Genomic DNA, 121,896 nt, shown 5'->3' with positions numbered 1-121,896 from the left:
AGTACTCCAAACCAACATAACTATTCATGCTTTCATCAACTTTATTAAAACATATTTTATTAAATGTGCTCCTCACAGTAGTTATTAATCACTAAAAGTTATCAGAGCTCAAAGTCACTCACTTTGACAAACAAGTTTATCTTGATTAATAACTTACCACCTCAGCAAGTGCACAGTCGGTGCAAAGAAACAAGAGAAAGCACTACGAGAGCACAAATCTCTAACAAGGCTGTTCAGTTTCCCACAGACACAGTATAATCAAATATCTCACAGAATTTAAAATTGTAAATAATAATGACAATAATAATAATAATAACAATAACAATAATAATAATCACCATATCACCATAACAAAAACTAATATTTTCATTGGGCTATCACCTATATTCTAAATACATTTGATCCAGGAAAATCTACACAAAAACACAACCTCCTTGTTGGGGATAATAATATCAAATAAAGGTTTAACAAAACATACTGACTTGACAGTGTTTCACTGTTTTTTTTTAATGACAATTTTTACATTTACATTTATTACACAAGAAGATCTACAATATATTGCACCAAAAAGGTATCACCAATAACCAGATCAACCCCCCAAAAGGTCTAATAAATATGTAGTTTATCAAATAAGTGACAGTCGTAAGTTCTAAAACAATCTTTTAAAATTTTAAGTGAGTCGTCCAGTGGCATCACAATTATTCAACAATTGTCTTGTGAAAACCATGAAAAAGTGACTAATACGTCCAAGGATTAGATTGACAACCAATGATGCCACTGAATCCACTGCTCATCAAGAAGTTCATTTCCACTTGTACACACAAAATATGAGTTAAAACAGGTTGATCCACAGAATATTCTCATGATGTAGTGGTTAGTCATGAAATAAAGCTAACGTTAGCCTGCTAATATGGCCAGGTCCGGAGTCAAGATTTACATACAGAATATTATGGTTGACAAATTTGATCAAAATGCTGTTAAACAAGAATGTTAAGTGATAATAAGCCTTTTCAGACTAAGGTTACATTTTACTAAATAACCAGTTGGCAGTTAGCCAACAGGTGGCTAGGTTAGCTACTTTTGACTTTGAACTGCAGGAACATTACCAACCCTGAAACATACATAGTTCTTCATGGATTAAACTACTATATGTAGATTAATGTTAACAATAATGACTTTTATCAATAAAGACAATCTTTACTAGTTTAGACATGCCTTAATTTGTTTATGGTGGAAAATAGTTTGCTAAATTTTACATTAGCTTGTCTCACTATCTTTAACTCTAAACATCTTATGAGCCGATATAATCCAACTATTGTCGCTCAACTAAATGTTGTCTTTGTTCTATCCTTAAAAGCAACACAAAAAAAAACAAAAAGCAAATCTACAGTACATTCTTGCCCAGCAGCTTTAACACAAAGCTTATTACTGGACCATTGTCACCAGGTTAAACAAATCCAGTTGAATTATAAACCATCCCACATCAGACCTAAAACAAGAAGCCCATGATAGGGGAAATGGTTTTATTGCAGGCCCCACACCCCCAAAAAATAACTTAACAAAACATCACAGTGTATTTTTAAGGCATTATTAGTAATAAAGGCACTACTCCCAATGAGTATACACAATCTTTAAAGTCAGTAAAAGCTCCAGTTTTTCCATATCAGGCATTGAGACGATAAGACTCTAAAGTTTAAATTATTAATAATTCTGAAAAATACTTAAAATACTACACCTATGTCTTTAATGAATAAAAATGAGCATACAAAATACACTTGAAGAAAAGACTAAACGGCAGTTTCACACATTGGCACAACTGCCTGAAAAGCAGATATGAAACTTTATCAACCATAAATCCTCAGTTCCTCCCATGAAGGTAAATGTTGATAAGACGGTCATTTCCCAAAAGAATATTTAGATTTTTCCCAGAAACTGTGTATTTCATGAGTGTAGTTTTGAGCTAGTGCTATAAAATAACTCTTGCATGGGGAACTGGTTTGAAGTTTTGAAGTCAAACATATTCTCGGTTTTCAATGTCCTTTTTGATTGCTTTTTTGATGCGGTCAATTTCATCTTCCTCAGAACTATCATATCTATAGTCCTTCTCTTTCTTGTCTTTGTCAAAAGCAGCATTGTTCTGGTCTGTGCCTTCTTCTGGCGTGGTGGCCTGCAGTTCCTCTCGTATGGAATTGAGCTCCACCAGACCATCATGTAGTTGTGTTGCTACTTCCCTGATTTTGGCAGCAAACTCAGACTTGGCCCCTTTTTTGAGTTCCTTCGAGTCTTTAGCCACAAAGTAGATGTCCATACCTACAAAGAGGCCAGTGAGTACTCCGGTGGCCATACTGGCGATCTGGACCGCTCTGGCTGCTGTGCTGCCGGCCACGTTCGCAATCTGAACCACACGCATGATCTCATTGGCATTGATGAGGATAGCTTTTCCTGCCATGGCGCCGTCCTCATAGAAACTACTACTCAGCACAGGGAAGTCACGATTGTAGGCATGATTTTTCATCTTCATCAGGTCAAATTTGCGCAAGTTTTCAATTCCTTGCTTGATAAATTTCAGGCACTTGTTCAAGTCCACCATCTTCTCCTGGTAGTCCTCCACGATCTTCTCCACCTTCTTACGGTCCATTGAGTTGTTGACCTGGTTGGAGATGCCGGCACCTGCTGATGTCAGTCCACCAGCCGCGGCGACGCCGAGTCCCACTGCCGTCACAATCAATGAGGTTCCCATGGTGACTGGGGCCAAAGCGAGGCCAGCGATGGTGGCAACGCCCCCAATGGCACTGGTGGAGCCGCCTGTGATCTGGGCGATTTTTGTGTTCTTGTTGAACTTGTCCAAACCATCGGCAATACCGTTGAGGTCGATGACGTGCTGCCAGAGACTCTCAGCGCGCTCTGAGAACAGTTTGTTGAAGACGCGAATTCCCTTCTGTACCTTATCAGCTGTCAACGCAAAAGCCCTGAAAAGAGAAAGCTGAGAGTGACACAGAGCTAAGGCATTGTGTCCAAAAAGTTTCTTATTAGTTTGTAGCTATGAAGACAGTAATGGTTTCATTTACTCAGGATGCGAGTATCCATCTTCTTTTCCAATAAAATGGAGGCAATACACAAACCACCTTAAAAAATCTTTTGTTTTAACTTATATTACCAAAAAGCAAAGCATCTCCTTGGTAACAACATGAGTGTTTTTTCTTAGATTCTTGGTTGCTTTAGTTGCTTTAGTTGCTTTCAATCTGTTACCATATTGCTGATAACCGTAAAAAAAAGAGAGTTTATCTATGACCTAATAGGTTGATTGGTATAAATATAATTACATATCCCTTCTTCTTAATGAAATACAAAAATCTTTACTTGGCCTCTTCTTTTTCCGTCAAGTCTTCATCCTGAGGCGGCATGTCTTCCCATTCTGAGAGAGTTAAATAAAGAAAGAATGACTGTAAGCTTTCACATCAAATATTACAAAAACAACATAAACAAATATTTGTGTAGGTATGTAGAGTGCTCTCTTCTGTAATATTAAAATTGCACAGCATTTAGAGGCTCAACAGGGATGTCTATACAATTCTGTTCTTTGATGATCGTGAGTGGTCATAGAAAAAACGAAGTAACTTACGTTCCACCGTGTTCCACCACTCCATGAGATTCTCCACATCCTGAAAGATATTATTACATATGTATGGGTTTGCATGTTCACTCTAATTAATAATGATGCATCAGAGTATATTATTACTAAATTTTTTTCAGGGACTGACCTGGCTGTCTTCAGGCTCTGATGGGTCAATGCGTAGGTCCTCCAGCCGGTCAAACAATGACCTGTTTCCACCTTCATTCTGAGACAACACAAATAATACAACATTAAAGTCAAACTGTATATGAGAACGTGATTTATTTTAGTTGTATATTATATTACAAATCACAGATTCTCCTGTGTAGCTCAAGTGTATGATAGACTCATCATACATATGTTCACTTTCACTTGTGCTCAGACAATGAGGAGGAAGTGATGGTCAAAGGGATTTTGAAAGACAAGACTTATTTCTGCTGTTTTTGCAGAAGTAAAGCGTACACGTGTTTCACAGACATGTTGAAAACTGAAGCGGGGAAACAAGTCTGACCACATTGCAACCTAATCTCTGCCTTGTCGTCCTCTGACGAGCACATGCACAAAACACAGGGTGAGGGCGTGGAGGTGGGTTTCATGTCAGCACATTGGGTGTAATAGTCCCTGTTGGGAGTGGAGTGTCTCACCAGAGACAACATAACTGCTAGAATGAGGTTGTTGTCAGGGAGGAGGAGGAGGAGAAAGGGTCAGGTGACAGAAACAGATGTCTTAATCACAAATGACAATGAGTAACACGTCAGGCTGGTGGACAAAATAAGTGGATTATAGCTTAATGCACTGAGTCTGTGAAGGGTCTACATGAAAAAAAGTAAGTAAGTAAGAAGAAAGAAAGACTGATGAGCGCCCCCCTCCCCTTTACCTCTGCAACGTCGTCATTCCTCTGTTTGACTTTGGCCTGTAAAAAAAAACCCAAGACAAATACTTAAACACAGTTTAAGCACTTGTAACATCAATACAACTGTTGAATTTAGCCTATTTGTGTCAATACAATCAAGGCAGTTAAAAATCAACAGACTACCTCAGTCTTCACATCAGCAGTTGATGCGGGTCACTAGCTCAGTGATTTGCATGTAAAGGTGAAGCGGTGTTTGAAATTTCAGATACGCTGCTGTCAACAACTTTGGCGAAAGAACATGGTAAACTTCAGACTTTCAGTTAGCAGCCAGATGTTTAATATAAACAAATAACTGTGGAAGGGGCAAGACTTCTTTTCTTTGTTTATAATTATTTTAACATAAGTTCCATGTACTACACATTTTACTGAAAACCTTACTCTAGAAAAAAAACACAGCCAAACAGACCAAACCCCTTATTTGAGGAGTATTTCATTTTCTTTGTCACTGTCCATGTCCTGTATTTAGAGTTTAAACGAAATAAGAGGAGACACAAAATGGATGCAGTGCTTCCTCAAAGGTCACAATGGCTTATTGAGGAAAATGAATACAAACACAAGGAAAGGTGTCAGAGCAAGGTGTGACACATCAAAATGTACTTCCTTTGTCAAAGCACCAAACCAGAGACTATTCCTTAGAAGTTAATCTTTAAATGTTAATTTGTACAGTATGGAATGGAAACATTATAATACAGAGCACTGAAGCTGCTCTGGAGCTTTGGTTTTGTCTTTGAGTGAGAAATGTCTGTATTATTATACTATACTATACTATACTATACTATACTATACACACTGTAGTGTGCAGTTCCCAGTTACAGACTTATGATATGACTACAATGATAAAGACTGCACACTGAGCACAATGTGCAACATTGTGGCTGACAATAACCATGAAATAACCAGGTTCAGGGTATCGGGTAACATTTTCCAGTGTTTCTATAGACAGGGAGTGTTGACACGAAAGGGGACAAGTTAGAACAAGTTGCTTGTTTGAAAAATACCTTGACCCGTGGCATGAAGGGATTGTGTCGCTTTGGTTTCTTGACTTTGGTCTAAAAAAAAAAGAGAAAAAAAAAGCAGGATTGTCTTTTAGTTTAAGTAAAAATATAGGCCAAACTGATTATTCTGATAAGCAGAAATTAGACTTCAACCAACCTCTTTTTTCTCCTTGGCCTCGTCATCTGTGTTTTCCTCTTTGGCTAAAGAATCAGCTTCTTCTTTAAGCTCTTCATCATCAGACGCAGCCTAAAGCAAACCATATACAAACAGGCTTCAAAATAACGTTGTATAGCATTGTAATTTATGAATTTCCTGGGAAAATGTAACACATTAATTATTTGGAATGAATCTTGAATGTTTTAGTCTATGTATTTAATGTATTTGATATATAAAAAAAAGCACCTTGGCTGCAGGACGAGACATAAATGGGTTGTGCCTGTGTTTTTTCACCTTGGTCTGGAAAAAAACAAAGTTGGCTCAGTGACAGGTGTGTTAGAGGGAATGAGAAGCAACAACTGGAAAAACTACATTTCACCACAGACACTGGTGACATACAGTGTATATTTGAATGAAGCAACTGCAGCTTGGCTTGCACCTCATATCCGATCTGGAATCTGCTCTTATCGCTTACGGATAAATAAATTCATCTTACTAACAAACAGCAGGCTGACGGTAGTTCAAATCAACAGTAAGATTTTCCATGGAGGTCCATATGTTTGCAAATCAGGACACATTCTGAATGAAATGGTTGAAAAAATATCTTCATGACGTAAACATGGGCCACACGTTGGACTGGTGAACTGGTCCTCCCGCCTTTGTCAGCTGACCCTCCGTTGGAGGATAAAGCGGTAGATAATGGATGGATGACACAATGGAAAAACATAATGTATCTTGGTGTTGTAACCAAGAGCACACTAACAAGATGTATACTGTATAATTGATATATGTAGTGGACTTGTTGTGGTCTTGCTCTCAGCACAAGTCAGATCTTGGTCTTGACAAAATTCTGAAACAGCTATTGATCGCTGCATTAAATAACTGGTACCAAAGATGGAGGAACTAGGTGAATTTGATCATGGTGAATCCTCTGAATTTGATTCAACTGGATGTAGAAGCTGATTATTCAAATCATCCAATATGGCAACAAAAGAATAAACATACAGTATGTACACACATATATATATACACACATACACACATATATACATATATATACACATATACACACACACACACCACGCTTCAATATCACACATCAATAAAATGAAAACTGGGCTTTGCTGATGATACAGAGATGTAAAACTCACTGCTTTGCTCTCTGCAAGGTTCACCTCATCTGCCTCTTTGACCTCAGCAGATTCATCTTCTTTAAGAAGTTCGTCATCTGATTGGCTCTGCAGCAAAATAAGCAAATTATTTGGTTACATAACAGTTTAAATTCAATGTACAATTAAATTCTCATGGTAGCAGGTCTGCCTCAGCTATTCAGGTTCAAGTTGCAGTTTGTTAAGAACTGAACACTTAAGAACACATGGCCACTAATGACGTAAGACGTCACAGTGGCTTTGACCTACAGCTGGTCATTTCATCATTGAGGGAATGTTTGCATCAAATAAAATACCTCCTCACTCATTCTAGAGATATCACATGCTGTATATGAAGGTGGGATGGACAGACATGAAAACATGATGTCTCTTACCACAAAGTCTTAGCCAGACATTCTTCATAGTTGTGGTAAAAACTATCAACACAAACTGCTTTTCATTACCATTGTGAACCAAAACAACCAAACTGAGGGCAAGCTACTAAACTTACTGTTTTAGGAAGACGTCTTAAAAGGTCTGACAAAGAAGTGTTTACTGAAATTTAAACTAATGATACGTTTGTTTATACAAGTGTAAAATGGTTTGCTTTTCATAGCCTTAGAATTAGCCTATGGCCGTGTTTCCACCGAATGGAACGTTTCACTTCAGTACTATTCTTTTTGCATTTCCATTAGGAAAAGTAAATTCTTCGGCACCTTTCCCTTGGGGTACGAGAGTAATAGATCTGATACGGTAGAGGCGGAGCTAGACCCAGGACAGTCGAGTTGATTGGGCGACAGAAAAGCAACCAGTGCTTCTTCAACGCCCACAAGCTCTCATACAAAGCTTGACGTCTTGATGAGACAAACCGAGCAGAAAAAAAACGAGCTGCTCCGTTTTTGTCTGTGGTGTTGAGTTTGCGGCGAGGCCATCGAGCACCGCACACAACCCGCCTACCAAGTAAAGGTGCTATTCTCAGTCAAACGCAAGCCTGTCCGAGGGCTTTTACCGTTCCAAACTGTACTGTATGGTATGCATTTTGAAAGACATGTTTACAGCACAAACAGGGGTGACGGTTCCGCCCATATAAACCCACTAACAAGAGGGAGGTGATGGCAGAGAGACTAGGAAAATAGAGAGAATGTTTATTGACATCCTTTCTGGTTTGCAAAACATGCTTGCGAAATGAAAGTGGAAGAGTCTTTCATTTGTTGCAATCTGCAGTCACACCATTACATGTCATGTAATTGTCACACACTGGACGAGGGCTGAACACGGGGGAAATGCGATGTTTCTGACAGACATTATAATTGCGATTGGGTTTCTCTTAAATCAAGCTGTAGTTTGATGTGTTATAGATTTAAAAACACGAGGAAGTAGGGAACACGTGAAAAACAACAGTATCAATTTAACCGGTGTACTATGCTTACACATCAATACCTGATGTTTGCTCTTCAGCTTCAGCTGACCATGTCTCACTGCTTTGACCATCTCCTACAATGGATCCACAACATGCAGGCTCACAGTGCAGCATCGATACACACCGACAAACATCACCTCTAAACTGAGACAATCTATATATTCTCTAAATATTACAGGTTTTACCTCCTTTGATGGTCTTGGAGGAATGACAGGTGTGTCCTGCAGAGGACAAATAAAGACACACAGTATGTTATAAAACAGTTTAAACTCGCTTTCAGGAAATATGTCATTTTATGTTGACAAAACGATGAATTTAATGAATAATGATTCTTAGTGTCATTGTTGCTACTTACTAAACAGTATCATTATTTATTTTTCCTCCTAGGTGGACAACAGAAATATAAAAAATAATTGTATAATTATTGTGAACATGGGAAGTGCACACTGCACCTGATTATCCTCAGTTCCTCTTGGTTTCACTTTGTCGTATGCGGATGTCCTCTTCATCTCCTGCAAAAACAGCAAGACATCGAGAGACAGATGGAGGAGAAGTCAGAGGTGTTTCATTTGGCATCTCTGAGTGGCAGTTGTTTTCCGCTGGAAACAAACCTCTTTAGAAGGTCTGGGTGGGACCAGCGGCATTTTGCTCCATTCTTTCTTTTCCTCCATTTCTTGCTGGATCTTTTTTCTTCTGACCTGATGAAGACACACACACACACACACACACACACACACACACACACACGCACAGAGTCACACAGTGACCTGGAGGAGGAGGATGGGGACAGTGAGCAGTGAGAAAAGGCGACGAGAGGGATGTTGTGGAAGAGGAGGAGCATTGATCAGCTTTGTGTTTGTTTACTTGTACTTCTCACCTTGTGAGAACAAGTTTGGTGAATTGGACCTTATTGAATGAGGACATGGAAGTAACAGAATTTGGGGAAGTAAAATGACCTGGCCTTTGCAATATCATAAAGCTAAGCGACGGTCAAAATCAGTTTTTATGTCCAGAATTAGTTTCAGGGTTGGGTAAGGGGCTAGGAAATGCATTTCCAGTAAGTGTCCTTAAAAAGACAGAGGCATAAGTAAGTGTATAAGGTTACCGATGACTCAGCAGTGACATAATTATTAGACTAACCGGTTTCGGCTTCTCTTCCACTTGTTTCTCGCTCTCCTTGAGCATTTCTGTGTCTTCAGAGTCTTTCTGAACAAAGGATATAAAATATTTGATATTAAACTGCATCAACAATATTCTGACAACTTATGCTGTGTTTACAAGGACATTATCAGCCATTATAATGTCTCTACAGCATAATAATTTAACATTTTGTACAACATTGTCAAAAAGCTTTTGATATTTCTACAGAGGTGTATTCTTCTCTGCCTGCTGTGGCAACCATTGATTTCAATTTCATGGAACAAATTTAAATGGTATTTTTGAAAACTGCTCGTCTTATTCATCAAAAAGAAAATACCTACATTGCAATTTTGTCAAAGTTGCAAATAATATGGTTTTCATATTGAACCAACATGAAAGGAAACCAAAGGTTGCCAGAAATGCAAACGTCCACATTCCCAACACCAGCATCTCAGTCACGATTGCGACCAATTCCACTACCACCTCTACCATCTTCAAACACACTGAACAACATGTATTTACTTTATTTCCTGTGTTGAACAAATTCAGTTTGGACATAGCTCCAGTCTTGGTGTTCTGCATGAAAGTGAAAGATTTATGTGCCAAATTTATTCGATCCATATTGTCTGAGGACAAGATGCCAAGAAACTACTGACAATGTCATAAAGTAAGTACAGGCCAGGGGCCATACAAACACGAGAATAAAGATGTCAGCACAAGACTACTGAGCAAACAAAGACAATTTGGTTGCTAAGAGGATGTTACACAAACAGTATACTTAAAGAGAAATAGGCAAAGCAGAACTTCTTAATAAAATGGTTTTAGTGGTTTTTAAGAATGCACAAGCAGAAACCAGTTAGACTGCTATAGTGTCATGTTGCCTTGGTTTTTTTTTGGGTTTAGGATTGAGAACATGTCGGGCAGTATCCACAATTTAGGTCTTATTCTTGGCCTCAATCTACAGGGAAAGTTCATTTTCAAAGCTTTAACCAAAGTTGTAGATTATTTAAAAGTATTTTCTGGGAAATTTACTGTAAAACCTTATGGTCTAAGTAGTTGAGCTATAAAACAAAACAAAACAGAGAAGACAAGTTGAGCTGGGATCTCTAAAAGAGCCTGTGGGAACATAATGGTGAAAAACATCAACATTTGTCTCACAACATCCCTGTTTTTGACCTACTAAGGACAACAAATGACTTCACAATGCCTCTCATTCACATGCTCTGGTGAAGAACTGCATGAACAGGAAGTAACAAACTTCTCTGTGAATAAAAACACCAAAATAATACATGGAAGCTTGTCTACATTTTAATGAGGGGTGTCTCCTGCAGTTTACGGTTTCACTAAGCTTATAATAGTCAAACAGAAATAAGGAGATGTCAAAGTACCTGTTTGTTCCCCGACGACTTATCACTACCCGCAGGTGGATCCTCATCATCAGAACTCGCCGGCTTCTCGTTCTGCAGAGCAGATGTAGATGATGATGATGATGATGATGTTACAAAAAACATAAAAATAAGGCTGTTCAAAAATGTAATCACAATCATTGATCAGCAGTAATGTTCCTATAATTGTTTTGGTGTGGATTATTGTCTGTCTACACCATCCTTACTTTGCTTGCCGTTCTAAATGGATTCAGCTTTGTCATAGCCTCAGCAAATTTATTCTAAAAATGAGAGGGAAATATTTATTAAAGACCACGTTTAGTGAAGAAAGTTGCGGATTTAAAACAGACAAAAGAATTAATGAACATTTAAAAACCTGTTTGTGACTCGTCTGTTCCTCCCCGTTGTCCAGTAACTCCTCATCATCTGTGTCTCTGCTCTTCTCCTGTGGATGATGAAGACAATTCATGTCAAATATAAACTATAGATGTTCTAGCAATACTATATCCCATATGTATTTATTCTTCTATTTATTTTAGGCTTATCTGAGAGAGACACTATTTACTTTTAGGGAAGTGCGATTTAATGTGGCTCAGTGGTTAAGACCAGTACCCTGTGTGCGCAAGACATTATGGTCGCAAGTTCGACTCCACCCCTGGCCGATTGTACTCAATTCCATTGTAAGTCGCTTTGGGTAAAAGCATCTGCTAAATGACATGTAATGTAATGTAATATGAGCTCTTACCTGTTTGTCAGTGTAGAACGTGCTCTTCATCATTGCACTGAAACCATTCTGAAATTGGACAAAGACACTGTTTCTCCCAACTTTTCACACAATCATCTCGTATTTGAGTTGCTGTTACTAAATATTAAAAGCCATTTTTTTCCACAGTACAGTCCAGAGAGTTGAAGAGATTCAATTCTCTGGTGTAACAACCGACCTGTTTGCTTTTGGGCTTCTCTGAGGAAGATGTATTCTCCTGCGAGTCTCCAGAGTGTTCCAACTTCTCCTTCTCCTGATAAAACACAAAGCATCAGTATTTCACCGAGCAGAAAACATGCTGGTGTGATACCTGATATGATGGCGCGTTCACTGAGCGAGGAATAACCTGAGATGAGGATGTGAAAGGATTCTTCAGGATCTTTGCAGAGACTCCACCCTGACAGAAAAGACAAAGCACTTTAAGACTTAAATGGACATTGTGTCGTCCACTGTTGCTTTAGTGTCAATGCAGTGCAAACAAACAAACAGACACAAATAAATAAAAACAAGCCTCATCTCTCACCTTTGAAGACTTTTCTGTGAGGCTTTCGCTGCTGCCAAAGAGTTCAACATCCACAGACAAATTATCCTACAAACAGGGAGATATCATAACATGTGCTATTATACACTATAAAAACTAAGAAAAGGTATTGATTTGGTAGATTTTTTTTTTACATATACATTTGTTTAGTAAAAGTAAAATCTTTATCAAGAAATTAAGGCAAGGCAAGGCAAGGCAGCTTTATTTATGTAGCGCATTTCATACACAAAAGGCAACTCAATGTGCTTTACATGAAACAAACATTTAACAGTAAGATTTGGAGAAATAAAAATAAAAACAATTGTATAAAAACAAGAAAGATTGCAGCATATAATAATGATTTGCTTCAAAATCATTAAAAGGACATTGCTTTGTCCTTTTTGGTCCAACTAAGGTGTGAGGCAATGTCACCATTAAGTATGTCACAACTCATTTCCAATATAACATACTTCCCACTTTTCCAGGAATTATTGCTCAAACAGAATATTTCAATTGTTATATTACAAAGCTGTCACTGAAAAAAAAACGTCCATCTTACCCGAGACTGAGATCTGGCACCTTTTTTCTTGAACACTCCACTTAGAAGTCCTCCTTTCTCCTGTAAATTATTATTATTATTATTATTATTATTATTATTATTATCATTATTGTTATTATTTTCTTTTTAATTAACGATCACAATAGATCTGGTTATTAATAGTTTCATCAGCTGATGATACAGGACACAGCTTTTACAAAACTCACCTTTGCATTGCTCTCTGCGAGATTGTCGTTGCTGCCTGAGAGTTCATCGGGTGCAGACAAATCATCCTGACGGCGAGAGACAAATGTCACTCAAGTTATGTATGATGTCCACATGATGTCACATGAGTAAAAATGTGAAACACGTGTTCACAACTCTCACCTGGGACTGTGTTCTCTTTGGGGATTTTTTAAATAGTCCACTGAACATCCCACCTGACTCCTGGGAAAAGACAAAAACCACATCAATAACATTTTAAAACATTTTTAAGGTTTAAGTGGAAAAGCATAATCCAGTGATTATTTCAAGGATTTAAAATGGATGACAAGATATGCTACAATATGTTACAGATATTAACCTGGTTCAACAATCTGTCAAACAAACAGTACAGCACTTATTATACACATGAAAGTTAACACCACACACTCACAAATATAAATACATTATATTCAGCCATACAAAAGCCATAATCAATGAAAAAGTTGTAGAAATAAATACTAAAACCCTGACAATAAAAAGCAGGCACAATCGAAAAACATTATAAATAAGTATAATTCAAAAATGAGATGAAAAGAAAAATCATACATAAATAAAATGACAAATTAATGAAATAGGGATTGATAGCCACAAATCCACCACTAGCTAAAACATAAATAAAAGGATAAATAGATAGAAAATCATTGATAAGACTAAAAAGGTACAGTAGGTGTTTGAGAGAAACCTCACCTTAGTGCTGCCAGTGACAGAAAGACTGTCGCTGCTGCCCGAGAGCTCGCTTGGTGCAGTCAAATCCTCCTGAAGGACAGAAACAAGTGAGTGCATCCAATTATTATTATCAAAAAGCAGACGACTGAGAGGCACAACACTCACCTGGGATTGTGTCCTCGCTCCAAAGGCCTTCTGTGGTTTTTTAAACATCCCACTGAAAATCCCACCTGACTCCTATGAGAAAGAAAAAACAGGGAAACAGGGAAATTGCAGTTTGAGATCATTTTCCCCAGTAGAGAATTCTTGTTATGTGTCCCTCTAGTTTCAGATCTCAAATGGAAAAGCAGTGACTTCACATGTCACCTGATGCACAAACAACAACACAAAGTCTAATCCATAATCGCTTGACTCATTTAAGGAGTGTTTTTAGCAGCTTTAGGATGAAGGAAAAAGTCCCCCTTCCAGAATGACTCCAAACTCAGGATTCTAATCCAATCTTCTCATCTAAGATGTAGGATAATAATCTGTACATGTACAAAACATGTTCACGGAGTGTCAGGCTTGAGGGAACCTCACCTTAGTGCTGCCAGCTTCAGAAAGATTGTCGTTGCTGCCTGAGAGCTTGCTTGGTGCAGTCAAATCCTCCTGAAGGACAGAAACAGAGCATGTGAGTGGAGCAGAAACAAGGGAATTTCCACTCTGAAGGAATGGTCTGCTCCCCTGTCCCCCTCCCTCAAATATGCTGCAAAATGCTTTGGTCCATATTCACAGTTAAATCGCTCACTGCCCACAAATCTGCATTATAGTATAGAGATGAGCCGACTGGTCCAATACTGGCCATGATCGCTAAGTCAGGTATTGGAAAAAAGAATAAACTAAAATACAAAATGAACCATTAACTCTAAATACGTATGTATATGTATATAATGTAAAGAAAGAATTCTGCTGCTATCGAGTTTACATAATGCTGATAAAGCTTTTCAGCTCAACGTGACCCCCTCTCTTCATTTTTCTCAGGATAGCCGTGTTTGAAATCCCATGTGGCCCGGCAGCATTTCTGTACTGCACAAGGAAGTGATTTGCAAAAATGGAGGCAGCTAAAAATATTAATATTATTAATTAATATTAAAAATTACTACAAAACCTGAAACACCTGAAAGTTACTTGGCTGGCAGAGGGGTCAGAGATGTAAAAGATCATCTAGTCAGGAAGAGCGATGGGCAGTATTGGTAATTACTCAGAATCCCTCAGGGGGGTACAGGAGTCACAAACAAGAGCTTAAATTTAAAAAAGAATTGGTGTGGTGAATTTGAAAATGCTGGTAGAGAAATGCTTCACATGCATGGTGTGGGTGAAACTGGAGTAAGGGTTTTCTTTTTAACCCTTAGTGCGCACATGACACAGACCTGCAGGTGTATGTCACATCTTCAGGCTTTAGAGAATATGTTTTTTGGTCTTCTTGTTCTTTCATGTTGTTGAGTCAAAGTTATGATCAATATTATATTGCTACATAAAATGTGCAGAAGTCACAAAATAGACCGCTTTTGTTTAATTTTTGTTCCAAAAAAAGCGAACATCGAACTGTGGCGTATTTCCAAATTTCACAAATCCAATCTCCAAGGTTTTTCAGTACTTTTTGCTCAGTTGTGTTTATATAGTTAATAAAAAAAATGTATATATTTTCATCAGACTGCCAAGGTTATGCTGAAGAAACGAATATAAGACACTCTATATTGCACATTCTTATAGCCTCTGTATATGTTTGAACATAGTAATGTGAAAATGCTCTGTGTTCTAAGGGGTAAACATGCCATTTCATGCTCTGGTCAAAATCCTTCCACTCCCACTTGTGCTCCGTTTGCACACCCAGTCTTGAATTCTGTATTATCACATTTCATTTCAGCTCTCACCTGGGATTGTGTCCTGGCACCAATTGGCTTTGGAGATTTTTTAAACATCCCACTGAACAACCCGCCTGACTCCTGAAGAATGGAAAAAAAAAGAAAAAAGGGTCACATAATAATCACTTAATCTGTACAGTGTATGTGTTTGCATTTATGAACTGCTGCAGTTGTCAAACAGACAAGTAGGCATTTACACATCACGCAGTACTTTCTATAAACCTGCTGATGAATGCAGCTTAACCTTGCTCTACCACGCACACACACAAAAACACAACACAACAGCAACACGTGGCTCACATGCTCCATTCAATGTGTTGAGCTGGACACATTTACAAAGACTTGATGTCACACGCTCACACTGAGGAATAACTCACTGTTGTGATGCAAAACATCGCAATGTTTTTGTATAAATAGAAGTCTCTAAGCTCTCTATGATGCCATAGATAGAACCCAAGCAACATGTGCCACTGTGTGTGTCTATCTACTTAAAAACTATCTTTGTGGGGACATTTTGTTGCTTAAAGGGCTTTTCAGTGTTAAGACCTGGTTTTAGGGTTAAAGTTACAATTAGGTCTAGGTTAGGGTTAGGTAACTTAGTTTTGATGATTAAGGTTAGGGTAAGAAGCCGGGGAATGCATTATGTCAACGATGTGTCTTCACTAAGGTATAAAAACAAGTTTGTGCATTTTATGTTTTATTGTAATTGTATTTAAAGCTTAAATTTGTATAGAATAACAAAAAAATAACAACACAACTTATAATACAAATAAATAAGCATAGCAGAAAACACAGAAATAATATTTTATAATAATATTTGTCTGATGAGACTCACCTTGGTGTTGGCATTTTCAGACAGACCTCCATTACTGCCCGAGAGCTCACTGTCCAAAAGATCCTAAAACATGAGAAACATTGTTAATTAAGCTGATAATGTTTTCCCCAGAAGATATTTGGATAAATAAAGATCACGTTTCACCTGTGAAGGCCTGCGGACATGTCCTGGTTTATGAGACGCTTTTAGAATTCCTCCAAAAACTCCTGTTTTGTCCTGGAAAAAAGGTTTATTTTAGAGGACAAAGAAAGGTTAAGTTACTAAGAATAATTAAGACAAAAACAAAAGAAACAACAACAACACTGAACTCACCTTTGATGACTTGTCTGATAAACTGTCACTACTGGCTGAGAGTTGAGGATTTTTTACTGACATGGTGACCTGTTAACACAAAGAAGTTTAACTCATTTAAATACTTTAATTCAATCAGATATATTTAAATATACACTTTTTTTAATGTACTTTTATGCTAGTACTGAGGTTATAATGTAATTGCAAATACAGTAGTGTTGCAGTAAGCTAGAACAGCTTCCACACTTCTAGGAAGACTTTCCTTAAGCTTTTGAAGTGTTTCTATGTGAATTTATGAGGTCAGACAATGATGTTGAACAAGAAGGTCTGTCTCAAATTCTCTATTCCAGTTCATCCCAAAAGGTGCTCGATGGTGTTGAGGTGAGGTCTCTGTGCGGGTCAGTCAAGTTCTTCCACACAAAACTCATCAAACCATGTCTTTATAGTTGTTGCTTTGTGCACTGGGGCACAGAAAAGGAAGCATAGCATTGTCCTAAATGTCATGGTGCCCTGAAACGTTAAGATAGTCCTTCATTGGAGATAAGGGGCCGAGCCCAAAGCCTGATTGAAACACCTGGATTTAATACTGAACAGGTGTGGCTGAGTACTTTTGCTAGTGAAGTGTTGATGCAACTCAAACATGGGAGTCCAGTGTTATTCCTTCATTTAACAAATTATTACTGTCAGAAAAAATGATGCAGTCAAAGTCTTACATTAAAGACCATGCCACGGTATATTTTGTTAAGTAGTTTAACTTTTGGAAATGGAGCAAATTTGTTTTTGACATATTATAATTATAGAAAAAAACAAACCTGTGGAGGAGCCTCTTTGGCAGATTTGTTCGTCTTCTTAAACATTCCTTTCAGTCCACCTCCTTTTTCCTGAAACATTAATAAATCAAATCGTCAGCTGACAAGCCTAAAAATAAAAAAAATAAAAAACATGGAAATAAAATAAAACAAAACACAACATAAAGAATTTACACACCTTGCTGTTGTTGTCATTCAGACTGTCATTGCTCTTTGAAAGTTCACCACTGGCTGATAAATTGTCCTGTAAGGTCAGGTAGAGTCTTGATGAGCAGAACATAACTGCATTAAATAGACTAAAACTTAAATTAGGTAAAACAGGCCAAATACCATATTAGCAATATAGCAGTAAATATAAATTAAAAGTGAAAACAATTCTAAACAAAGATATTTTCTTCATGAATCTGAGAAAATTGTAAAATGTTGTCTTGTTTATCCAACATGAAGTCAAAGTCTTTGGCATTTTGTTAATGAATTGAGTACAATAACACTAAAAATACATTATAATTGATGAATTAGTCAATTAATTGTTCCATTGTTAATCCAGTGTATTGAACAAGTAACTGAACAATCAAGGCATTTCATCACATGCAAAAATATCGACTGTAAATGACACAGAAAATAAGTTTCATATCAAATCACTGATTCATATTTATCTACTCTATACAATAATGTAGTTTCCGACTATAAATTGAATAAAGTAAACATCAAAACAACAAACCTGTGCTTGGATTAATGGTTCCACAGATTTAGACGATCTTTTGAACATCCCACCAAATAACGCTGCTTTTTGCTGAATGGAGAGAGTGAAGAGATGGAAAAAGACAAATATTTCAAAGTCCTGTAAAAACATTCAGGATGAAAAGAAGCACCATCTTTGAATGCATGGTTTTCTGGGTCACTGTTCAGCTTCATGTCCACATTTCAAGTCTAGACTTGGAGCTGTTTTTGTGCTCGAATCTCGAAATTACAGTGATTATCTTGAATCTACTTCAGGGGAATATTAATCATGATTTGCCTGTTTCTGTATTAAATAAAAGGAAACAGTGGAGCAATAATGCAGCTTTTAAAACTTGTGATTTTTATAAGTTTTGCAGATATTAATGACCTGTCCGTTTTAGCTGTTGTAGTCGTTGTAAAGCACTTTTTAATAAACACTGATGAACACATCGTTCTTCTTCTTCTTCTCATTATTATTATTATTATTATTATTATTATTATCATCATTATTATTATTATTATTATACACAAGATGGCTTCTTCTTCGTCACTGGATGGATTTGGTGGGACTCTAGGTGATAAGTCAGCCTCAATAACATGGCTGCACATTTAATATTTCAATTTAATCAGTGAGTAGCATGTTCATTTTGATATGTGATGTGCATGCTGTATGATATTGTAAATTGTGCCCATCATTTTTGAATACATAAGTATAAAAATAATACTAAATTTTATGATTAAATATCAACTCAATTGAAAAAAACCTGGAAAAAAACAGCAAATGCTCAGATTTGAGAATCTGGTGTCAATACTGTATGACTGAACAATTCATAAATTATGAAAGATTGTCGCCAATAACTTTTTGTCAACCAACAACGTCAACGTTATCCCAAACGTTTTTATAAGGAGCGTCACACTTTTTAACGAGGACTTGCAATCCAATAAATCATGACACGAGTAAATCTGTTCATAATGCAATGTTTTTAACATTTAAACTGCCATTTCTTTAAACCCCCTAATGCTATTATGAACAGATAAACCAGAAATATCCAAGAGATATGTTTTGATTAACAAATCACAATATAATTTAAAAAAAATGTTCAGTATGTAATTTTTGCCACCTAGACAGATGAAGTGGTGTGGGATCATGGGATATGTTCAACTGCAGAGCACGCAGAAACATCAACGGTGAGTCATCGTGAATCATTAGCGACAAGTATAAACAATGAAATGAAAATACAACATGAATAAAAATATGGCTTTCTATAGATTTACAAACGATGGAAACCATATAACAAAGATCTCATTAAAACTGAATCATTTTGATCTGTGGACAAAACAAGACATTCGAGTACATCAACCTTTTCCAAGTTTCGTAAACACTGATTGTTCACTGATATTTTACAGACCAAACAAGAACTCGATTAATCAGGAAAATAACTGACCGATTAAACATTTATAAAAAATTGTTACATGTAGCCCTACAAAATATATAGCATTGTTTTTATATATTTTAAAGCATTAGATCTTATCTATAAATATATATTATCTGTGGGTCCCCATCCAGTTCATTGGAATGACTGAACTAAACTTAACTAATTTCTAGGGATTGGAATCGGTATTGGTCAGGATCGGTATTGGTCTAATACTGGTCAAAATCACTAGATCGGATATAATGTAAAATCCGATATACAATCCTACATATATCACATGCTTCACTAGGCACAGACTGTAAAAGTGTAAATAAAAATCAGCAAAAGCATTTTAGCTATAGGGGGATAGGGGCAATAGGGGGCCCCTTAACTAAGATTTTAACCCATGACCCACCAATCAATTAATTAATACGGCCATGACGCTCAATCTACAAGTTACTTTATCCTCAATGTCAAGTGTCCATTTCACAATTTATGAACATACGTGTAGCTGTATTATTAAAACTGAAATACCCATTTACACAGAAGGAGTTCATGTCAGTGAACAGCTCGAAACCACGTTATTAATAAAAAAAAACAAAAAAACAACTACTTACTTCAACGCTTCCTCCTCCTTCACACTCCAAATCCAACTCCAGGTTATCGTATCGATTCTGTCAAAATATTACCGACGCGTCATTTAAAAATATGACAGCAATAACAACAAACCGCAAAACCAGACCTTTCCAAATCTCTGAGTTGTGTCGAGGAGGTCAAACTACAGAGATATCGTTTTTTAACTAAACTCACCATCTCCGCGTGTCTTTGATCACAGTTAAGCGATAACGCTGTGAACAGTCGTTAGTGGATTAAAATCCCCAGCGGTAAATGTTTAAAATGTCCAGCAGTGAGTTTATTTACGTCCTCGCCATTGTCCCTGTGTCGATACTGACGTTTGTTGGATGTGGAGTTGAAGAACCTCCCTCTACTCTTCGGTCTCTTCTCTTCCTCCACGGTGACGAATACATGGAGACTTCCCACTGTGACACTTGTGACTCATACACCTCTGTTTTTTAATATAAGTTCGTATTAAAGTTTCATAAATGGCGTGAAAGAAACACAGATAGCCAAATTAAAAAAAAAATGTAAATACTTTATTTTTAAGTCTATTTTTTATGTACATACACTTCCTTCAGTTTGTCAGGCTTTTATTATAACTTGTTTTTTAAAAAACGAAATGTTCCTGAATGTTGAATAAAGACGAAAAAGAGAGAGCGAGGGATTAAAAAAAAATAAATAAAAAACACACCTGTTGTCGTCCATGACAGGGCGTGTCTGTCTCTCTTACCTTGGAATGTGCGGCGTTCAAGTGTTGCTCGGGAAACTCAGTCAATTTCAGATCTGTAAAACCATTTTTGGCCTGCAGTGGATGAAATACGCATTTATTGACTCAATAAATAACATTTGTTTCTTGTGTGTTTTAAGCAGTCTCGTGTAAAGTACCTAACAGGGTAATGGGTAGTATCTAACCAGAAAATGACGTTTTGGAGAAGTTGAAGTAACTTTTTAAAATATTACTTTAGTAAATTTCTTGGCATTTACTGTACTTATCAAGAGTAATATCAAGAGTAATTATCTGATATAAAATGTACTTATGGCCGTACTTAAAGTGCCTCCCTGAATATTCTTTGAGAATTTTTGACCAAACAGGAAGTCAGCCAAGTTGGATTTGGCATCTATCTTGGTGATTTGCATGCTTCGTAAATTAACTAACTTGAACAAACAAACTATTGGCTATTCCCAGACAACTACTCTGGAATAACTAATGATATTGTTTTTATGCTGCAAAGAAGCCTAAAAATATGAAAAACTCAAAAAGAGTCACAGTTTTAATGCAAGCTATCCATCAATCTGTCTTTTCTGTATAAATGTATATGAAATGATGCATCCTTTATCAACACTACTCATTCATTAGGAAATACACATTATTATTTGGAGGTAAATTCATGTGGTCACGTCAGTTCTGACAAATGTGGCAACAATGGAAGAGAAGCTGATAATTTTAATAAAGCACATGAGCAAAACCCAAAATTTCACCATCATGCACTGAATTTTTCTTCATACATTTGTATTGGTATTGATTTTATGAATGAGCAAATTCAGTGTAAAGCACTTCAGTTTACTCAAAACGTTTTACTGTGATTCATTATCTCTTAGGTCAGAGTTGTAAAGGCATTAGGTGATAAGCAGTTTTAACAGACTGTCATTCATGGTTCACTGCTACCATTAGCAGGTTGGTGGTGGTTCAATCTACTGCTACCATTAAACATGTCAACTCACAAAATAGCACCAACATTGAGAAATTAGGCAATTTTTTTATCATTCAAAGAAAGCCAGTGAAGGAATACACATGGAATTTTGATGATGCAATGCAAATCCCATCAGAAAATAAGTCATTTACACAAAAGATTCCACAACATCTTCTTGTATAATAAATATCAAACCAAACAGTGAAGTGTCAAGTGCAATTACTTTATTGTCAAAGAACTTACAATTCATAATTAATAATTAAATGCCACTTCAAATTATTCATATCCCACATTCCTATTTTTTAATCAATAAATGAAAATAACATGACTTTTTATGCTTGTCATTTTTTTATACTTGCTTGTTACATTAGCAAGTTTTAATTCATCCAAATAAAAAGGCACGTAGCAGCATGGCATAACTCAGCAGTGCAACTATAACATAGATTATACACTTGTATGTGATGTAAATATTTCCATATAATGTGTTATAACTTATATAATTGTATATTGTATTTTATTGCACATCCACCACCATTGAACCAAAAGTTTCCCTTCATATATAGATGTAGTGCAACAAAGAAGCCTCCTTTCTTTTCCCCAAATTATTCCGTCCAGGAGAGAAAGTACAGCTTTCCCTGCCCGTCAGCACAAACAAGTTCAGTGGGTTTTTCTGGATTCACCTCCAAAAACAGGACAGGACCTCCACACACAAACATCCCCACCTGCAGGGGGAAGACAAAGACAGTGAGACACACAAAGAGGAAAAAGTTGTTGTTGTCAGTAATTTACTGACAAAATCTCAAAGATTTTCACAAAAGACACAATCTTTATAAACAGATTTATGCATCAGGTGTATAAAAGACCGACCTGTTTCTTGGTGATTCTGTCCCACAGCTTCACCGTCCTGTCAACAGAAGCTGAGATGATGGTGCTGCTGGTGAGTCTGAGAACACTGATCTTGTCACTGTGAGCCTGTGAGGACATCATCAGAATCATTGACAAAAACATACAAAATAAAGCTGCCACAATACTGAATACCTTTTGATTTATATGCTGAAAAGAAAATCAATACTTGGAATCTCTAAAAGCGATATTTCACTGAATCGATCTCTCACCCTAGCCCTAATGAACAGTGCATTATATTTTATATTTTATAAACCATAACTGTCATATAAATGTAGGTGGAAAACTATTTATTTATGTAATGTATAGAGTAATTAGGTAGCTGAATAAAATGGTTATTTTTGCACAACTGCTCTATAAAAATATGCACTAAACACTTATTTTCTGTCTCTTACCGATTTACATGATGATGATGATGATGGTGACGAACCCTCTGACGTCTGACGGAACCACATGTTACCCTTCATGTCTCCCCACACCACAAACTCTGAAAGAACATTCAGAACATCAGACAATCACATTACAAAGAAAAATAAATAAAAATCTGGCTTTTTTAATTTGCGGATATTGTTTCTTTTTTTTTATTTAGATTTTTGTATTTTGTACCTCCATCCACCGTTGCAGCTGTTATGGCGATCGCATTGTTCTTCTTCTTCTTCTTCTTCTTCTTCTTCTTCTCCTCCTCCTCCTCCTCCTCCTCCTCCTCCTCATCCTCCTCCTCCTCCTCCTCCTCACTATTTAGGTTCATCTGGGTGAAAGCTGAACTGAGAGAAACCTTAGGGTTCATGACAAACTGAGGAAAAAGAAGACACATGTATATATTAGCATTAATTTTTACTAAAAATAAAGTTGAGAATAAACAGTGTATTTATATTCTCAAAACACTCATGAGCAAAAAAAATCCTGCCAAGACCAAATTATGGAAAAGTGCCAGTTAGGCATATTTAGCTGCAACATGCAATTGCACCAAAAAGCTCTGTTAAATGTTGCATACCGTACAATTCAATTCAAGATACTTTATTGTCCCATATTTGTCTTGGACTCCAGCTGTGCATTGATTGTGGTACAATAAATAACAAAACACCAAAGGCAATAACACATTAAAAGCACTAAAGCAGCAACAATTTAATATACCTTTAATATAAATAAATGATATTGAGGATATGAGTTAGACTCGATAAAACTCACAATGAAGCCAACGTGAACGTCTCGATCTCCTTCGCCAACGAGCCACACACTTTTCTCGTCATTGCGAATCAAACTCAAAGGTCGAACTTCGCTGTACCAGCTGCAAAGAAACAATTTTAAAAGTTAATTTAACTTTATAGCACTTAAATTTAAAACATCACATGAACATATCTATATGTTTGGTGAGCACATGGTTTGAGAAATAAGTGTTTATATTCATAATGTTTAAACACTGACCAGTCTTGTTGTGAAGATGAGTGAAAAAGTCAGCAAATTTCAGCATAAAGCCACCTTCTTAGGGGCCTTTTCTGGCATAAATACTGACCTTGTCAGGACCACCTGGTCCTAATGAACCCGAACCTCATTTCTGAGTTAAGGTATTACTGATGTTGTGGGGACCTAAATCTGTTGTCAGTAACATTATGGGGTCTTGTCTTCCTTTTTGGGACAAAAACCAAGTCCATATAATGTAAATTACTACATTTTTAGGTGAAGACACGTTTTAAATTTGGGATTAGGCCAGTAGTAATTATGGTTACGGTCAGATTAAGTCTCCACAAAATGAATGTAAATCAATACAATGACATCTGACGTCATGGAAATCAGACTGTGTGTGTACCTGATCAGGTCAGTGAGAAGAGAGCGTACCAGAGCTGATCAAAGTTTTAAAATGAAATAAATGACACTGACGTAACTGATCGGGGTGACTGCTGATCTCTGATAAGGAAAAACCAAAATGCCCAGGTCAGCCCTGATCCAGTATCCATATTTAATCATTTTCAGCACAGATTTCTTAAAACCCTAGATAAAGCCTTAAGAATAACTGTAAAGGGTCTTACTTGTATGAATTGTGCGATCTATTTTCAAGGTTAAGTATCAGCGACTTTTGGTCCACTCCGATCAGAACGGAGCAGAAGAAGAGTTTGACCAGTGTTTCTTTCAAATCGTGCGTGGTAACCTTCACCAGGCTGAGGATGACAGAAACACAGAATAAAGCAGGACTGGTTAGTGCGCGGTAACAAACTGATTACACTGATTCACTGAGGATCAATGGTCTTCTACTTTACTGTTGATGTCCTGAGCTGGAGAAAATCATTTAGCAAAAGGAAAGTACTTTACAGTAGTCCAATAATGTGTTTTTACATGGAAATTACATAATGGGATGAGAGCACCACATGAATGCACAGACTGCAAGGCAAATAATCTGAACTGGAAATTTTCAATTCCACTGTGAGTTTTAGTTTAGAGGGACAAGTGTCAACTAAATTAAATTTAGGACTAAAGACATTTCATATGACAAATTCCAAATTTCAAATTTCATGCAATTAGATGTACAACATTTTCTTATTACAATATATTATAGTGTATCTATTATAGTGTAACTAACATTTTTCATAGTTATTTTATTTTCTAATGCATATTACAGTTCATTTATTTATTCTTCACTTTCTGACATAGTGATTGTTTAGAAGAATTCTTTTTACCTTCCAGTGCCATTTTGTTGATTCCTCACCAGCTTCCAAACATCAACGTTACCTTTCATGTAGCTGACGGCAAACTGGTTGTGAGGCATGGAGCAGATCGCTGCGATGCTGTTGTCTGAGGCCTGACACACACACGCACACACACACACACTGTGTAATTACCTTGGCTCCTTAAGGTAATTCAAGAGTTTCTGAGCCTTTTTATATGCACATTGGAATTATTGGTAAGATTTGAGTTGTCCAGGGGCAGAGTCGTGGTGGAGACATAGTTTGAGAACCATGGCCATAAGAACGTTTAGAAAAGTTGCCAATTATTTTGACATTTTCAATTAGAATTTCAGAAAAACCCTACTTTCCTACGTTTGTAAGACTTGACAATGATTCAGGAAATTCTAATACCAATTAAGGCCTTGTTTTTTACAGCTTTTTAAGGATCCACAGGAACCCCGATTACAGAAACAAAAAGCAAACACATACTCGCACTGTTTTTGTTTTCCGTCTTTTGTGCCTTTCCTCACCTGCTTGCGGCAAACCAGTGTGTTGTGCTGCCACAACTCCAGCAGACCAGATGAATAACCAGCAAGACACAATTCATCTTTCTGAGAGAAGCAGAGAGCTGTGACATGGTCTGAGCCACTGACAGGACTCTCTGACAAGACAAAGCAAAACAGTTTTCTAAACAAACATCACGACACCACACAATACAGTTGTGTGTATCTATTTTATCTATTACAAAAAGATACAGTGGCATTACTTTTCGTCCATGTCCAGCGTCGCAACGAGCAGTCTTCAGAGACCGTGAGAAATTCTGAGACGCCTGCCTTGCGAACAACTCCATGAATCGCACCGCTGTGACCATGGAAGGTGCTGAAGTGCTGCATCTGTATGTACACAACAAAGGGTGTTGGAGAGCAGACAAAAGCTGAAAATGTATTACCATGTCCACTCCTTGACAATAAGTCCAAGGCCCCATTCAGACCTGGCATTAAAAATTCGTCCTCAGTGATTGGATCGCCATTGGACAGTATGAATGTTCACATCTGACAGTAAAGCGCGTCCCAATACGTCCACTGTGACCACATATGATTGGATTTGGCTTTCCCTGTCCTTTATTCAATTACACTGTTGTCAACATGTTTGCGTATGTGTGTCAGTCTGTGTCTGCCCGAGAGAAAAACGTTGTTTGAGTCAATCAAAACTCTTCTCACACTGCTGTAACATAACATAAGATTTCAATCATTACAAAAAGAAATATTATGATGATCAGTGGCAGTAGCTACAAATAAATACATGTATGAGTGCTGCAGTAATAAAAAAAGAAATATAAATATCTGTAAATCTAAATCTTGTGATCAGATCTATTGACGCATTCAGGATGGATTGGGAGTGTTCAGAACTGAACTCAGCAGGACCTCAACCTGAATTGATTGCATCAATCACGTAGAAACATTTGAGGCTAGAACTAAAGAAGAATTTACCAAATCAGAGAACATGTGTGAGTAAACAAAGAGCCACCTAACTGGAGCTTGCGAAAAAACAAACAAAAATATGTTGTACTAAAATGAGAGACATATTTGAATGAACTGATTGTAGTTGGACCGACAGACCTGCAGTGGTTTCCAGAGCTGCACCGTGCTGTCATCAGATGCGGTCACGACAGTCATTTCCTCTGGGTTTACCTCTATGTTTTTATCTGAAAACCAAGTATTTTGAAAAAAAATAGATTAACATCAAACAAGGCTTTATGACTCAATGCACCAAACAGTGTGAGCAATGTGATTTCCTTCATAGCCTTTTGAAGTATTGAGATAGTGGCTTGGGCGTATTGATGTAGTAACGTGGGCTTTGGCTTCAGGGCCCCTTGACCTCTTGCGCCCGGTCGGCTCATTCAATAATCCATCCTTGCTCACATGCCAAAAATGTTTTGGGGCTCCCCTTCTAGACTTCTGGCCCTTGGTAGACCCCTGTATTAATATAGTCAAAACTATAATATAGTCGCTATTTACACCAAACCAGACACCTTTTAACCTTAAAGGGCACTGAGATCACAGATTTATTTTAAACTTTCATATTCAAAGTGAAGCACTAAGTGTGGTTTACTGAAGTTAAATTGAAAAATAATACAATTCATTCATTCAATCATGTCACTTTAAGTTATTTAATATGTTTAAAAAAACCAACTAAACAAAAAAAAAAAAACATTCGATTGGGGGCCCCCTGGTGGCTTAGTTAGTTAGTTTGCTTATGCCTCGGGCTGGCCCTGAGTGTGAGAGAGGAAAAGAGAAGCAAATAGAAAACAGATTTACTTGTGCTAGTGAGGACAGAGCAGTGGTGTATACGCTGTTTATGAGCAGGAATGTGGCAGATTTCTGTGCTAGTTTTCCAGTTCCACACGTGCAGTGCTCCTTCTGCACAGCCAGAAACCACAAACTGCTCCTGCACACAGAAACAACACAATAGCAAGTGAGCACACAAATTCCTTTATAAAGAAAAAAACTTTTCCCTAAAACACAAAACCTGAAAAGTTAACCAATGCTAAATGAAACAAATTAGATGGATACATGGACATGTAAAAAAAATAAGAAAACAATCTAATGACACAGGATTACAAGACTAAAAAAATAAGAACAAAAACAATAAAACTACTACAATCAGTCATTAAAAATGTGTTGACAATAACAATAATAAATATAGGTAATACAAACAAATAAGGACACCTCAAAACTAATGTACAAAAACTGTGAAAAATTACATTAACAGATGAAACATGTGCTATATGGTGTCACTATAATCAAGTAGTAAATACGTTTCACACAGTAATTTCTGTGTCTTTTACTCTACCAATACATCAGATATTGCAAAAAAAGAGCTTTGTGATCAGAGGTAAATAAGATATGTTTATTTTTCTTTAGTGAATTTTCTCACCAGACAGCAGACTGAAGTAAGAGGACTCGTCCAGGGGATTTCCCGGAGCTGTTGGCCTGCCTGCAGATCCCAGAAACAAAGCCTGCCATCGTTTGAGGAGCTAATCTGGAAGAGACAGAAGTAGACAAATTATTGGAAATGTCTCTTAGGTCATATCATAATGTAACCTCTAACTTGGGGTATTTACAGTTCCTCATGACACATGTGGAAATAAAACGAAGAGTCATTACCACACAGTCTGGAGTCCAAACACAGCCTGTGATCCAGTCTCTGTGAGAGTGAAGGAGTGACTTGATAAGAACCGGAGGAGACGCTCTTATGTCCCAAACCATCAGGGCCTGAAACAAACACACAAGGACACACATTCCACTTTCAAATGAATAATAATATTACTTATTATTATTATTACTTATATTTATATCTTCGTGGGGTCAGAAAATTGTAAATAAAACCAATTTGTCTGGGCCCCAAAACTTTAATGATTTTTCAGGGTTAAGACCTGGTTTTAGGATTAAGGTTAGGCACTCGCGTCGCCCCCTTAATGGCATGGTTTAGGTTGCATCTCCATGACAAAAAAAAGTACAACCACAACATGGAGTGACTAGTGACATGTAAAGCAGTTGTTTTCAGTGTAACTCCTGATAGTTGTTGGGAGATTAAACCACGTGTTTAGGATTGTTAAGTAGTTTTAACTGATCTACAGTTTGGCACTGTTCGGCTTGATTTCTGTGTCGGATGTCTCCGGAGCATCAGACTCCTCTGTTAAATATTGAGATTTCCTTGTTAACTGTTGGCGATTAACCGACGTTTTTAGGATAGGATTGTTAAGTAGTTATAACTGATCTACAGCTCGCCACTGTTCGGCTTGATTTGTGTGTGGGACATCTCTTCCTGTGACGGCACTTTGACCAATCAGTGGCCGGCAGTCTGACCAATCATCGCATAGTACCTACTCAGCATGCTTTTGGAACCTCTGCTGAGCAGGTACTAAAAATAGTACCTGGTACCAGGTACTATGCTAGTGGAAACGCTACTTAAACCGTACCGTGGCGAGGCAAGTACAGCCGGTGGAAATAAGGCATTAGTTGTGATGGTTAAGTTTGGGGTAAGGGGCTAGAGAATGGACTATATCAATGATGTGGCATCACTAAGATATAAAACAAGTTTATGTGTGTGTGTGTGTGTGTGTATTGATTCATTCTACCTGATCTTTTCCACCAGAGAGCAGTTGTCCACCGTCAGGGCTGAAAGACAGACATGTGACTCCGCCTTCGTGGCCTCTCAGCAGTGCGTAAGGCTCAACACAGGGGTCGTCAGCCAAGTTGCTCAAAAACCACAAAGCAATGGTGAAGTTGTCTGAGAAACAGAGAGGTGCAAACAACAAAACATGACTAAAAATGTGGCACCTGAGAAATCTATCATACAGCCTTGAAACAAATAAAAAAAACACTTTTGTTCTGTGACTGTTTGGACATCCCACCTGAAGCTGTAGCCAGGTAAGTGGAGTTTTGAGCCAGAGCAAGGATGACCCCTGATTGCGCCGAAAACACTCCCAACATTTTCAGGCCGCTCATCTCCCCGTCCTCTCCTTTTTCTTTCTTCCACACTCTCAGGCGTATGTCGCTTCCTCCAGACACCAGCAGCTCAGGTTCGGTCTGCTCTGCATCCAAGACGACCCACGACATGCAGAGGATGGACAAATCCATGACCGTGGAGGCCCAAATCAGCTTACCTGAATTGAAATATGATGAATTATGGTCAATCAATGTAACATCCTTAGTATATCTGTGTAGAAAATCTAATTTTGACACTACCCTGTTCCATTAATAAAGAAAATAAATAAAGACATGTATTTACCAAAACCCTTTTACAACATTTGTCTTGAAGTAATTTTCAAATACAGAATCAAAGTAAGTTAGCAAATACAGACATGTGTTATTAAAAAGTGTAAAATAAAATTCAAACAAAGGTCAGTGACAGTATCTTAAATCATGGCATATTATTTAGTCTGGACAGTACTTTTTTGCTTCAATATTATGCGACTGTAGACTGTATAAAAATGGATGTATGTGACGTTGATATTGATTATGTATGTATGTATTCAGGTTTTCTTCAATAGAACATGATATCACTTTTGTAAATGTTGTTTCCATTTAGAGGAAAATAATGAGGGGACACCTGTGTGACTGACAACTGGTATTGTCCAGTAGGAGCCTGATTGCAGGTGATGTCTGTGAATTTCCAGCTTCAAAAACAGATGTAAATGTCAGGCTTCACAATGAGAGTTCATTTTTCAGCTGAACTACTATGTCCATGTTTATATATAGTCTATGGTAGATACAAATACATTTTTTTAAAAGCCATTCCTCCACTACCATTTGCAACTCAGTGCTTTCCAGGAATTTTCACAAACATGGTTATTTCTCAACACTCAACAGTGCAAAATCACCTGACTCGAGGTTAAAGACTTTAATGCCTTTGCCATGGTATCCCACAGCAGCAATGTGTCCGTTCACAGCCACGCACAGTGCAGCAGGGACAGAGTTTTCAGTCTTCAGTTTCTTCAGAGGAGGCTCCTGGTCACACTGAATAACACAAATTGATATTAGGACAAAGCTTTCACTGGACATCCATTCTTCAAAATCCTTAATAACCTTTTTTTTTCTTCACTCTCTGACTGCTCACTAATGATGTTTTAAAACGTGTATCACCCCGAAGCAAAACAGTGGCAATGAAATGCCTGTGTCATGGTGATCAGCTATGTGACATGAATGTAAAAAGCAGGTCAAAGTTTTGTATGAAAGAGCAACAACTTACTTGATCACTTTTTAACTCAGTGATGGAGCGACCGAGTCCTCCTGACCACAGCTGGAGCTGTTTCACAGGAAAACAAGAAAAAACACTAAGAAACCAGAGCCATCAGGAGATGACATGTTGTATTTTTCCTGGCAAATAAAAACCAGCCATAGTAACACATCTTAAAACCCATTTTTATTCTTTGGCTTTCGACCCAGTATGAGACGCCATTTGTGTTTTAATTATACTTTCTACAGTATTTCTTTGTTTTATTGTACGTTTTATTGTTTGTTGTTAGCCCTATGATGTAATTTTTCTATATTTTATTTGTCTTGTTTATTTATCTCTGATGTACAGCACTTTGTTTCAGCTGTTGTTGTTTTTAAAGTGCTTTATAAATAAAGTTAGATTGGATTGGATTGGATGTTAAATTTGATACCCTTTGTCTAAAAATGTAATCCTTATTTTAGCATGTGACATTGCTTGGCTGTAGGATCTGTAGTATATTATATATATATGTATATTATTTCTGGTTCAGCAGTAACTATGTCAGTAAAGTAAATATATTATTATGATCCAGGTTCAGACTCACAGTGTGATCTGAGCCGGCGCTGAGCAGCATGGCTCCTCCATCCAGGAAGGTGAGGACTTCAGTGGCTCCAAGGTGAGCCTGGAAACATCCGACACAGGTGGAGGTGGGCACTGACCACACCCGCACCTCTCCAGATATGGAGCCGGAGCAGAGCATGGAAGAGGAGGAGGAGGAGAAGGAGAGACTACGCACTGAGTGCTGGTGACCAGACAGGGGCTGTGGAAACAGGAGCGTGATTCATAATTAATAAAAAGACTCATTACAAAACAAATATAGACCATACACTTATAAACAAAAAGGGTTATTAAGAATCTTTTACAGCACATTAACATTTTAAGACAATGGATATTTAAAAAAAGGATAATTTAAGGGGGAGTTTTTCATTTTCTTTTTGTGATAATCAAAAGTAAACCTTGGGTTTTGGCCTTGTTCCTCTTTTATTTATTAATTTTTCTTTACTCTATATATTTTAGTGTCTGTCTTCACTGTGCACTTTTTAAAACACTACACAGTTCCTAGAGGATAAATTAAGATGTTTGTGTCAATCAAATCTGAACTTTAGGTGCATTACATTAGATTTTACAGAAATATTTGTCCTATTTGTGGAATTTCCATTTGATAGTATACTAACTACTACCAAGTCCTATAACACAGTTAAAAAATAATGACATTTAAAGGGGGATTTGGGCATATATTATCCTTCTTTTCACACCTTTAATTTGAAATAATTAGATCAAGCTGGCTTCAGCTCCTTATACAAGTAACACACAGCATTTCTCTCTTCGCTGTGACTCACAGATTGAGTTTTATTCTGGAGCCAGTTCCACACGATCACCTCCCCATTCCAGCACCCAGCAACCAGCAGCCGACCCTCGGGATCAAAGGTCACACAGTTCAGTGGACTGGAGCTGGGCAGAGAAGCCACCTCTTGACCTTTAGCCGATGACCAGACCTGATGAGCAGAAATATCACAAAACATCAACCAGGATGGATAGAAAAAAAAACAAAAAACAAAACAGCTGATGGCACAATTTCATAACAGCAGATATTCACATCTCCATTATAAGACTAGTTTTTCCATAAGTATCATAATTTCTGCTGTGTTTGCCTTCTCTCTCTATTTTTTTTCACTTTATGAGTCACAGGAATTTTAGTTTTTGTTTGCTTCCATTAGGTCTTGAGAAAGCGATATACTTTTATAGCAGTAATCACATACAATAAATGTGACTTAAAAAGGCCACTAACTGACAAAATTAGCAGTGAAATTCAAGTATACAATGAACAAAATTTTTTATATGAGTTGTTTGGGACCAACTTTCAGCGTGAAGTCCAGAGACACAGTTGCAAGGTGCTTATCGTCTGCAGTCACATCACTCGCTGTTATTGTGTTATTATGGCCCTCAATGAGAGCAGTCCTGCAAAATAAACATCACTTTGTTAAAGCATCAGTGACCTCTTTTGTATCTAAAGAAGAACCAGAATGTTGGACAGTCTAAGGTGTAGTTCTTGGATCCTCCCACCTGCAGCCACTACTGACGTCCCACATCTCTATACGTCCATCAAAGGACGTCGTGGCGAGATGTCCATCCTTCAGAAAGATGCCGCTCGAGATGCCATCGCAGCTGCTCTCCAGCGACTTCACCATCTGTTCACGGGCAGGAGAAAGATGACATTAATTTAAAACATCACATATTGATATTAGTGTGTTTGTGTGCTGGAAATCTTACTCAGGGTGTATAAAATATAATTTTGGTTAATGATCAGCTGGATTTAAGATTAGAGGAACCCACTGGGCCACATTCACCAACCATTTTTAAGAATGTGTTCTTCCCATATGACACATAAAACCCTGAAGAGAATCTGTGTTCACACCTGTCCCGTCTGCGTGTTGATGACGTGCAGCGTTCCCTCTCCAGTACCAACCACCATCAGCTCCCCGTCTGGACTCATGACCACACAGGTTGGTTCAGAGGAGAAGGTCGACACAAGCTCACTGCAGTGAAACACACAAGAACACTGATGCGCTAATGACAAATAAAATTTAAAAAATCAGCCGAATGTGTTATATTTAAAGGTCCAGTGTCATCTGACAGTAAGACTCCAGATTTTCACAATTAAAAGACTACTCCGCTCGTTTCTCCCTTTCCAAAGCACATGAAGGCACTGCAGTGGCCGACACATAACAGAAAGGTTGCTGTTCTTTTTCAAAATGTAAAACACAGACCCTGACTGTCTTCTTCATTCTGGCTGCTGTAAAAAAAGTGATAGTATGTCCATGCAAGTCTTTCATAACTCTTCTTTCACTCACAAAAAAAAGCTGTTGTCAGTAAAAAGTCGAACAGTACAACGCAAATTGGTGAAAAGTTCACCAAATAACTGATCGAAGCAGGTTTTCTAGGACACTTCCGTTAACTGTATGGCAAGTTCGCAACATTCCTCTGGCCAGAATTTAACCAGGTAAGAATGTTTCACACTCAGACAGGAACGCCGTACGTGCTCATGCCCACACTCTTCTGCAAGCCATGGCTGCATGTGCACCAGATGTGGAGAGTCGAGACCCAGAGCTCTCCGTTGTTGAATCCACTCCACCTCCTAGGCCTATTTACAGTGCTGAGATGTTCCAACTTCCAGGTGGCCTATGTAAATGTATAAATGACTCATTCTTGACAAAAGGCAAAAGAGCTGTGTGTGTGCGCACATTTGAATAATATTTGGGCTGTCAATGAAAAAGTACTTGTCCGGCTGAATTCTGTCGGGCGCAATTTTTAAGGGCCGATTACAGCTCTAATCTGCTTACCTGGGCTCAGCAACAGTCTTATCTTTGTTCAGCCATTCCACTACCCTGATGCCTCCTTTTCCCACCAGGCCTTTTGCCCAGGTGTGAGCAGTGGTGCCTGGAGGCTCGTTGAAGGCCTGCTGGATGAAAAGAGCAGGGTAGGAAGAGAGCAGCGCAGAATGGCGTAGCAGAAAACTCCAACAGTCCTCTACACGACCCTCCAAGTCAGCTGAGAGGGTGAAGAGAGGGTGAAATGTGAATGAGGACTAAAACACATTTTGACAGGAATATTTGGGTAAAATGCAATGTGAACTCACAGGAGGTTGGAGACTTGCGAATCTTATCTGCAGGAGAAGCAACATTTCAAACAAAAGAAGAAAATTGGAAGGAAAAGCATTTAACAAAAATCACCCAAACTATCAACAGTATATGTGCCACATTTATCATTATGCATACTTACAGTGCAGGCTGTAGGTTTCCAGGAGGTGGTGCAGGAGGCCTTGGTGCACACAAGCATACAGGAAGTAGTAGTTGGACAGCAGGGAATAGAGAGCATCCGTCTGACCACTTTGAATCTGATCAAAGCCAAATACATACAAAAGTTAAAATCTAACTTTTATCAGTGACTGGACTTCTTCACTTAATGTACGCTGTGCCACAGGTTTTTTTTTAAAAAAAAGCCCATTAATGACAAAACAATGTGTACTGCTTCATTAAAGAATCATATCTGAATTACTTTAAAGGTCTAGTGTGTAACATTTAGGAGACTTTATTGACAGACTACATAAAGCGTAAAGGCTTCGAAACAAAAACACTTTAGTTGGAAGCTTAGAATGAGCTGTTTATATGTACTTTAACGGGGTGTTTCCACAGCAACCTAAACAGACAAATCAGCTGAAGCACACATGTCACATTTTGAAGCAGATGCTAACTGTGTAAAATTACACACTTTCTAAAATGTGATGGCCACCATATTCTGACCCAGTGAAACTTTATTTGATGCAAAATCATCAACTAATATTTAAAGTTGGGTATACGTGTCTGGAAAAGCTGGAAATAGCCGTCTAAATTTTGTAAAAGGCAACCGATACATCCTGGCTAACATATGCCAAGGCTTCTGAGGTGTCATTGAGAGCAAGGGTATGGTAGGCATAGATGTGAAAAGGCTTTTCACAAATAAGGTGTTCATGTAAATGAATGGTGACAAACCAGGCTTAAAGGCAGGTGCATAATGGAGTTGGTCTCAGTGTGAAAGAAGGTCTCTGCTCCTTGGGGGTCAGCGAGCGTCCACAGGTGAGCTGTGAAAAGAGGCACAATATCGAGCGAACCACTGCAGTGACTTATACTTAAGTTTATTCATAAGAAACAAAGAGGGTTTAATTTACCAGCCAGTGCGAGGTGAGCTTTGGTCCTGCTGCTTTCTTTTGGGAGGAGAAATTCTTCAAAGGCCTGTTTCACCACAGGGTTTGTTAGAACCAGCCAGTCATCAGTGTTGTAGCAATGAGACGGATCGATCAGACTGCAGGAAGCAAATCAAATAGATATAGAAGTGATAATAACACATTAAAGCAATTACGCATATGATTAACCCACACACATGTTCTGTTATTATGGTTTCCTCCTGATGAAAACCAGGGGCAATCACATCTGCTATATCCCAATTATGTTTTCCCAAGGGTTTAGCTTTGAAAATATATACATAAAAAAATCTGTACTGTAATCTGTAATCTTGTACAGCTCGCAGCAGCACTGTTTCTATTTAATACAGGGGCAATTAAACTTTAGGAAGCTGCTGCGCATGCACACTCACACACACACACACACTCGCACGCAAGCACCTTTGTAAACTCTGCACCATAAGGGTGAAGGTTGCCATGGGGACGCGTCCTTTGGGCTTCCTGGACAGTTGAAGCACTTCCTGCCATGACACCTGCTCGCCACATGAGGACAGGTAATTGCACGTGTTCAGGACAGAGTACAAGTCTCTCTCCCTCAGGCCTGTGCATCAAGAATAGAACTCAATCTCAAAGGCAGCTCTACAACAACGTATAATATATATCTCCCTGATTTAAGTTGTCTTACCATTGGGGCTGACAGTGAGAGCTGCCAGGGCCCAGCGGAGTCCCAGCATGCCTCTGTGTTGAGAGCAGAGCCTGTCGAGGCTGTGCTGCACCAGCTGGCTCAGAGACTGAGGTAAACCTTGCACAGTTTCCTTCAACTGAGACATTGAGAGAGTAAAAGTCTTAAATCACAGGTATTACCCACAACACAAGCTCAGCTCATGTGTAAGTAGCAAGCTTCACTTTACTATTACATTGGTCATAAATGTTGCAAAAAGACTTAACTTATCTTATTTTACTTTGGTGAAGGGGGCTAAATAGTATTAAATTGTATTTACAAAGACAAATACAACTCCATGCATGAGTATGTGTATGTGTATGTGTGTACTTGTATCTGTTATCTCTTAAGGACCTTTTCGAGCATAAATACCAACCTTGTCTGGACCAGTAGTCCCTATGGGGTTCTAATGGTTCTAATGAGTCAGAACCTCATTTCTGAGGAACTGGTTGAGTTAAGATTTGAATTGTGGTTAGGTTAAGTTTAGGGTTAGCGGTTTACTGGTTAAGATTGGGGATTAAATATAAATGTGTAATGAAAAAGAATATGAAGAATATGTAGAAGTCTCTAGACAAAGAGAAGGCAGACCTTATCAAAGGAAGCAAAGTTCTTGAGGTCCTCACAGGCCAAGTGCAGGTAGAGAGGACTCCCTGCTCCTTTCTTCATGATCAGGGTTTGGAGCTGCACAAACAGAGCATACATTTAGAGGGAAAACTAAAAATATATCTTAAATACACACACTAAACTGTTTCTGTGGAGAACCTGGTTGTTGAAAGCAGAGTCACTGAGCTTCTTCCCAAAGGTGTCCAGTCCCCTCTGAACTATCTTCTTGCGGTCTGGCACAGTGAGCTGTCCCAGCGAAAACAGGAAGGTGTTTCGCTTCTTGGCCAGGGTTTGCAAAAGAGCAGCTTTAGACGCGATGCTTACGACCAAACAAACACTCTGACAGGAAAGAGAGAAAGTACTTTTACCACAGAACTGCTTTTGTATCAACACAGAATTTAATAATGTCATCAAAATCAAAATCCACACTTTGCTTATTGTGTTACGCTGCTCACAGACAAACAGAAAAAGCATAATCTTCTTGGCAGAGGTAACTATCCATTTGACTCACCTTTGTAAGTTGCTCTGGTATCCAGTCAGAACTGACTTGACCTCCGTCGTCTCGGACTTCATCCACCCCATCAATGATCAGCAACAGAGGTTTGTTTCTCTTCACGTCGCTCCACATAGAATGAAATTCTGACAGCAAATCTCTGGGATAAGCAAAATCATATGTGATCGCCAACGATATTGCAACGGCTTACTCATCTCAACTGTTTTGAAGAAAATTAAACATCTAATCACTTGTAGGAGTGGGGAAGAGGCGACTGCTGCTCAGTATCTTTAAATTTCCTGAACCACTGAATGAGGCAGCGCAGAAGGTTCTCAACAGAGCGTGCTGATTGGCTGGCAGCTGTTGAGTAGGAGATGACATCACAGGCGAGTTTATTCCTGGACTCGACTCCAGTCCTGAGGGCGTCTGCGAGGGCAGCCTGTGTGCAGACAAACGCTGTAAATGTTTTGGAAGAGTTTATTTTTACTAAAGTGTAAAAGTGTGTCCAGTGTGTCAGAATGGTGAAAACTGAAGATTCCAATAAAACAGAGGATCATCGCAATCGGGACATCCCTACAGATGAGTCCAAGTGAATGTTTGTGACTTATTTAAAAGGATTCCCTCAAGCGGCTGGGTCCTTTACACATTTACCATGAACACAGTTTTTCCTTCTCCAGGTCCTCCCTCCACAATCATCAGCCCTCCTTTCGTCTGGACCTGTTCCACCATCTCCACAGCTGCGGTTAGTAGCTTCCCTCTGCCAAAGAACTGCCTCTGCAGTGCTCCCTGGTGCGCCTCCTGCTCAGTCACATCTGCTGCAGCCTCAGCCTCGTCGTCCTCCTGCCAGATAAGGAAAATGATGAAATGACTGCCCTTGTTCATTTGAAATTACACTTAAAATAGTACATAAGTACATAAAACTGGATTCTTGTAATTTTAATGGTTTCATTAAGATTATTTGGGTTTGGAAACTAACTAACTTCCACAAACTGTTTCATGACTGCGACCCACAGATCTTCCAGCACAGCTTTACCAAAGTCCTCCAGGTTTTTCAGATATGGTTTTCCTTCCACAACACCACCCCACTTGCATGAGTAACTGAGACACAGAGACAGACATATTGATTGATTGGCGGTAGAAGTTTTTTGAACCGCTATAGTGATATTATCACTGACAGGACTCACTTTTCAGTGACCTTGACATCACTTTCTCTGATCATACTTTTCAAAGAGGCCATTTTAGCCTCAGCCCCCTGTGATTCCGGTGCAAAGTCCGATCTCCAAGCGACTGGAACTGACCTGAGAAATGGTGGAGAAAAATTCAATGAGGATACAAAATACACAGTCATTTAAACTGTGAAGGGAAAAATCAGTAGGAAATGTGATGAATGACTATACGTACGTGGTGATATCTGGATCTCTGAAGAAGCAGAACATTCGCTGGTGAAATGTATCCGGGAAAAGAGCCTCAAACTGACGGATCTCCATCTCTGTCATGGACAGACCTGCTGGGGCCGATTTTAGCTGCACACAGAAGAAAAGCACAATTATTCCCTTCATTTAATGTGTAAAATTATGTAAGATTATTCGTATGCCACATGTGAGATAAAATTGATAATTGATTAACTATTGAACTTCTGTGATTATCTTTGAGAAAAAAAACTCAAACGTGCTATGTTACTGCGGTTCTACATTAACAGCAGTAAGCAAGTATTTAATGACAAATCAAATGCTGTACATATTCTTTTTCTTTTTATTTCATCACTTCTGCTCTTACCCATTTGTACTGCGGCAGGTCAGGGAGGACTGGTGTGGAAGACACCAGGCCATACCTCTCCCCCAGGATTGCCACCATCATCTGGCAACGACACACCTCTGACAGGCACAGCTCTGTGGCTCGACCCGACTCCTCCTCCGTCACACCCCAGCGCAGCTCCACTTCCTGCAGGTACAGGCAGTGCGATGCAGCCCGACGCCGGAGCTCTGGGAAGACACTCCGCACCAAGATGTCACGCTCGGCGTGCATGTCTCTGAAGGTGGAGGAGATAAACACACGCACACACCGCCACCTGGTGAAGAAGGAGGACAAATTTGGTTGTTTTATGCTTGATTATTGTATTATTTATTTGCTTCATCAACATCAGAAATAAAAATTACAATCAAAATGACAAAGTAGCAGAACGACTGTATCATTTAATTGTTGTTTACTGTGAATAGCTTTCTCTATTTAAACAATTGAATGCATAAAGGGAACTGGTGTCTTGTTTTCGTCTTTCCCTGCGATATTTCGACACTGCACAATCAGAGACTGATGCATTTTACATCACGAGTCATGGAGGCAAGGTGAAAGCTCAGCAGCTACATAGTGCTAGTAAAGTGAGACGGATGCAGACAGTTGGACTATGGCTGTAAATACAAAGAAGCATTATAAAAGTTTATAAAAGTAGATTCTGCTTGTAAAAATAATCCTGCATGTTCAGAAGGGCTGCACAACTAATAGCGATCATGACTGTGGCTGCTGTTACAACAAAACATGAATCTAAATTTCCTGAATCCAGTCACCTCTAGAAAAAACTTTACAATATAAAACAGTTACCAAAAAAGTAGAAACAAAAGTCTAATCCCAGCTTGTTCATAGGGTCTAGAATATTTTTGTAATTACTCAGAAGAAGATGTGAACACAAGTTTCTATGGTGTTTTAGAAAATGCAGGGGAAAAATTACCTCAACTTGGGGCTGGCTGGTATTGGGACAACACTGTTTGTGGTGTGAGGACTTTTTGCTCCTGCAGGTGGTGGGACCTTATATAGTTTGTCCAAATGCTCCACATGATCCAAAAGCCTTGACGATCCCCGTTCTGCCACAAACCTGGTGACACAATCACAAAATAAACACTTACTTATAGACAGCAATTTCTCTTTTAATAAAATAGATTCAGTTCCAAAAGAAAAACATGTTGTTCATCACTTTTTGATGAGAGTAATATTATAATGTAACATGTCCATTAAAATGTGACAAAAAACTAATATTATTACATTTTAAAAGAGTAATCAGTAACTTATTAAACATCCTGAGTAACTAAGCCTAAGGCTCACTAATTGGAGATGATCTTCCAATCTCACATTCGGAAGGAAATAAATAAATGAAATAGATTCCTACACTTATGAATATATCATATTCAGATTGACAATATATTTTACATTCATTACATGCAAATCAACTTTAGGAAGAAAACAAGATATTGACAAGATGCTTTACCTCAGGATTTGCTCACTGAAGCCCTTAATCGTCATAGTGTTCCTGTCAAATACGCAGTCATCGTACCTGGAACTAGTCAACACCACAGTAGATGCATTACAAATATGATAAGAACTGGAAAAGTAACAGGAAATATTTTTAAAGTTAATGGTTATTATGGATGTTTTTCAGCAGTGGTGCTGGTGTCCATGAGGATGTGGCCAATATTAAGTCATAAAAGGTTTTGAATTAAATTGCCCAATATTCATTAGAGATAATTAATCTTTTGTCTTTTATATCTTAATAATGCGGCTTTTGGTGCTCACTTGTGCAAGTTAAAAGTGGTGACCCGACAACATCAATCTTCATGTGAATTTTTAGCACCCATGCTCAATAACCCAGCAGGAAACATTCAGAGTCTAATTTTCAGCACATTTTGTTCAGCTACTGTCAAGCTACTGTTATTGGTGTTGGCTTCTGGGAGATGACTGTACATGTGGCAAAGAAAAGAAAATATAGAAGAAAAATGATACGTTACCCCTCTAATAACATTTTCACAAAGAGGGCTTTGTTGTTTCTTTCTTTCCTGTAGCAGTTGACGATGTAGTTGACATAACGGTTCCAGCCTGTACCCACAACGATGATGTTGTCGATCTGAGGCAAGTAAGTGACTTTGAGCATTTCATGGTCATGCTTTCAGAACTGCCAACGTTATGATTTATGATTGATCAGTTCTCTAAATTTTACCAGCTTCTAAGAAATGAATATCTTCTGTGTTCTTTTCTCCATATGACAAAAAAAATCATAAAAAAATATATATATATTTATGGGTTTATGGAGAAAACAAGACATTTGAGAACATCATTGTTTAGAGGTTTGAAAAACACTGGCCAACATTTTTCAACACTTTATGGAACAAACAATTATTAAAGTACAAACCTTGTTTTTCTCAAATATTTTCGGAAGATAATTATCATTTCTGTCACTGTATGCCACCTGCTCACATGACTGTGGAAGAGAAATGCTCATTAATAAAGGAAATACTGAATTAACAGACATATTGCAACATAAAAAACATTCCCACTTGAGTTAACTAGCAGATAAAGTACAGCAGGTATGAGTGGACATCAGTGTGAATGACAGCAGATATCGTACGATAAGCGCTAGCCAAATCTTGATTCTGGAGGCCTCAAAATGAGAGTTCAAATACTTATGAGTGATGTCACAACCAGTTGCCACTATATACGGAGGACAGTTAGATAGATCAATAGCTCGATAGATAGACAGACAGACAAAGAGACTTTTCATTTAATGTTAAAAAAGAAAGAAAAAAAAAGTTAAATCCTGACCTTGATTTGCTTCATGACGATTCTAACATTTTCCAAAAGGACATCAGACTTCAGCTTTACTTCTTCAACATGTTCCTCATTAAGTAAGTAGAGCTGGGAGTCCTCGGCACTGTTCTTGATCATCAAAGAGAGCAGAAGTGCCAACTCCATCAGCTGTGGGAGAAGGAGAGGGCGAGGGGGAGAAAGGGGGAGAGAGAGAGAGAGAGAGAGAGAGAGAGGGGGTTTTTTTGGCTTTCATTGTTGTTACTGCCAATCTGGAATAAAACAGGCCTTTACTGAGGGAGTGGGCTTGGACTTCTCCTCCTCCTTTTTCTTCCTTCTTGTAAATGAGACCTTCTGTGCCTCCTCCTCTTCCTCTGCCTCCTCCTCTTTCTTCTCCTCATTCTCCTCCTCATCCTCCTCCTGGTCCTCCCAATCGTCATCCTTCTCCTCTTCTTCCTCCTCCTCTTTCTTATTCTTCTCTTCATCTTTTTGCTCAGGGTCCGGCGGGAGACAGAAATCAACTTTCTGGCAAGAATTCCCAAAATTGTAACGTAGCATGTAGCTGGAGAGGAGTATAACGGTTCGTCCAGGGAGTGGGGGCACGTTGTAATGGCAGGAGATCTGAACCGCCGTCTCCAGAGCTTTGAGGTAACGTTGCAAGAGATCAGTGGTGTACAGCCTCTGACTGGACCCACAGAAAAAAGCAAATTACTCGACATATTCCTCATAATTAAAAAAAGTAAAACTGGTACTTTGTTCTATCTCTCAAACCTTTTTTTAACAGACAAGAAGCCAAATAAAATAATTTCAGTGACACTGACAAACTTAACTAAAACTGACACCAGCAACTCACTAATAAAAGTTGGAACAGAGACAGGTTTATCAAGTGGGTCACATCACCTCAGGGAATTAGACACCTCAGGGAATTAGACACTAACTGTTTTGCCCCTCGGGCAAAACAGTTTTGCCCGAGGGCTCAGTATTCACACACATTCAGCAGCACAGTTTCCACACTTTCTTGAGATTTCCCCCTAAATCCCTTAACTTCTCACAACGTTATGAATTGTAGATGATGACCGAGTGTCTTTGAACGGACAATTCTTTCACAAAAGTTTGTCACCAAATAGTGAAACACGAACCATCCTTGCTTTCTACGACTAAGCCTTTGGTGGATGCTGCTGTAATACGCAACCTCACTTGTTACCAATTAACCTGCTCATTATAAACCTGAGAGAACAATATAATGTGTATCACCTTTTCATTCTTGTAAACTGTTTTGAGTGTGTTGAAGCTTTAAATGTGTTAAATAAAGGTGAAACTAATTCAACAAATTACATATTTGTGTTTTTTTTTCTGCATATTAAGAAAGCGTCCCACCTTTTTTTGTAAAACAACAAATGAATGAATGTAAAACAAACAACAACCACAGAAATCCAGATCACTGGGAGTAAAATTTAAAATAAAAAAAATAAAACACTCTTACTTGGCCTTGGTGAACTGGGCTTTCCTGGCCTTGTATTTTTGATAGATGAATGGCACGCCGAGTGTAACCTTCAGCCGGCTTCTGTTGGTCGTCTCCCAGTCCAGACACCTGTTACGCTTGGATCTGGGAATCCCCTTCAGGATTCCCGCCAGGATTTTTGTCACAGAGGGAACTGCCGTCTGTGATGTGGATGCTACAGGCCAAGGTGGTGAAAAGAAGTTTAAATGTGAACATCAACATTCATCTGCCCAGTACTGCTTTAAAGACATGCTATGAACCAAAGTCTCTTTGACTAAAAAGCTCAGGATTTTATTTAACATGACTTTCAGCCATTAATGTTGATAAACCTCACCAAAAGGTTGAAGCTCCATGATGGCTTTGTAGGCAGCAAGAAATCTGAAAGGAAGCTGTCGGCTCTGAACGATGGCTTTCTGTAAACACATCAGAAACACTACATCACGATCTCTTTTACCTCCTCAGGAAAAGGTTCAGTGATTTTATAAATCAAGTCTAATCATTATGTTATGCTCAGGATGTTAATACTAGCTATATAGTTTAATTACAAACTCTGGGTGTGATTGTAAGTGTGAATGGTTGTTTTATTGACCCTTTATTGACTTTACTGACTTTGCTACAGCTCACCTTATAGGTCAGTCTGCTGAGGATCTTCCTATGATGAGCCTCACTGATGCCCTGTGAGATCATGTTCCTCAGGTTCCTCAGCATGGCCATGAATGGCAGAGACTTGTTGTCTGTGCAGCAGAGACATCATTTGTCAATATGTGTCACCATAAACAGATTTGCATTTGAATATTTGTAGGTCTGTTATTGTGTGTATGAGCTTTTTTTATGTTCTTCAGCAGTTAAAATGGTTACTGCAATCCAATTTCAAAACATGGTAGAACATGGTTTCCAAAGTTTTTTTTAAAACACAGATACCCATACAGATACACCAGATATGGTCAAACCATTTTGCTTCATTTTGTCAGGTCAGTATTAGGCAGGAATTAAAAAAGGGGCTGTTGTGCCACAACAGCAGATTCATCATTTCTGAGTGAGGGAGGGAGTCAAGCTTGTTAGGTTTGGTAACATTCAGCATTTCAAACCCATAGATGAAGGTGAATGTGTTGCCAGTAAACCGGGATTACTGCATGGTTGGTGGTGTGATGCAACAGACCAAAACACCAATCATAATCATAAACATTAACATGCGTAACTGGCCGCACCATTGTAATTTATCATGTTTCCTTAATCTCTGAAAAAAAAGTATGGCCATTTTTTTGATCCAATGTAATACATGTCTTACACATAGGCACTGACAAAACCTTTTTTTCTCATCGTTATGCCCTTGGTGCTGGTAATAGAGTCACTCGGTTTTCTGGCAAGGTTGTGTGTATGTTGCACAGCCGAACAGGAAGTGCCTGTTTACAGACCGATGAGTTTCTCCCAGGTGGCGGCCTTGTTGCCCTCCAGACTGAGCAGGCGCTCCCACGTCTCTGGCTGTTTGAGTTTCATCCGCTGCCCGGCTCGCTCCCTGTCCCATGCACCCCTCATCCCACTGTGGTTGTACGCCTTCAGGTCAGCAGGATACCTGAGACAAACGCAAAGCATGTCACGTTTTAAGATGGAAGCAGAGCAAATACAGAAATAAAGAAAATAAATGAATAAAATGGTTGAGGACAGTAAATGCAGTTTCCAAGGAGAGCAAGAAGGTTGAAACTAGATCAATATGGCGTTGTATATCCCACCATATGATCATAAATTATTTTTTGATTTCTATAAGATTTAGGTACCTAGAAGATGCAGAAAAAAACTTCCCCAAGATACAGTATAATATGAGAGAAGAGAAAGACAGATTTAGTTAGAGGAGATTTAGCCATTTCTTAATAAGCCATTTTCGTAACAATAATTAATTATTATTTAATTCATCAAGAGATTATTATTTATCTTTGCAAGTTCCCACCATTTTTCCAAAAATGTGCATGCCTGTGTATGTGTGTGTGTGTCTTACTTTTTCCCCAAAATGGCCATAACATGTTCAGCCGGTTCTTTAATGTGAAGCCTCTTGATCATCTTCTTCAAATTGAAGTCACTCTGCTTTTTATCCACCACCACTGCTTTTTTTTCCTCCAGCTTCATCTGCACAGACACACACACACACAATAAAAGTATATTAAAACTATGACAGAGCCACAGAGGAAATGGTGAACTAAAATTAACCAAGGCAACACCACCAATCTTGAAAAAAATTAAATAAATAATAACATTTCATGACACAAAAGGAGACTGTATTGACTTACAAAGTTCTTGAGGAGAGTTGCATCTGATCTGAGCTTGACTGCCCACTCTCTGAGCTGCTCATCGGTTGGTTTCTGAAAACATGAAGAGAGTCGTGTTGAGCTGAGAGACTTAATCAGAATTGTGTGAATTCAACTGATACTGCTTCAAATGTTGTCACTTATATATTTTAAGATACGATATCCCTGTTTTAGGTGGAAATGTGCAGTGTTACAACAGCAGAAAGTAAAGACGACAGGCAACCAATAGTAATCAGGCATAATAAATACCAGGAAGTATGAAAATTATAGAAAAATACTACAGAAAGAGACAGTTAAAAGGCAAAATTGTAAAGAGAAAGTTTAAAACTAATGAGAGCTGCTGAAAGGAAACAATGTTGAAACAATGAAAAGGTGATCAAATTTAGACTTAAAAACTGCATGAGGGAATGGGAATTCTTGTGTACCTTTCCTTTGCGGGTTTTGGGTCTGTGTTTGCAGCGGTGTTTGCGTGTGTTGTATTTGGCCAGCTGATACTCGCTGAACTCCTTGAACTTGTCAGCCAATGCTTTCTTCAGGCACATTGGCAATGAGTGGCTGAAGCACTGGACACACAACCGCAGTGTTTAGACAAAACTTTGAAACTTTAAGACTTCATCATAGGGTAGGCACTCATTGATACTCACCGTGCTATAGATTCTGACTATTTCTAGCCAATCAGAGGGCAACTGCACAGCGGCACTGAAGTATCTGCGGACATGAGGCTTCGTGGGGGTCTGATTGGCAGCCAGAGCCAACAAGAAGTTTGCTGTGATACGGATGTTCAGCTCCTGTCGAGCATAAACAGCCACCTGGAGCAGGTAAAGAAAAAACATAATATACGTGACTAGTAAAAATTATTTTAACCCCTTAAACCTATTAATCAATGTTTTACAAACATAGGGGCTGACTTTTTAAAGATGACAAACTGTCACAATACAATTCTGATGAAGAATCGTGACAAGAGTGCATAAAAAGTTACAAAAAAGTAACCTTCTTATTACCTTTTCTGTAATACTTACACTGTATATGTAGAAGGGCACAACTCCATTAAAGTTACAGTTAAATACAATATTTTTACCGGACAGTATTGCTTAATTGCAGTAATACAGACACCACTACTGTAAATAATGTACAGTAGATATTAAATTTATGTAGAACATTTTTTGTTTTTAGTTACATAAAAACTTGTTAATGTCGATTTGCACATCTTTAAAATAACAATCACAATATTATCTAAAACCAGTGGTTTTCAAACTTTGAAATTAGATGAAGATGAAGCGAGGTTTAAGGTGACTCTAATTATTATTATTAAATTTATTATTATTTATTTGTTATTAGTTACATTTTATACGCACTCTGGTCAAAATACCCTAGTATATACAGTAGAACAGTATTTCTGATTTTCCTACAAGTACCACCAGATGAAGCTCAGGTACCACTGCTGGTACACACACCACAGTTAGAGGTGTGTGTACACTCAGGCGATATTTCTTGTCCACCTCTACCACCGGCACAGATATGTATACTAAACACACCTTGAGAAGAAACTCTGGGTCATTGACAGAAATTTCATTAGCCAGGTTTGTGATTTCACTCCAAACACTGTTCACAAAGTCCCACTCGTTCTCTCCTGGAGCTGGGCTCTTACTGACCAGGGAGCAGCACACTAAGTTCAGCAGCTGATACTGCAGAACACACAGAAAAAAACAGAGAAGTATGTGAGTTTAATGCATATTTAGTCAACACACAAAACCATATTTTGGCAGAAAATATAAACTTGCAAAGGCAGCAGAATATTTTTATATGACTGGGTATTAAACGTCAATACTTTTGCAGAATCTAACAAACTTCCTCTATATCACCTAATGATATAGTAGTTAATGTCATCAGTGCCATTGAGTCAATAAGGTCACAGCATGCCCTTTGGGAAGTTACGACCAGAGATGGCGCTCATTCATTCCTCACAGGAGAAGATGAAGAAGGGATCAATCACATGTGAGTGAGTGCCTGTGTTTTTAGATGCTGCCACCTTTTTAATGAATGAATGAATAAATGCCAAAAAGAAGACATAAAGTGACACTTAATTGTGCATGGAATAAATGTGAGAGCAGAGAGTTGCTTTGTGCTTGACTGAGAAGACGACACGGCAGCTATAACCAAAGAAGTTTATCGTCATTTGATTTCAAAGATATCAATAATTTTAAATTTAAACAGCCAGCCTCATATTTACATGAAATTTAATGTATCTATTAAAAAACAATTTGGGTTTTGTTTTTTTCTACCTTTAGGTCCTTTAGCTCCTCCTCCATACTTTCCTTTCCTTGATCAAACTCAGCAAATTCCTCATGGCCGACGGACACAGTTGGGTCCATTTCCATGTTGAGCACCTCCATTTCCTGTTCTTCCTCTTCTTCATCACTGTCCTCTCCAGAGGCAGACTCATCTTCCGTAGAGTACTGCAGACGCAGAAGGCATTTTAAAGCAGCAGCACTGTCAAACAGGATGCATCCAAATTGGTCCACTGAAGTTGAATTATTTTATTTAAATTTACTAAGTGTAGAATAGCTTGATTGTACACACTGTTGTTATGCGTTGTTGTTTTACTGTATATTTACATCAGCCATTATGGGCCACAATGTTTTACAATGGCCCAAAGGACAAACTAATTATCTTTCGAGTTTCAATGGCAACTGAAGGCTACAAAGATTTGCCAACACACTAAGAAGGGAAAAGTGAGGGATTTACAAACTGGACCTAAAAGAAGAATGTATTAGCAGGCAAACATAACACAAGATAATTTGTTAGAAAGAGGAAAATAATTCATATTTAATGTACCACACTTGTTGTTTTAAAGCTGGACGGCATTACTTCAGATATTTCCAATCCACTTTCGCTTCCTGCGACGTCCTGCTGCTGATCTCCACCCAGATCATGATGCAGGAATGACGGAGGATTTGCAAATCGACTGAGGAAAGCACTGCTGGCCAGGGATGTGAAGGGCAAAGTGTTATGGGGGACAGAGGAGGTCACATCAAAGGAGAAACTAGGGGAATCATTGGTGAGGAGCGTATTCTGGGTGCTGAGGAGAGAAGAGGTGAGTGAAGAGGTAGAGAGAAGGGAGGAGGTCGTGGAACAGAGACTGGACGGCTGGAGAGAGGAGCAGGATGAGAGTTGGGCTGAAAAACCTATGAGTGACGGAGAAGGCTGGGGCATCGCCATGGAGCTCTGAGCTAAGTATTTATTCTCCAGATTCAACGGCGCGTAGTTGGAGGACAGACTTCTCCCATGTGTGGTCTGCTGCTGCTGCTGCTGCTGCTGCTCCATTGGCTGTAAAGTCAGTGCCCTCATCTCTGCAGAAAATCACAGATGGTCAAAGTTCACAATGTGCTTAAGCCACTCTTCTTAACCACAAAACCACCATGATCCCACACAGCATTAAGCATTGAGATAAGCAGTTCTGCAGCATTCCTCCCACTGTTTGATCAAGCATTGTACGACTTGTCCTTACTGTCGTTAAGGGAATGCTGCTCGGCTGACAGACTCAATAAAAAGAGATCAAAGTCTCACTGGTACTCAGAAAAACCATAAGTGAACGTGAAATAATGAGTGGAATATCAAGAAAATAATGAATTTCCCCACGCATTAATCAAGTATTGACAAAATCCTAACAAAATCGACCTTTACATGTAACCTTTAGCTTTACAAAATTTTGTAAAGTACATATACTGTATATACTCTTTTGCAATTGTTGAAGAAGAAAATCCATTTGAAAACTTGTTTTTGCACTCTGAGAAACTATAATAACTACATTTTCAAACACAACATAATGGAGTAACAGCTATAAAACACTGAACAATTATGATGGCAAAACATAAAATGTAGAGGAAAACACATTATTAAGGGTAAAAACAAACAAAAAATTACAGACATACCGTACACAACATGACAAGGTTCAATTCATGTGAATGTAAACTACCAGACTGTTTGGAGTAAAGTCGAGTGGTCGAGTAATGAACATAATACAGTCATAGCACTAGTACGTGTATGTATTCCACAGCTATTTATGAACTGAAATTAAACATTAGTCACAATATTTCCTAGAAGCCTCCGAGTGACTCAGGAGTTGGCGAAGGTGTGGCAGTTTTGCGCAACCAAATTACAAGCAGAAAACTCACCGCAAACACTGTGGGTTAAACTCCACAGGCCGAACGCTGATTCCGCATGAACGCTGGTTCTATATGTTATTCTTTAACACACTGCAGTGAGTGTGCGTGTGTGTGAATCGAGCTAAAGGCAGCGGCTTGAGTCATGACAACCTCTATTTCCTCATTCAGACTGGAGAGCACTGATTGGCCAGCATTACTTGTGTACCTTTTTACCGTAATAACGCAAGCTATAGGTGGTAGGTAACCCACAAAACAAAACCGTCCAGTTGATACAGTAATAAGACTGAAAATCAGCATTTCTCAGTAAATATTTTCCCCTGTCCTTTCAAAAGTAAAGTCATGTCATGTCATTATCTACCGCTTTATCCTCCACCAGAGGGTCGCGGGGGGTGCTGTGCCAATCTCAGCTACATCTAATTACAATATACACTATGAAAATATATAAAAAAGGTAAAAAAGTAAACTTTATTTTATACTGAAAAATATAGTGGCCAGGAGTTTCATGTTTACTTTTTTCTTCTAATAATAATAATTTCCGACAGACTCTACACTAAAAGGTGGAATGCTGCCCTCTACAATTGGAAGGACGTTTTTGAAGTCCGAAATCATCCAATTCTAAACCACTCAACATAAATCTAAGTCTCATCCTTCTTCTGCTCATTCTTTATCGATGTTCAAGCGCTTTATTATTACATATCTTCTCATATTGACTGGTGTCTTTATCATTATTATCATTATTATTATTTTATTTTAGTCTTTAGGCAGCGATACACACACACGTCCTCATACGTCATCTCTGCTGTTACCGTAACTGTTGGTGTACGAGTCAAAGGAAGAAAGGAACATGTTGTATTTCCGCCGCAGCAGAGACAACGGGCACGTCAAAGGAGAAAATGTGGACAGTTAGGACAAACTAAGGCCGGAGAACCGTCCGACGACATTTATCGTCTCAATATACCTCGGTTCCCCCGCGGTGTTCACCATTTAAAGACCCTGACCGAATATTTGAACGTTAAGGGGACGTTTCGAGCTTAACTCGCCCTCTTCACTTTGTGGAGCTTCGCTTTGAGGAAGCAGCAGCAGCTCGGCTAGCCAGCTGAATTAGCTAGCCTGTTAGAGATGGGGACCAGAGCCAGTCGCCTACAAGAAGAGCCGGCTCCGTCTGCTTTCGGGAAAGATGGCACGAAACGAGAGTCTTACCGGCGACCCCGTCTCACCCGGCCCACCAGTCTCATGGTCGATTTCTCCGGCAGCTTCGAGGACACGGAGGCCAACCGAAGCCGCTCGGAGGAAGGCAGCGACTCTGACCTCGGGCAGCTCGGGGCTAGCGCCGACGGCAGCCCCGCTGACCACCACAGCATCCCGTCCAGCATTAGTCAGGCGTCACCTGCGGGGAACAGCGAGGGGAAACCAGAGGAAGACGGGAACATAAGTCCCGAGGCTCCAGTCGAAGCGGAACATCAGCCCGGAGAGGAGACAGGCCGCACACCCCACCGCACCTTTTCCGAGCGGCTGCCCGGGAATAGGCACTCCTCTGCCCGCAACGTTAGCGCAAGATCCGCCCGGGTTCGGGGCACACACCAGCGGCCGGTGTCGGAGGCATGGATCGGCCTTTACCGTGTTAACAACCGTCATGGCAGTAAGTCAACATAACAGCAGAATACAGTAGCACCCGACAGACACGACATTTTAAATTCGTGCCGCATAAATAACATTTTGCTCTGAAATGGCTGGTCTCAATCAGTTGTAGGTGTTTGTGATTCTTGGATGAACAGATTCAAGAGGTTTGAATCTTGAATTCTGTTCATAATCAGAATAATTACATTCTCACATCCACATATAAATAATGTATATGACAAAATGTGAATAATGAAATATATGAACTTTATCGAAATAAGTAAACATCGTATTATAACCGGGGATGCTTTCATTATACAGCTGACGTCGCCCTAAATGTGGGATAGTGCTTAGATAAAACAATATTAATTTGACAGAGATATATAAATATTCTATATTTTCTGCCCCTTAAATGGAAATATTTTATTGTATATTTGTTCCTCTGTGATGGTAGACTGAATGTCTTTGTCCAAACGTCTAATCAATTAATAGAGAAAAACAATCTGAAAAAACATTTAATCCATAATGACAGGAAGTGATAATTGCAGTCCGAAAAAAGTGGATAGGTATTTATGTCAACTAGGGCTGAATGATCAATGTTCAGTTCAGTATTCACTGTGTAACAGATTTTAAATGATGAAATATGATGGAGCATCACCACAAGACACAATTAAAACGTTAACTACCTAACAACCAGAAAATAGAATAATTGTGTTGTTTCAATTGATTTTGAAAAAGATAAATTGTTCAGCGCTATTGTCAACATTACAACCGTAAAATGCAGCCAGAAGAAAAGACACCTTAACTGTTGTAAACACGAGTTCTGCATCAAAATACACCCTCAGTGTTAATTCACCTAGTCAGAAATTAAAATGAATTTTACATTCTAGAGCAGATGACCTCTCCCTCACTAAAATCATCAGAGAACCCATTGTATGAAGCAGACCTGTAGTGCAAAACTGGAAGTGATGACTTGCAAGGTCTTTCATTTCAAAGGTTTTGTGGCATGTAAGTTGAAAACCAAACACATCTTTGTTGAAGTACATTAAAATGGGAACACAGGTTTGCAGAGGAAGTGAAAAAGTTTGCATTAGGTACTCAAACACAGAGAGACGTGACATTTTGGAGCCAGAAACACAACAGTGTGTTGGGCTGCCCAAGCCAGGCCCTCTAGCAAGTGTGGGGAAATGGGTCACAATTTCACATGCATGTTTACTGTCACTGCTGGCAGCAGCCCATATAGATGAAGGACAATGTAGGTCACTGAGGCAGTTTCTGCATGTCTGTCTCGACCATGTACACAGTTCAGAATTTGGGAAGGGCATTCTAACTATTCCTAACCTTAACCCAACCACAATTCAAATCTTACCCTTAAACTTAACTAGTACCTCAGAAATGAGGTTCTGCCCCATGAGAACTACTCGTCCTGACGATGCCAGTGTTTATCGTATTATCTGGCCAAATTATCCTGTAGTGTGAGGGGTTAGCAGACTTGATTTTAACTTCATTGGGTGCATCAGAGTCTTACTTTTGGGTGCGTTTCTCTGTACAAAACATTTCACACGTAACAACTATTAACTGAGAACACCGACAGTCCGCCTCCATGTCTGTTTACATTCTGAAGTCATTATAGGAGCCGAATGTGTTTGATTGTGGTATGAGGGTTGGTGTAATTCACTCAATGTGTGTGTGGGGTCGCTGTGCTCTCAGAAGGGGAGCTCCGGTGTATATAGGTGGAATTATCACTGTCCTTGTTAGGTTTTTGACCCGGAAGGGCAAACGGTTTTCGACCGCTGTACCGCGGGGGCGCTTCTTATGACTGGTTTGGATTGTTTGATGGAATTTCCTTATGCAAAGAAAACGCACAGCAATAAAGCCAATATATTGCAACGAAACGAACAGCGTGGACATTCAGTCAGAGAGTTCAAAAGAGCGATCGCCAAGGCAAAAGCGTGTCAACCAGGTTATCCGGAGTTAGAAACCTCAGTAGCGGAAGTTTTAGGCTGAGCTGCTATAATAGTCATGTTAAATCACAGGATTTTCTGTGAGATCCAAAACCCCTGGAATCTCCATACTCAAATCGTTTGATTAAATGCCAAGTGTGAGGTACTGGATCCTCTGTGGTCTGTGCTTCCTCAGGATTAGGTTTGATATTCCACACGTGAACTCAGCAGTTGTCTGCTTCCTTCAAGCTAATTTCACTTCTGTCTTTATGAGGGAGGAAATATGGCTCAGTGCTCCTGACAAACCTACACACAAGAGTTGCAAGTTCAAATTGCTTTTCTACAGCAGAGAAAATGTATCTCAGAGGCAACTTCTCCACTTCAAGAAAACAAACGACACTCATTACATGAGAGCTTGTGAAAGTAATGCAGGGTTCACAGTGTGTTGAGCAAACAGGAGCAGAGAACAAGACAAATTCAAAGACCCCGGTGAATGTCATCATCTCTGTGGGGTCCACAGAATGTAATGCAGACATTTTCTAGTTCATTTTCTCCATATAACAAATATATCATTAACACTGAATCATTTTTGGCTTGTGGACAAAATAAGACATTTTAGAATATCATAATTTTCAGGTTTTAACAATTTTTGAACCAAACAACTAACTACCCAAGCAAGTAGTCAACTTGCTTGCAAGATTAATCAGCCCTAGTTGCAATAATTGATTATCCATCCCTACTTAGATCCACTGCTCATAAAGTTAAATAAAGCCTCAAACGTTTAAGTGACAGCATCATCATTCACATTAGTACAGACTGCTTGTGTCTCAGGCTGCTCTTTGTTTTACCAAGTCCGTCTGTGTAATCTAAATGTCCAAATGCAGCACTGTAAAGTGTGTGTCATCTATCATTTATACCTTGCCGTATTCACGACGCATTAAAATTAGTTTGTGTGTGTGTCACTGCTCTGTGCAGATATCCGCTGTCCTTTCTGCTCTAAGCCTTTCCCCGGGGGTCGGATTGAGGATCACCTGTTGAGCTGCCTCACGTCTCCTCCACTACCTTACAACAGTAAGCATCACATCAGCAAATAACAAAAATAATGCACCAAAAGCTGTGTGATTTAAAAGGCTAGAAATACTCAGGTTGCTTTGTGTGTTTGTGTTCACAGCGGACGTGCTCAGTAAAGACAGTGGAGAGTGTTCCATCTGTCTGGAGGACCTGGTACAGGGAGAGACAATCGCCAGGCTGGCTTGCCTCTGTGTCTACCATAAGAGGTAACATTATTATTTTTGTCTGCATTAATATAACTCAGACAGAAATTAGACAGTTGGGATGTTTACGGACTTGTTATTTCCACATATGGGAAAATGTGGCTACGGTTGAAGAAAATGGGGAAGCAAAAGTTGTTTTGTACTCTTCACAAATTGGAAGCGAGACCTTTTGTTCTTCTCTGTGATATGATGTTCTCCAGTTATCATGAAAACCACAACAGGAAGGCTGTCCTCGAGAATCATTCTGCTGAAACTGAGACAAAACAGATCAGTGCAGTCAGTATAAGAAAACTCTTCAGTTTACTCATGTTTTTGTCCATGTAACAGTTGTTTAAGTAAATGATGCAAATATGTGTCAAGTTTAGCGTCAGTCCAACTTTTTTATGTCTTGAAAACACAATTGAGCATTACCACATGAAATGCCATCAATTGCATTTTTTTTTTTAATTGGCATAGAGTAATCGAAAATAGAAAGATTAAATGGTAGCAATTGGGATTTACAAATTGTGTTGTTTAAAATTGGAATTTTACTTTGAAAAAACGAACCTCAGCTATAGAAAAATATGAAGAAAAATAAATATTTCCTTTTTTTCATTTTAGAGTTTGAGGGGAATTTAAAACAAATCACATAATTTCTAAATCATTCTCTTTTTCAAACCATGCTGAAAGCCTGATCATCAGTTCAGTCAGTAATACAGACCTGCTGAGGCCTGAAATTTACTAAGGTTAGGAAATTACACACAGTCACAGTGATAATGATCCTGTCTGGGTTTCTTTTTCTTCCTCTTGTATAATTGTGTAAAATTCCGTCATAGTTGTGTTTCCAAGCATTACTAAATGCACACTGATTTCAAAATCCACTTCCATTTCGTAGTAAAAGTATACATACCTCATGTGTAACTGTAATGTTTAATCAGCAGAAAGAGAGCAGAAACGGATACATTATATTGCTGCACACAATGAGGTTTTAGTTTTTCACAAAGATGCAGACTCCACTGTTTGTCGGCATGTCCATTAATTGACAAAATGGTTCATCCAGTAGATCAACGACGATTTGGAAAAGATCTTGAAACAGAGATGACTTTGTTGCCATGAAAGCGGGTCCCAAATTTTACCCATTTTTCAAAAAAAATGTAGTAAAAGGGATTTGGCATTTTTGTGTTTTCCAGGTAATTCAAGTATCACAAAATTACATTTGAGGTCATTACTGAAGAAGGACAAGAAAGCAAAACTCAATAATGAAATTGAGCACCAAACTAGATCACAATAGGTGAAATGACACTTAAAACAGTCCAAAGAGGGGTAAAAAAAACAGACACTAACTAGTAAGCATTTAGCATTTTGACTGAAAATCAAATAATTAACTGATCAATTAAAATGTAAGGTACGTGTGGTTATATTCTCTATATCAGTGATTCACAAACTGGGAAATTGGTGTACATAAAAACAAAAACGAACATGATTTCCAAACAGCCTGATAACATTTTGAAACTGGCATATAAAGAGCGTTGAACCACTGAAAATGGAATATGATCAGAAGCCACTGCTTGATTTCTGGATTGTACTGCGCACAGAACAGCCTGTGCTGGCCGTTTGTTTTTTTTAAAGTGCGCGGGAGTAGCAGGTCAATTAATGTCTGAAGGGGTACAGAACTGTGAAAAGTCTGGGAACCACTGCTCTATATTAATAATTACAGGAAGCATAGAACTAGTATAGTCCATCACACTTCTCCCATCTTTATATCTGGTTACACTGCATGTAACACACCAACAAGCTCACAACCTGTTTCACTGGTTAAGGTTAATAAATGGACTAAACCACAGTCTAAATAGTTATTGTTTTTTTGCACAATAACTGTCATGTCACGGCATCTTTTCTTCCCACAGCTGCATTGATTCCTGGTCCAAGGTGAAGCCCTGCTGCCCTGAACATCCCTTCGATTGACTCACGGGTCGCATGATTTCTGCACATTGACCAACCAGACTCAGGTGTGTTGTGTTGTGTTGTGTTGTGTTGTGTTGTGTTGTGTTGTGTGTGCGCGCGTCAAACCAATTGAATAGCTCTGCCTCAGTATCAGAATGACTCAACTAAGCTAGGGTGACACCTTTTTTTTCAGTGACATCTTGTCCTTGCACTGTCCTCTCTGCCTTATCTGATGTTTTTAGCCAGTGACTTAAACGTCTGTTGTTTTATGGTTGGATATATTATGTATTTATATGCATTGTTAAGGGGATGAATAAAGTGAATCTAATCTAATCTAATGGCAGAGTAGCAGAACGGCAGAACGGCCATCTTTTCATAAATATATTGTCTGGAGTGGGGGTCTCCAACGCGTAGTTGTTAGTTACCAGTCGTTCCCAATCCCTTTCCATGAAGCTCGCCAAAGGTTTCAATAAATGATAAGTGTGGGAAATACAAAGTGAAAAAAATGTGAGTTCAATGTTTTGTTCTGGCGAAACAAGTTCATTCAGTATGTTTGGGTTGAAATAAGCTGTAAAAATAAATAAATGAATAAAAACATTTTCATTTTGTCAAAGTAGCTCTCAGAAGAAAAAGGTTGGAGACCCCCCTATTCTGGAGACGGAATGAATCATCAAGAAACATTAGTTTAACTATTGTGTGTGAGATTTTGTATACATTTGCCATATAACTATACTATAAAATAGAATGATTTAATGATTGCTTTTATGTTCTTTTATATTCAGAGCTGTTGCAGATTCTGTTCAGATAAATGCACAACCTTTGTCTAATGGTCACTCTTGTCCTTCACCACTTCTACAGGAGACTACACTGAATTCTAACAAAATCCCCCACAAAAAAAGATGTGTTATTGAATAAACAAAAGCCTCCCTTTACCCATATTTGAGTGAAAACCAGAGGATCCCACCAGGAAACTACGGTTCATGACGCCCGGCTTCATCATTTGGATTAGTCTGTCTGAACTTGGTCTAAACTATTTCAAGCCAAACTCCATCAACAACAACAAAAAAGAGAAAACAGTTGCTCAGTCTCTAGTCAAACCCTCGCTGGATCAGAAGTGGAGGAGTTCACTTGTTTTTTGTTTTTTTTATTTCTTGGATTTTGCTTCAATCCGCAGAAAAAAGAAGAAAAAAAAGCATACACATATATAATATATATGTCAACTCGATATTATCATGCCACCATCATTGAACCAGCCCCAGCAAGATGTTGAACTTGTGGGAGGAACGTGGAAAAACGTTGTCTCGACTGTGACTCTTGGACGCACCTGTGTAATTTTTTCCTCCCTCCAAATGGGATCAGTCATTTTTATCAAGTATTTTGCAAAAAGAGTATCGTTCCACATCATACTCGGGATGAATGTTTTCTTTCCGCGGCTCACCCCAAATGACCCAACCTCACACTGAAAGCGTGAACTATTAACCACATGAACATTGTTTTATTTTGAACCAGCTGGAAGTTGAGGTCCTGTTTTCTTTTTGGTGAATGGGGGACAGCCGTTACTTGGTGTTATCTGTTTTCTATTACCTGTAAACATTTCAGGGGATTTTTTGGGGGCTAATTGTTTTGTTGTTTTTATGTTTTCAGTATAGGTCAGTTTCTCGTAGGTGGTTAGTACGTGCTGAGTCTCATGTGCTGCTACTTGGTGAGTGTGTTGGAAGGTTGTAGGTATTTCATAGGGTCTCATTAGTAGCACCAATTTGAGCACTTTTGTTCATCAAGTTTTTTTAACCCCATATAAGGTCTGGGTTTTGTGTGTGTGTGTGTGCTTGTATTTGTTGCCTTGTAAGGACCTTTTCTGGCGACCAAAACCTGGTCCTAATGGGGCAGAGCCTCATTTAATTTCAAAGTTAAAATTTGGCAACATTTGAATTGTGGTTAGTTAAAAGGTTAAGGTTAGGCATGAACTGGTTGAGGTTATTAGGCTGTCCTAATGAAGAATAGCTGGCCAAACCTGTGTGTGAGTGAGTGCGTGCATGCGTGCGTATGTATGGGAGTTAAGATGATGACCAGAGACAGGACATGTCCTGCTCGTTTATTCTAGAAAGCATGGGAGTGTGGTTTTTACTGTAAACTGCCCAGAAGTCTGCTTGGTCAAGCGGGTTAAACTTTTTTTTTTTAAGATTTTTTTTGTACCTCAGTCAAGCTAGCAAGCATCGTGTTACATCATGTGGCATTGGTACGACTTGTGCTGTCCCGTTCTGCCTCCGAAAGCTGTTGGTGAGAGTTTTCCATCTCTTGGGTGTAGTCCAGATTTTCTTTGTTTTTTTTGGACCAGTGCCCAAACTATAGTTTTGCCATCTAGTTGCATTAAAGGTCCAGTGGGTAAGAATAAGTAACATTGAATGGCGAGACTACAGATTGCAATAAAACAGACCTTTCTTCCACCTCTCTTTCCTAAGAATGGGAACTATTCTGGCCTTTGCAGACCTGAAAGAATGTAAGAAGATTCTCTACTCTCAGCTTTTTCCTAATTCCTTTGTTGGTTTCGCATTGGATTTTTAAAGCCATTCTTATCTATATATCTTCTTTATTTTATATTGTAAGACTTGACTGCAAAACATGAAATGCACGTCCATTGGTGCTGCTGTAGAAAGATGGCAACTCCCGTAAAGCAAGACCCTTCCTTTTAGTAGGAAGTACAGAAAAGCCTATTTTTAGATGACGGAAAACCAAACAATTTCTATATCAAAGCTGTCATACCTTTTCGGCCAACTGACACATGAACTGAAACGCCTCTCATTCACTTTGAATGGTGTCAAGCGTTGCCCAACTGCATTGTGGGTCTGTAACTTTGAATTGCTTGCGTTGTGTGCACCACAGCGTGAGCCAAGCAAATCGCATCATGCGAATATCAGCAGTGCTCCCAGTCATGCTGTTCTTGAGTGAAGATGACAGGACGAGGCGCATCTACCTGTTGCGGATGTTGTTGGTTGGACAAAGTGAAGACATCAAGTCAAGTGACTTGCTATTTAGTTAGAGTTTCGATCACTACGTCCAGTACCAAGCGTCAGGCCCTCCCACCAGCGCAGACGTGTGTCATCAAATTAAAATGAACATACTTATGTGTAGTTTATTCGATTTCTGCCAATAAGCCCTTACCAATGTTACGTACTGGACCTTTAATGCTGGACTGGGGAGGAATACTGGGAGTGGACAGATTGTATTTTTGGGGACATACTTGCACACCATGTGGCATCTGCCGCTTTGGACAGCTGATGGTTAATAATTACATAACGACCCCCCCCCCTCTTTTTTTTGAAAAGGATTTGAGATACTATATCATGACATAATACGATCATAATTATTGCTAAAATGTGTGAAATGGCTTTTCCTTTGCCTTCCTTGTTTTTGTGTGTTTATGTGTGTGGTTGCCTTTTTTGCCTGGCGGCGATGGGGTTTCTTGTGCCAGCAGGTATTTATAGTGTATTTACAGTAAGTGAGGCTGCGTCGCAGACGCTGTCTGATATAGATTGTGCACACACGCGGGGGGGAGGGGGGTGGGGGATCTGACAAAGAACAAAAACATGAAATGATTGCTGCCGCTGCCTGATCCAAAAGCCGAGTCTGTGATTCTGGTCAGTGTAAAGGTTGGCGCAGTGCACAGCTGTTCATTTCTCTCTTTATTTTTGGATCATTGGTGTCCTCAGTCTGAGGTGCTATGACTTATACCACCACAAGAGAGCAGCATCTCTCTCTGTGTCTCTTTCTGTCTCTCGCTGTCTTTTGTATTGGAGACTAGAAAAACAATGCCAAAAGTCTGTCTGTGTGCATTTGTGTGAGAGTGCAGAGGATGAGGTGAATCGGATCATTCAATGTTAAATGTTGTACACTTTGACTGGGAGGGAAGTGTGTGTGTGTGTGTGCGTGTGTGTGGTGGTTTGGTTGTTGATTTCAAAAGATTAAAACAGACAATCGGAAACCCCACGTTACATATACTTTCTTCCCCCTCTAAGCTGTGTGGTGCAATACCTCAATTTTTACCACTGCTAACTGAACGCTCTGTGTGTAAACGATAGGTCCTTGCCAGTCAAGGACAGAGTTTTCTACTAAAATGTCCCAAACGCCTTGGTTTTGAGTCACAGGCCAACGATCCCCCTTTGTCTGCCCCTGTGCTTCAACGCCGACAACACATTAGACGACAATGTTCTTTTTTCAAAGAGCCACCACAGCAGTATCTGCGCCCCCCTCCCCAAGATATGGACAATCTGCCTTTACTCTGGTATAAAAACAAATTGAATTTTATTTATTAAATTGTAAATATGTAATGCAATTCAAGAAAATGGCTTGGTCTTTGTCTGTTAAATATACTATTTCTAAGCTCCAATCTTTTGTATGTCTCAGAAATGGTTTTTATATGTATTTTTTACAATAAATATGTGTGAGAGACCTGTCGTGAACGTCTTGTTTTGTGTCACGAAGTGTCAGTGATGTGTTTTGTGGTTGTTTGCTCCTGATCCATCAGCCATAAAAGAGGAATATGCTGTCCCTGTGCATTTTATTTTAATAGTTAAATCACACCAATACACTTAATGGTATCTAACTTATTTAATTTAGTATATAATAAAACACTTTCACTTAACAAGTGAAAAAACAATTATGTTAATGTATATTTTTTTATTTTCTCAAATACTCGTCGTATGTCAAAAGGTTGTGAAATTGTCCATTAGAGCGTTTCTGTTACTGCCGAAAGAAAACATCAGTTTTAATTTTAGTTGGTTGATTAACTTGACTCGTCATTTCCACTGTGTTGTGTAGTAATACAAGTTTTAGGTTACAACAAAGTGTGACCTTGATGAATTGCCTTTTGCTAAAGGGTTATAAAATATGAACCAATGACACTAAACATCAGTCAGGTTTTTTTTTTGTATTGCTATTATTTGCTTGAAGATTTGTGAGTATGTTTTAAATAACGTTACTTAAGTTGTGATTCAGTGATCAAACATCTCTTAGAAAAAGTTTACGTATTCAAAGTCGTATCAGGAGCAATGGGAGTGGCATTAAAAATAGTCTGAAATGTTAATTATGTTGAAATTGGCTCTTATTACTCGTATTTTGTGAATGGGGTTGTGACCTTTAAAAAGTGGGTCCCTCATATAATAGTTTTTTGGGGGATTGGGTGCCTTGCTTAGGGGAACCCCAGCCATTGACCCATTTCAGTATTTGACCCAGCAACCCTCCACTTACAAGACCAATTCCTTTCCTCTTGACCATAGGCAGACCATAACTTTAAATTTATCCAAACACACTTTTATTGAAAACATTGTATTGTTGCTTGCATTGTAAAACGTTTAGTTAAGCAGCAATGTTTACAAAAAAACCACAAAACACAAGAAACCTGCTGCTGTGTGACTCATCTTACTGGTTTCCTGCCAATCTCAACTTTCATGTAACAATTATCAAATGTTCTTATAGGTTTTCCTACCTATAACTTTGTTTATATGAATCAGGGTGAAAGTAAACATTGAGCTGAATCTGATCACAGCACCAGTGACATCGATGCATTAAGCATACATAGTGTTTTGAACCAGGTGTACCTAATAAACTGACAACTGCATGATTATGATTCACAAGCACATTTTGGATAAGACTGTGTTAGAATTAGATTTTTTTTAACAGAAAAGTGAACTTAAACAGTCTGATAAACAATTTATACAGGGTATAAATGTGTGTGTGTGTGTGTGAACAGGGAAAACTGTTTCACGGATCTGATGTGAGGAGTCCTGGAAATCACAGCTTTGTCTGAAGTAACAGCAGAGTTTCCACACTGTCATTTCTCACAGGCAGGAGTGTTGTCTTTTTTTTTCTTCACTTCACTAATGTAAACCAGGAAGTGAAACACAGAGCCACCCACATGACTCGCACTCAAACACTCCAAAAACACAAAAGTGCTGTCATTCTCTGGCACAAGTGTAGTCCAGCAGAAAAGGTAAGAACACTCTCTTTATTCTCTGTTATTGTGGAGCTAATCCACCATACCCTACTGTTTAGATTAAGACAACTTTACTCTCTTGTATTATTTTCTGGTGCTTTCAACGTGATGCCAAATGATGCTTTTTTGTAGATTCTGTAGCTCTTGGGTTTTATCTGCTGATGATTTGAGATCTTTGGCACTAATTGTCACACATACAATACAATAGAATAATCTATATCAAATCTACTTACTGTGTGTGTGACGACCATTTAGAACACAAACTTTTGTTTTTTGTCAGCTCTCCCTGAAAAAACAACAAAAACACACACAGTTTAAATGTGTATATAATATACTGCATATTGTTTTGTTGAACGTGTAAAATGCCTGTTTAAAGGTTCGGCACCTTACATTTAATTTTGCCAAACTAAAACAGAGCCACATACAGTATTAGCAGTATTAGTATTGCTTGTGTTTTTCCCTACCTTTGATCATTTAAAAGGTCAGCTTTGAGGAATCTACTTGCCATTTCTTTTTTCAGCTTAAAACATCAATGTAAATCTCAGCTTCGCGAAACGACGCAAACCGAGAAGGGATCAAAGAAGAGGGAATTTGGAGAACGTGGCTTCCCATATAGCACTGTAATTTGTAGAAAATAAATAAACATTTTTGAATGTGTACCCACAATCTAATGTCACTGCACAAGTGTGTGAAATATATCTGTATATCTAAGGAAGAGGAGGAATACATCTGCCTCCTGTGAAAAGTCTGTAGCTAACTTTGCTCGGTCTATTTACGCCGCTGTATTTTGATGTTGGTGATGATGGTGTTGCTGAGAGAGCTTATAATTTTCTCAGCTGTACTTGGTATAAAAGCTTTGAGAACCACTGCTCTAATCTACACTTAATCTGACACTTAAATGAACATTGTCTTTGAATGTCTACTTTTCTCCACAATGTCACACACAGTCGACACCATCACATCCAAGAGATGCAGGTCGCCGCAGACCCTGACATGATTTCCTCGCCTCCTCCTCCTCCTCCACCGTACTCCCACCATGAGCAGCAGCCTCCAGCTTACTCCACACTCCCAGCAGCTTACTCTGCAACCAAATGTGAGTCGGCCTGCATCTCTCAGCCCGTCACTGGCTATGTGTCTTTCAGTGACATCATCCCAGAGACTCAGTCGGAGACGAGTCCTCTAATTGCCTCGTGTTCTTTTGATGACGACACAGTGAGGAGAGGCTTTGTCAGAAAGGTTGGTATTCTCTGTTGTTGTTTTTTTGCAGATATTCATAAAAATCATATTCAAGCTTTAGCTTATATTTATTTTACCAGGAAATTACTTTTGGTAGCAGTTGAAGTCACTTTTTTTATAATATTACTTAAGTAAAAGTCTTAAAGTATATGACATGACAAGTCATTTTCTGATATGAAATGTACTTAAGTTTTTGAAGTAAAAAACTACTCACTGGTAGGGCGAGTTGTCTTTCAACTGGAAGGCTGTGGATTCAATTCCTGGCTCAGCTAGTCTATATGTGTCCTTGAGCAAGACACTGGCAGTGTGTGAATGGGTATAAAAGCTTTTTTGAAAAGCTCTATATATATAATATATAATATATATGTTATATAATAACGTAAAGTAGAGATATGTGAATTTTGCACTCCGCTTCAAGACTCTAGTGCTTGCGTTCCATGCTACAAACGGATCCGGTCCAGCCTACATCCAGGACATGATCAAAACCTACACCGCAGCCCGCCCACTCCGCTCTGCATCGACAAACCGGCTTGCTGCCCCCTCACTGAGAGGATCGCAGAGGCACTCGCAGAACTCGAGACTGTTCACTGTCCTCGCTCCCAAATGGTGGAACGATCTCCCCATCGACATCCGGACAGCTGAAAGCCTCCACATCTTCCGACGCCGACTAAAAACACATCTCTTCCGACTCTACCTCGACTAAGACGACAAAAAAAAAAAAACTTCGCACTTATGACTAGCACTTCATAGTTTGTTCTACTTGAAGCTCTTACTTACTTCTAGCTCTTATTTGTACCCACATGTTTAAATGCACTTTTGTAAGTCGCTTTGGATAAAAGCGTCTGCTTAATGACATATAATGTAATGTAAAGTACAGTCACAAAGTATTTGTATTTGGTTACATTACAACACTGGTTTGAAATAATCTTCTATAACAGCCATGGCACAGAGGAAAGGAATTGGGCTCGTAACCAGAAGGTTGCCAGTTCAAATGTCAAAAGGGTCAAGGGCTGGGGTTCCCCTGAGCAAGGCACCCAATCCTCTCATTGCTCCCCGGGCACAGATAAGTGGTGGCCACCACTCCTTGTGTGTAAAAAGGAGGGAATTTTTTTTTTTTTCCCCCGCAGGTGTTCAGCATCGTGACTCTGCAGCTGCTGTTCACCTTCAGCGTGGTGTGTGTGTTCACCTTCTCCAGTGTGGTCAAAGACGCGGTGCAGACTAACCTGTGGGTTTATCTCAGCTCCTTCATCGTCTTCACTGTGGTCGCCATCACGCTCAGCTTCTGCAAGTCCTTCAGGCGCCGTCACCCCTGGAACCTCGTGGGACTGGTGAGTAAGAGTATTAGGGTTGTGATTTAATGTTTTTTTGTGGTTATGCATCATCTGAGTGACTCATGAGCTACCATTATCAATACTGAAATTAGAAAACATTGAAGAAGAAATAACTATAGACCATAATGGACAAACTAAACATCTTCTGAATGTTGATGCTGACTGAAGGCTACATAGATTCTCCAACACACGTGGAAGGCGAGGGTGAGGTGAAAGGCAGAAAGGCAGTTGATGACCTTTAATGGTTGGTTTTGGGGCAGTTAAGAGATCAATCCTTTCTGTCTTTTCGTGCACAGGACAAGGAGACTAGTCAGGCTGGTAAGAACTTCAGGGAGGTTAGCAACAAACTCAAGCTCAAGCTCAAGGTCAAAGTCAGACGGCTGTTGAGTTTGCCAGGGGCAGTGACAAAGAGTAGAGGTCAGGAAGCAAACAGAGAAAGAAATGATCTGGCAATGAGTGACTGCTACAGACCTGTTTATATGTTGTCAGGGTAATTTGCCATAGCTTGCGTCAGGTGGAGGTGGTTCAGATGATTGGGTGGTGTGGCAGGGTGAGTGGAAATTTCCACAGAACCAGAGGAGCAGGAGACCAGACTGTGACAGATATGTTTGGGAAAAAAGGAGTTAGTACTCTTTATTTGCAGAATAGAACATTTTTAAATGATGTGAGTTTGTCGGTTTAAAAGGAGCTACAAGGAACGTTATAAAATCCTATTTACAAAGAATATACTTGGAAAAGCGTCAAATGACATGTAATGTAATGTAAACAATGTGGGTCAAAATATTACTGATATACTGTATCTTTACATCTTTATGCCGATGATGCAATTGTTTATTGTCACGCAAACACTGTTGCCTGGGTCTTTCAACATCTGCAGTCTGCATTTGACATTATTCAGTCAGACTTCTATTTAGATGAAGGTTAAAAAAAAATACATAAATAATAATGTGAAAAGCAGCTTGAAAACAAGAAAAACAACTGTACTTGTAATTATTTAAAATCTAAAATAATACTTATTAATCATAAAGGAAAATGTATAATCCTTTTAATGACATTGTGATATTTAAAAGTCAGAATTTTGTGCCAATAGGTTGTGGTCACACTGAGCTTCTCTTACATGGTGGGAACCATCGCCTCCTTCCACAACACCACTGCTGTGGTCATCACTATGGCAGCAACGCTGGTCATTACTCTGACAATCATCGCTTTCTCAGCACAGGTTCGATTTCAATGTGTCACGATCTTTAAAAAAAAACCAAACATTTCTCTTTGATTTGGAAGAGCGTCTGCGTTGCAGTGCTTTGAAGTGAAACACAAATGTCTTTGTTTTACTCGCAGACCCGTTATGATTTCACCATATTTAATGGCGTTCTGCTGATCCTGGCTGTGGACCTGATCATGTTTGGATTCCTCTGCACCTTCTGCTACTCGTTCATCGCTGACGTTGCCTACGGATGTCTGGGAGCACTGCTATATTCACTGGTAGGAGGAAACAAAATGACATACTGTATAGCAGTGCCAATCTCAGCTGACATATAGGACAAAAGGTGGGGTCGCACCCGGGATAGGTTGCCAGTCCATAACAGGGCCACATATAGAGATGAATTATAATTAATTATAGAATTAGTGCCATATATTAGACAAATCAATATCTGCATTAATGTTTTCAGCAAAACATAGTGGCTTTTGGACATTATTTGTTACTTTTATGATGTAAACAATTATAATTTACATAGGAAAATGTAATTCTGTAATATTTGAATAATTTAAATGCCTCAATATCACTTCTGCAACATGGTATTTATATTAATTTTGCCATTCACCTATCCATACCAATTTATGAAGTGCATCTACGTGCAGGGCTCTTTTTCTATCACACACCTTTTATACACATTCACATGCTTTTAAAGTGGGAATAAATGTCTTACTTGCCCAAGGACACATTGGCATGTAGACTAGCAGAGCAGGATATTCAACCCTCTACCTTCCGTTTGAAAGATGATTCGCTTTGACCTAAAGCTAAAGCATCTATATGCAATTGAGCCATTGTAAATTTCCTTATTGTGATATGTCCACAACCACTGACCTAGCACATTTTAAATGTAAAATCTATTTATTGGGAATTTGCCTTACATATGTAGAAGTGCTGTGACATTTTGCTCTGTGTACATTTTCTCATTTTATTGTAGGTTTTATAACTATTTTAGGTACTTTGTGGGTTTTATAAAGTGTTTTATATGTACAGTATATATACACATTGAGTGATTGATTGACCGTCTCCTCTCCTGTCCCGTCCGTCTCAGTTTCTGATGGTGGACTGTCAGCTCATGATGGGGATGATGAGCTTCCGCCTTGATCCTGAGGAATACATCAATGCAGCACTCACCCTCTACCTTGACATAGTCCTCATCTTCCTCTACCTACTGGGGAGGAGGTGAAACTGTACAAACAACATATATATTTGTTTACATGTTAATAAAACAAATGCACAGAAATTGATGGCAAAACCCCTGTGACCCAGCAATTAATGAAACAAACACTAAAATAGTTGTTTTTATTTAACATTAATGACAAACGCATGTAACATGCATTTCTTAGTTTTATTAATAAGAGAATGTTTAAATATATAAAGCAACACAAGAGAAAAAAACGCTACATGATGCATATTTCAAACCTCAGCAGAAAACAGTGGAAGCTTTTTGGTTTTTGTTTTGCTGTTCACTCCTGTGACGTCAGACAACTGTGAAAAATATCAGCGACACATACAGTAGAAATAATTTTTTGTATCTTGTTTTGTATTGGCAACAGATTTACAACCAAAGATATTCAGTAAAACATCAGATATGGACAAGAAAAATGCATTTTCGAAACAAATTATCAAAACAGTTGATTAATTTTCTGTTCGCCACCTAATTGGTCTTAAACCATTTGTTTAAGGTTTTCCATCACATAGAGAGCAACCATTACCATTATCCATTCGGCACCAGCAGCGTGTTCAGATTTAACATCCCATCCCCCCAAAACAAGAACCGCTTCTGACTGAGTGACGCATCTTCCTTGTTTCATGGAGAGGAAATTCCCCTGTAAATGTCAGTGTACATCAGACCTCACCACAGTGAAGAGTAGTTGAACTTGATCCGCAGCAGGTACCTCATGCGAGTCTGGGCAGGGTTGTAAACAACAAACTCGTTATAGAGGAGAGAGTAACCGCTGTTATTCCTCACTCTCGTCTTCACTCCAGGGCCCATCGGCACCGTCACACCATTACTGAGGATGAGAGACATGTACTCTCATACTGTTGCATGTAACGCATTGTACAGTTTATGATATTTAAAATGACTTCTGTTATAAATAAAATACCACAGTTTGGGGTTTTAGCTCCTCAAGAACAATCTGGAAATGAACTCTAGGACAAATTTCTCTCTGAAATTTGGGAATTTTAATCTATAAAACAGATATTTATCATTAGCAATAGCAACACACTATTATCATAGTTTAATCTGAAAACTCTGATTTGCTGGCCTCTTAAACTGCCTTACCTGTACTTTGTTTTAACACATAATTGCTAATATTCATAAATGACAAACTAGATCTTCAGAATTCTTCTATTTTTGTTCATAATAATGAACGTAACAATGAGCCAATTAAAACAATTAATCAGCCACTCCTGACAGTTACAAGGTCGATGAAGAGGAATGAAGGTTCGTCGCAGCAAGACAGAATATATGTGTGTGAATGAGAGGAACCCAAGTGGAACCATGAGGCTACAGGGAGTGGAGATAAAGAAGGTGGAGGATTTTAAGTATTTAGGGTCAACAGTCCAGAGCAGTGGAGATTGTGGAAAAGAGGTGAAGAAACGTGTTCAAGCTGGTTGGAATGGGTGGAGAAAAGTGTCAGGGGTAATGTGTGATAAAAGAGTATTAGCCAGAATGAAAGGAAAGATATACAAGACAGTGGTGAGACCAGCGATGCTGTATGGTCTAGAGACAGTGGCACTGAGGAAAAGACAGGAAGCAGAGCTGGAGGTAGCAGAGATGAAGATGTTGAGGTTCTCTTTGGGAGTGACGAAGATGGATAGGATCAGGAATGAGTAAATAAGAGGAACAGCACATGTTAGATGTTTTGGAGATAAGGTCAGAAAGGCCAGAATGAGATGGTTTGGTCATGTACAGAGGAGGGATGGTGAGTATATTGGTAGAAGGATGCTGGGGTTGGAACTGCCAGGCAGGAGGTCTAGAGGAAGACCCAAGAGAAGGTTTATGGATGTAGTGAAAGAGAACATGAAGTTAGTTGGTGTGAGAGAGGGGATACAGAGAACAGGGTTAGATGGAGGAGGTTGATTCGCTGTGGCAACCCCTGAAGGGAGCAGCCAAAAGGAAAAGAAGAAGAAGAAGTAGAATAACAGGAGACTAACTGTGTGACAGAGTTTTTGGGGTCAGGGCCGGTCTGTCCCAGGCCCTTAGTGCTGTGTTTCCCAGCAGGCAGAATATCCGCCGCGTAGTCAGCGTCCAGCAGCTCGTGACAGTCTCCCAGTGCCACCTGAAACCAAACAGTGGACACTGAGACACGCATCTGGCTGAAGCTCATCAAGTGATGTTCAAACCATGTTGGTATACTATAGGGAACAGTCATTTTCTTTATGCATCAATTTGTTAATAATGTTCTTATTTAATAAATTCATTATTTAGTTAATAAAATGTCAGAAAATGTTTATATGTGTTTCCCAAAAGGAGTAGTTGAGGTGTGGTTGTGTGAGGTACTGACACATCATCAGCACTGACATGCCTGAGACCTGGTCACTTGCTCTCATTGATAACATGGCTGTCGGCAGGGACAGAAGAAAAAACTGATTTTAGCCACTAAACAAAAGGCTCAATGAATAAAATTCACGCCATCCATGATACCGAAATAATATTTTCACCACTTGCACCAGTTGCCCTATCCTGCTAAAAACTGAAGTTTGAAAACCGCTCACTCTCCCCGCACCAAAGTCCATGGAAAATCTGTGTTTTTAGTTTGCAGTAACTCAGGAGCTTCTGGTTGTTGTGGTTAGTTTTTGTCACTTGGATATATCTGAAAACGAAGGATTACAAACAGACATCACAAAATAACGATCATGTCTGTGGACATCTGTGTGGGAGAGTGAGTGTTCACTTTCTAACGATGATATAGAGCAGCAAACATTCTTAAGATATCGTAGACAGTAAAGCAGTCTCAGCTTTTAATAGGCGAGTCTTTTGTTAAGGGACTAAAATCTTTTCAGTGAGAGCGAGTGTCCCGCTCCCTGATGGTAACTGTAAGGAAAGCCATTATGTGTCAATAACTCATTCAACCACTATTTAAGAACCTGTAGTATCCCTATAATCAATTATCAAAATAGCTGGCAATTACTTTTAGTAGTTGTTTTGAAAATCAATTAATTATTGCAGTCATGTTTTAATGTTATTCAACTCACCTCACACAGCAGCAACAGTCCAACATGATTATGCTGATTGGCGAAGCAGTAGTTGGCGCTTTTTGATGACATGTCAGCAAAGTAGATTCCTTTACCAAACTAGATGAAAAACAAACAGGGAATTTATTCACACTGCAGTAAAAAATGCTGTGATTCCTCAGATACTGAAGTGTGTCTTGTTCCAAATTACAGTTTTTGAAGGTTCTTTTCTACAAGTTGCATTTGTTAGCCTCTTTATTATCCATCCAAGTTGAGTGTCAAGCAGGTTTTTACAAACTTCTACTTTCATGTTCTCATTTTACATATTTTTGACTAGATTTCAAGACAAATATGAAAACAAAATTGAGTGAAAAACAGTAAAAGTATGTTTGTCTTCCATCCATCCATCCATCCATCCTACCATGTATCCAGTGACAGGAGCTTCAGGTGGAGCCACTCTGAGGCCCTGGCTGAGAATTCCGACCCAGTTAGACAGACGGGAACCGTGCCACAGTAGAGTCCTTATACATACACGCACACAAAATGTATTTTCATCTCAGATCGACACAGGTGCACCCCAAAAGCAACAAGCACGTTGAAACTGATGCAAGTCACAACAGATGTGTCTAAAATTTAAAATAGATGTGTATAAAATTTAAAATAATAAATAGTGGTCACATTTAAGAAAAAAAATAAAATAAAATGTGACCACTGAGCCTAACTAATAACATAACTAATAAATAACAGCAATTTTGTGCTAGTAAAGCGGGACAGCTGCAAACAGGTTGGAGTGTGGCTAAAAACAAAAAGCAGCACCAATGAAAAGTGAATTCTACTTCTCAAAAAAAAAACCAGTCGTTACATAATTTCTGTTCCCAAAGTTCAAACAGAGGAAAAATACAAACTGCGTGTCTATCATGTGTTAGTACCTGTTGTGTAACTTTGAGAGGAAGTTCTTGCTCTCCCCTTCTCTGTCCACTGAGAAGATGTCGAGGACGGTCATGGTGTAGTCCTGATGGGTGGGGGCGTGAGTGGACTGCAGATACTGCTCTATCAACTTCAAAACAAACAGAGGAGTTGAGTTTACACAGTTTTTCCTCAAATGACAAACACGGAAATGAAGCCCATCAGTTCACTTCAGAATGAAACTGCTACTTTATTGACACCACACTCACCTTGAACTCATGGCTGCTGGAGTCCAGAGGCTGCAGTTGACACTGGAGGGAGCTGTACTGTCTGTCTATAGGATTTTCGTCACCTCCTCTGCTAGACTGGACCATTTTCACTGCTATCTGAATGTCACTTAGTGCCTGAATAGAATATTAGATATCAGAATATTAACACATGTTTGTGTTAAAATAGAAACAAAATGATTTGTAAATGAAGGTGAAATCCCTTTACCTCCAACAGTGCAATTTTTTTCTTCAGTTCTTCCTCTGTTCGGATGATTGGGGGAGTTTTCAACCTGAATGAAAATGTTGAATTTTATTTTGTTAACAGCGTTAGTGTTCCTTATATTTTCCCCAATAAAAGTTTTATTCTGAAATGCTCCTGCAACACTGACACATGTTTTATTGTGTTTATTGTCCAGCTCTTGATGTGTACATGCAGCTGCTTTGTATAACAGCCTCTTTCTCTGAACTACACTCGGATTGGTCAAAGTCTCCCTCAAAGTCTCACTTTTTCCAAGCGTTGATTTCTTTGTATGGCACAAATTTGTTGCCTACCCCGTCTTTAAAAGTACACTGACACAGCCCTTACCCAAAGTCATGAGGGATGCGGGTGTAGAACAGGTTGCATGCCTCCAGCAGCTCACGATTGCTGCCCTTCTTCTTCAAACACTCTTCGATTGTCTTCAGTGCAGTGTAGCCTGCACGGATCTGGTCTGATTTCAGTTTACCTGCAGGTCGGAGAAATATACAGATTTATGATTTTACAATTTATTATTTTGTCAATGGTGCGCCATGTAATATTAAAAGATTAAAAAAATAACATAATACGCAATAATACAAACAATAATATACTGAAATATAAATGGTATAACACTCATTAAAACCAGAGATTGAGATTGATTGTGACAGACTGACCAAGAGGAGCTTTACGAGTATCAAACTTCATCTCCAGCACACACTCCTCCATAGCTTTAAGGTCACAGATGAGCTCTAGAAGAGACTTGACCTTCACATCCAGCTTGGAGACCTTTTTGGCCACAGTGCTCACCTCCTCCTTCTCCTCCTCCTGTCGCAAACACACAGTGGATTTACATCACATGTGTCAAACTGGTGGCCCTCCAACCACTGTGCAAGGTGATGTAATAGAAACAGAATATAAGACTAAATGTATTTGCCGGCAATATTTTTTAGACATTCAGTTGTAATCATTTCTATATTAAATGTATTACACTCAACATGAAATTACATATATTTAAGCTGTTTTAATCACAATTATCCTTGTCATTATTTGCTAAATTTTAATTTAATTCTCTGTTTTTGTGCATCATAAATATGCTTTTATTGTGAATCATTTTATATCAAAACAAGCAAGCATTTTAATTTGCAATTCTGTCTAATATCATAATGAATATCTTATATTGACCACTGGCTTCTAAATAGTTGTTTTTTCCACGTTTCTTTCCTCTACGTTGGCCCCCGCTTGACCAGAGTAGTTGCTCATTGGCCACCAGGTTATTTGAGTTTGGCACCCCTGATTTACATGACATCTCTCCATCTCTACGTAAATAAAGAATTCAATAATGTGTCTGAATTTCTCAAAGTTTGACTAACACAAAGATATAGAGAAACGGTACTGTACAAATTCTCAAACATACCTTTTCATTTGTACTGTAGTCCACAAACACCATGTCATATTTTCCAGCGACTTTGTCAAAACTGGCCCGCTGTTCCCACTCATTCTTGGTCTTGTCCAAAAACCTGCAGCAAAACAAACATGTTTTTCAGAGCCATTTTACAGGTGACAAACCTGGACTATCCAAACATAAATATACTCTGTCCATGTATATATATATATATATATATATATATATATATATGGAGAGAGAGAGAGTGATATATATAGAGAGAGAGTGATAGAGAGAGAGAGAGAGAGAGAGATGCTCACTTTTTTGTGAAGAAATTTTTGGCTTTCAGCAGATCTCCACCACAGGGGGTAAGGCTGTTTTGACCCACTTTGCCCACTGATCAAACAAGAGAGACACCATTCAAGTACAGTCACTGAAGGTAAATTTCACACTAAACAACATTCAGAGTGTGAGGTTTGCCGTGAATCCCACACTACATGACTGACCAGCAACAGACGCTCAGACATTTCATGAAACACACACGTGGTGACAAAAACACACATGAGAATTGACACAGTGAGTGATGTGCAAAACACGGCTTCAATGACCTCAAATTCATTTCTACGGTTAACCTTTAGAATCTAAAGGTTAACCGTAGAAATCTAAAGTTTAGATCCTGTTCAGACATGGTACTAGCATACGTCCTGAATAATCTGTCTGATCATGTCCACATTCAGAGGACGTGTGTGTCCACATTCCTGAGACCGCCTCCTTTTGTCTTACACTTCTCAGCACCCAAACATTTATTTATTAATATTAACACTGATTGTCAAATCATTTATTTTTTCTTATTGTTAGCGGGAGTGGCACTTTGTTTCACTCAGCTTCACTTTCACGTCGCTTTCTTGGCCACTAACACAGAGACAAAGTTGTAAATTAACAACATGCACATATACAGTAATTGCATGTTGACAAAAATGTCAACATGTGATCGGGTCACTGAGGACTGATGTTAATACCAGGTGTGAACTGTTGTAGCAGTGCTGTTTGTAATCTTCATCAAGTCTTTCTGATATTTTATTTCCATTTCTCTTTTCTTCATCCTTGACTTTTTTTCTGATGAACCGCTGTTTTGTTTCTGTTCAGGTCTCAGCTGTTGGTAAGGAGACTCAGCATACTGGAAATGAGATTGGGGCCTGGAGTGCCTTAAATATGAGTCTCTTTGGGTCCTGTCATTGAATATTTCACACACTGATCATTTCCCGAACAGTCATGCCGCGTGGTCTTCACTTTAGTGGTAGACTATACCACCGTCTGTTAGCCATGAGTTTCTAAACTTCAAGCAACTGTCAGCAAACAGATTATCAGCTGGAAAATGTATAGTGTGATCTTATTTGAGATTATGTCCTACATTAATATGAACATTTATAATTTTTCAGATTTGCAAAAAAAAAATCATCAGGTCAATGTGAACTCACCTCTGCCCCATCTCATCCATACACTGTAAACCTTGGCGCTGTCGTCTTCCAGAAGCTGGATTAGGTAATATTTGTTGTTGTTAAATTGTAGATTTGTCTGTGAAATAATAATAAAAAAGATATAAATAAAATAGGATAATAAATGTATTGGCTTTAGAAAACTCTCCCAAAATAACTTTTATTTTATACATCAATTTAAGATGATTTATATAATTTTACCTGATTTAACATGACATCATAAACATCATTTCCTTCACAGTAAACATGAGCCTGAAATAGAAAAGCATTAGTTAGTTACTTGAGAACTACAACTGATGCAAGGCTTTGCAAAAAGTTCCTTATCTTGTGTGGAAACTGTACCTTTCCAAGTTTGGCTTTGCATTCAGGGTCAACTGGAGCTTTGCCCTTCATGACCACCGTCCTCACAACTTCTGCTCAACAAGATCACAAACAAAACAACATCAGCTTTATGCAAAGTGACGTTTGTTTGCTGTCAAAATGCTCCATGTTTGTTAATGCTTCTAGGGCTGGAACTAGGGATTATTTTCATAATCAATCAATTTTCCTCAATGAATCGAGTACTTGTTTAGCATGTAAAATGTCCATAAAATCTGATCAGTGTTTACCAAACCTGGAAATTAGGGATGCACCGAAATGAAAATTGTTGGCCGAAACCGAAAAAATGTATATATATCCAATATAATGATAGGGGAAACACTGGAGTATAGATTGATATTCATGCCTCAAAGAATAAATCAAATAAGAATCGATGAAAATATTTAGGAGGATCTCATCGAACAGCCAAGTTTCGCTTTTGTGCAAAGAGACTTCCCAGCATTTAATAGGTGCTGTTCCACCGTGTACTCACATCTTGTTGGAACCGTTTTATTGCTGTTCCAAACTGATCTTGGACAGACTCTTAGCGGGAATAGACAGGTGCGTGCTGGCCGCAGTTTTTGCAAGCGTCATCCTTCCGGTAGTTTTGTTTCGGTGATAAAAGTCTACGAAAATGGTTATTTTGGCAATTTTCGGTGCATCCCTACTCGAAAAATCAGAGAGCTGTTTTAACTGTTAAAAATCTAATAATCATTGCAGCCCTAACTCACAATAATTATTGTAACTGTTCAGTGTGTAAAAGTATGAGGTATGTTACCTTCACTTTTTATCTCCTCTTTGGGCTTTTTTTCAGTTTCAGTCTGACGGTTACTTTGCCCTCTCTTCCTCTTAGCAGCAGGTTTCTCCTCTTCCTCCCCCTCTTTGTCCTCCTCTTTAACTGGAGCTGCCGTCTCATTGGAAGCACTCGAGGCACTAACTTCATTCGAACTTTCTGAATAAAAGGAAAACAGCAGAAGCCTTTTCAAAACAAATTTACTAACTTCTGGTTTAATGTTAAAAGGTATATAAAGACAAACCTACAAAGCTTTAGATAATGTCATCAACTACAGCTACTATTACTTGTAAGTGGGTAAAAATCTTATGTAACATTAAGAAAAACATTTATGTATCTATACATTCCAGGAACGTCTGTCTATGTGTGTGTGTCTTATTCACATATCTCTCGAACTGATGGTCCGATTGATTTTAACCTTGACAGGTGTCTTGCTAGGTGTTTGGATAAGTAATGCAAAAGATATCGGTAAAAGAAGCACACATTGGCTTTCACCGCTCTACTGCAGCCACTCCCCTTCTCATTCACACAGCACTGTGAGTGAGACAAGGCTCCGTCAAGCTGAAGCAGATGACAAATGCAGTGCTTGACTGGCAAGTAACGCTGTACGCCAGACAAGGCACTGTGAAGCTGAGGCAGATGACAAACGCATTGGCCCCAACAACAGACTGTTCACCCCATTCCCCTCCGAGAGGTGTTACAGGTCTCTCCGCACCCGAACCAGCAGGTTCAGAGGAAGCCTCTTTCCTGCAGCTGTCACCATACTGAACTCTAGCTCTGCATCCCGGTGACAACCAACCAACTGTTATGCAACCATATAGTTCAATTTTCCATATTTATTGTATGCCATTATGTCAGTATCAGTATTTGCCTTCTACCATACACAAATAAAAACGTCACTGAACTTTTGCTATGTAATAATAACAATGAGCACTCAAACACACCAAACCAACAATTACTAAAAAAACACACAAAAACAGATTTTTCACGGGCACTGTACAAGTATAATTTAATAACACAAGACAATAAGATGACAAAACAGTCTGTGAGATATGTCATAAGTTTCAACACACACACCTGGTTTCACTGTCTGAGAGCGAATATTCCTCTTGTATTTAGTGACAGGATTAATCTGGACCATCTTCTTCAGGTCGACGTCGTAGTCCACACCACCGCCAAGGGTCAGAGCGACGGAGGTTTGTCCTGAGGAGACGGCCGAGTCCAACACAGCACACGCTGAAGGAGAATATGGTTCCCACTGCCCTTCATCACCCTTCCACTGCCACACTAATCACAAGGAGAAAAACATTTATATTTATGACATACATTTACATTTGTAATGCTATTGTGAAGTTCTGATCACTTATCCCTTAAGTAACATTAGGGGAAACCTAGTCAACTAAACAAATACTACAGAAAAGAACACTTTTTTATAGCTAAAAATGTGCATATTTTCAGAATATGTATTTAATGTTCAAATGACATTTAATCATCCAGGCATTTACATAATTTAAACCAGAGGTTCTTCTTTTTTTTCTTGGACAAGGATGCCCCTACAGAATAAAACAGATTTGAGGGACCTCCTCCTGTACTTCCCTTGGAATAATTTGTCAATAAGTTTTTTGATTAAGAAGAAATGAGTTAGAAAAGAGTTATTTCGGGTTAAAATGTGATTTTGTAATCATTATGTGATGTATTCCTCGTGCCTTTTGTAACTTTTTTGAGTAAAATGCACTGTGTTAATTAAGTTATCAGGCTATTGAAATACGATTAAAGAAAATCCAACTGCTATATTGTTTGGTTGTGAAATACAAGACAATGTGACCTATTTGAGCCAGAAATATATGCCCTGCACATGATTTCTGTAGTTATTCCAATAAAACCATTTCATTAAAGATTAGATGTGAAATAAATCAGTCTTTGAGAAAGTTGAAAAATGAGTGGAAATGAGAAAATATATACCAATTTGCCATGTGACAAGAAACCCACAATAACCTCTGCTTTAATCCTGAACAATAGATAGATAGATAGATAGATAGATAGATAGATAGATAGATAGATAGATAGATAGACACTTTATTCATCTCACAGAGAATGAAGTGGTGTCTAATTTTAAAAGCTCACTGCATATGTAATATCAACACTTGATTAACTGATAATGTTAGAAAGATAAAGTAGTGGAGTGGGAGCAGAGTAAATGTGCTTAACCACTTTACACAGCTGGTTTATAATACATTAACATCGAAAAAACAGGTATGCGACATAGAATTGTTGAACTAATTACTGTGTAATGACTTTACCATATTTTAACATGCTTTCCTAACAGTTTATATTAAGTCTAGATAGTACAGCACTTATATTAACAAACGTGCTTATTTCCTTCAGTTTGCTTCCTTAACGGTTTTCTGTTCGGACATGTTTCAGTCCAGATAATATAGCGCCGACAACAGCTAGCTAACTCATATCCCCACAACCGGCGCACAAACCTGTTTTTAAACGACTTTCCTCGTTATCTTCTGCGCCCTGACTTTTGTTTCTCGATGCTCTCGTTCGCCTCATGATGGTTTAAGAATATACAATGCGCTAGTTATAGAAAGTAAGTGGCCACAGTCACCGCGGAAAAACTCAAAACTTTGCACACCAACGTTTCCTGGAAGATGACGTCGTCAAAGATCTTGTAGTGCGCAGACGTATCACTCCGTGTTTCTTTTAAGAAAAGCACATATTTACCATTAGGGACTGTTGTGTGCATTTCACGCAAACACAATTTGGCTGTGTTAGTGCACATTCATGCATGAATCTTGTTATTTCCTGCTCAGCTCCTACAGTTAAGGCTAAAATACACTGTGTGACTAGTGTCACACTTGTAACGTAAAGTGCAAAAATGTTGCAATTTTTCATCTCACTTCCATCAAAGCACAATACATGCTTTTTATTATCTCAGGGTCAATGTGTATAGAGGTTGATAAATTACATAATAATAATAATAATAATAATAATAATATAATAATAACAATAATAATAATAACAACAATAATAACAAAATAATAATAATAAATAAAAGAAATAAATCATGAATAAATAATACATAAATGCATACATTAATACAATTAATTAATTTATATACTTATTTATTTAATTATTATTTTAATTCTGTTTCGTGTGATATGGAGACAAAACATGCTATTTCCACAAGATGACACTGTCACAATTACCCTCACGTTGACATATCCCAGGATGTAAACAATTTTTTTTGTACTTCACATTAAGTGTATTGAAAATAATTCGTATTTTCTGAGGGTTTTTCCATCTAAAAACATAGTGGCATCATGACAAAAATCATCAACAATGAATGGAGTTTAGTGAAAGCCACTCGCGGGCACACAAAAAGCTCAGAGTGAGAACTCCTCTGTGAGTGTGTGCGCAATTAAATCCGGAACCTTACGTCGGTGCCTAAAGTTCCTCCTTAAACGGTATTCGGAGTTGTTTTGTTGACGGACCTGTCGGTGGGTAATGTGTTGTTCAGTTCACTGCGTGAATGAAAGTATGAAAAAAATATGAAATGTTAAATGTTATATTTCCAAAGTCAGCAGAGTCGTTGAAGATATGGCTTCGCGTAAATTCAGTGCTCGTGTTCTCCGCCGGAGTTCGGGGATAGTGACGATGTTCAGGGTGAGTGATAATGTCGGTGTCATTGAACGCATCATACACATTAAACATGGCAGGGTCACAGAGAACTCTATGGTTAGAACAGTTTGACTTGTTCACACGATGGTTCTAAAAATTAGAATCTCCTAATTTTATCACATACTACACTAATCACCGAACTAATAGTTAATTATTTCTTTCATTCTGTGTGAAATGTGACAAATTATCTTTAAACATAGATCTTTCTGGTTCGTAAGACTTCTCTTACTCGTTCTTGCGATACTGAAGTATTATGTTAATTTAAATATGAACTGTATGTGAATGAGCTGAATTGAGTCACTAAATCAGCCAGTCAATCAACCTGTAGAATTAGAATTCCAATTTTAGCAAGCAGTGTATTATATAACATCAAATAAATCAGAAATAAAATATGATTATTTGTATTGCAAGATTTAAAAAAATGTAAGTCTTTGCTCTGAATTCAATAATTGTTTCATTTTGATTAATGACTTTATTTGGCGGATGTTGGATGTTTAGGCTGAATTATTAGCCTTTTTATTAATTAAATCTTAATTTAACAAAACATCAAGGCTGCAGTTTAGTTAATGGGAATGATTTTATAATAATGGATACATATTTCATAAAAGAGAGTAAGATATTTATTTACTAATTGAATCTTGACACAGATAGTGCTCCATACATGGTCCATCTTGTGTTACCCAGTAACAACTGAACTTAAGCTGAAAAACTATATCACAGATAAATATATGGAGGAAAAATGCAATTTCATAATTTTTTTTACCCTTACCCATGTCGTTCAGCCCTAGTTTTTCTGTCTTCAGGGAATGAGTGCAGGTGTTCAGCCAGTGCCACAGGCCCCAGTAGATTTTTTAAAAGGAGAACCACACAGGAAACACCCAGGTGTGACCAACCTGAAATGCCTGCGTCTACCTAAGGAGCTCCAGGTGGCTGCACAGTCAATCATTAAGAGTACGTTCACTTATAATTGTGTCCCTCAGTCCAAATATTTGTGCAGCTTCACTGCTCCTGAAATGAAACCGTCAAAAATAATGAATTTGTGACTTGTACATCTCTACACCTCTAGGTGCTGAAGTGACTCAGCTGCCCCAACGCTCTCACGCACTCACCAACCTCCTGTGGAGCAGAAAACGAGCAGTGGAGGATGCAACTCTGAGAAAGAGAGCTGTGAGTCTGGAGAAAAAACTTTGGGATGAAGCGATGGAGAAGAGCAGTGGAGGTGAGTGATGTCGTCAAACCCAAAAGTGAACAATGGATGCACAGCTATATCAACTATAGACTAAGTTTTCATGTACCAAAATGTGTCCAACCTGCATGGGCTCACAAGACACAACAGTTTCTATATCAGAAACAAGTGCAGCAGCAGAAGTATAGCAAAAGAACAACTATACACCCAGAGTCTAGAATATACAGTTGGTTTTTTGTGCTTTAATATGTCTTTTCTTGTGCTATTTTTGACACAAATAGGGCTCCATAGTTTAGGTCCACAATACAACCTAGTCGAGATCTAGTGGCTCAGGTCAAATAATCGAATCCTCAGTTGAAACCAAATGTGATGAAGAAACATTTAGCTGTTATGCTCCAACTGTGAATATCAGCAATTCTATTCTCATAAACATATGATTGAATTTTAAATTTTAATCTTTCACTTGCACTTCAATAATATCAAAGTAAATTATTGTTTCATGCTGCATCATCATATTTTATGTCATAGCTTTCTGTTTTCTTTCTCTACAATTATCTGTTTCTCTACTCTATTAGAATAGTTTATTTAATTATTTAATTTGTTTTTGCTTAGATTTTTTCTTTTTTTATGTAAAGCACACAGAGTATGAAATGCGTTATACAAATAAAGCTGCCTCCTTTTTTTTTTTTGCACTGCAGATATAGATGAGCAGGCACTGGACGACCGCATCAGGAGGAAAGTGTTCTCAGAGCTTAGAAGAACAACATATCACTGGACTCCATTGAAGTAACACACACTTTATCTGCACTTTCACTTATTATGAAATGAATGCTCTTGTTGAAATCAACTAAATTGGAGAAATAACATCCTAAACACAACTTACCGACACAATGTACAGTATATGTTTCATATTTGCAAATTCTGATGAAAAACATTTCAAGAATTGTAATCTTTTATAGCCTGATGGTACACTAGACAGACACTAACGTTGTAGTGTAGGAACATTAATGATGAACCCCTGTAGGGTTTATTTACATGCTGCAGATTTTTCCTGTTTAAGACTGTGTGAGTCTGCATTAATATAAATCTCTGTCTGTGATTCAGGTATGATGAAGAATTCGGTGTCGTGTACATGGCGGCTCGTCTGGCTGGAGGCTATGCAGCAGTCAGGAGGGCTCTAAATGAGGTTGGATATCAGGCCTTCAATTCATCTTCTTCATGAAAAAACTATAAATATATACATGTATATATGTGCATTGAAAAGTAAATGCAATAGTGTGTTGAATTTCTATTATTATTCCCCTATCATTGCAGATAAAGATTAGAGATCCCTCTTTTGCTCCTCAGTCTCTTCTGGATTTTGGTTCGGGGCTTGGAACAGTTGTTTGGTTGGTGCACGACACAAAGAGAGTTTTCATGTAAAAGTGCGGCCGTATAAATGCAGTGGTTCTGTCTTTGTCCTGCAGGGCCTCGCACTCGCACTGGGCTGCCTCTTTGAAGGAGATGATTTGTGTGGACAGCTCCGGAGCGATGAACGTTCTGGCTGAACGACTTCTCAAAGGTCCACACACATATTGACGTGATTTCAATTTTCGAGTTTGATTATTGACGTACAGGCAGATGATCTGAGGGTTTTTTTTCTGCTATGTTGAGCAGGTGATGATGAAAAGGCTCAACCGCACATCAAACAAGTTTATTTCAGACAGTTCCTCCCTGTCTCTCCTAAGGTAAGACACCCTCTTTTTCTATTTCACTTGCAGATTCTAGCTGTGTCGAATTATCCTGGGTCTGGATCCAGACGAGTGTTGATTCTTCGTCCGGATGTTGTCGAAATGCATCACAGCACCAGGACTCGGGTTGTCCCAATTTACACATGAATCATCAGCTTCTTCTCAAGGCCCTGGTATACTTCCGTACACAGTGCGCAAATCCAGTGTGCCCATATTTTGGAACCATGCAAAAAGAGCGTGTTGGGTGCGCGTGGACAGCGCATGCACAAACTAAAGCTCCGCCCCACCGGTAGGTGGGTTATAAACGTGACCTATGCGTTTATCCTCTTCTTCTTTGGTAGAAATGCTTCCTATGCCCTGCATTCAGACTTGTACCGCCACCCATTGGTGAAGTGGGATACTCCAGGAGCCTGACATGCATGAAAGTATACCACGGCCTTCATGGGTTAAGCTATCCCTGAAGTCTTTGCGTGCCAGTGGCCGAGCTTTGTTTTTGTAAACCTTTATTACAACAACACGGGAACAGGAACGATAATTCTAAACCAAACAGAAGTGAATAAATCAATTATCCTCTCATTAAGGAGTGAGAAGTAGGAGTTGCTGTTCTTTTTGCCTTCAGGTGCAGTTTGATCTGGTGGTGGCAGCTTTCACGCTGTCAGAGCTTCACAGTGTGAAGGAGCGAGAGGAGGCCATGTTTACTCTGTGGAGGAAAACCAGCTCGTATCTGGTTGGTTAAATAATGATAAAATAAACAAAAAACCTTTCGGTTTACATGGCGTGAACAAATATTACATTGGAGACATTTTGTGTCAGTTAAGTCTTTTATAATTCTGTTGTTTTTATTACAGGTGCTGGTAGAAAATGGGACCAAAGAGGGTCATCAGGTTCTCATGGAAGCGAGAGAAACTTTATTACAGGTATTATTCAGTATATATATATATATATAAATATATCACCATCTGGTGGTCACGCAGGAAGCGAACGGATAAATGATGCATATATCTCTGTCTCCAGAAACAAGAGAAGATAGTCCACGACTCCAGACCAGCGTCAGTCTTTGCTCCGGTACGTTTAAATCACAGCTGGCTTTAAAAACATGTCCTTCGTTCATGTCAAAGTGTCACCAATCTTCTTCTCCGGTCTTTGGTGTCTCTAGTGTCCCCATGAACTGACGTGTCCCAAACTCTCCCAAAAGCCGGTCGTCCCCTGCAACTTCGAGCAGCTCTACCACCCTCTGCCTCTGCCTAGGGTAAACGCTAAGCTCTGGATTGAAGCCACACTTTATGTTTTAAAAGCGAAACATGCACAAAGAACAATCTACATCAAGAGTCCAAGCTGTCCTTTTAGGGATGTGTATATTTCGCATGTTGATTTCACAGTGATGTAGAGCTGCAACAAAGTTATTATGATGTCATGGAATGTCTTGTTTTGTCCACAATCCAAAATTATTCAGTTTTAAAGATGTATTTGTGACAAAGAAACCGGAAAATATTCACATTTAAGAAGCTTAAAAATCAGAAAAGCTTGTTTAAAAAATGTTTTTTTTAAACACTCAAATCGATTATCAAAAATAGTTGACGATTGATTAATAATCGATAAACTGATGATGCATTTTCAAAAATATCCCTATAATTTCAGTCAAATCATCAGTATGACACTGTAATGCACCAGTTGGTGTTTTCTTGGCTCAAACATAACGTCGCTGCAGTTTTCTGTTTAACATGTACTGTGCACAGTGACAGACAGGAGACTATGAATGGATGATGTGAAGACGAAATGAGTGCATGAGTACATTTATTTCCCACAGCACAAGGAGCATCAGTCGGAGAAGTTCAGCTACTTGATTCTGACACGAAGTGGGTCAACGTCACAGGAGGAGACGGGAGGTGTGGACTGGGCCAGGCTGATAGCACCGGTGCAGCGCAGGACCAGACACGTCCACTGTCACATGTGCTGCCCTGATGGACAATTTAAGCACATGGTGGTGACAGCTCGAAAACACAGCAGGTAAATAAATCTCCAGCATCATATGAACCAGCAGGGGTCACCTTAAATATATTTGTGGAAAGGCCAGAATCTTTCTTACAAACAATTTGGGGGCCCTCCATTCAGATAAAATGAAATAAAATTAACCATTTGGCCTAATAACTTATTGTAGTTTTGATTTTTATTTTTTTTTTTACCAAATTAAAGACATTTTTTGACTAGTTTGAAGTTTGTCGAGTTTGTAATAAAAAAAAATGTGAAAAATGAGAACAGCATGTAAAACAAATAAACAGTGTTCTTATTTCTAATCTGAGATTTAAAGCATAGGTTTTGTGTTTGTGAAACCAGTGAGCCACCAGGGGGAGACCACTGAAAAACAACTGATTTATAACATTAGTAAACACTTCCTCAAAGAGTTCATGCCCTGATTCAGAGCTCTTTTATAAGCAGCAAATCTGTTCCTGCAAAACTAAAACTAAGTTATATAAATGATTTGAGGTGGTTTCATGTCCTCTGGTGATTAGTTCTTGATTTCTGCGTTTCGTCTTCTCTCATCAGAGACGTGTATCGCTGTGCCCGGAGCAGCGACTGGGGAGATCAAGTGCCGGTCATTCAGAAAGTTGAGGACGATGTCCCGAGTGACTCAGAGTGATGACTCACTTGTGATGAGAAACATTTCTGAAAGAAAACTGTGGAATACACCCTAAAACTGACATGAGACTTGTCAGTAAGACTCATCCGCAGTCCGGTAAACAGGACATCTGAATTTCCTAATGGGAACTGCTGGAAAACCGAGTCACTCAACAGCAATTATGTGGTTATGATTGCATCAATAAAACACACACTCACACACACACACAGTGCTGTCTTTTTGTATTAATTATACCCAGATTACCGTGCACCGCCTGTACAATAGTCAGTTATTTTATAACACAAAATCCAAACTTGGAGCTTGATGTCAATTTAAACTCTCACACAAAATAAGAAACAATATACTAAAATTCAGTGAAATCTGGATAAATATCAAACATTTCCTGAAACAATCGACCAATCTTTTTATTTTGTTTTATTGCTTTATTATGATGCGTCCTGAAGATGAGACAAGGACATGGGGCATACATTTCATCAAACTAGAGAACCAGGTTTTTTGCTTTGTTCTCAGTCATAATTCAACACCAAGTGTTGCTGTTGCTTACGTCTGTACTGACTTAAGGTCAATCACTCTATGGCTGTAGAAAACAATGTTGGTGTCTTTGCAGCATAGGAGGTTGTCTCCAGTGCAGACCTGTATCCAGAGAAAGTGTAGAAGAAAACACATTTACAGAAATAATTTAATGGATTTTACCGAATAGAATGTCAAGTTTTCACAATCTCATTCAGTGCTGAGGTCAGGTCTGGGTACTTGTACTGAAATCCAGCCTCTAAAGTCTTCTTTGGTACGACCTTCTGTCCCTGCGTGAGGACGACCGCCCTCTCGGAGCCCATCAGTGCGTTCATTACAAAGCCTGGCACAGGCAGAACGGTGGGCCGCCCCAGAATCCGGCCCAGCTCTTTGGTGAACTCGTAGTTGGTGTTGAGCGCAGGTGCGACGCCGTTAAACACTTGTGGTGAAGCAGGGGCGGAGTCAGTCGAGGGCTCCAGGGCTTGAGCGATGATTCCTGCCAGGTCAGAGACGTGGATCCAAGGAAACGGCTGACTTCCTGATCCCAGCGTGCCCCCGAGGCCGAGCCAGAAGGGCAGCAGCATTTGCTTCATGGCACCGCCATCACGGCCCAGCACTGCCCCTGGTGGAGGGAGGAGGAAAAGCAGGAACATGAGATGTGATAGTCATAGTCATGTCTTGGTTCTTCCGTCCTCTGAAATGTAATAAGACTTCAATTATAAATAAAAAGGTTATTAAATAACTCTGTAAGAGACCCAAAGGAAAAGGGGAATAGTATAGATACTGGTTCTGGTTCTCTTTTAGTGAAACGTGCATGCAGTTTTTAAATACCAGGCCTGATGATGACTTGTCTGGTGGTTTTTGCCACATCCTCAGGCAAAAGCGCAGACGCCTCCCACTCCTTAACAAGTTTGGAGAGCAGATCGAACGGTGTCCATTCACTGTCTTCGGTGTACTGAGCTGTCAGACTGGGTTTGTAACAAGCTGTGGACATAAAGACACAGAAAAAACATCAGTTTCAACCTGCCAGCAACATGTGAGAAGTTAAAGGCGTGTCATTAAGAGGAGACGAACCTACACCTGACACCAGCACCCACGAGCGCGGAGGACTGTGAGAAGCAGCGATGGCTTGAGCCAGAGCTTTTGTTGTGTCAATGCGACTGGAGAACAAATCTTTTTTATAGCTTTCGTTCCACCTGAAACCACAATTAAAAACAGGTTGACGTTGTGATCCAGCTACAGTAGGAAAGAAACCTGAAAAAGCAAAACTCAAACTGAAGAACACATCATTCACTGTAAAAGAAAAAAGAAATGAACAAACAGTCAGTTGTGAACTTATGTCATTTGCTGCTCACCATCGCAGAGGGTTCATGAGATTCTCTCCTGCCAAGTTTACGGCGCCCTCACATGGTGGGAGGCCACTGGACTCCAACTCACCCTGCAGGAGCACAAACAGAGACAAGCAGTGTAGAACATGACTAGAAAGGAATCTGTTTCACCATCTGTGAATTAACCACTGCACAAAATTGGTATCGACAAGAAAACGCACTCAGCAAACCCTGGCAGCAGTTAAATGTGTATCCACATTCTCATGTTAATGTCTTGAAGTTCAAATATGATGAGTATTGTTCACATTAGGGGGAAGTGTCAGTTTAAAATGCTCTCACGATAGTTTTTGTTGATCGTGATGCAATATTTTATAAAGTAAGGTTAAGTTAATATATAAGACCTGTTTTTCTTGAACAAGTTGTTTTTTGTCAATATTATCATTAACATCTAATATACTATTAACAAGAGCAAGCTGGTACAACAGGCCTTTACGAACACATTTTTGATGATTGCAAAATATTGCCAATTATCGCTATCGACAAAATCCCAAAAAATATCGGGATATTGATTTTCATCAATATCGCACACCCCTAACTTTACCCATGTTATTTTCCCTGGACCAGGTTGACGAGATATCACTGTGATCTCGTGACCTTTGCTCCTGAGCAAGCGAGTCAGCTCTTGGCCCACAAAGCCAGATCCTCCTCCTACCAGGGAGACAACATATTGAAACTCATCAACAAACACAGATATCAAAAAGAATCTGCTAATCTGCATAAACTATTATGATAACCAATACCAGTAATTTGTAATATTTTCCTGTGTATTTTGCTCCATGCTACAAAAAAATCTTTATAATGAATAAAAACTGAAGAATTTTGGTTTGTCAACAAAATTAGACTTTTAAGAACATAATTTTAAGGTCAACCTTTTTTGTACATTTCAAGGACCAAACAAGCACTCAAGTAATTGAGAACAGTATCAACAGATTAATCGAGTATGAGAATAATCGTTAATTGCAGCCCTGATACATGATACACACCTAATTAATTTCTTGATACAGATTTGGTAAATACAAACTACCGCAGTTCTACTTCAATAGCAAATCATCAAACTTTATGACGGTCGATATGGAGAACGAGGTTTATGGTGTTAGAGGTTATAGGCACAGTCACAATGTTTCTGTGATTCATCCACAGACTCATCCAACTTAAACTAACATAAATTGTAATTAACTTGTGTCGTTTATTAATATTGTCTTCAAAAAAAAAATCATTTTTATTTTATTGATTAGTTTGAAATTAGTTTAATATGTCTATTCAGCACATGTAATGTTTTGCTGGTCAATAAAAAAAACAACTAGAAAATTAACATGATGCGCACGCGCACTGCCATGCTAACAAAAACTTATCTAACATCAAACAGCAGCAACCTCAGATTCGTGTGTGAATTAAACCTTAACATGACACTTTATCGGGTTTGGTTGACACTATTTTTCTTCCGTTACATCTAGAAGAATAGGTTGCACTCATAAATCACAAGCACTCGTATTAAATGATGCCTTTAACCATGCAATGCTACCAGCAGCAAACAGCTAGCTGGTAGGGTTATGTCACATTGACCTTTCCCATTTAATGAAATATTTCATTTTTTTTAAAAGAAAGAAAATACACATACCTATTAATACTCTCATGGTCACACAGTTCCAGTGTAGAAACGTGGAAACACTCTCTAAGCGAACCAGGAATTACATGATCATTTCAAGGTAGTGTGTTGTATCGTTCACGAACGGGTGACCGAACTGAACTGAATCACTTTATGAAACGATTCGTTCATCTCGCAGTTGAGCTGAGCTGAGCTCTGTTGCAAATCGAGTCACTCAGCGGGCAGGGCCAAAGTAACTATTCCTTTCAAAATGATGGAGTCCCCGTGTGTAACGGCTGCGAGATCCAACGACGCCCACATAAATGTATGTAATGATTTAATTACTTTGTCGTAACTGTATTATTTTTTATCTATTTCCCTGTTCCCTATTGTTGAGAAAGTCTTCTGGTCACAGTTTGCTTAAAATAATTGAATGACTATTCGATTATTAATCGATTACTAAATTAATTGTAAACTATTTTGACAATCCATTCGGATTTTTCAGCTTCTTAAACGTGAATATTGTCTGGCTTCTTTATCTACAAATATCATCATTTCCAGGTTCACGGATCAACATTTTTAAAGTTTTCTGATATTTTATAGACCAAACAATTATGTAAAAATAATCGACAGATTAATCGATTATGAACGTAATTGTAGTTGCAGCTCTATACATACTGTGTATTACTTTCAATTGCAATTATTTATGATATAAATTTTAATATCAGTGCTGCAATGATCAGTTTTTAGCTTCTTAAATGTAAATATTTTCTGGCTACTTTGCTCCATATGAAACAAGGAAATAATTGAAAAGTGAATAATTTTTGGTTTTTGGAAAATCATCATCGCCATGTTTGCTATACGCTGATCAATTTTTTTTTCAAAAATGTTCACATTTTCAAGACCAAACAAGGACTCGATTAAATAATGATCGCGAAAATAATGATTATGATTACATTCAACAATCATTAGCCTTATTTCAGTGACAAAACATATATTTACTAATAAAAGTATTTTAAAAAAAGTATAGTTAATATACATTCATATTTATATTTTATCAGCACATAAACAGAAGCTTTGATTTAATATATATATATTATTATTTATTGTGTGTGTGTGTGTGTGTGTGTGTATTTTATTGCGCAGTAGACCCGGAAGTTGCTGTTGGTTTTGTGACGTAGGACGTGAACACGTGGTTTGATAACGATATAAATTGCGCCTCAGCCTCATTAGCTGTCTCTCTCTTCCTTGTTGTGGTGATGTTGGGTCGTTCGTGTCTCCGGTGGCAGAATCACGAACATCAAGAAACTACCGACATCATCATTATTATCAGGTTTGTGTCACTTCTACGCTATTAACGTTAAAGTCGGTACGTTCACGTACCTATTTGTTGTGGTTCCTTCCGCACGGATATCCGTTGTTCGACCGCGTGGTTCTTCACTAATGACGAGGCACTAACTAGTAACGAGTAAGGTTCCAGCTGAGTGAACTGTGCTTACCGAATTAACTTAGTATTAACGGTCAAGTGTGTTTTGATTGGTGTGGAATTGCGTTTAATTGGGTTTTGAAAGTAGAATTTTTTTTTAAGTGTATGATAATTTCATGCTTGTTTCTTGAACAATACATTAAATGGAGGTTTAGTTTGTTACAAATGTCTTTTGAAGGAAATTATATTTAGAATGTTTTTTTCTCCCAGTTGTATGTTATTTAACACCACGTGGCTGTACCACGTGGTTTTTAAAAAACCAGAAGAAACCCACTGGTTTTATCTTGAACAATGCACTGAATTATCTGTACAGTGTAGTAGAAGGAAAAGCACATTTTAAGTTGTGGTTATGAAATATTTACTATTGTAATTAATTGGAAAATTGGCCCTTCACAGAAAACTAAATTGGTAATTTGATTTGTCCAGTGAGACAAATGTGCTTGTGATTTTTCCACCTTCTATAGATAACTCTTAAATTTACAAAAGGGTCTGCTGTAATTGTAATCGGTTGTATTTCAATTTCTGACTGACAAAGCAGTGATTGATATGTGTAACACCTGAATTTGAAGTGAAACCACATTTCTAAAAACATGATGCTAATTTTCTAGAGTCAAACCTTAATGATGAGTTGCATGTGAGTCCGTGTTTCACCTGAAGCTGATGATTATTCCTTCACTGCACTGATTGGTTTGACTGTACAGGTGATGGAGAACCATTGACTGTATCAAAATGTGAAATTTAAACATTGTTCTTTTGCTTTTTCAGTGTTTGGTCTGGAGGCATCATAAGTTGAGGTCAGTACCTATCTTGGATGTATACAATTGCATAGTTTACATGTCATTCAACAACATCCATGTTTATCAGGTCCATGTTGGTAACATTACTGCTTATGTGAACAACATGATTCCTAACTTAGAGGCTGCAGTGTGGTGTAACTAACTCTACCACATGCAGCCTTCCACGTTTTTATAATCCTGAAATAAAACGGTATCTTTCCCTTGTCGTTCACAGGTAATGGGAACGTTGACATAAACTGACGACTGCTGCTTTGCCGTTTGCCAATTTCTTCCTGTAAACATGTTTCATGTGTATGATTATATTTAACATATAAATTGTAATAATACTTGGGCAATCCCATAAAATAGTGTGGGGGGGTAAGGACGTGTTCAGATAGTTGGTTCAAACACATTAATCTAACTGGAAAAATAGGTCCAGATTGATCTAAAAAAAAATTTAAATTGCACTTCAATCTGTGAATGTAATATTCAAACTGGAATCTAAATATTGTATCACTGAATTAATTTGCAGCTCAATGTAAAGTTAACGTCAGGTTGGTTTTGATGTGTCATGCTGCATAGTTGGTCCACCCAATAAAGAAAACAAAAGTATTAAATGTTGGCCTTTTATTGAACAGTTTTAATCAAATGTGACTGCAAATATGGAACAAAATCGGTCAACTTAAAATGTGGTTATGAAGATTAAAAGGATATGGTGCATTTGAAGTAATTCAACTGTATGAAGCATATTTACGTTATGTATTTCTGGTAACGGCACTGATCAAATTGTATAAATACTGTTTATGACTGAACTTGAATGTACAGTTATACAAATTGTGAGAGTGAGATGAAGTTTTATACAGTTATGTTATTACCACAGTCATTAGTCAAAGGTTTTATGTGTTGAAATCCAGCTCCACACTTCTCAAATAAAAACTGAATCACTGCAAAAGATTGGACTTTAACAAAAAGTGTTCGGCAAACCCAGTGCATTGAAATGAACTAGATAAACTCTAATCCACAAAGTGAGCAGGTTACGTCTTTGGCCTAAAATGAGAACACATATAGAGCAATCAATTTCTTTAAAATTTAAAAGGCTTGTTGGTGGTCACAGGAAATGCCTGTTTTGAGCTGAAGTGCATGGAGTTAATGCGTATGACTCCTGTTGTAGAGGCAGTATGGTAAAAACAGATTGATAGAACCTATAGGCTGACAGTTAACTATTGTGCATATAAAATTAAAACTGTCAGAGCTGCACAAAACTACATTACAGTGTTTTAACTCTATGAAACATTCATATATTTGCAGTTAAGCAATAATTTTCTTCAGTGCAATTGCTTTAAGTAGATCATTAAATGCTGTAATTATTTAGTATATAACGTTTCCGATGTTCGTTAACAGCCACAAAATGCAATATAAAAATACAAATATTTACATTCCTGATACACACATCATATATACATAAAACAGTTTTGTGTGCCATCTTCCAGTCAAACATAAACGCTCTGTCTACAAATCAAAACACTTATTTTCTTTAAACCCACCAAGGCAGCTTTAAACAAAACCCACACACGTTTCAGTCTCATATACCATTTTGTCCAGATTGCGACGCTGAGCTGTTTGCTTGGATGTTGCTGGTATCTAAGGTGTCTTTGCCCAGGACGCGACTTTTTTTGTTCCCTCCCTGGTCTGATGTTATGCCCTCGAAGAGCTTGGCCATGAAGGCCAGGCCATTCTTCTTGATGTAGGACTTCCCAGCAAAGGTGTAGAGCACAGGATTGGCGCAGCTGCTGATGAAGGCCAAAGCTGAGGTGACGGCACGGCTGGATTTAGAGATGTGTTCCAACCTGTGTGGATGAACAGTTTAGAGATGTCAGTGAAATTCTTAGATCTGTGGTTCTCAAACTATGGTACCGGGCTGTAGTATAATATGTATATATAGTGTGAACACTCACACATATATGTATACATTTATGGGTTTGCCATTGAAAATTAACATTAATGTAATAATACAATTGCAGTCACTGATCTGCTGGCCCTTCAAATATTTCACAATTAAAGCCTTATTGGAGAAAAAAAAGAACGCAAAAGGATCAGAGACACGAGATTGCTTTTATTTTGACATGTGCTGTATACAAGACACGTGTTTGCGACACATGCTACAGATGAAGACGTTGATGAACTGAGACCTGTCGCTGCTGCTGTAGTGAGGCATAGAGAGAAAAAAACTGGGAAAAAGACAGTCACTTCATCAGGAAGTGAGCTGAAGCTTATTTAATGAAGACCAGGAGCAGCAGAAATTACATACTGGGTGCTTACAAAATGAAGAAAATTGTTAAACTTGTGTGCATTTGCATTTTGTACGACAGTATTTAAAATATTTGACTGAATTCTGTGTCTGGACAGAAATGCAACATAGCAAAAAGCCAGTTTAAAGAACTGATCTGTTACTCACATTTCTCTGGTTGGTGAATTGTCTGGGTACCATTCAGCAGCAACCTTGGACAAAACAAAAGAAAATCACATCACTGATGTCAAGTGTTTTGGAGACTTTGTCCCAATTTGACTGCGCAAACACACTCTCACACACCTGTATCATGTTAATGACGTGGTACGGAAGCCAGAAAAGGCCAAACATCACCACGATGGCCAGGATGAGTTTCTCGCTGCGGATCCTTCGCTTGAACTTGGTCTGCCTCAGGCGTCGCAGGATCAGAACATAGCAGGTTATGATGATTGCATAAGGAAGAATGAACCCCGCCACTGTCTCGAGGGCGTACTGAAAACGTACCTGTACACGAGAGGAGAAAACAAAAAACATTGTGTGTGTTCACAGTTAAAACTGCACAGGCTTCAGTGGACATGAATGGATGTGTCAAAACAAGGCAGAACAAGGTGAGATTAGTGCTGAAACTACATTGTTTGTCTTTAACGGCGCTACATATTTAGGTTAGTAAAAACAAGGCAGTGGTTTGTTCACAGAATGGAGGTTCAAAGTATTACACCACTTATTTTTCTCTGTTGTTGAGAATAAAAACCATTACAGTGAACTCATTCAGCTAGTCTACTCTCTGTGGACCACAGTATTCGGACGCCTGACCATAGGACTCTAATCAGGAGTTGTTCCCATTCCCACTGAAGACTTTCCTCAAAATTGTGTATTGATTTATGGGAATTTGGGCCCATTCATTGTGTAGAGCATTCATGAAGACAGGCACCGATGTTGAACGAGAAGACCTGGCTTGGTCAAGTTCTTCCATGCCAAACTCATGTCTTTATAGTCCGTGCTTTGCGCACTGAGGTGCAGTCATTAGAAACTCAAACTTTTTGCCACAACTTTGGAAGCATTGTCCAAAATGTATTGATATGCTCAAGTGTTAAGATTGTCACTTAAGCATACCAAAGGTCCATGGCTGTCAGAGAATACATAAGTAACGGTTTCTTCTCTGCAGACATTTCCACAAGAGATTGAGTATATTCTGTCATAGAGCTTTGCATGCCCATACACAGAAATTGTAAGTTTCTCGTCCATTTTGAGTCTATATTCTATTGCATAAATGTTACATATTTAAAAAACGATGGTTATCATTTGTATTAGTTGTAGCTCTGTGACTTTACTTACATGTCGAGGAAGGGTGTGATTGGGTGCACACACCACTCTCGTTTTATTCCTTTCATCCTTGTCGATCCTCACATCCCGAAACACCACAGAGGGGATGGCGATGAGCATCACCAGCACCCACATGACAACAATCACCCTCCTGGCAATCTTCTTACTGGCGATAAGGGAAACTTTCCTGGGAAACACCACAGCTACAAGCCTGTGCACGCTCATCAGCGTGATGAGAAAGATGGACGCGTACATGTTGGAGTTACACAGGTAGAACATCCCTTTACACATGGCTGCACCAAAGACCCACGTCTGCTTTGCCAGGTAGATGATGAAGAAGATGGTGAGGAACATGAGGAAGCCGTCGGCAAATGCCAGGTTGAGGATGAGGATGGCGGTGACTGAGCGCCGTCGGATGCGCGCCAAGATGCTCCAGACGATGAAGAAGTTTCCAGGGACACCAAGGAGGAAGACCAGGCCCAGGATGAGGGCACCGAAAGTTGTGGAGAAGTCATTGCTCACGACGCTGTCACTCTCAGGGTTCGAGTCACCGACAGTGGGAGGTAAATTTGAACCACTGAGGTTTTTCATACTGAAAGAAATGTGGATGCTGAAGATGAGAGACACAGTTAGAACCCACTACAGGAAAGTATACAGCCAGCATGTCCATGTGGTCCCCTTACATTGGGCTGACAATATGAGTTCCAAGTGGGTTTGTCTGTCCATGTTTGCTCAAATTGGCTTCCCATGTGGACCCCAAGTTACTAAAACAATATGGGACCTGAATAATGTACCCACTTTGAAACCAGGTAACCTGGAAAGGGCATTAAGTGAGCATGTGCTTGAAGTGTGCAAACATGGGTGGGGCCACCATGGAAATCATGCATGAAACCCTTTCGGGGCCCACATAGACATGCCACATTTAAAAAACAAAACAAAACAAAACAAAAACTTTATATGAGTCTTTATATCTGTCTGTCTGTGTGTTACTCAAGTTTGATGTTGTTTGGATAAGTAATATAAAAGATATCGGTAAAAGAAGCACACATTGGCTTTTGCCGCTCTACTGTAGCCACTCCCCCTCTCACTCGCACAGCACTGTGGGCTACCTGAGAGAATGTCTGTGTTCCTGGAATTTATAGTTAGACTAGTGCAGTGCCAGTGCAAAATCTGTTTTTGTGTGTGTTTTTAGGAATTGTTAGTTTGGTGTGTTCAAGACATATGCGAGTAACACACAGACAGACAGATGTTCCTGGAATTTATAGATAGATGTTATTTCCCCATTATAAATCCTGCAAAACTCCCAAAGAATTAGTTTCATACTAAAATGTATAACTGAAACCCAGATGGATCTTGAAAAGCAGATGCTGTTATTAAGTACTGCAATAATGATGATTAATGCACACCGCATTCCAACGTTCATAAGGTATATGTATATTATTTTAGGTATTTTAAGCATATCTGCTGTTGACTTTAAGTACAGTTAATAACCATTAATAAGTAAGGTTAAGGTTAGTTAACAGTTTTTTGTGGATTTTAGTCCAGAAGATATGTTTTTAACACAAGAAGAGAAAACACCAATGAATTGCAGATTCAGATTGCAGATTTCATAAAAATTTGGCAACTCAAAATTGTTATGTTGTCAAATTTTTTTGGCAATTTCTATGTTACGGCTTATTAGTGCTTTATAAATGATGCCATTTAGACAGTGATACCAAAGGAAGAAAGTGAACATTCAGAAGAGAAATATGAATTCTCTGATACTCCTCCCATTATTCGGCTCTTTCACCTAATATATAATTAAAATCAGTAACCAGGTGACTGTGTGATTGTTAGATTTATGAGCAACGATGCATCCGTGATTAAAACAAAAAATAAAAAAAACATCATCATGCACTAGTGATTTACAAACCCGGAGGATGTCAACCATCCTGACACAGCCTCCAAAATATTCACATCAGAGCCTGTGCAGCTCAGAACGCAGAGGCAGCACCACAGCGTGCTAAAACATGTCAAACATTAGCAGCCCTGCATGCCCTTCAACACAGTTAAATACTCTATTACCACTATTTATTCTTCCTCTTGTTTCATGTTCTTCAGATAAAGCAGAGTCTGCAGAAGATCAAGCTTTATCCCAGTGTGTGTGTGCTTTTCCACACACTCTGTCTACACAGTTTGTGAAGCATGAGCTGCTCATCATCATCAGAGCAGAAGTGTAAAAGATCATCATCATCACTTATGTGGAAATCACATCGCAAAATGATCTGAACATGGAGCGTCAAGTCCTAATTTCCTGTTTAAATTCCAATTTCCTTGCTCTGGTTTCACTATGGCCAGCTGCTTATTTTTTTCCTAAAAGCTTTTTTTTATGAGAGTAAACACAATCAATCAATGTCAGGCTTACAAACATGTGTAAGTAATACAACGGGGAGAAACACACACATGATTTATTTACAAAAGGAAAGAAAAAAGTTGACTCTCAACAAAAACAGGCAAAAAGTGACAACTAGTGCTCAATGATTGATTGTTTTCTCATTGTGTGCGTGTGGGTTCACTCCGGCTACACCGGTTTCCTTCCACAGTCCAAAAACATGCAGTTTTTCAGGGATTAAGTTAATTGGACACTGTTAATTGACCCTATGTGTGTGTGGAGGATAAGCAGGAGATAAAGCGGGAGGGTTCATACTTTACTCTTGATCATTTTTGTAAAATGAATTTTTATATTTGAGCTCTCCTCCTTGAATTAGAACCATTGTTCTCAAACTGTGGTAAGTGTTACCTCCAGGGGTACACGAGTCTCCTCTGGTGGTACTCGGAGGAAAATCTCAAATACTGTTCTATATCAGGGAATGTGATCAGAGTGTATAGAAAATTAAACAAATAACAATAATATATTGAATAATACTAATTGGAGTCACTCTATCACTCGCTCCATCTTAATCTAATGTCACTACCAGTGTGGAGTATATGTGAAGAAGAAGAGGAGAGAGCAAATTATAGGGAATAAATCTGCCTGCTGTGAAAAGCCCGTAGCTGACTGTATTATAATAGTGTTACTTTGAGAACCATCGATTAGATAAGCTATAGTTTTATCTAATATTTTAATACTTAATAGCATTTTAAAATGTATTACAAAATGAATATGCTTGGCACAAAAAGTCCAATGCGTAAAATCTATTAGACATTATTTTGACCTGATTTAATGAGCCATTTCAGGAGCTGTACACCCTGTTTTTACAGTAGTCAACAAAGGACAAACTAATCATCCATGATGAACTGATGAACAGGACGAAAGACAAAGTGGTTTTACTGTACCGTAAAACAGGTTTTGAGACGATTAAAATTCAAACTACTTTATTTTTTCCTTCAGAATGTTAACTTATGTGTTATTGTAAAAAATAAATACATGAGAATATACAAAATAAACAAGACTACACACACGACCTTTCAAGATGCTGAAATAGTCTATTTATCCTGCAGGAAATGTAGTAAAGAAACTGCAGTGGATCAGTTTGTTGTCATCCGGTATTAAACTATTAAACAAGCCATTGGTTTGTAATAAATCTGACATTTGTAAACAATCAAATTAAGAAAAGGCAATACAGTAAACAGAAGAAAAGGCAGATGTAAGTAAAAAATATTGAGGTTTTTGTGAGTTTTCCAGGACAGACTGACCTTTTTCCAGCACGTAGTTTGGACTTTCTGTGTTGTGTGTGTCAGATTCCGATAGCCCCAGTGTTGCCCTGCGCTCTGTCCTCTCCCACTGTCTGTCTCTCACTGGTTTAAAGTCTCTGTTGTCTCAGTCCAAGATAAACTGAATCACATCCTGCTTCCCCGCAGGCTGCAACACGCTGTGGTTAGAGAAAGGGATGCACAGAGGCGTGTCCCCCTCCCTGTCTCCTTGTTCTCTATACTCTTATCCATAAATGAACAGTAATCAAGTAGATTTAACATAATGTATATATAATTATATATTATATTACATTTTTTGTATAAACAAATATCCATGTCCAGAAATGTCACTTATCAAGGTGCGTATTTGTGTGTCCACAGGCGCTTTTCACTCTCTATGAGGCAACGACTGTTGCGTAACACGGAGGAGGAGGTGATTCAGATGTGTGCACGAGCCCTGTCATAGATGTGCAATTGAGATGCAGCTTGCAAAACACAATAAATCTCACACTCACTAGTTTGTACAAGCCTTTGACACTGACAGGAATGCTGGTGCCTGCGGAGAAGTGGAGACATGTGGAAAAGCCCAAAGCTGAAGCTGAAGGACTGAGTGAAATGTTATCCTCCTCGTAAAAGACACTGCATGCACATGTTCAGTGACATTCTGTCTACTGTTAATTCTGTTTCTTACTGTAAATCAGAGGTCTCAAACTCGCACCCCGTGGGCCACATGTGGCCCTCCACTCAATTTCATCTGGCCCGCCACTTATGCCGCTATTCCACTACATGATCCTGGCACAACTTGCCTCACCTCGCCTTGGATGGCATGGCCCCGCTGTGCCGTGCCGTGCCCCACTGTGCCGTGCCGTGCCGTGCCGTGCATAAGTGCTGGGCCATAAGGGAGATATTTCTGTATGATTCTGAGTGATAAATCATCATCAAAACATTTTTATTGTGAACTATATAACATTTCATATAGTATATGCAGTATATATGCTGGATTTAGCATAATACTAATTTCCATCCGTAGGCCCAGACTTAAAAACAATACAACAAACAAACAAGCTTATGTTTAAACTCATGTTACGCATAATGAATTTTGAGCATGAAACAAAAAGTTGAATTCTTGTTTCAATAACCAAGTGGCCTCAAATAGATTTACACCCAGACTAAATATAAACGGTACTTATCCAGATTATCCATGTCATTTTATGTAAACCCCAAAATAAGTGTAGAAAAACTATCCCATATTTATACACAACGTACTGATGAGTTTCATTCTTTTATACCATCAGTCCATGATTAGTTCTGTTTACTCACCATATACTGTACAGTATTATTACTGTATGTTATAAAATGTACCAACACTATTGAAGTAAAACCATAAAAGGACTGTCTTTGTCCCTCATGATCAAATAAATGTCTCCATGCGTGACCGTTCATTCATCTTTATGGTTCCACAGAAATCCTCAGCTTATATTTTACTGCTCTGAAAAGACCTATGCTGTCAGAGTATACAGTACATATACATATATATGTATGTATATATATATATATTTATTTATTTCATTAGCAAAGAAATAATACTGTATATTCCACCATGTGTGGTGGAATGAGGTACCAGATTATAGAGAGATTATAGCCACTTAATAAATACTTTGTATACTTAATTTTTAGCATCTCTATTACCTGTTTTCCTGTATTTTTGGATAGTGTGATTTTTTATGTTGGTGTATTAACTACAATTTTACATACTGTTTAGACAGTGTGTTATAATTGCAATTTATTTTGAAACAGTCATTCTGTGTGTGTGCTCGTCAGAATGTCACGCCTCTAGATACACTGTATGATCAAATATATATACAGTACATATATATATTGATATATTAAATATATACTTATTTAATAATAAAATTCACTCAATGAATCACATCAATTCCTTTGTTTCAAATGAAGTTATGAGTCATTTCTCACTGGTTGTGATAATCCGTGTCCTCGGGCTAAAGAGGAAGAGGACAAGTGTGTGGAAAGTTACAGTACAACAGTTCCTTCTTTCACCACATGAGGGCAAGACGTCCATGAGATCTCTCTTTTCTTCTCCTCCTCCACCTCCTCCTGCTCCTCCTCTCATAAACTTGAAGTCCAGCAGTTCTTCCCTGAGTGTTGCTCTCATCCATCACACTGCAGCAGTCCTTTAAACAGTTTACTAGGCCGTCAGTGGTGCTGCAGCTTCACTCACCCTCCTCCCACCACAGTGAACTTTCCGCTTCCAGTATTAAAAGTAAACAAACACAAAACCTTTTCATCTACTGTAAGAAAACCAAATTATTTTAATTCAATATCCACCATTGCTTGGCCTTCCATACAAACCTATACACCAACTGCATTCACACCCAAAGATGTTTTGAACAGAGGTGGAAAGTAATGAATTACATTTACCCATGTTACTATATTTGAGTAAGTTTTTGGTGTACTTTTAATTTTTAAATTCATTGAAGCAATCATTTTACTTTCACGCCTGAATTAAAAAATTAAATTAAATAAAACATTCACGGAAACTTTGGCAGTGAAGGATGAGGACAGGTGAATGAATGATGAGGACAGGTGAATGATGAGGATAGGATGAGGACAGGTGAATGAATGATGAGGACAGGTGAATTAATTAAAAACAATTCATGTGAAATGTGTGTCCCTTTGTCCTTTTTGCATGACACAAGAAACCTTGTAAGTCAATAAGTCAATTTTAAACAAGCTGCTTTTTTTTTTTTTTACTTTAACTTGAGTACATTTTTAGACCAGTACTTTTACTTGTACTGTTATCAAAATAGTGGTACTTTTATTTGAGTAGAATATTTCAGCACTCTTTACACCTCTGGTTTTGAAAACAGTGGATGGATCTGACCCCACGTTGAAGTGTGGAAGAGGAAACTTGACTTTTCCAAAACAACCATATATATATATATATATATATATATATATATATATATATATATATATATATATATATATATATATATGTATGTATATTTTATATATATAAGTATGTATATATATATATATATATTTGTATGTATATGTGGGGGTATATATATGTATATATATATATATATATATATATATATATATATATATATATATATATATGTCTGCTCCTACACATCTAGAGGCAGTAAGAGCCAACTTTCTGTCACCCGTTTCTTTGTTACCATTTCTGCTGACCTATATCACATAATGGGCTACAGATGCTGCCATGAGTATAGGTTACTTGCAGGATGACTGGGATGTGAAATGTTAAACAGCAAAAATACTGATTTAATCAAAATCTCCAAGGTTGTCACTGTTCAAAGGCATTTCAGACACGTGGTGGTAAATTCACTGTCTCATGTAGTTTTTCCCTGAAAAAACATACCAGTGACAGAACTGTGAGTTCACGTGGAGGTGATAGTAAAGAGCATATCACCAGATGAGACTCAGGATTGAAGCAGGCTTATGATGGACGTTTTATGGAAGTGAGCCAGTAAATAACCAGTGTTTTTTGTTGTTTTTTTAACCATTTTGTATTAGCTTTGAGTTTTAGTTTTGACATACATTTGACTTGACTAAGCATTTTCACGTTTTTCCACTTTGTATTTCTTACAACGGGCATTTCAGTCATCATTGTTTCTGCATCAGAGGAAACACACACACCTCTACATTCAGTAGTCACCCAGAAGTAACAACATAGTCAATAGCTAAGAGGGCAACTCTGCTGACTTTGTTTGATTAGAGGTCTTTGATTTCTCACTTCAGCCATCCATCCATCTTCTACTGTTTTAAGAAGGTGCTGGTGCCAATCCCAGCTGACAGGGCAAAAGGTGCTCACACCAATGGTCAATGTAGAGAGTCTCAAACTCACATGTCACATGTTCCAATACTTTCACTCACATGAAAAATGGGTGGGTTCACACAAAAGGTGCTATCTTCTATGTTGTGTATATCAGATCCAGATGTAAAAGCTGAAATGTTCATCTTTTGTCTCATATTCATCTTTTGATGCCAAACCCACATGTTTTCAGTCTATGGCAAAAATAAAGGAATTGGCCTCACTGTTCCAATACTTTTGGAGGACACTGTATGCCGGATTTAGCACAATGCTAATTTCCATCCATAGTCCCAGACATAAAAGCATAAAAACAGTGCAATACAGTAAACAAACAAGCTCACATGTTTATTAAGATATCATGATTGAATTCGATATAATTTTAAGATCATGTTGCCAGACTTTTTCTCACTTGACTGGCCCTCTACTGGCCAGATGAGATGCTTGGTGGACCTAAGGTTATCTGAAAACCCACGCGCACACACGGGGAAAACATGCAGAAAGCCCCTCGTTCAGACTGTGTCACACACCTGGGTCTTCTTGCTGCAAAGGCAAGAATGCTCCTACTTTATTTCTCACTTAATTCACAAAATAATTCCCCTGAGGAGTCTCATTCAGTAAGGTCTTTGAAGGATGTAGATTTTGTAAATTATATTTTGAATCCTGTTACGAGAGCTTTCGAGTAGTCGTAGCCAATACAGGCCGAAATTCAGTCTATATATATACTTAACCACTGGTTTAAAAATACCTCATAAGAATATAAAGGGAAGCCATTTTGAGAAGCAATGATGGTGGTGGTCATGAGTTTGTCAAGTCATGTTTTGGGCATTGATATCATGCGTCAGCCCTACTGGTAGCACTTTTTCCCCTTTCCTCGACCGCACTGTAACATGTTGAGATAAGTCCAGGACCAATGGCCTGGCCCACACAACCCCAAGAGGATGACAGGGAGAGTGAAACAAGGCCCCAGTTTACGCTGCACTACGACACGCTCCTGCCCCAACTGCCTGATGGTTGTGAGAACCAAAGGAGGGCGAGGAAGGAAGGAGGATAGAGAGACACAGAAGAGGAGGAGGAGGGGGTATAGGAGGAGGAATAAGGCGAGGGGACCGAGGCGGAGAGAGCCAGAGAGAGTGTGTTTATTTAAGTTTTTCGTCTCCTGACTCAGACAGAGAGCAGACTACAGTGGATAATGAGAAACAGATCTGTGGTAGGGAGAAAGGGAGGGGAAGGGGAGATGTCGGGGAAAAGGAGGGATGAGGAAGGAGGAGTGGGGTAAAGAGAAAAAATAGAAGAAGAAGAAAGGGGAGGAGAGGGACGAGTGACAACCAAGGGGTAGAGTAGAGCAAGCGTTCATGGCCACAGGAAATAGTCCTTCTTATGAGCAGTAAGTGACAGTTAACATCACAGCCTTGGTGGTCAGAGCTGCCGGGGCCTTTAACGGCAGCGTTTCAGCTGCTGACCATGACTCCTGCTGCTCATGAGTGGAATAATAATCACATGTGGTTGTTTGTAAAAATGCGTAAAGCGGTGGAGGGAGATATGACGACTGAGGAAACGGCAGCAGAATTATGAATAAATAAGATGGGAAATAAAGGAGGGGTTGGGTCGTGGAGCCAAGTTTGCAGGGAACTGGTGAAATAAGGGAAATATTTAGTGAGCTTGGCTTAAAGTGAAAACCTCCAGAGTGAGTGAGTGAGTGAGGGAGAGAAGGAGAGAGGGAGGGAGTGAGTGAGTGAGTGAGGAGGGGGCAGAGGAGGGAGGAGGGGGTCATGACTGACAGGGATTAGACCCTATGGGAAATGAGTAACGGACCAACTGGAGTTGGGAAACCCACCCAAAGGCAATTAAGGGTAAAGGACGACAAAAATATTTGATAAACTTTTTCCCCCTCACTCTCTCTCTCTCTCTCTATCCCCCTCTCTGTCTCTCTGTCCTGAAGAGAGAGAGATGGAGCCAGAAGGAAGGAGTCGACTCTCTCTGGGAAAACTGTCTTTGGAAAAGACTCTGAGAGACTAAATCCTGAAGTTCATCAAGACTGGAAAAGTTTCAACGACCCCATCAAGACGCGTCGCGCAGGCAGGCACCGACCGTTGCGTGGAAAAGTTCAACCCCAAAAAAGCTTCTTTTTTTTCCACAGAAGCGCGGAGGTTTTGCGCAATGACATGCACTTCTAGGAGGGATCGCTTTTTTATGAAAAGACGTTAAAGGTTCATAGGAAGGGAGACAGAATTCTATCAAAGTGTCTCTATCTCGTCCTTATTGGAGCCGGAAGGCGATGGGGGCCGCGCCGGGTTCGGGCTGGGAGGAGGGCGAGTTCGAGTTCAAGCTGGTGTTTGAGGAGGACCCGCCGCCGCGGCAGGACCGGGGGCCGGAGCCGGTGCTCGCGACCGAACCGGAGATAAACTCCGGACCCGGAGAGGAAAGTGAGGGCGCCCCGCTGCGCCTGGACTCGTCCGCCGGCAACAGCGGCAGCAGCCTGGGTCAGACACGTTTTTATTACAAAGTAAAAGTGAGCAGGAGATAGAACGGGTTCAAAACGCATGGGAACCGGACTCTAACATTGTCAGCACCAGTGAGCCTGAAGTTAGGATTATGAAGTGAATTGTGGGTAGGTTAAGGGGTTAGATTTAACTAACTGTGATTCGGATTACTGTTAAGTGGATACCGATATCATTCCGATACGTTCAGTCTGGCCGTGGTTCTCAAACTGTGGTACATGTACCACCGGTGGTACGTGAGCTTCCTCTGGTGGTACTTCAGAAAATCAGAAATACTGTTCTTCTGTACTTACCAGGGTATGTGGTCAGAGTGGAGCTGAGGAATTTTGACCAAATTAATCTAATTTCCCTACACTAGTGTGTGAAGTATATGTGAGGAAGAGGAGGAAGATGAGAGAGCAAATGATCTTATTGGGAATAAATCTGCATCCGTAGCTGACTTTTCTCAGCCACTGTATGTTAACTTTGGAGATAATGGTGTTAGTTTGTGAGCGCAGTATTTTTTCATTTGGTACTTGGTATAAAAAGTTTGAGAACCACTGCTTTATGGCAACATCTGCATCTGTCACTCACAATCTGTCATGTCAACGACATGACATGTGTCTCTTTACAGCCTTTGATGTGATATTCGACCTTTCCATCTACCAGATTTCCTTTTCATGATATGGATATCTTGACTTGGCTGATTTTGAACCGATGCAATACTAAATATATCATATTGGCTGTCCAAATGAATGAAAGTCAATACAGTGTCCTATCAAGAATAGCTGTACAAACCTCTCTCTCTCTCTCTCTCTCTCTCTCTCTCTGTGTGTGTGTGTGTGTGTATATATATACTCATTTTTGTTACCTCTTTAGGACCTTTCCTTGTATAAACACTGACTTTCTCTGGACCAGTACTCCTTGTAGGGACCAAAGTCTGGTCCTAATGAAGCAGAACCTCATTTCTGAGACTCTAGTGAAAAAAAGGTTAGGGTTACGCTTTACCTACTTATACTTAAGGTTAGGTGTAAGGCTTTGATTATGTCGTCTAAATGAATGGAAGTCAATACCATGTATTTACAAGAATATCAGTGTAAACCTGCATGTGTGTGTTTGTGTGTGTGTGTGTGTGAGAGAGAGAGAGCTTGCATGTGAGCACAAGTATATTTTTATTGTGTGTTTGTTTTTTGCACATCTGATTGTGTGCATTTTTCTTACTTGGTACATTTGCATGTGTGTGTGTTTGTGTGTATGCGTGTGCATCTCTGTGTGCATGTGTGTGCGTGCGGCCCCAGACTCAATGTGTTTCTAATCAGCTGTGCGTGTGAGCAAAGTTAACAGCTGCCATCTGGGTAAGAACCTCAACCTCTGTGTACTGCACTCAACCTCAATCTCCCATATTTTTCACTACACACACACACACACCCACACCCACCTCATGTCCTCACATCCACCCTCTGTTTGTTTCTCTCCTACACTGGCATACAGTTCACCACACCCTACACAAGAGAGAATTACACAAGAATTGTTCCTGTTCAGATTGTAATCCTTCACAGTATTTTGTTTGATTTTTTTTTTGTCTCCACCAATACGTTGACACCTCACCTGATACTTAGATTACATCCTCTATCTATGAGACAGGGCTGGGAATGAATTCAGTGAGGTCCATGACTGAGGAGGCACCTTAATTGAAACATGAAGTTGTTTTAAAAGCTTTTAATTATGCTTTAATCAATTATATACTGTTCAACATTACAATAACAAGGAAAAACAAAATAATTTTTATTAATATAAGGTCAAATTAGATTTTTTAATATTCAAATGGTTTTTTTTGGCTGATCTCTCTTTTTTTAATTAAAATTGGAAATCGTACATGGTCTTTTTTTATATGTATATATATTGTAACATAATGTGTCTATCCTTCTCCAAGGATATCTCCTAGTTTTTTGTATGTATTTCAACATTTCTATGGTCAAAATCGCTGAATTTACACATTTCCCGTTCAAATACACGGGAGATCGGTGAGCGTGCCACACACGCTCAGCACTGCCCCCTATCAGTGCGGCATGGTACTTTCTGCCTCACCCTGTGAATATTCACTGCACATTAAGGCTGATCAGAAAAACTAAATCAGTCACACACATTCATTTAATATATTAGACAGACTGTGGAACGTCAGCATGTGTAGTACATGTATGATCAAACATGTATATTGGCTATATAAAGAAAGGCAGCAATGGGCATGCGCCAACTGCCAGTGTTAGTCAGTGTGTCAGAGGTGAGCTCATCACTGTCTCACCTCACCATTCTCCCATGTATTTGAACTGGAAATGTGTAAATTCAGAGATTTTAACCATAGAATTGTTGAAATCATACAGAAAACTGATTTATAGAACAGTCAAGTGGAAAAATGTATTTTCTTTTATCATTGTTAGTATTTTACTTGTCATGAGAGCCTCCCCTGCCTCCCCTGACCACACATCACTGGTAGGTTCAGTATATAATAATGATGATCATACTCGAATTTGCGAAACGTTTTTTCTGCGTCTTTGTTGTTTTGCTGCTCTTTAAGACTAACCCTGTAAAATAGGGCTGCATCTAATAATTATCTTTATAATCAATCCATCTATTTCCTCGATTAATTGAGTGCTTGCTTGGTCAAATGTTGAAAATGTTGACTTGTGTTTGCCAAACCTGCTCTCGAATGCCTTTTGTCCACAAACCAAAATGATTCACTTTTAATAATTTCTTTTAAAAAACACTCAAACTGATTAATAGTTGAACTAAATGTTTTTTTCAACTTTCACTAAGGAACAAAGCTCTTAAAATACTAGAATACTATACTAGAAGTTTAAATATGCAGCCTAGATGCTCATCACACTGTGACACACACAAGGTCCAGCAGAGGGTGCAGTGAGCGCAGCTAGGATATTTAGACTAACTTTAAATGCATCCATTTTATCGCTTTATCAAAAAAGATAGTGGTGTTTTGTTGTTCTCAGAACAGCTAACTTCTTAATGAACACATTGACGACAACAAAGCGTCTGAAAATCTGTGTGTGGGAGCATTTTGGCGTCTTCTCTGTCGACGACAAAGTAAGGAACAAATCTGCTGACTCACCTGCTAGCTTAGCTGTTAGCTCCAGTGACAGAAAAGTGACAGCCTACTACTTTAGATCGTTGTCGCCCAGTGACATTGTCACACTGCACACAGGAAGTTAATTAACTGACATTTATCGATATTGACAATTTTCTTTGGCCATATTAGCCTGTCACACTATCAGATATATCATTTATTTATCTGAAATGCCATGTTGACTTGCTTACCCTGGTTACTGGCTGACCAATTAAAGCAACACAATGCAACCTAAAAATAACAGCTATAAAATATTTTTGATGGCTCTTTGGCATGTAACAGGGAGAATTTGACTCTGTGCCTGAACATCCGTTCTTGTACTATGTGTATCTTTAGTGAGTGGGTAGGAACACTGTGAGAAGTGTGTAGTGATGGTCAGTCATGTATGCATGTTAAAAATGTTATTCAGACTACGACAATAGTTCAGTGTTTGAGTGTATCATGTAAACATATTAGTCTATTCGTTAGTTGGACTAATGTACGTAGAAAATTCGATTCAAAGTCCCATTACTCCCAAAAGTATTCCGCTCATCTAGTTGCTGTGAGTACATTGCATTGTATTGGCACAGTAGATAACAATACATCCTCAAATGGCATGTTTCCATCATGGTTCAGTTCAGGTAGGTACAGTACAGTATGTTTTGGAACGGTAAGACTTGCGTCTCAACTGAGAATAATACCTTTACTGTACTAGTAGGCTGGATGGCCGCATCGGCGAGCTACGTAGCGTGATGTTTTACCGGTGCTTTGACAATGGTGTGTGAACAGCTCGTCTTTTTTCTGCTCGGTTTGTGGCTGTTATGTTAAGCTTTGTAAGAAAATAGACTGCGGGCATTGAAGAAACACCGGTCACAAGGGAGGGACACTTTTCTGTCGTCCAATCAGCTGACTGTCGTGGGTCTAGCTCCACCAGAACCGTACCATTACTCTCTGGAAGGGTACTTATTTTGGTACTATTCCTAATGGAAATTCAGAAAAATGTGTCAGGCACAGAAAATGCATTTTAATGCCAGGTGTAAAGGGGGCCTCAGTGATAGTCAGTGACTCAAACAACCAGAATCAATGCTGAACTGGGGACAGTAGAAAAGACTTGTGAAGTGAAAATTATGAAATAAACTGCTCTCATTGTGGGCCACACGGTGGTGTAATGGTTAGCACTCTCGCCTTGCAGCGAGAAGACCCAAGTTCGAAACAAGGGCCTTTCTGCATGGGTGCGTGGGTTCTCTCTGGGTTCTCCGGCTTCCTCCCACAGTCCAAAAACATGCAATGTGGGGATTAGGTCAATTGGACACTCTAAATTGACCATAGAAGTGAGTGTGAGAGCGAATGGTTGTTTGTCTCTATCTGTGTGTGGCCCTGCGATGGACTGGCGAACTGTCCAGGGTGTACCCCGCCTATCGCCTGATGTAGCTGAGATTGGCACAGCGACCCTCTGGTGGAGGATAAAGCGGTAGATGATGACTGACTGCTCTCATTGTGGTGTTTTTGCGACAGTTGTGGGCCTCACATGTTGCCGTGGACCACAGGTCGTGGTTGACAATCAGCTCACGTTTCTGAACCAGAATTACATCACCTACGTACATGTCTACAGTCATGTATGTGGGTGTGATAGTGATTTGACTGCGTGTGGAGTTTTTGGCAGAAATGAGGGGTGATGACGACCATTTCCTGGTTATGAATGTGGTTAGGTTGTGGCACAAAAGCACACGGTTTGGGAAAATAACATATCCTGGTTTTTTCCTCATCGAATCAACATTCTCTGCATAAAAACACACCACGTCAAAACATAAAACTAACCCGACCCCTAACTACAACAAATCTTCCGACATTTCTCGGTTTTAGACTGCGGTCTGTAGTTTGGTGGACATCTCACTATGTTTCATGGCAACCTCTTCACCTCACAGGAGTTTTTAATGGCAACTATGTCATGTAAAAAAACAAATGTTACATTTCTTAAATTTACATTATTTTGCTTTAAACTAAACAGTGATGTAGCTGTACTTACTTGAATAAGATTCTTATAAGAGGAAAAACTCTCACTCGGCCAACACAGAGCATTGATCCCATACCTGTGCTCTATTTTTCCCTAATTTACAGTCAGCCCATCCCGTTGCGTGGAAATATGGAAATCATTTTTATCGCAGGCAGCATGAGGCCAGAGATTGTTGTGGCTTAAAAAAAAAACCCACTTGGCAGCGAGCTGTGACTTTAATGGATATAATCTATAGCAGAAACGCAGAATTTTAAAAACAACAGTGGGAAAAAGAAAACACGTTTGATGTGGATCGGTCACGTCATGGTTGTTGATACCCAGTCAGCTTCATGAGGTCAGCGTCGTCCTGCGAGAAAATTAAACAGTGATGCGCGAGAAGTAATAAGAAACTACAGGAAGATGTGAGCCAGTAGAAATACTGTGAGTCTCAGTCACAATAATGTCATTGTCTCTCTGATTGTTAGCCATCGCTTTTTGTATATAAGATTTGAAAATTGGATTTTGTCTTTCATCCATATGTCGGACGACTACGTTTTGTCTTCCACTCTCCCCAAATTATTTAGGACACAGAATAAAACAACATGTTGGACTGAGCCGAGGAGACTTTTCTCTTGAGTGGATGAGGCTGCTTTAAATAAAGTGACACGAAATGTTTTCAGAAAACTGTTAGCTCCTCTTCCGTTTTCCTCTTGAAACATGTATATGATCTTAGAGAAGCGTGAAGGAGGACAATTGAATTATTTTATAACAGAAAATGTTGTGAGACAAAACTAGAGAAACTACTCGGAGGCCACTCAGTTTTCCACAATGTCTGGTCACCACGAGGTACGATTATATTTTTCAGTTATCGTCACTAAAATTCAATCATTTCTTCCTTGTGCTGTTATGTGCATGCCCAAATCAACATTTTCTGACATGTTATGCACCAAACAACTACTTGATTAATCGATTAAGTTGTTAGTTGTAACAACTTGTTAGAATGACTATACATTGCACTAAAGATGATGTGAGATGATGCTTCCTAAGTCATTTCATTAAAATTAGTATCAATATAAGAGGCTTAACAGGTGAATGTGCTGTGTTTGATGTTTAATGTTTGAACACACATGTTGTGTTTGCTTAGTTTGGGGAAGGGGAATCAATCATGAGAATGTGAAGATTTTTTAATCTTCATGTTCATAAAATATCCATAGTGCCTGAGGGGGATTTGGTACAGGGTCTAGAGAACCAGACTATACATTTACTGTATGTATGTATCAACATTCACTCATTGGAACATTTCTTAATTTAGGTTCACCTCGGGACACACAATAAATTATTCCCTCTTACTCAGTCTAGTTAGATTAGACTTTTATTGCGTTTAATAGGTGTTTAGGTAACTTTTCTTGGCTCATAAACTACTCTGCTGGTCATCACACAATAATCTGAACCTCTGTTTCTAGTGCAAAGTCGTCCAGTAGAAGGGTTGCCTCAACACTGCAGCTTTAATCACTTGGAAATATTTTGTTGCCAGGAAACATTTGAGATTTTTCACCCCGAGTCTTAATTTGTTGGCAGTTGCTGTTGTGTGTCCGTTGCCCAACGATTGCCTGCATGCATGGCGTGCTGCCACTGCAGCGCAACAATGACCAATCGGAGCCTCGCTCATTAAAGAGTAACTACTGTTTGGCTGCGTGTGAAGGTCTGACTGCGCCACGCTGGGGAAATGTTGTGGGGAGAACTGTGGTTCCTGAGCGGTCGTGTCCTCGTGGGTCTTTGGAGTCCAGGACGTTTTGTTGGGAAGGATTTCTGACATTTTTTTTTTATTTAAAGGGGAATGTAGAAAAGCCCAAAATCATCTCAACCACTTTCCAGATTAGCAGTAGAGTTGGGTTTGTGAGCCTTAGTGGCGTAAGATTTGGATCAGCGAGGCAAAAGTAAACTTAATCATTTGGTTAAATTTCCACTTTAAAAAGAAGTCTTGGGGCAAATTTTGTAAATTGTTGCCATATGACTGGAAAATTATGGAATATAAAAGTATAAATACTTGAATATGAAGCTACATAGTTTTCTCCTTACAAGAAGGAAAACAAGGTCAGCAGCCATACATCCCAGTCACTTTCCACAAACTTCCAGGGAGTTCTGCCTTTTTGTCAGAGGTACAGAACTCCCAAATATCAAAACCAGTTGGGCCAAAACCTTGTTTGTTCCCATGGCAACAACCCAAATGAACAAAATGATGCAGCCATGTGGAGTTTAGAGGAAGAAAATAAATATAAAGTCTAAAGTAGGCAAAGTAACATAGGTATATATGGCATTGTGCAATAAACCTTATTTTTCTATGATTATAACTAATGTAAATGATTTTAAAGCTGCTACCAATTACCTTAATGCTTTGTTGTTTGTTTATCAGTTGTTACTTCGCCCTACGGAGTGGGACTGAAGTATTGTTTTTGGTGGCTCTTTCTGTGTGTGTCTGTGTGTGTGTGTGCTTCCCCACTTGCTTGAATTATGAGCTACAGAGGCCGACAGAGGCTTGTTAGAATTTGGAATAACTTTTTTAGGATTTTGACCTTGATGGGAGTTGAACATACATGCAGGGATTTGAACTTCCATCTGCCGTCTGCCATCTCTGATTGCCTTGTTTTTAGATGAGTTGCACATTGTGTCATACAAAACAAAGGGCATTCAAACTTATTCATTCACATGAGTCGTCTAATGATCACTTTCTGAGCAGACTTTAGGAAGTTATCATGGCACACTTCAATAAACTCTTCTGCTCTTGCCAAAGAAAAGGGTGTCATAAAGTCGAGGTAAGATTAATGAAAATGTTAAAATGACCAAAGGCCAGTGTTTGGTTTTGTCCTTTCTGAGCCTCTGTAGAAAAATACCATTGCAAAATGGTTGCCTCTGTGAATAAAGAGTTAATTCTGGGGGAATTATTGAAGTTATTATCCACCTTTAATATTCATATTCTTTAAAATAGGGCACATTAAAGCTGCACTAGGCAGGATTGCTGTGAAGCTATGAAGACAAAATCGAAGCCCACATGATGTATTTCATTATATTTAAATAGTTTTCTTATGAAAATGACTGACGTCCCCACCTGTTGATCAATAACCCAAAAGATGAGGTTGTCAACTTTACCTTTAACTGCCCTCAAATTCCAGTGCAATGTTTATTTTTGCACAGATCAGCCAAATTAAAAAGCTTTAGCAATTCCACCCTGTTACCAGCTTTGCAACTGTCCTCTGGCTCCAGCAGATTTGACAAAGTTTGAACTATCTCTTTATGCCTACAATGACAGTAACGCAGCACTTGTTTGAAAGATGCCAAACGGGTCCTTCCTGCAGAGAATGCTCCAGTTGCATGTATTTCCCACGTGGTAACAATTACAGGAAATACTAAATCAAGGAAAACCAATATGAAAGATGTTGGAAACAGAAACCCCACTTACCACTAATTGTGTTTACAATATTTTCACTGAGTCTTGTTTAGTGCCAGATACAAGAAGAAGGTTTCAGACTCAGCTGTCATCGCGTGGTTTTCAAGAGAAAGATCAATATAAGGTCAAATGACCTTGAAAACAGTGTGTTTAAGCAAAGTGAAAACTGGAAAGCAGCCAGAGAATAAATTGTTGCCATGTGGAGGTAAAGGTGAATATCAAGGAAAGCAATACAATTTAAACTCTGTATTATCAGCAGCAACTAAACCCCCCCCCCAGCAAATTAAACCAAATTTTGTCCAAAGTTGGGAAAGAAAAGTGGGGATGCCCGTTAGTGTTTTGTTTGTGTTCTGAACCTGCAGTGATCACTGTCAAGAGTTTGCTCAATTTAAATGACAGTTTGTTTATTTCCTTTCAGTTACAGACAACCACTTGGCTGCCACTCATGCAGCTCACTCAATCAGCATCCCCAGCCCGCCGCCCTCAGCCAGTCAGCGTGCTGGGATGCACTCCCCGCCTCCACGACGGGCCCCAGTCAGAGAGTTCAGTGGGACGTACGAGAGCCTGCCAGCGCGATCAGTGCAGGTGAGACACACTCTGTTCTTGTTTATTAAAGACAGGAGGGTTTAGGGAACAGTTTTGCACTATTGCCCATTGTGTCCTACTCACAACAACAACAAGGTTAACTTCCTGAACTCACCATAACATGTTAACTTTCTCATCCTTTATTTCACACATATCACTTTTTTTCTCTTGATTTTTCAAATGCAAACATGACAATATGAGCCACAAGGGCCTTTCTGCATGGAATTTGCATGTTCTCCCCGTGTGTGTGTGTGTGTGTGTGGGGTGGGGGTCCAAAAAAAAACTCCCACAGTCCAAAAACATGCAGATTTGGGATTAGGTAAACTAGACACTGATGAACTGGCAACCTGTCCATGTCGGCTGGGATTGTCACCCCCAAACCTCATGTGGAAAATAAAGCGGTAGAAGACAACAACATAAAAAAATAAGGACATCCTCACTGAGTAAATGCATTTCTATACAAAGGTTTACTGGTCTGTTCTTACATGTTGTCATTGACAGATTGAATTTCCTTCATTTCTCAAAGCATGTCTCTTCTTGAGTTCTTATCGTGTGGGTTAATACTGTAGATCCAAATCATAGTATTTCAGTCACAATTCTTAACCATTCTTCTTGTGTCGGTGGCTCAGCTTTAAACCATGTCACTTTTTACAGGATGCCAAAATGATTTTTAACAGATATTCTTAGTACAGTGTCTCCTGTGTGAGATAACCCAAATATGTCTTGTATTTTCTCAATAGATTGAGGTATATCATAACCCAAAATCTTACATCTTATCTTAATCTTATCTAAACAATAGTCAATAGCCAAAATTATACAATGCCAAAACATATGGGATAGATCTACATTTAATCCCCCTCAGTTTCTCCAACATGGTTGTGGTTCAGACAGAAATTAGCTTCTAGGTGTGATATTAAAATCCAATTTTTTCAACAGTGTTCTCTCCAAGCAATCCACATACATTGTGGATTGTTGTGTTCTCCAGATGAGATGTATTTAGCTCTTTTTAAAGTGTACAGTTACAACATCTTAATAAAGCCATAAAATAAATTTTTTTAATACTAACGTTATCTTCATACGCTTCGCTTTAAAAGTCAATTGAAACAGTTCAGACATCATTTCTTATTTTCCACAACTTCGTTTAATCCAAATATGTTGTTAATTTTAAGTTCTGAAGTCTGTAATAAATGGGCATTTTTGCACTTCAGGGTGTACGCTGGTCAGAGCCATCGTTGATGTGATCAGTAACACGTGTGGTTTTCCTGCTAAAATATGTCAAAATGGCTGCTGTGAAAAAAAAGCCCATTCCAGTGAAAATAATGATTTGTGCTTTTTCTTATTTCTTTTTTTGCCAGTGTTACATTAATGCTACAATGTGATGCTGCGTTGTGGTTAGGTGGTTAGTACTGTTGCCTTACAGCAAGAGAGTTCTCACTTTGAATCCTGTTTCCTTTGTTTCTTCCTGTCTGGCATTGGGTTCCTTTTCTTTCACAGTCCAAAGACATACAGATCAGAGGTGTGAATATGAGTGTGAGCAGTGGAACCCTGGTAATGTGTGGATGTGGTGATGTAGCTGTAGCTCTTCGGTGTTTCCCTCAGAAGTGATTCAAATCATGTAATCACTATTTATCCTTTAGTGCTCACGTGACATGGATCTGGGAATAATACACTACTCCTTATATAGACATCCTGGGGGTGTGTGTTTATAGGTCACATCTTCAGGCTTCATTTTCTTATGTGTTGTTAAGTCAAAGTTCTGATTCATTTTATATTGCATGTTAAAAAAAAAGGGAATAAAATTAGACATTTTTTCTTTCATTTTTGTTCATACAAATTATACAAGCGAACTTTGACGTATTCCCAAATTTCCTAAATTCAATCAGACTTTTTTAAAAATTTGAGTCATTTTTGCTCAGAAAAGAACATTTTATCAGATTGCCAAGGTTGTGCCTAAATAAAGCATATGAGACCCTCCTAAAGCCTAAATGCCTGTGTGTTTTAACATTTGATTATATATGTGACTAATTGTGTAATTGTTAATATTAAAATATTAATGAAGTGCCATTTATAAATGTACCTTGTTATTGTGCATTCAATACTAAACTATTCCAATAATACACAATTTCACTATCAACAATGTCTTTCAATTGCATGATGGTCATGCACACAAGCTATTCAAATTGACATTTCTATTTTAAACATAAATGGAAACGTAAATGAGTCATGGCTTATTAGTGTTATCTTGCATACAATACTGAGCTATTAAAATAATGGGTAAACTGTTGTATTTATTTTAAATTTGCTACAGTATGTTGGATTCATGTCAACGTGTATTTAAAGACATTTAAATTTGTCTAATCAACCCAACATTTTGCAACCTCCTTGCAGTACTGACTCCCTGTTGAAGACTTCTGAGCTACGTGATGACTGGTTGATTTTGAAGTACAAAGAATCAGTTATTGAAGACTGCTAATCAAACAAAAAAATACAGAATGTTCTTTTAGTTTTTTTTTTATGTAGACTGGTTTTCATTTATCAATTTTCTACTACTTATCCTTTAAGTGGTCGTGGGGGAACTGGAGCCAATCCCAGCAGACACTGGGTGAATTCTTTTGTCTATGTTAGAAAACAGATAAAGATGTTTAGTTCAGCACAATTATTTGTATATGCCAAATCACAACATGCATTATCTCCGGGTACTTTACGTAGGGAGGTTGACTCTTTTCAGTATTAAATGTTATTCATAATACTCACAAGCCTAATGTGACATTACATGTTTTGTCTCACTAATATGAAATGTAAGCAAATCCTAGCATTCTTAAATGCATTATGCTTGACTAGACAATTATTTGACATTTTAAGATTTGTCATTTTCCCTATCCCTTCATCCACCTCATCTTCTCAGGTTTCAGAGTCTCGTGTGGTCGAGTGTCCGAGCATCCAGATAACCACCATCTCCCCTGAAGACGACCCCGCGTCCACCACCAACAACTACTGGGACATGGGTGGTGGAGGTGGGTGGGACCGTGAACGCCTCTACCTCCCCCTGCTGGACCCTTTCACCTACCGCGATCGATGCCCAGGCTCCCTCAGCCCCAGCCCGGCCTCCAGCCCCTCCTCACGTGGCTGGCTCAGCCCTGCCTCCAGCTGTGACTCCCTGCTGGTCGAGGAGGAGGAGCTCAACGAGGCCGCCATCCATTTTGGGCTCTCGCCGTCATCGAGACCCACCTCACCTGGTGGTAAAAAACGCAGGAACTCTCCTCTGGCCTCCCCCTGTACCTCACGGAGGGGCAGCTACTCAGAGGAACTGCAAGGGTGCAACCTGGAGGGCGGAGACTCCAACCTTCAGTCACAAGCTCCGCCTGGCAGCTGTGAGCTGAGCATCCCACAGAAAACCAGAAAGACATCCTTGGAACAAGTAAGGATAGAAATTGGTTTAATTTTGTAAAATATGAAACATTTGATTTGACTACAATGTTGAACCTTACTGTCTGTCCTTCAGTTGTCTCCCAGGGAGGTGGATCAGGAGCAGGCTCCAGGCCACAGCTCCCCCTGCCCTATGCCTGAGGTCCAGCAGGTCAGGAGAGAGCCTCCTCCTGTGGGCATGGACTACCTCTCTGTGCCCCCTGCTCTGGCCTGGGGCAGAACCCGAGCCAACGCCCACAGCCCTCTGTTCAGGTACACAAACACACACATGCACAAAATGTCATCAGTATATACTGTAGCTATTTTTGTTAGACCAGTGCACTCACGAATTAACACCTTAACTAGCCCTAACCTTAAACGGACCATTATGAAAAAATGTGCAGGTATTAGCATTTAAAATGGGGACTGCAACCTCAGTTCAGAGCAAAACATATGCTTGCAGGCTGTAATGACATCGCTGTTATCAGCAAAGCCGGTATTTCAATGATTTAACCTTTAACCTGAGCCTCTGAAAGAAAGTTCTGCATCATTTGGACTGCGCTTTGTTCAGTGGAGCTAGTGCATAGCTCATTGTTTTCTTGTTCCACTAATTACAAACTTTCATCTATATCTGTGGCGCCAGGTCTAATGCTCTGCCGCCACTCGACTGGCCGCTGCCGTCCCAGTTTGATCCGTATGAGCTGCGTATCGAGGTGCAGCCCCGCCCACACCACAGAGCCCACTATGAGACAGAGGGCAGCAGAGGAGCTGTCAAGGCTGTGCCTTCAGGACATCCTGTGGTCAAGGTGAAGCGGAGTGAAATACTCTGAAAGATGATGCAAAATGATGTAGCGCTTATTATCACACAACACAAATAACACTGACTCTGAGTATCTGTGTCTTCACCAACAACTTGCTACTGCTGCGTCTTTGCCGGTCACTTAACAAGAACTGCTGGGAACACAAAAGTTACCGCCCCTTTAAAGAAATGTGTCATTTATAACACCATGGTTAAGTCCTATGTCACAGGTTAGGGGTGACTGTTGCGGGCATACTCCACAAGAACAGAGTCATTTGTTCTCGTCATTCTTTTCTCACAGTCCTGGGAGAGAGAATGCATTTGGGAGTTCTTGCAGCTTGTTCTTGAAACGTCACCTGGACAGAACTGGACAGAACTTGTGTGCAACTATTGTGTGATTGGTGAGAAATTTGAAGTGGGCGTGGCGAGCGCGGAAAAACGGAAACTTCCCAGGAGTTCTGCACCCAGGTTTCTCATGAAGTATGAAAATGTCCTGGTCAGAACTAACATTGTTCTTGTTCTTGCAGGGTATGTACAGACCTTTATGCTGGGCAGTCATCTTGGTCTTGTAAGTCTATTTCAGACTTACAAGACCAGGCTTCTGTTTATGAATGGGGAGAGAGCCATAACTAACCCCAACCTTAACCCACAGAGACATAAAAACTACAAGCAGCAGTTCAATTAAGATTAAGCATTTAAGGAGATCAGTAGCTTTGCCCTGTGGTAAGGTTTTCAACAGGACCTTCTACTACTATGCAGGGCTTTGCAAACCAACTTCTTTCACATCTCAGTGCGAAGACGTGACTCCTTCATCTCCTTCTGTCTCCCGCCACTTACTAAAATCTTGTCTCTTAGCGATCGATTTATTCCTTGTTGTAAATCATTTGAGACAGTTTAACTTTGCTTTTGATATGTAAAACACACATTGTTAGACATATTTCCTGGTTCTGCTGTTGTAAAGCTTCAGAGAGAAATATTTTAATAAGTCAAACTACCATAAAGGAAAAAAGAAAATTCAACATGGAGCAGAGACATGGGGAACAGAGCAGGAACACATAAAAACCAGAGCATGAAAAACAGAGCAACAGACATGGACAAACAAGATGAACCAACACAGACACTGGGGAGGCAGACAATCAACAGGAAAGACAGAACAGAAAGTCAAACTTAACATTGTACAAAATACAAAATACAACATGAAACAAAGAAAACAGTAAACCAGAAACGGATTTAAAAATCCAAGATAGAGAAAACAGAACAACAAAAAGTCCAAACTGAATAAATGTCCTGAGGGATGGGTCTCATACGCTGACATCTTTCAGACTTCCCTGATCAAAGTCATGTAAATATCTTTATATCTGTCTTTCTCTTTACAGCTGTGTGGATACACGGAGAGAAAACCACTCTCACTTCAGGTGTTTGTTGGAACAGCTGATGACAGATCCATCAGGCCGCATCCTTTCTATCAGATACACAGGTACTGAGCGATACTTTTACATCACATTTAAACTATTTACCAAACATTCACAGGGTTCCCACTGGTCCTTGAAATCCTTGAAAGTTTGTGAATTTAAGAAAAGGAAAAAAAAAAATTCTAAACTTTTTGAAAATTGCCCTAAATAGACAGGGGTCATTGAAAGTGCATGAATTTTGTGCAAGAAAGAAGTTAAGTTGATGTTTAGGTAATTTAGGTCTCCCATGTTTGTTATGATGCCACCAACTATTTCATGCCCTGCATTGCTACGTAGACTAGGCCTATGCAGAACAAACTTAGAGTCGTAGCCTGAATTGTATGAATTAAAATGGAGGTGCAACTGTTAAGTTGAGCGGTGTTTCTTCCTGCAGGGTGACAGGGAAGATGGTGGGCACTGCAAGTCATGAGAGTGTTCAGGCCGGGACAAAGCTGCTGGACATTCCCCTCAACCCTGAGAACAACATGACTGCACTGTAAGTAGATCAAACACAAGGGATAAAAACATCTCATTTTGAATTAATAGATTATCTGTTTACATTCAATGTTACTTTTTACTTCTATTCCACGGCTTGAAGGTCCAGTGTTTCACATTTAGGAGGCATCATTGGTAGAAATGTAATCTTACACCCATAAGTATCTTCCTTGTATAAAATCTTCCTTGGATTTTCATGCAGTAGTATTTGTGGCAAGCACTGTTGCCTCACAGCAAGAGGGTTGCTCGTTCGTCTCCCACTCCGGCCTTTCTGTGTGGAATTTGCACATTGTGTGTGTGCGCGCGTGCTTTTGAGTTCCCCATTTTCCTCCCACATGTCCAAAAACATGCAGAGGTTAATTGTACAGGTGTGAGTATGTGAGTGAATGGTTGTTTGTTTCTAAATGTTGGCCCTGCGATGGCCTGGCGGGATGCACCCTGGACCTGCCTTATGCCCTATTTCAGTAAAACTGAACCATTTTAATATAATATGTCAAAACGCATATTCTTAATAACAATACACAAACTTTGTTTTAGCATTGACTGTGCTGGGATCCTGAAGCTGAGGAACTCAGACATTGAACTAAGGAAAGGGGAAACAGACGTCGGCAGGAAAAACACGCGTGTCCGTTTGGTATTTCGTACCCACCTCCCCCTAGCGCCCCCTGGCAGGGTTCTGGCTCTGCAGGTTGCCTCGCTGCCTATTGAATGCTGTGAGTTATTGGTCTTGTGCATTTTTGTCAGAAAATTTACTGGTACTGAGGAGGTGTCATTTACCATTTATTTATTTTCTCCTCTGCTTCAGCCCAGCGCTCGGCCCAGGAGCTGCCTGTCATCGAGTCTGTCAGCCTCACTTCCTGCTCTGTGGAGGGCGGAGAGGAACTTCTGCTGAGTGGCACCAACTTCCTGCCAATCTCCAGAGTCCTCTTCATGGAAAGAGGGACAGGTAAACGTCTCCAGGGGAGACACATGATTTCAAGTTTAAGATTTATTCTACAGGTTGCATAGATAGACTGAGACACATATACTTCACACACTGGCATTGTGAAATTAGATTAAGATGGAGCAAGAGATGGTCAAAATTCCTCAGCTGCACTCTGATCACATATCCTGGTACTGTATATACAGTAGAACATTACTTCTTCTTTACCTCCAAGGAAAGGTTGCATACCACTGGTGGTACACGTACCGCTGTTTGAGAACCATGGCATTAAACAATCTCTCTCTCTCTCTCTCTCTCTGTGTGTGTGTGTGTGTGTGTATGTTTGTGTCTTAGATGGCAAACTACAGTGGGAGGAGGAGGCTCATGTGGACCGTGACAACAGCAACGAGGTAATTTAGCGCAAGTGTAATATCTGAGAAAAAAACAACTTCAGTCTCTGCAAAAACATGAATGTTTCTCTCTCTTTCCTTTTTATTTTTATTTTTTTTTTTCAAAACATCTTGTAGTGTTTGCTGCGTGTCAGAGTTCCCGCCTACAGTGACCTGTCTGTCAGTCGGCCTGTGCCGGTCAGTCTGTACGTCTCTAATGGGAAGAGGAAAAGAAGCAGCACACACTGCTTCAAGTATCTCCCCAGTAAGTGTCCAATTTATCC

General features: G+C 39.0%; 9 protein-coding genes and 1 long non-coding RNA gene across 15 annotated transcripts in view; 5 read left to right on the top strand and 5 right to left on the bottom strand.

Moving 5' to 3' along the window:
* Positions 1-491: 491 nt before the first annotated feature.
* On the bottom strand, positions 492-20,497 carry apol1 (apolipoprotein L, 1). 4 transcript variants are annotated; one of them, XM_044037151.1, is made up of 37 exons: positions 20,304-20,497; positions 20,111-20,167; positions 18,083-18,154; positions 17,540-17,605; positions 17,365-17,433; positions 16,574-16,642; positions 16,406-16,477; positions 16,262-16,324; positions 15,436-15,507; positions 14,102-14,170; positions 13,688-13,759; positions 13,544-13,612; positions 12,980-13,039; positions 12,820-12,885; positions 12,614-12,673; positions 12,058-12,123; positions 11,881-11,931; positions 11,713-11,787; positions 11,517-11,564; positions 11,148-11,216; positions 10,999-11,052; positions 10,775-10,846; positions 9,909-9,962; positions 9,387-9,452; positions 8,858-8,944; positions 8,699-8,758; positions 8,432-8,467; positions 8,267-8,320; positions 6,830-6,916; positions 5,925-5,978; positions 5,679-5,768; positions 5,525-5,575; positions 4,491-4,526; positions 3,762-3,839; positions 3,623-3,662; positions 3,361-3,415; positions 492-2,969 (listed from the first exon to the last, which is right to left on the bottom strand). In XM_044037151.1, the coding sequence occupies exons 1-37, from the start codon at positions 20,304-20,306 to the stop codon at positions 2,012-2,014; spliced, it is 3,180 nt and encodes a 1,059-aa protein (XP_043893086.1). In that variant the 5' UTR covers positions 20,307-20,497; the 3' UTR covers positions 492-2,011. The 4 variants fall into 4 exon arrangements, with proteins under 4 accessions (XP_043893086.1, XP_043893092.1, XP_043893093.1 ...); XM_044037157.1 differs by lacking the exon at positions 8,267-8,320 and having other exon boundaries at positions 20,304-20,496; XM_044037158.1 differs by lacking the exon at positions 9,909-9,962 and having other exon boundaries at positions 20,304-20,496.
* A 1,514-nt stretch (positions 20,498-22,011) lies between these two features.
* Positions 22,012-50,371, bottom strand: tep1 (telomerase-associated protein 1). 2 transcript variants are annotated; one of them, XM_044028554.1, is made up of 56 exons: positions 50,223-50,371; positions 48,883-49,397; positions 48,330-48,503; positions 47,583-47,732; positions 46,692-46,856; positions 46,473-46,610; positions 46,030-46,101; positions 45,741-45,868; positions 45,163-45,320; positions 44,372-44,481; positions 44,082-44,160; positions 43,730-43,922; positions 42,541-42,931; positions 42,265-42,417; positions 41,855-41,923; positions 41,454-41,569; positions 40,937-41,008; positions 40,403-40,546; positions 39,457-39,748; positions 39,082-39,203; positions 38,865-38,978; positions 38,661-38,778; positions 38,332-38,520; positions 37,932-38,119; positions 37,699-37,840; positions 37,347-37,526; positions 37,173-37,265; positions 36,549-36,684; positions 36,305-36,464; positions 35,852-35,985; positions 35,676-35,764; positions 34,927-35,041; positions 34,784-34,810; positions 34,488-34,695; positions 33,563-33,683; positions 33,211-33,335; positions 33,006-33,105; positions 32,487-32,642; positions 31,691-31,906; positions 31,120-31,176; positions 30,752-30,887; positions 29,783-30,034; positions 29,507-29,658; positions 28,533-28,640; positions 28,303-28,407; positions 27,684-27,813; positions 26,985-27,070; positions 26,132-26,258; positions 25,896-26,026; positions 25,378-25,499; positions 24,733-24,861; positions 23,894-23,993; positions 23,312-23,498; positions 23,101-23,192; positions 22,670-22,774; positions 22,012-22,524 (listed from the first exon to the last, which is right to left on the bottom strand). In XM_044028554.1, exons 2-56 carry the CDS (start codon positions 49,393-49,395, stop codon positions 22,405-22,407), a joined length of 7,989 nt encoding a protein of 2,662 aa, XP_043884489.1. In that variant the 5' UTR covers positions 49,396-49,397; positions 50,223-50,371; the 3' UTR covers positions 22,012-22,404. The 2 variants fall into 2 exon arrangements, with proteins under 2 accessions (XP_043884489.1, XP_043884498.1); XM_044028563.1 differs by lacking the exon at positions 50,223-50,371 and adding an exon at positions 49,980-50,000.
* A 687-nt stretch (positions 50,372-51,058) lies between these two features.
* Positions 51,059-61,416, top strand: zgc:66427 (uncharacterized protein LOC406256 homolog). The gene is made up of 5 exons (XM_044039430.1): positions 51,059-51,852; positions 54,749-54,844; positions 54,945-55,050; positions 56,934-57,035; positions 57,829-61,416. Exons 1-4 carry the CDS (start codon positions 51,333-51,335, stop codon positions 56,989-56,991), a joined length of 780 nt encoding a protein of 259 aa, XP_043895365.1. The 5' UTR covers positions 51,059-51,332; the 3' UTR covers positions 56,992-57,035; positions 57,829-61,416.
* Positions 61,417-62,858: 1,442 nt separating this feature from the next.
* si:ch211-284o19.8 (protein lifeguard 1) lies at positions 62,859-68,025 on the top strand. Its single transcript, XM_044041717.1, has 6 exons — positions 62,859-62,956; positions 63,907-64,195; positions 65,323-65,523; positions 66,617-66,745; positions 66,865-67,008; positions 67,830-68,025. Exons 2-6 carry the CDS (start codon positions 63,929-63,931, stop codon positions 67,962-67,964), a joined length of 876 nt encoding a protein of 291 aa, XP_043897652.1. The 5' UTR covers positions 62,859-62,956; positions 63,907-63,928; the 3' UTR covers positions 67,965-68,025.
* An 87-nt stretch (positions 68,026-68,112) lies between these two features.
* On the bottom strand, positions 68,113-79,059 carry parp2 (poly (ADP-ribose) polymerase 2). Its single transcript, XM_044041705.1, has 17 exons — positions 78,890-79,059; positions 77,481-77,690; positions 76,389-76,562; positions 75,596-75,666; positions 75,455-75,505; positions 75,236-75,332; positions 74,078-74,153; positions 73,788-73,890; positions 73,048-73,198; positions 72,722-72,860; positions 72,362-72,425; positions 72,136-72,270; positions 71,890-72,017; positions 71,382-71,481; positions 70,982-71,080; positions 69,941-70,065; positions 68,113-68,793 (listed from the first exon to the last, which is right to left on the bottom strand). Exons 1-17 carry the CDS (start codon positions 78,960-78,962, stop codon positions 68,634-68,636), a joined length of 1,956 nt encoding a protein of 651 aa, XP_043897640.1. The 5' UTR covers positions 78,963-79,059; the 3' UTR covers positions 68,113-68,633.
* An 821-nt stretch (positions 79,060-79,880) lies between these two features.
* Positions 79,881-85,848, top strand: mettl17 (methyltransferase like 17). Of its 2 annotated transcripts, XM_044041489.1 has the most exons (15): positions 79,881-79,909; positions 79,990-80,075; positions 80,894-81,041; positions 81,157-81,309; positions 81,975-82,062; positions 82,381-82,462; positions 82,591-82,664; positions 82,743-82,837; positions 82,933-83,003; positions 83,626-83,733; positions 83,855-83,923; positions 84,021-84,071; positions 84,163-84,255; positions 84,814-85,013; positions 85,551-85,848. In XM_044041489.1, the coding sequence occupies exons 2-15, from the start codon at positions 80,010-80,012 to the stop codon at positions 85,642-85,644; spliced, it is 1,392 nt and encodes a 463-aa protein (XP_043897424.1). In that variant the 5' UTR covers positions 79,881-79,909; positions 79,990-80,009; the 3' UTR covers positions 85,645-85,848. The 2 variants fall into 2 exon arrangements, with proteins under 2 accessions (XP_043897424.1, XP_043897432.1); XM_044041497.1 differs by lacking the exon at positions 79,881-79,909 and having other exon boundaries at positions 80,037-80,075; positions 80,873-81,041.
* A 195-nt stretch (positions 85,849-86,043) lies between these two features.
* Positions 86,044-89,303, bottom strand: sdr39u1 (short chain dehydrogenase/reductase family 39U, member 1). The gene is made up of 6 exons (XM_044041510.1): positions 89,161-89,303; positions 88,084-88,190; positions 87,510-87,592; positions 87,229-87,350; positions 86,986-87,138; positions 86,044-86,776 (listed from the first exon to the last, which is right to left on the bottom strand). Exons 1-6 carry the CDS (start codon positions 89,174-89,176, stop codon positions 86,349-86,351), a joined length of 909 nt encoding a protein of 302 aa, XP_043897445.1. The 5' UTR covers positions 89,177-89,303; the 3' UTR covers positions 86,044-86,348.
* Positions 89,304-90,329: 1,026 nt separating this feature from the next.
* On the top strand, positions 90,330-92,006 carry LOC122781952. Its single transcript, XR_006361874.1, has 3 exons — positions 90,330-90,460; positions 91,379-91,407; positions 91,625-92,006. It is a non-coding gene; the product is annotated as an uncharacterized LOC122781952 (long non-coding RNA).
* On the bottom strand, positions 92,002-98,854 carry ltb4r2b (leukotriene B4 receptor 2b). Its single transcript, XM_044046073.1, has 5 exons — positions 98,675-98,854; positions 95,012-95,609; positions 93,980-94,180; positions 93,845-93,888; positions 92,002-93,236 (listed from the first exon to the last, which is right to left on the bottom strand). Exons 2-5 carry the CDS (start codon positions 95,588-95,590, stop codon positions 92,972-92,974), a joined length of 1,089 nt encoding a protein of 362 aa, XP_043902008.1. The 5' UTR covers positions 95,591-95,609; positions 98,675-98,854; the 3' UTR covers positions 92,002-92,971.
* Positions 98,855-104,385: 5,531 nt separating this feature from the next.
* Positions 104,386-121,896, top strand: part of nfatc4 (nuclear factor of activated T cells 4) — a 20,445-nt gene continuing 2,934 nt past the window's right edge. The window contains exons 1-11 of the mRNA XM_044027821.1: positions 104,386-105,013; positions 113,985-114,151; positions 117,057-117,569; positions 117,654-117,829; positions 118,200-118,362; positions 119,732-119,832; positions 120,201-120,302; positions 120,839-121,014; positions 121,107-121,247; positions 121,578-121,633; positions 121,751-121,877. Coding sequence (XP_043883756.1) covers positions 104,809-105,013; positions 113,985-114,151; positions 117,057-117,569; positions 117,654-117,829; positions 118,200-118,362; positions 119,732-119,832; positions 120,201-120,302; positions 120,839-121,014; positions 121,107-121,247; positions 121,578-121,633; positions 121,751-121,877 — 1,927 coding nt within the window. The 5' untranslated portion in view covers positions 104,386-104,808. The remainder of the gene's footprint in view (positions 105,014-113,984; positions 114,152-117,056; positions 117,570-117,653; positions 117,830-118,199; positions 118,363-119,731; positions 119,833-120,200; positions 120,303-120,838; positions 121,015-121,106; positions 121,248-121,577; positions 121,634-121,750; positions 121,878-121,896) is intronic.

The sequence above is a fragment of the Solea senegalensis genome, linkage group LG1 (assembly GCF_019176455.1).
Source record: "Solea senegalensis isolate Sse05_10M linkage group LG1, IFAPA_SoseM_1, whole genome shotgun sequence".
In the NCBI taxonomy this organism is placed as follows: domain Eukaryota; kingdom Metazoa; phylum Chordata; class Actinopteri; order Pleuronectiformes; family Soleidae; genus Solea; species Solea senegalensis.
The sequence above is the reverse complement of the archived record's forward strand: the minus strand, read 5'-3'. Positions and strand labels throughout refer to the sequence as shown.

Excerpts from the sequence above, each read along its gene's own strand:
- apol1 (XM_044037151.1), bottom strand. Across the intron at positions 11,932-12,057 it reads TCACAGAAAAGTCTTCAAAG|GGTGGAGTCTCTGCAAAGAT; the intron begins GTGAGAGATGAG and ends CTTTTCTGTCAG. Across the intron at positions 11,217-11,516 it reads CGTTCTACACTGACAAACAG|GAGAAGAGCAGAGACACAGA; the intron begins GTAAGAGCTCAT and ends CATCATCCACAG.
- tep1 (XM_044028554.1), bottom strand. The coding sequence starts at position 49,395 with ATGAGGGCACTGACTTTACAGCCAATGGAGCAGCAGCAGCAGCAGCAG. Across the intron at positions 23,994-24,732 it reads AGATCGCACAATTCATACAA|CTGGTACAGCGAAGTTCGAC; the intron begins GTAAGACCCTTT and ends GTTTCTTTGCAG. Across the intron at positions 23,499-23,893 it reads ACGTTCACGTTGGCTTCATT|TTTGTCATGAACCCTAAGGT; the intron begins GTGAGTTTTATC and ends CTTTTTCCTCAG.
- zgc:66427 (XM_044039430.1), top strand. The coding sequence starts at position 51,333 with ATGGGGACCAGAGCCAGTCGCCTACAAGAAGAGCCGGCTCCGTCTGCT. Across the intron at positions 54,845-54,944 it reads TCCTCCACTACCTTACAACA|CGGACGTGCTCAGTAAAGAC; the intron begins GTAAGCATCACA and ends TTGTGTTCACAG. Across the intron at positions 55,051-56,933 it reads CTCTGTGTCTACCATAAGAG|CTGCATTGATTCCTGGTCCA; the intron begins GTAACATTATTA and ends TTCTTCCCACAG.
- si:ch211-284o19.8 (XM_044041717.1), top strand. The coding sequence starts at position 63,929 with ATGCAGGTCGCCGCAGACCCTGACATGATTTCCTCGCCTCCTCCTCCT. Across the intron at positions 65,524-66,616 it reads CCTGGAACCTCGTGGGACTG|GTTGTGGTCACACTGAGCTT; the intron begins GTGAGTAAGAGT and ends TTGTGCCAATAG. Across the intron at positions 67,009-67,829 it reads GAGCACTGCTATATTCACTG|TTTCTGATGGTGGACTGTCA; the intron begins GTAGGAGGAAAC and ends CGTCCGTCTCAG.
- parp2 (XM_044041705.1), bottom strand. The coding sequence starts at position 78,962 with ATGAGGCGAACGAGAGCATCGAGAAACAAAAGTCAGGGCGCAGAAGAT. Across the intron at positions 75,506-75,595 it reads GCAAAGCCAAACTTGGAAAG|GCTCATGTTTACTGTGAAGG; the intron begins GTACAGTTTCCA and ends TTTCTATTTCAG. Across the intron at positions 70,066-70,981 it reads GACTGTTGCTGCTGTGTGAG|GTGGCACTGGGAGACTGTCA; the intron begins GTGAGTTGAATA and ends GTTTGGTTTCAG.
- mettl17 (XM_044041489.1), top strand. The coding sequence starts at position 80,010 with ATGGCTTCGCGTAAATTCAGTGCTCGTGTTCTCCGCCGGAGTTCGGGG. Across the intron at positions 83,004-83,625 it reads TCCTCCCTGTCTCTCCTAAG|GTGCAGTTTGATCTGGTGGT; the intron begins GTAAGACACCCT and ends TTTTGCCTTCAG. Across the intron at positions 83,734-83,854 it reads GGAAAACCAGCTCGTATCTG|GTGCTGGTAGAAAATGGGAC; the intron begins GTTGGTTAAATA and ends TTTTTATTACAG.
- sdr39u1 (XM_044041510.1), bottom strand. Across the intron at positions 87,593-88,083 it reads GTCCAGGGAAAATAACATGG|GGTGAGTTGGAGTCCAGTGG; the intron begins GTAAAGTTAGGG and ends GTGCTCCTGCAG. Across the intron at positions 86,777-86,985 it reads ACAAGTCATCATCAGGCCTG|GGGCAGTGCTGGGCCGTGAT; the intron begins GTATTTAAAAAC and ends TCCCTCCACCAG.
- ltb4r2b (XM_044046073.1), bottom strand. The coding sequence starts at position 95,590 with ATGAAAAACCTCAGTGGTTCAAATTTACCTCCCACTGTCGGTGACTCG. Across the intron at positions 94,181-95,011 it reads ATCACACCCTTCCTCGACAT|GTACGTTTTCAGTACGCCCT; the intron begins GTAAGTAAAGTC and ends TCTCGTGTACAG. Across the intron at positions 93,237-93,844 it reads AATTCACCAACCAGAGAAAT|GTTGGAACACATCTCTAAAT; the intron begins GTGAGTAACAGA and ends TCATCCACACAG.